General features: G+C 40.9%; 4 protein-coding genes across 7 annotated transcripts; 2 read left to right on the forward strand and 2 right to left on the reverse strand.

The window, feature by feature from the left end:
• Positions 1 to 6107: 6107 nt before the first annotated feature.
• GABPA (GA binding protein transcription factor subunit alpha) lies at positions 6108 to 25570 on the reverse strand. 2 transcript variants are annotated; one of them, XM_054166129.1, is made up of 10 exons: positions 25355 to 25570; positions 22348 to 22448; positions 20679 to 20823; positions 19763 to 19847; positions 17439 to 17684; positions 15363 to 15557; positions 14359 to 14415; positions 13183 to 13323; positions 11585 to 11777; positions 6108 to 8947 (listed from the first exon to the last, which is right to left on the reverse strand). In XM_054166129.1, exons 2-10 carry the CDS (start codon positions 22422 to 22424, stop codon positions 8719 to 8721), a joined length of 1368 nt encoding a protein of 455 aa, XP_054022104.1. In that variant the 5' UTR covers positions 22425 to 22448; positions 25355 to 25570; the 3' UTR covers positions 6108 to 8718. The 2 variants fall into 2 exon arrangements, with proteins under 2 accessions (XP_054022104.1, XP_054022105.1); XM_054166130.1 differs by lacking the exon at positions 25355 to 25570 and adding an exon at positions 23683 to 23793.
• Positions 25571 to 25575: 5 nt separating this feature from the next.
• On the forward strand, positions 25576 to 29694 carry ATP5PF (ATP synthase peripheral stalk subunit F6). Of its 2 annotated transcripts, none has more exons than XM_054166131.1 (4): positions 25576 to 25681; positions 26399 to 26590; positions 27617 to 27741; positions 29348 to 29694. In XM_054166131.1, the coding sequence occupies exons 2-4, from the start codon at positions 26421 to 26423 to the stop codon at positions 29374 to 29376; spliced, it is 324 nt and encodes a 107-aa protein (XP_054022106.1). In that variant the 5' UTR covers positions 25576 to 25681; positions 26399 to 26420; the 3' UTR covers positions 29377 to 29694. The 2 variants fall into 2 exon arrangements, with proteins under 2 accessions (XP_054022106.1, XP_054022107.1); XM_054166132.1 differs by lacking the exon at positions 25576 to 25681 and adding an exon at positions 25849 to 25959 and having other exon boundaries at positions 29348 to 29693.
• Positions 29695 to 31054: 1360 nt separating this feature from the next.
• JAM2 (junctional adhesion molecule 2) lies at positions 31055 to 67101 on the reverse strand. 2 transcript variants are annotated; one of them, XM_054166133.1, is made up of 10 exons: positions 66815 to 67101; positions 45988 to 46053; positions 41272 to 41385; positions 39334 to 39486; positions 37397 to 37602; positions 35722 to 35824; positions 33983 to 34090; positions 33236 to 33251; positions 32369 to 32402; positions 31055 to 31249 (listed from the first exon to the last, which is right to left on the reverse strand). In XM_054166133.1, the coding sequence occupies exons 1-10, from the start codon at positions 66867 to 66869 to the stop codon at positions 31217 to 31219; spliced, it is 888 nt and encodes a 295-aa protein (XP_054022108.1). In that variant the 5' UTR covers positions 66870 to 67101; the 3' UTR covers positions 31055 to 31216. The 2 variants fall into 2 exon arrangements, 1 of the variants encoding a protein (XP_054022108.1); XR_008462501.1 differs by lacking the exon at positions 31055 to 31249 and having other exon boundaries at positions 32384 to 32402; positions 33140 to 33251.
• Positions 67102 to 77298: 10197 nt separating this feature from the next.
• On the forward strand, positions 77299 to 90787 carry MRPL39 (mitochondrial ribosomal protein L39). The gene is made up of 10 exons (XM_054166049.1): positions 77299 to 77380; positions 80137 to 80343; positions 80693 to 80832; positions 81516 to 81615; positions 83738 to 83805; positions 85099 to 85211; positions 85974 to 86039; positions 87369 to 87522; positions 89200 to 89247; positions 90424 to 90787. The coding sequence occupies exons 1-10, from the start codon at positions 77329 to 77331 to the stop codon at positions 90502 to 90504; spliced, it is 1029 nt and encodes a 342-aa protein (XP_054022024.1). The 5' UTR covers positions 77299 to 77328; the 3' UTR covers positions 90505 to 90787.
• The last annotated feature ends 53392 nt before the right edge of the window (positions 90788 to 144179 follow it).

Genomic DNA, 144179 nt, shown 5'->3' on the forward strand with positions numbered 1-144179 from the left:
TAAAGTTAGTTGTATAAATTAACTTTCTCTTTTGTCTCATGTAATCTTTCTTGCAGATACTAGGTGGTAGCATCTGCTGGCTTGCTGACTTTGGCTGCATTTCTTTGGTGTGGCTAAGTACTAACAAGCTACTCTCTGCTTTTCTCCTCTTTCTCTTTCCCTTGTCTGGGGAGGGGAAAGAAGGGGAAGCTACTGGTATCCCCCTGGTTTTGTCCAGGGGGAATTCTTGTGTTGTTTATGAATTGTAAATACATGTAAATATTGTACATTTTGTACGTATTCATTGCATTTCATATTTCTAGATTGTAGTTCTGCTTGTAAATACAGCTTCGTTTGCTTCCAGCTGAGCTGGTCTGGCAATTTTTATTTTGGGGGGGTAATTCTCCAAATTAGTTGGGGACAGATTTCAACCCACCACAACCAGGAAAATGAGGACTGTTACAGTATCACAGTGTCACCAAGGCTGGAAAAGACCTCAAAGATCATCGAGTCCAACCTGTCACCACAGACCTCATGACTAGACCATGGCACCAAGTACCACGTCCAATCCCCTCTTGAACACCTCCAGGGATGGTGACTCCACCACCTCCCTGGGCAGCACATTCCAATAATGAACGACTCTCTCAGTGAAGAACTTTCTCCTCACCTTGAGCCTAAACTTCCCCTGGCACAGCTTGAGACTGTGTCCCCTTGTTCTGATGCTGGTTGCCTGGGAGAAGAGACCAACCTCTTCCTGGCTACAACCACCTTTCAGGTAGTTGTAGAGAGCAAAGAGGTCTCCCCTGAGCCTCCTCTTCTCCAGGCTAACCAATCCCAGCTCCCTCAGCCTCTCCTCATAGGCCTTGTAGGACTGTTCCATGGGTTACAGATATATCTTCTGATACCACTACCATTAGCACCATTTAATTTTATTTTCCACAAGACTAGTCCACAAGTAAATAACAACCTTAATTAAAGACAGGCACTCAATATTTGTTTCTCCTTCCTCAGCATTTTTTAAACCTTACTTTCAATTATTAATGGCTAAGATGTCAATACTCTAAAATTACAAGGTTGCAAAATTTCAGTTTGGGGCCTGACTAGATGCTGTGGACTCCAATCCTGAAATAATGATGCAAACTGTAACCGAGTCACAGTATGTCTAATGCACTGGATCCTGCAGTACAACTCTCAGGAACAAGTCAACCATTCCTCTCCTTTAATTATCAACTAATTTTCTGCTTAGTATCATCTGTAGCAAGAATTAAATTTTCTGAAAGAAAAAAACCCCACACAATTGTATTAACCAAAATGCATTTTAGAAGTCCTGATATGAAATCCACAACCTTTAAGAATATGTGTCCTCTTGAAAACCAAAAACCACCAGTCTGGTCAGTAAAATTATTCCTCACAGACCTGTGTGCATGGATCTCATCTCATCTCATCTTGCTTTAAAAAAAGAATGCCAGTAGCTCCCATAAATCTGTGTCAATGCACCTTGTATCATCCTTCTTTTACTGTTACATAATGGAGCTCTGTGTCAACTTATTTTGCTTAAAACTGATAATTGTAAGCTGTTAGTTTGTAATTACCTATTTTTATTCTTCCAATAATCCCTACCTTTTAATTCCCTGGGTTTGATCTGGGAAACTGTAGACTGTCAGTCTCACCTTGGTGCTGCGAAATGTCCTGGAGAAGATCCTCTTGAGGGCCATCATGCAGCACACACAGGACACCCAGGGAATCAGGCCCAAAGCTTTGGACATATTTCTCCACAGGAACATCTCAGATGAACTGGCTGCCCATGGTCTGGATAGGCACACTGTTTGCTGGGTCAAAAACTGGCTGAATGGCCTGACCCAACGAGTGGTAGTGAATGGAGTTAAATTCAGTTGGGGAACAGTCACAAGTGATGTTCCCCAGGGTTCAGTATTGGGGCCAGTTCTGTTTAACATCTTTATCTATGATCTTCACAAGGGGATTGAGTGTGTCCTCAGTACACTGGCAGATAACACTCAGCTGAGAGAGTATTGATCTGCTGAAAGCAAGGAAGGTTCTGCAGAGAGATCTGGACAGGCTGGATTGATGGTCTAAGGCCAGCTCAATGATACTCAACAAGGCCACATGCTGGGTCTTGCACTTTGGTTACAAAAACCCCCTGCAACACTACAGGCTTGTGGCAGAGTGGCTTGAAAGTAGCTTCGCAGAGAGGGATCTGAGGGTACTGGTTGACATAAAACTGAATATGAACCAGCAGGGTCCTCAGGTGGCCAAGAAGGCCAACAGCATCCTGACCTGTATCAGGAATAGTGTGGCCAGCTGGATCAGTAAAGTGATGTGCCTCTGTACTTGGCAATGGTGAGGCCACACCTTGAGTACTGTGTTCAGTATTGAGCCCTTCACTACAAGGACACTGAGGTGCTGAAGTGTGTCCAGAGAACAGGGCAACAAGGCTGGTTAGGAGCCTTGAACGCAAAGTCCTGTGGGGAGTGGCTGAGGGAGATGGGGTTGTTCAGCCTGGAGATGAGGAGGCTGAAGGGAGACATTACTGTTCACTACAAGTGCCTGAAAGGAAGTTGTAGTGAGGTGAGGACCAGCCTCTTCTCAAAGGTAACAAGTGATAGGGTGAGAGGAAATGAACTTAAGTTGCACAAGGGGAGGTTTAGATTAGCTATTAGGAATAATTTCTTAACTGAAAGGGTCATCGAGCACTGGAACCAGGTGCCCAGAGAAGTGGTGGAGTCACTGTAATAAAATCTAGATTTATATATTTTATATTTACTATTTCTGGCAGTGGTATCTTCAAACACCACCATAACTTATTTAAAAAGCATATTTACAGGCCCTGTTATTCAGTTGTGGGGAACAAATTCCACATATGAAGACAGCTAAACAATTTAAGCACAGATCTGAGAATACAGCAATTTAAAATGGAAATGAAGATGCTGTGATCTGTGGTTTCCCACAAGGGGAATTCTACAGCAAATTAGCTAGGTACTCAAGGCTTGTTCCTCTGTCCGGGGTCTTCCCAGATGCCAGAACTTATAATTCAAGTGGCTCTTGGCTTGAGAGAGCTAAGAGGCCTCTCTCCTCTCATGCCCAGTTCACAGGTTGTAGCTTTCCTTGGCTTGGAGAGGGCTAAGAGGCCTCTCTTCTCTCATGCCCAGTTCACAGGTTGTAGCTTTCCTTGGCTTGGAGAGGGCTAAGAGGCCTCTCTTCTCTTATGCCCAGTTCACAGGTTGTAGCTTTCCTTAGCTTGGAGAGGGCTAAGAGGCCTCTCTCCTCTTATGCCCAGATCACAGGTTGTAGCTTTCCTTGGCTTGGAGAGGGCTAAGAGGCCTCTCTCCTCTCATGCCCAGTTCACAGGTTGTAGCTTTCCTTAGCTTGGAGAAGGCTAAGGGGCCTCTCTCCTCTCATGCCCAGATCACAGGCTGTAGCTTTCCTTGGCTTGGAGAGGGCTAAGAGGCCTCTCTTCTCTCATGCCCAGATCACAGGTTGTAGCTTTCCTTGGCTTGGAGAGGGCTAAGAGGCCTCTCTCCTCTCATGCCCAGTTCACAGGCTGTAGCTTTCCTTGGCTTGGAGAGGGCTAAGAGGCCTCTCTCCTCTCACACCCAGATCACAGGTTGTAGCTTTCCTTGGCTTGGAGAGGGCTAAGAGGCCTCTCTCCTCTCATGCCCAGATCACAGGTTGTAGCTTTCCTTGGCTTGGAGAAGGCTAAGAGGCCTCTCTCCTCTCATGCCCAGTTCACAGGTTGTAGCTTTCCTTAGCTTGGAGAAGGCTAAGGGGCCTCTCTCCTCTCATGCCCAGATCACAGGCTGTAGCTTTCCTTGGCTTGGAGAGGGCTAAGAGGCCTCTCTTCTCTCATGCCCAGTTCACAGGTTGTAGCTTTCCTTGGCTTGGAGAGGGCTAAGAGGCCTCTCTCCTCTCGTGCACAGTTCACAGGCTGTAGCTTTCCTTGGCTTGGAGAGGGCTAAGAGGCCTCTCTCCTCTCATGCCCAGATCACAGGTTGTAGCTTTCCTTGGCTTGGAGAGGGCTAAGAGGCCTCTCTCCTCTCGTGCACAGTTCACAGGCTGCAGCAGTGCAGCTCTTCTGGAATTCAGTTCTCTTGGGGCTTTTCCCCTTTCTGCCTCTGGCACAGGGCTCTTGGAGTGTTGGCTGCCTTGGTCTAGGTGCAAGGCCCAGATGTGGCTTGCCTGTTAGGACGACTCTTCAGCTGCAACTCCAGCAGCATTTGGCTCTTGTTGCTGTCTGGGTGAGAACAAGGCACACTTCCTACCTTCTTGGCTGGTTTAAATGCTGTCCCAAGACAATTTCATGTCCGTTGGTAACAGAGAAACTTGATGGCTGAACCTATAGGATGGGGCATATCCAAACATGACCAGGGGTGCACACAGTTCACAGATGTGTTACAAGGTTAATTACATGTGCTGCACCTTTACCTGGACCATCTGGACCCCAGGGAATGTCCAGGTTTGCAGACTCACAGCCCATTGTCTGGGTTAGGGCATGTTTTGGGGTTTGTCCTTTCAGGACAGTCACCATCCCTGACAGTGTTTAAAAGATGTCTGAACGAGCTGTATTGGGACATGGGCTACCCATTGTGTACAGGTTAGGGTTGGACTCGATGATCTTAGAGCCTTTTCCAACCAGGCAATTCTATGAGTCTATTGTTGAAATAAAAATTTCAGTTTGAGCATGGGAATCCCCAAACTGATTTACAGTGATACAATTCACTAATAAATATAAGCACAAACAAAAGGCCCTCAGTTAATGAGATTCTGTACATTTGTTAAGTGTGCTTTAGAAGGTCAACAAATGATGGAAGTGTTCTTAAATATTATTTTCAGTCCATTATATGCTGTTGCTGCTAAGCTAAACATAAACATTTTGAAATCAAATGATCTGGTAGGTGTAAAGATGACAAAATATTTCCCTCTTGAATTTGGCAGTCCAGATGGAGGAGTTCAGAGGTATAATGAGTATTTTTATTGTGACACAATGTAAAAAATGGTGCCAAGAGTATAATCACAATTTTTTCTTTGAATCATAGAATAGTTTTGGTTGGTAATGACCTTAGAGATTATCTAGTTCCAAGCCACATGCCATGAGCAGGGAAAACTTCTACTAGATATAGGTTGTTCAAGGCCAAGTTGGATAGGGCCCTTCTAGGGAAGGGGCATCCACAGCTTCTCTGGGAAACCTGCTCATGTTTCATTACCCTAACAGTGAAGAATTTCTTCCTTCTCTCTAATGTAAATGCAACCTCTTTCAGTTGGAAACTGTTACCCTTTCACCTATCACTGCACCCTCTGGTAAGAGTGGTCCCCCCTCATTGTTCCTGTCAGTCCCCTTCAAGTAGTGGAAGGCTGCAACAAAGGCCGCTCTTGAGCCTCCCCTTCTCCAGGCTGAACCACAAATCTCACAAACTGTCCCAGTAAGGGAGGTCTTCCAGCCCCCCAGTCATTTTTATGACCTTCCTCTTGACTTGCTTGAGCAGGTCTGTCTTGTGTGGTGGGCTGCAGAAATGGGCACAGTAGGATCTCACAAGAGTGATGTCAAGGGGCAGAATCACCTTCCTCACCCTGGGTAACCAGGGACATTTACCCCGATCTTCCTTTCATCACTGACCTATCTATCAAAGCTTTTCTCATTGCCCTTGACATCTCTGGCCAGATTTAATTCCATCAGGGCCTTGCCTTTCCTAACCTGCTTTTTAAATACTAGTTTTAGCAACTTTAAATATTACTTTCAAGTCCAAAGATTAGAGATCAACATTAACCTTTCCAACTTAAACACTTCCATAAGCATAAATCTAACCACTTTACAAGGCTCACTTTGATCAAAGCACCCTTTTGATATTTACAATTAAGATGCTAATGGAAGCTGTTACATTACTGAAGGGCACTGAGCTCCAGTTTAAAAGCAGAAACACACAGCCAAGTGCTGAGTCAAAGAAGATACACCTTCAGGAAAATGAGGTAAATCTGCATTGTTCCTGCAAGTAGCTTGTGAGCTTCAGAGTAATGAGAATGAAGTGCACATATTAATCTTTAAACTGCTTGCACCTGAATGACATTACAAATGGCTTGTTGAAAAATTAGCAGTCGAGGCAGTAGCTGTATAACGTTTTTATTTTTACTATATTGACATTTTATGCACAAATATTTCAGAGTAAAAATAGAAAATAATTGTTTCATGTAAAATTACCAAAAAAATGCAAAACACGAAAGAAATACATAATTATTAGCAGAGTATAAGTGTCTTTATTTAAAAAGTATGCAAAAACCCTTCTGTTTTACAAAAAATTTGGAATATTCTTTCTATGTTTTCCTTCTGGCAGCAACAGAACAACCTCTGACAATATATTCTACATCTTTTATCATTTTATTGAAGACATCAAGTTAGTCACAGATTTCTCCCTCAACTACAGAGAGTGTGACAGTGATTTTATACCATTTGAAAGATCCCTTCTTCACTAATTAGAACACAGTGGAAAAGCAGATGATCCCACAACAAAGACCCCAAAGACTACCATAGCTACTGAAAAGTGGCAAAATAATTGGATGTATTTACAAAGGAAGTGCGATATTAGAAGATTCCCCTAGAGGGCTTATCATGTAACAAGAACGTTCAGGGAGATAAAGTATTGATACTCCATTTCAGTTTTGCTGTTAGCTTATCCTCCCACAGGCCAGTTTGATCTAAAAAGCTGTTAATTTAAGCTTCTCTTCTTTTTGTGCTGTAATTTAACTAAAAAGGCCTCTCATGAGCTCTGCTAAATAAAACTAGTGACTTCTACTGGACTTTTGTTTAGCAATGGAACAGAATTACATAGTTGCTGTCACAGAACTTGTCCTTAGTAAGCAAAAATTGCATCTATTTGCATAAGTCACCTCAAACACTTGCCAGCTGGTGGTATCAAACTACTCTAAGGGTAATAAATGGACTAGTGGTTGGCTTCCTGTGACAGATACATTTACACATTTTGCTCAGGGCTTAAGATCTTTCTAAAAACAAAATAAAACCAAATAAGCTCAGTAGATGGAATGCTTTAAGAGCTCAAGAATGAAATCAATATTAAGACTTCTTGAAAGAATCTGGCAGCATCCCCCACTTATCACCATGCTGATGATGAAAAAATGGTAGGCTGGAACTACATGCAAGAAACTATCTGCAGGTGAACACTCACCTATAAATAAAAGTCTGCCCTCAATACACCCTTAAAATAAGGTGAGCCTTCTGTGTTTTTTGCCCTCTGCCTGCAAGTCCAGTGCTCCCACTATTCAGTATAAACACACTTCATGTTTAGAACCCCACTGTGAGAGGATTTTTGATTCAATGTTTACAAGCAGCTCATTCCCTCACAGAATTAAAGGCTTTCCCTCATCCATCTGCATTTTAATTGTTAAGAGGAGGCTCCACTTACAAAGAGTGGGAAAATATGCATAGTGACATAATATGCTGTTTAGTAACATGAGTTACTAACATAAGTAAATGGTAACATTAGCAAAAGCAAAACCAAAATGGTATAGTTTTCAGCCATCAGAAGGCATAGGCATCAATACAGAAACTCAAAAGCGTACAGACTACATTTTGCTACACGTGTATTTAAGTTTCTATGAAGTACTCTCTGTAGCTCAGAATTCAGGATACATTCCACCTATTTTTATTCATTACCCAGACTTCAAATTGCATCCAGCATTGGAGCATGCACTTGCCTTATGAAGCTTCAAAAACAGCACTTGAAGTTTGGAACAAAATTATCTTTAAATAAAAAATACATCTTTGTATTTAATCTATGTCAGACTGTACACTAACTCCGAAATCAAACCAGTTCGAGGTAAAACTATTTTCAACTTCCTTTTTTTTTTTTCTGAACAGGGACTACTGACTGTGATTAACTTAGGTCTTCAGATGCTAAGGTTGACTATCATGCAAGTATAAGCACCTTGCAGACCACAGCATTAAAAAGCTCCCAGCAAAACAAACTACTTTTGGGTGAGGGCTGTTTTTTCAAGTTTTCAAATCACCTGATGGGAGAGGTGAAACTGGAGCAAGAGGTTTACCTTTGCTTTTTGCTAATTGGTTAACAGTATCATTCAAACCAGTTAAGTACTTACTTGCACTCATTATGCATATCTATGTATTACATTGAAATACTCTTAATTGGCTTTTCACCTAAGCCAGATCTAAATCTGGATCTCCTTCTTCAGCGCTGACCTTCAGTTCAGTCTAGTCTTAGTTTCTTATGCTTATAAACACAGAAGCTGTTTTAAGAACTGGACAATTTGTAATACTTAATGCCTCTTTCAGCTCTGTTTGATTAAATTACAATAGTGGATGTTTAACTTTGAAAGCATCAAATGCTATTTGGTATTTCAGCAGAAAGTAAAAGACTGGCAATGACTAAGTTCAGGCAACTGATAAGCCTGCTTGCTGCAAAAAATTACTCCGTACACCTGTGGACACTGTGTTGACCAGTCCAACCTTTCTCACCAATTCCAGATTGTATACCAGAGGCCCTGACTCAAAGGTGCAGAAGTTGTGGTGATCCCCTAATTTACATTGAAATATATGCTGTTAAAAGATCCAAATTTATGAGAGTCCCAGTTCTTTATAGAAAACCATGCTCTGCATTGTACTGTCAAGAAATGAAACAAGTTTCCAATTCTGATAAAGGTAAGAGCATTAACTGCTCTGCCTATATAGGAAAGGCTCCCACTTTCAGGTCCTAGTGCTTAATTATCTTTCTCTGTTTGCAGGGACGCTGTGGCTAGTGCCACTGCTGTAACTGGCTGTGCAATGCCATGAAGCTGCATCTTGGCTAGTTTCTTCTGCTCACATTCTGTGACCAACCTATTCAACTCTGCTGCGCTGTATCCAATAAGAGTTTTCAAGTCACAGACAAATTTGTACACAAACCTCTTGCCTTGCACTTTGCAGATCATATCTCCATCATAGTAATACCTGTAAAAGGGAAAGAAAAAAAAGAAGTCAGTTTGGGGGAAGTCAGTTTTATATAGCACTTGGGCTTAGAAAGAAAATGTCTCACATTATTGTCTGTTGCTTTCTTTATTCATATCTGGTTTTCTGAGGAAAAAATATAATGTTAGAAGAAAAATCAGCACTGCAGATTTTGTGGTAATAAGGAACAACCATTCTCTCCCCATTGTTTTTAAAGATGAAATTAAAACTAGAAAAGCACATTTGTTGGTCCATGTTATTTAATAGTTCACATGCTAGCAAAACTTACATTCTTTTTCTTTATTTACAACTAAAAGTGACTTCTCTAACTGTGACAAGTTTGTACATTGTGTCACACAAGAATTACTGCACTTCTGACCAGTCTGATAGGGATTACAAACTATATAGCCCACTGCTTTCCAGAGACTTTATGAAACCTTAGGTGTTATCAATAAAAGAGTAGATAGCATTTTATAGTTTTATTGCCATTCTTATCTCACTGTAGGCAGTAGTAGAATGAATGTCATACTTCTCATTAAGAAAAATTTGTGGCTAGGACACAAACACAACTACAAACTGGATTGAGAGTAGCTCTGCAGGGGAGAATTTCAGAGTGTTGTAGGATGAAAAACAGTACGAGCAGCAAGCTCAGAAAGTGGAAGGAGGCGATTCTCCCACTTGATTGTGCTCTTAGGAGACTCCACCTGAAGCCCATCTCAGTGCAAGACACACAGAGACCTGGCTCAAGCAAGCCAAGGAGGGCTGCTAAAGTGATTGTGGGGCTAGAAGATCCCCCTTATGAGGACAATTTGAGAATTTGGCTTGTTTGGCCTGGAGAAGAGTAGGCTGCGGGGCAACCTTATAGTAGCCTTCCAGTACTTAAAAGGGGCCTACACTAACGATGCGGGAGTACCCTTATCAAAGAGATAAAATAGAATGGGGGCAATAGTTTCCAACTAAGATACTGTAGATTTACATTAAATGTAAAGAAGAAATTATCCACTGTGATGATGATGAAACACTGGAACATGTTTCCCAGAGAAGGTGTGGATGTCCCCTCCCTGGAAGCATTCATAACCTGGACTTTATGAGCTTAACAAGCTTTTAATAAATTAAAACAAACAAACAAACAAAATCAAAACTGACTGAAAACATTTTAAAAGTATTTAAAAAGACAATTTCCTCAAAACTATTACCCACATGCAGTACAAACAAGCCCTCTTGACTGTCTAATAATCAGTCCTGAGTGACATGCTTGTAAAGCAAAGATGATTCTCATTTATGTTTATTGTACAGTCCTGTACAATAAAGCCTGTGTCAAAATAATGCTGCAGAAAAACACTTTACAAAACTAAGTTTCTTTATTTAGTCCACATTAATGATATGTTTAGGAAGGAAAAGAACTGCAGGAGACTAGCCTGCATTTATGCAAAGGCCTGAAACCATGCCAAATTTCCACATCTCATGCTAGAAACACTCAAGTTAGAATTAAGACAATGCGATGAGAGGCTTTCTACAATACTACATTGAACGGATTTCTGCTTATAGCATTCGTTTGTTCTAAAACACAGAAATCTAAAAGTAAATACCCATACAAGTTTACAAAGCCTTTGTTACTAGAATGTTCCAAGTCACATGAAGACTTTTTCAGAATACTACAGAAGATGAGTTAGCATCCAAGTCTCCCTTTGCTACTGGGTAACTAAAGAGATGCTGATCTTAGAAGATTTACCAAGGCGTATGTGACACCCTGTTGTGGTTTCCATATGGTTTGGTTTTCCTACAGCTAGGCAGAAGAGCCAGCACATTTCTCAATAGTATCAATATAATTTTCTGTATTAATCAACAATCAAACAGTAATTTCAGTACATTAAAAACCAGAACATATTACCATTTAATAAAGTTTTAGCTTGGCAACATTGCTTATCATGGGACTAGCAAAGGCATTAAGTATCCCTTCAGACATTCAAGTGCTAGAAAACATGTCAATATTGATACAGCTGCCAAAACAGCAGCATTTTGAGGAATGTGATTTCTGTAATTCTGTAACTAAAATATAAATGCAAAACTTCTCTAAAAGTGATTTATGCAAATTACTGTGCAGACATCTGGTTAATATCCCAGTGATAAGAACGTTATTCTGAAGTTCTTCAGCTGCCTCTGAAATCTGCAGAGTTTGCTGACAAACCCAAACCCCTCCAAACAATTGGCATTATTTTTATGGTCCAGAAAGCTTTCACATGTACTTTCAATACACAAACACAAAGATTCACAAGACCAGGTTGGAAATGTGAGAATGTTATTGCAACAGTACAGGCTGGAGAGCAACTCTACTGGTAAGGCTCTGCAGTGGTCAGAGCAGAGACCCTTCCCACACAAGGGATCCTGTGAAAAAAGTTTATGTTCCAATTGAAAATGTAATTAATGCCAGAACAGCCATTTCAGACCACACTAAGGATCTGTCTGGAACACAATGTAGATTCCAACAGAATAAAGAAAGACATGTAAGGAAAAGTACAATCTAATGTGAAAGAGTAGCTGTAGAGGATCTGTTTATGCCTTTATTAAAGAATCCACAAGTCTTGCACTACAATAGTTAAAAGTGAAAGCAAACCACTTCAGACCTGATCAGTTTCTTACCTCAAAGCCCGACTAAGCTTCTCATAATTCATTGTGGGTTTGTTTTTACGCTGTCCCCATTTTTGCGCGACCAGTTCAGGTTGATTCAATTTAAACTCGCCTTCGTCACCAACCCAAGAAATACAGTCCCGAGCATCTTTGTCAGTGAGAAGTTCTAGTAAAAACTGCCACAACTGGATCTGGCCATTGTTTCCTGTTGAAATAAGAGCAGCAAGATTCATTTCATTTAGTTCTTTTCTTATTTACCTCATAGCCAAACGTTTTCAACCAACATATTAAAGCTGCTCAACACAGACTATGTGATAGAAGGAAAACTTGCACTGAAATATATTTTGATTATTCTTTTGTAAATGTTTTCCTGAAAAGTCCTTAGTATTACTTTTTTTAATAAAGAAACTGATGAAAACAGAAAAATAATAAAGATTTCTCACAAATCACTCCCTAAAACTTAAGGAAAAAGAATTACATAACACTACATATAGTCATTCAGACACACATCTATCCCTAAACCTGAATATGTTGCAGGAGTTGATTATTCATCTTCAACATACAGAGAGATACATATGTAATAGAAGTTGGGGTTTTTTAAAAGATGAATTGTCTCCAATTTTCAACATGGAATATTACAAATAGGAAAAAACCCACCCAAACACCAGCTTACACTGATATCTTTCATGTCTAATCACCAAGATTTCTTTTTAACTCAAGTTGAAATCCACAGTTAAATTTTTACTGTCTCAAAGAGATAAGATAGCAGATCTAATGCCTACAGAGAAAACCACAAGAGCACATTTCCCATTGATGTCAGCTGATAAAATCTTGGCCAAGAATCCTCTATGGCATCATAATAGATATCAATAGAAAATGTAAAACGAAAATTCAAGGGGAAGGAGAGGAAAGGATTTAACAGAACAATTGGACAGTGGACAGAACCCAAGCAAAAATGACAGAAAAAAAAAAAAGAAATCAGGATGATTCATTAATAATCAAAAAGTATGTCCAAATAGCAGTAATTGCAAAAATAAACTGCAGACCTAGTGTGCAAAACCAGGAAGCTAAGACTTCCTAAATCCCAAAGTCATCAAATTGCAGGAAGAGGAAAGGAAAAAGGCAGAGCAAGTATTAGCTAGGCCATGATTCCACAATATACAGTTTATTTTCTCCCATTTCTGTAACAGAAAGTATAAAGTAGTTAAAAGCTTGAATAAATGCTACACACTGGTTTGAGGGGACAGACTGCTATATGATAGGAAGAGAAAGAATTTAATGCATTTTATTTACTTCAGGACTCAAAAGCAGAAGCACATTAACACACTGCCTGTGTGAGCTAGCCAACCTGCCAGCTCTGTAGATGCTTGTGATATAATTTGCAGCTACAGTTCCCATCATATCATGTGGACTTCTACAAACCTCACACTTAGAGGGACAACGAAGTGTTCCAGAAAACTAATTTGGTCTAGTGAAGGGTATGCCTGCAAATGGCAGGGGGGTTGGAACTACATGATCTTTAAGGTCCCTTCTGGCCCAAACCATTCTATGAATCTATGAAATTCAAGTTTCTTACTGCATTTGCATTTAAAAAATAATGGAGGCAGTACCTGTTCTGTTCCCAGGGGAACTTCTATCTTCCCCAGAGATTCTTGGAGCTCTCTGTACTTTAGCTGCCTTCGCGCTGCTGTTGATTACTTTAATGGTGGTTGGGGTTGCAGGCTGTACTGATGCTGGAATAATCTGCACAGCTGTAAAGCAGAAAAGATTGCAGAACATCAATTATAAATTGCTGGCACAGAAATAAGCATGTATTATTTATTACCTGTATTACCAAAACATCCAAGAGCTAGTTTTTCCCCTTTGCTTAAAAAGAAACACTAAACCACAATGCTAAGAATGAAGCCTCCTTACCCCTTACAGTGAAGAGTGTGGTTTAGACTCACAGTAGAGATGCCACATTACAGATAAAACATCAGCTTTGCTCTACTATCAAGCGTATTACAAGTTTCCATCAAAACCCTCACCTTGTCATGCCTTCATTTTCATCTCTATGCTGTTCCCATATGACCTACCCATGTGATGCACTTTTCTGTATAGTCACTGTACAGCCCTCCATACCTGCTATTCAAACAGCAATTAAATACCCTTCTCTTACAATAGTAGTAGTGGATGCAAATGCCCCACCCTAGGTGACTTTAATTAGACACAAACCCAGGATGTAATACTTGGTACATCTATTAAACACAAACTGCTTGCAAGTCTCCTGAAAATAGATTAATTTCAATAATTTATGACACCGATTCATCTGGAAGAATGTGTGTTAAAAAAGCAGAAAGTTACCTTAAGGTATTTTTTTCCTACTATTGGTTTCTAAGCAAGTCTTCTCTTACACACTCCCTTTCCATTTTAAGAATCACTTTGTTTTGAAATTATGACATTTTAACATATCTAATTAATCAATGCCATTTATAACCTAAACCCCAAAACAACTCAAGGCTGCAAACGCAAATTCCAGACAGTTTATTTCAAGACATGAAATCTACCATTCAAACCTGAAGTTTGAAACTTGTCGTTCAGGTCAGACATCACCTTCCAGTCAGTAATAAAACATCAAGAAACCAAACATTTTGCTTTAAGAATATAAAATATGCCCTCTTCCCCTCACCAAGGAAAACTACTCTCCCAAGGGATTTTCCAAATGTTGCACTACTACACTGCTGAACCACAAATCTAAATCTGCAAACAATTAATTGCCTGAATTAACTGGCGGCAGAAGTACTTACGCTGATCAATAGTAACAGTTGCTATTTCTCCAGAGTGTTCTTGGCTTGCCAACACATCTGCAAATCAGGAAAAGAAAATAAAATTATTTAACCTGCAAATTTCAAGTCAGCTGAGCATCAAAAATTTGCGTATTTCATAGAGGAAGAAAGTAAATATTTGTTACCAGTTTGCAAGTAACAAGCATAGCTTATGGTGTTACGAGTAGAGACATTTCACATCTGTCATTCAGTTTTCAGAAACAAAGATGTACATGGTGAACTTCAAGGTATTTTATACCTTCTCCACCCCCTAAAACTCCTAGCTATATCACATAAATGAAGATGGAAACAGGTTTTTAGTCTGTCAAGTTCTATCCCAGCATGGTAAATCTGAAAGGTACATATACATTATTGTATCATACACCTACAATGCATCACATATCAGTTCTGCTGTGTACATCTAAAGATTCCATTGCCTATGCTTCATAATCTTCACTTCCATATGACAGATGTACAATAGGTAACTCACAATCAATATTTAATTATAAAACTGTCAAATTCAGGAGATGTGCAAACAGAAAATCTTTATTAAAAGAAAGGAGAAATCATCAGTTACTACTTGCTATTGGTTATGAAGTTCGAGGAAAGGCAAACTTCCCCCCAAAACTCTGGGATGATAGCCCTATGCCGATCTCCAGTGAGCTTGGTTTTATCCCCTTCCCCCTTCAAACCTAGTTTAAAGCCCTCTTGATGAGCCCTGCCAACTCATGGGTGGGAATCCTTCTACCTCTGAGACAGCTGCCCCCAGTCTGTTGCCAACAGGCCCAGTGCTGTGTAAAGCTCCTCATGATCATAAAACCCCAAAATTCCATCAGTGGCATCAGATTCTGAGCCATGTGCACTGATGCCCTCATTTTTACTGCCAATATTAAGCAGGGAAAAAACAACTCCTCACAATCAGTTTCATCTTTAAAGAGAAGGCGGGGGGGTGGGAGTTAAACCAGTTACAGAAAAGCTCTGCATACATTTTCGAAGAAGCTCCAAATGGCTCCAGAGGATTTCTCCCCGTGGGACACGCTGGAAGAAGTCTTCTTGACTGAAGCTGCAGAGCTCCCGCCCGGGAATGCTGAGTGCATTGAGGTCAATGTCGGTCATGCTGAACTCCTTCATTACCCACACCACCCAGTGGAGTACCTGGTCTGTCGACCACTGCACTGGGTCTGGGAAAAGAGACAAACCCATAAATCATCCCATTACATACTGCAGGGTTCCTTCCTACTGAGCATACAGAGCTAGTCCTTACTGTAACTGCAAACAAGAATGAAGTCCAAGTAGCTACTCACCTACAGTGTTCAAACAAGCACAAGCCAGAGTTTATTTTTTTGAATGCCCTTTTCTCAAGGTCTTGAAAACCCTGCCTTCATTAAGGTGGTTCACTGTTTTTGTTTGCTTTAAAAAGGGGCTTACTTCTAGCCAGTATTGTGTTTTTAATATAAATTTCATCACTAATTGTAATGGGTTGGGGCAAGCCCCCTCCCCACCACGCACAGAAATAACGACTCAGACAAACTGATTGCAAAGGTAGTGGAGAGTTTAAATAGAGAACAGTGAGTGTGCACAAAAGGAAACATAGTGACAAGAAAGGAACCAAAGTAAACCCAGAAAGACCCCAAACCCCACCTGAGGGTGCATCCAAAACCCCCAGGGCTCCTCCTTCCCCCCCCACTATTAGGCTGGTCTCAGCTGGCCAGACCTGAGCCTGCCCATCCCCCAGTGGCCTTGGGCCCAATCAGGCCCATGGCCAGGAGATCTCTCCCCCAGTTACCAAGTCTCGGAGAGGGAAGGAAAGAGGAAGTGCCAGACCCCACCGCAAAATTTATAGTGGTGCAAGGGATTATGGTAGAAATACCTAATTTCCTGTGTCCACCCACTGGGATGGACTTCTGGACACGGGAAACACCCCTGTAGCAGAGGGCACCCAGCCCAAACTATGACACTAACCAATCAGAAATCCCATGTAACATCAACCACCTTGAAGTAAATTTGGTATTAAACATTACACCCTTGAGGCATGGAGTATTTAAAAGAACTGTGTCAGAGTACTCTGACACAAGGCCTTTGCTTCTCACTCAGCCACTCCCAGTGAGTAAGCTGGAGGTGCAAAAGAAACTGGGAAGGGACACAGACAGGACAGCTTATTAAATTGTTTTTTCTTGACCATGAATTTTTAATATATTTTTTTAATTCACTTTGTCTCTTGATTCTTTCCCCCATGCCTCTAGGAAGGAAGTATGTAGAGGCTCACCTGCCAGCTGGAGCCTACCCATCACATGAGGGGACTACTAAACATGCACTAATAGATTTGAATCATCTTTTTCCACGTTGAAGCTAGCATGGCTTTCCATGCAAAATCTGATTTGACATCCTACTCAGCATCCCATAAATGAACTATGAACTATTTGTTCCAGTACCTTCAGAGGCAATTGCCACCAAGTATAGTTCAAATTCACATCACAAACAGGTTGCCCAAAGAGGTGGTGGATGACCTATCCCCAGAAATATTCACAGTCAGGTTGGATGGGGCTCTGAGCGGTCTAATCCAATTAAAAATGTCTTTACCCATTGAAGTGGAGATTGAACTAGGTGACATTTAAAGGTCCTTTCCAACCCAAAACATTCTGTGATCCTATGGAAAAGAGCTTTGTCACCAACATACAGTTTTTTAAATAAAGGAGAAAGAAGAAAATTACTTTCAGAAAACTGCAATGATGAAGTTGTGATGCTAAAAGCACTACTGTAATACAACCATTACAATCATTGATTCTACTTTTTTACCCTTGTGTTATGCAGATATTGGCATTGTACTTACACATACAGTAATAAACCTTCTCTGAAGTAGTGGAGCTCTTCAACTATATAACCCAAATTAGTTATCAATTGTAAAAGAAAACAAAAGCAAATCAAACAAAGAAACAAACAAAACCCAAAGCCAACCAAAAATCCACAAACCCCAACACCAATCCCCCAAACAAACAAAAGAACTCAGCCCCTACCTGAACACAGACATGCATACAGACACACACAGGGTCATGTATTATTACCGTATGGTATTCCAAGGCGCTCCTGCTCCTTCCGGTAGCCTTCCAGTGCTGCAGCCCATCGTGTCACTTGTTCAGATGTTTCATCTGAAATTGTTGTAATGTGTTTTGTTCCATCCAAAGTTATCACTTGAGCTTCCTCAACAAGGTGAGCTTCAGCCTCTGCATGATGAGCATCTGGATCAATCACTACCTCCACAGTTTCCACAGGTTTCACAATTTCAAGGATGTTTAATTTGGGCTCTATCCCTAAGTATGGAAAGAACAAAGACAAAACTTAAAAGACAGCAATGCAAATAAGACAAAACTGTTGTTTTAAAGCTTTCTGATTAGTGTCAGCATACTTAGGAAAGAACCATGACATAAAAGCATCACCAGACTTCTCTAAGTGTCCTAAATTATGACGACATGATTTATTATACAGTGTCTACTTGAGTAACCCAAATAAAAAGCTGTTCCTCTTTCTTCCCCTAGTATTAACACTTCCTATTTTACTTAGGTGATCCATTCCACATATCTCAAACAGAACGTGCAGCACGTGGGCACAAAGGACAAAAAAACCAACAAAAACCGCCCCCAAACTCCCCCATCCACCTCTTGCCCCCCTAAGAGGCAACTTCAGTACCCTGCAAGAACACATTAAGAAAAAATAGGAAGTTCTTCATGTTTTATGGTTTAATGTTTGTCTTTTAAGAGATTAGACAACAGACAATATGTCTGTGTCTATTGTGCAGTAATAAGGAACACAATCATAAATGCTAATAATGCTTTGTATTACCAGCTTCTCTGCTGTCTTCTAAAGGAATTGTGCCCAACTGGTGCCTCACCAGATTTCTGACTTTGTATACGAGATTTTTCTTGTCATAATATGCTAAACGGGGGAAAAAACCCTTTCCCTTTTGGTGACATGCAATTCTCATTATAACTAATAATCACACTTCTTTAAGAAGCTTTTATCAAATATATTTGCCCATAAAAAAAACAGTTAAAAAATAATCTGTAGATTTCCCTGTTATTATGACTTGGAAAAACCTTGACTAGGGTTAGGCAGTAGAAAGCAGGATTCAAAGAACATCACATGGCCATAACTTCAGTATATTGTGCTGTGAAGTATCTTTGTGTCCCTACCATTCTAAACTGAATGTGAAAGAGTACATTCTGTAGGTGTCGGTCTTCAATTCTAAGAGCACAATTCATTCCCAGTTTATAAGGAAAAACACATGAAATACTTGCCTCTAGAGCAAATAACAAGTCTCTCAGACAAGTAAGGGTGGGCAACCTGATCTAGTGTGAGGTGTCCCTGCCCATGGCAGGAGGGTTTGAACTAGATGATCCTTGAGGTCCCTTCCAACCCTAACAATTCTAGGTTTCTGTGATTCAACCTACCCCTAGTCACCTGAGACTCAACATCAAATGCAAATTGTCAGTCTTAATTAACACTGTTGATACAAATCAGAAAGGCTTTCTTCTCCTTTATGTACACTGAAGCCAGATTTTATTAAACTGTTTTATTGACATAACTCAAAACAGATAATCAAAGACACCCTACTCCAGAAGGAACCTGTTGTTGCTGTTGGTTTAAAAATATAGGAATGAACATCTTCAGGTATTTCTAGAGCCTGACATGAATATTGTCTTCAGTGAGTGGTGGCAGTCCTGCTACTCAAGACAAGAGGACAAAGGACAAGAGTAGAAAAAAAAGCACAATAATGATGCTGCTAATTCCTGAGGACTCAACCAGAGGACATCCTATCCCATCTGATAATAGAAATAAAACTACATGTCAACAAATCCCTTACCCACCTGGTTAATGCTCCTTTGTCACAACTGTTTACCCTGCCTTTTAATCCAAAGAAAACAGACAACAGATAGTGGTCCAAGCCTTTCACACCAATATTCAGCTAACACAGAAGCTCACTCACCTGACAAAGTTCAAACTGTCACCTACCTAAGAAAAAAATAATAATCTTTTGCCTGTTGTCTAAATACTTAACCCGGTATGAAAACCTCAAACTGTCTGACACCATTTGACCTAGGGTTGTTTGGGGTTTTTGGTTTTAAATGTTTTGTTGTGGATTTTTTTTCCAGTTGTTTATTCCAAACTCAGAAACTGACAAAGTTACTGTAAAAAACCATTTAGAATAGCATCAATCCATGGCATTTCTTTTAATTATGACTACTTATAACACCACCACACAATGAAGGAGACATTCTGAAGCCATGTGACCATTCAGCGAGTTTTGCCATTTTACAGCTAGAAACAGTAGAGAATTGCTCACTCCTACAATATTATTTTGTCTGTATAACATACAAATATAACTGCTTACCTAGCCTAGATATTACTTGCACACTGAGTTGCACTGTTCCATCTGTTTTTACTCCTTGATCAAAAAGACTTCGATCTGGGTCCAGCTTGATAAATGCAAAAAAAAACCAGAAGTGTTAGTCTCACAGTCATAAGAAACCTATTTTCCTTCAAAATTCAGAAACACTTATGTGTCTGCAGCAAATTTCCTGAAGCAGCATGCAAAGATGTTTAACTATGTATAGTACAAGACTAAGAATTTGAAATACACCACCCTGCTCTGTTTAAGGTAGTTTCACTTACAGGGACATTTTCTAATCTAACAAAAAGCAATGCAGTATCTGGAATTACCTTTATTTTGTGAAAAGCATTTGCAGTTCCTTTTCTTAGTTTTTAACACCTTCATAAAAATTCTTTAAAGCAATATTCTTCATGTTTGTCATGGGGAAGCCACAGATGACTGTAACTATGAACAAAGCATGCAACTGCACACAAGGTAGAACAGTTAAACTACCTAACATGTGGCAATGTCTGTAAAAATAATGAAGGGCAATTCTTGAGCAATGTTTTTCTATCTATGCATCCAAATGGTATAAAAGTCGTCTTGCTTTATTTAGATTCCAAACAAGATCACTCATGCAGCAACTAATGATGTGGGCCATCTTAAGAGAAGACAGTATTGCTGTTGACCCCATTCTTCCCATTTGTAAGGTGCTTATTTTCTGCCTTCTTACTCTCATCCCAAGAAGCCCCAAAGTATTTTGATTTTAGGGTATATATATTAAATGATGATAATGAACTGGATATAAAATTAAACTGTTGGGTTGTTTTTTTTTTTCAATTAATGTACCAAATGAAACTCAAATTCTATGAACAATGGGGAAAAGTAAAATGCTTCACCATTAAGAAGTTAAATCTTTCATACATAGCCTTCATACCCGGATATCTTGCAGGCAAATTTCATGTGCATCCAAGGAACACTGCAGTCTGGGTTCCAGCAACTTCTTAAGATTTCCAATTGGTTCATTGATGTCAATAGCTTGACTCACAAATTCTGCTGTGGTGTAGGTTTGCTCAACGATGCTTAAATACCAAATTAAAACAGCAAAACATTATCTACATGTTAACATCGTGGGTATAGAAAAGCTTAAAAGAAGTCAGAAATAAAGTACGTAACAGGGGATACTGGCTCTAAAATCTTAATACCATGCAGAAACACTCTTAGCTTGAAAGCAGATCAGCAAATTTAGTCCCCTTACAGTTTCATAACTGTTGCCATTAAAAATATAGGTTAAACACCAGGATTATTTTAAGACTACTTTCAAGAGATTAAGTCATGATCAGTGTATTATACATCACTAACTTCCATGTAGAGTGAACTAATTCTATTTGTCTTCCCTAAGCTGTGTTTAAAGACATTCAAGCTAAAACCACAGAAACACAGTAAAAAAGAAGGAAAAAAGTCTACTCTCATACAGACAGTGTGTTTTTAACCAGTCAGCACAAGGATAAACTTTATGTATACATGAGACAACCGGAAGGAACTACATTGAGCCTTGAAGGAAACATTAGTCACGTGCCATGGCTGTCCTGCACTAACAGGATGACAGTACTAGTGCTGACATTCAGAAGCATCAGTGTTGTGGGACTCAGGTCTTAACAATAACCTTAGACAATCAGTCTCTCTGCTTTTACATAGACAGAAATTATAGAGTCAGTTCGTAAGTCGTAAAAATATACAAGGAGATCAGAAAAAACAACTAATAAATGGTGTTGAATCAATTCTACAAGGCAGGCTCTCAAAGAGCAGATCATCTACCAGCCTCAGCTATTTTTATGCAGCATTAGAATGCAAAAGAGCAAACAACAGGTTGAGGTAATTAAGTCAAAGAATATTAGATTTCGGTATCTATGATTTTGATGGCCCTAAGAACATATTCAGTAGATACAGAACATCAATCCATTGGTTTACTGTTATACAGAGCAGAAATGGAGCAACTGAACTGTTCATCTCCATTACAGAAAGATACAAAGAAGCAGAAAGTTTTGCAGCATGTACCTGTAGACACTGTCACAGACATTAAAGCAGGGGACTAGGACTACTAAGAACACACCAAGTGACAAACAAAACAGTTGGGATTTAAGCAATTAAGATTGAAGAGTGTGGCAGCACTATACAAGTTTTCTACAGCAGCTACAGTCCACTTAAAGAAAACCACCATCTTCTTAGATAAGAAACAGAAAAACTGAAGGGCACAAGCAAACTTAAGAAGAACATCCTATCTAGCAAGGAAGTTGCAAAATGGTAGGAAAACCAAACAAGCACAGGATTTGAGATCCTAGTGAACCAGTTAGTTCTCCCCATTTGAAGTTACTTCTTTTGCCCATCTAGAAAACACTTGCACTTATTTCATAACTAGGACCACTTCTGAAGCATTACACAACACCCAATAACAAATCTGAATAAGCAAACCCAGTGTGTGCAGCCACAAATCTGAAAATAATTAAAGAACATCAATAAATAAATGGACAGCAGCCAGAGTATCCCTTCCTTAAAGGCACAGCCTCAAACGGTCACAGTCCCCCAAAAGCAACGACAGTACATACCTTTCTTCGGTGCATTCTTGTTTCTCAGTTCCATCAATTTTGATTTCTATCAGCTCCTCTGCCTCTCTCTTAGTCATGGCTAAAAGGTCTTAAGAACAGAGCTACGAAAAAAAGAGTTTTTTGTAAGTCACAGATCAACAAAACTAGATGAGGAGTTCTGTCCTATTAAACACTTTTTAAACCAAAAAGCAGGACACCTTCTCAAAGATGAGAATTCATCTAACAAATAAGCCACAATGTAATAGAGATTTCACAAAACAGATGACAATACATGTTCCTCAAATGTTCTAGGGGCAAATCCAGGACTAGGAATGGATTATAGTACAGAGCCCAAAGCCTGATTTTCTCAAAGATGTCCAAGTTTCCATAGTGTTTTTTTCTTTGCACAAGCTACAGCTTTTAGAAAGAACTTCTGAAAATTCTTTGAAAGTTATACATTGTTTGCTAACTTTAGCTTCACATCACCTTCTTAGCAAGGCTGAGCAGCATTGTACAATTGTACAATAAATTTAAGCAGCATTGTACATAAAATGCTGCAACGGGAAGCTATACAACAGATAGCTAGACAGGAAACTGGCTATTTCCTCATAGGCAAATACACTCAGCAATAAAGCATTCAGTGACTGCCCCATCTTTCCACCAGTCCCTCATATGAGCTGTAACTTGATGAACTTCATGAACACATCTTAAGTCCCAAGCTAATGCAGTACTTCTGCAGTTAAAAGGGAAGCTATTCTGTGGAATATTCTCATTGACACAGCAGATTTTCACGCCTCGGAGTCTATTGGAATGTAAGGGGCAAAGAAAGAACTACAGAATTTGTCTCCAGAGACGTATTTTGTATAGTATTACCATGTTTCACTGACCATCCCAAGGCATTCTAAGTATGAATACATACAATAAATAATTGAGACAAAATTCATTAACAGTTTACAATAAATAACACCAACTCCTAGGAAAAGGATTAAGTAGTATAGAAAACAAACAAACAAAACCCCACAAACATAACCCCCAAAGAAAACCCACCACAATAGAAAAAGCAAAACATGCCACTATTTATATATCCACAATAGAGGAGATTACCAAAGACTCCAGTCTGAAATCATTCTTTTCCAGGAAATACTCTTACCCCAAACTGAACTGTTAGCAAGATAATTTATGGAAAACAAGTTAGTAAGGGAACTTAGTACTTTAAAACTTCTCCAAAGAAACAGTAACCAAGTTATACAGTTACGACTATGTAAAATTAGTTTTGATGAAACCATGTGCTGAATGGGATAACCTGTAAGAAGCTACCACATATGAAATTCTGTAGCAGACCAGACAGGTACTCACAACTTGCTTCTCTGTCTGGTATCTTCCCAGATGCTGTGACGATAACTTGAGCAGCTCTTGGCTCAGAGAGATCTAGGGGGGCCTCTTGTGTGCTCTGCCACCAGGCTGCAGCCTTTCTGTGGCTCTTCTGGGATTCAGTTTTCCTGGAGCTTTCCCCCTTTCTGCCTTGGTCTAGGTGCAAGGCCCGGCTGTAGCTGGCCTGCTAGGGCAGGCTCTTCAGCTGCGACTCCAGCAGTATTTGGCCCTTGTTGCTTTCTGGGCAAGAATAAGGCAAAGTGCCTACCTTCTTCGTTGGTTTAAATACTGTCCCAAGACAATTACTGCTCTTTGGTAACAGGGAAACCTGATAACTGAACCTATAGGATGGGGCGTATCCCAACATGGCCGGGGGCACAGAGAGAGATGTGTTACAACGCTAATTACACATGCTACATGTTTGCCTGGACCACCTGGACCCCGGGGACATACCCAGGTTTGCAGATTCACAGGTGCTTACAAGGTGCTACACATTTGCCTGGACCATCTGGACCCCAGGGAGTGTCCAGGTTTGCACATTCACAGGTGCTTAACCTATTGTCTAGGTTAGGGTATGTTTTGGGGTTTGACCCTTCGGGACAAATCTACACACACAGACCCCGGAACACAGGGAATTACGCAAGTAACAAGCCCATCATTACGGGGGGCACAATCTCTACTACTAGAACCAGCATTTGTTATTCTATCAGGCAATTAGGAAGTTGGAGACAGTTAATGCCCACATGCATTATGAAGTGAAACTGAAGCACGATCTCCAGAGGTACTTGTGCTCCCGAGCTGCTCTGATGGTTCAGTTGTTTGTGAAACATTGGGTACTACCCATCCCTCTCGTAACTCGAATTGATAACTACCAATACAGACAATCTACCCTTTACAGATCAGCTCTTAGAAGTTATCTGCCAGGTGGGATTTAAGACAAAGCCAGCAGACCGCTACGCGGCGTGGAATCGTGCCAGATTTCGAGTGTTTTCCTTTCATAGCAACAGTCAGAAATTAGAAAATCCCAACTGGGAGAAGTGGTTGTGCAGCACGTACCTGGCCGAGCACCACGAAGCAAACCACGCGAGATGCCAAATACCCTCTTATGCTTTCACGCAAAATTAGTTTTTACAAACGGAGGAAACTTTTCCAGTCCCGCAGAAGACTCTGGGTTGCAAGACTCGACCCCAGCCACGACCGCAGGGCATGCGGCGGACAGACTGTACCCTCCTCCCCCAGCACGCTGGGTCCGCTGCGCTGCCCGAGGGGCCCTTCCCCGCGTCCCGCCAGAGTCGCCGACTCCATTTCCCGCTTGCAGGGTGCCCGGCCGGCGGGCGGCGGTCTGACCCGAAGGCGCCGAGGCCCTTCGAGAAGCGGCGCCCCAGCCCGCTCCTCCGGCCGCGGGGACGCCGCTACAGGCCCCCACGCGGGCGGCATGCGGAGCCGCAAACCAGGCCGGCGCAGACCCGCTGCCGAGCGAGGCCGCTCCTCCTTGTAGGCCCCGGTTCTCTCCCCCGCCACCCCGCCCGCTTTCCCCCCCTCCTCCTCCCCGCGGCGCCTCGTCGTTGTTTGAACCCGAAACGGAAATGAGACTCGCGGCGCCGGGGAGAAACGGAAACAAAACACGGGCCGGGCCGCCAGGCCGCGCCGCACTTACCCGCCGCTGCTGTCCGCCGCACCGACCCCGAGCGGAGCGGCCGCACGACACCTCCCGCCAGCCGCGGCCCTCGCGGCTCCCCAGGGTCCCGCCGCCGCCGCCCAGAGGAGGCCGTCGCGCGCTCGGGATTGGGCAGCGCGGCGCAGCGCGGGCCCAGGCGGGGAGGGCGCGCGCCGACACCGCCACCCCCCGCGCCCGTGGGAGAACTACAGCTCCCGGCGGCCCCCGCGCTCCGCCAATCCGCAGGCGGGGCGGGGCTATCGGCGCCTGTCACTCCGAACCGCTTGCCATCATCCGGAAGAATATCGCCCACTTCCGGCGGTGAGGGTAGACAGTCACCTTGGTATTTTCGCTCTTTCTCCTCTCCCAGCCATAGCTAAGCAGCATTATGCGATGGGGAGGGTGCGACCGCCACCGCCTCGCGTGCGCGGCCGCGGGGCTCAGCGCTGCGGCTGCAGCGGGTCGCGCGGGCTTCCCGGCGTGCATTGCGCGGAGGGAGGGGTGGGGCGGAGCCGGCGTGGCGGTGCTAGTGAGTCTCCCAAGGTGACTGGAGTTGGGCTGGGGTGGCTTCGTGGTGCCCCTGTACATTTTCTCTTGTGGCATCGGTAGGTACTGGGGATGGCTCCGCTTCCACTAGTTTGTGCTTGAGGCAGCTGGTTTGGCGCTAACAGTGTCTCCTGACCCTGCCGCCTGTGCCCGGGGCGGCTGAGGTGAAGAGTCGGGGGAAGTGGTGGAGTCCGTGAACGGTGGTGCTGGGTTAAAATCGTTGCTTTTGCTTTAAACGATACAAAACATCAAATTCCGGGGTTGTCTTCGGTGGAGGTGCGAGCAAAGACGCTTTCGGTGCAGAGCTTGAACGGGGGACGTCTCGCATCGCTCTTTGGGTTCAGAGGCTGCTCGAGATTTCACCCTGTTATCGTGTGCTGGGTTAAATATTCATAGTGGTTTAAAGCTCACTTCTGGGCGAATTTTTTGTTGCTTTATCTGTTTATATTGCAGAAGGAGCTAACTAGTTCTGTGTTTTGGTTTGTTGTTTCTTTTTAGTAGCTAAAACATCACTGTCATCATGATTCTGCGTCAGATCCTGCGACTTTCTTCCATTTTTCGCACTGCTGTTTCCATCCACTTGCGTAGAAACATAGGGCTTTCTGCTGTTGTCTTTAATAAGACAAAAGAGCTTGATCCAGTTCAGAAGCTCTTTTTGGACAAGATCAGAGAGTACAACACAAAGAGCAAGTAAGTAAAGAAAGTAATTTTAAGGTTGGCTGCAAAAGAGGGGAAAGTACACATTCTGACAGATGCTAAAATATGCTGGCTGTGCAAGTTGGTCTAAATACTTAGTTGGTCTAAATACTTAAGGTACATTTTCCTGCAAACTTATTGATAGTGTCACAAGTGAGAAGGCTTGTTCTTGCACACCTAACACTAAGTGCCCATTTTCTCACTGAAAAAAGAAAAAGCAAAGCTAATGTCTTCTTGGGAAGTTAAGGCATTCAATGAAGATCTTTTCCCTCCCTGTGAGACCATACCAGTGTGTTAGTTTTTACCTATCTACGTGCTCTGTAAATGAGAGGGGGAAAAACAACCAACCAACAACCAAAACTACAGTAATTATTCTAGGAAAGGAAATAAGCCATTTATTAGGTCTTCTAGAGGAAGATGTGTGTTTCCATATTAAAAAAAACCTAGACTGTGGAGGAATGTGTGTTTTTATTGGCTTTACCAATCATAAGTGGTATCTGTGGTGGTACAGCTGAGCATTCATATTCCACAGTTATTATTTTAACTACTTTTAGATTTGTATCCCAAGAAATTCTGTGTCTGGGTGTATTTGAATGCAAGTTTCCTTGTCTTCAGGGATTTTTGCTTGTTTAGTATTTATTTCTTTGCAAGAACAGTTAGGCTTTCCTAACCCAGATCACTATTTGGGAAGCAGCAAAGTTACGAGTCACAATTTTGTTACGAAGTCACAAATGCAACAAGTGATACTAAGAGCCCTGAAAGCCCAAATACTTGATTTGGGTTTATGTCTTGAAAGGCTACCTCTGTAGCTTGGATTTTCATCATTGATAGGAGAGCCTGTAGTTTGCCCTGAGAACCTTGTTTATGTATAAGTATGCCCAAAGGTTTGTCATTTTACATAGTTCACTGGGGTTGGTTGTCAAAAAGGTTTTTAATTCATAAATAGCCATGAAAATGTAGACCTTCCACATGAAATTTCAAAACTCCATTGTTGATCAGAACTTTTCACGCTTTTCTTAGGCAAGCTGGAGGTCCTGTTGATGCAGGCCCTGAATTTCAGAAAGACATGAATGAATCTCTTGCTAGACTTCAGCGGGCATATGGTGAGGGAGATCTAACCAAGTTTCCAGAATTCAAATTTGAGGGTGAGTTAACAATCTTCTTGTATTTTAAATTGCAAATCAGAACTGACTGCTTTTCTTAATTCCCACTGAGTTTTAATTTGGACCATTACTTTAATATGAAGTGCCCTCAATGAATCTCCTTCCTGTTGCACCGTTCACACATTGTTCCATTTGACTCCTTTGTTTTAATACTTGCCTTTTCCAGTAGAGATGCGCACTAGTTTATACTGATGCCTAACAAAACCTGCAGTCCTGTCAGGCTATTTTAATTACCCTTCATAGATCCTGAGGAAATAACCCAAGTACAAATGCAGAAATCGCCTGGGGCCTATTAGCTTTTATCTTTATCTGGTGTATTTGGGTTATGTGGCAAGGTTTTGGTAGTGGTGGACTGCAGGGGTGGTGTCTTTATCAGGTAGCAGGTGTCCGCACATTGGATGGAACCAGTTCCATCTTCAGGATGCAGCTGAGCCAGTTAGTGATGCTGGTGGTGTCTTCTGTATCAGCCTACTTAAAACAAAGGGTGAGACATGCTGCCTCTGGTTGCAGCCCTCCCATGGACAGAGGGCGGGAAAGACTAAGAGAGCACAAGGCTGGGTGGGCATCTGACGGCCAGCCCAGGTCAACTCACCATTCTGATCATACTAACTGAAAAATCTAATTCAGACTAGAAACACACCTAAAAATATCCCAGGGTTTAGTGGCATTTCAGTTGGATTAAGCAGGAACTTGGCATCAGATTGTTGCTGGTGCAGATAAAAGAGAGTATCTTTTCTTTTTTTCTCCCCATTTTTAAGCATGCATATGCTTTAGATTTGGTTTTATTTCTGTATAATATGTAAGGCAATACATACTAAAGGTTAGGATTTTTTTTTTTCATAATAAAACAAGGGTTTTGTGATCTTTGGAACAAAACAAAGGGGTGATACACCATGTTCTTTTTTCACTGTTGCCTATCCTTAATCTAATTTCAACAAGTTTTCAAAACTAAGTGGCTAGATGGGCAGAACTTATTTTTTTTGTCTTACTGAAGATTGCTATAAGGTGATCCTTACCCCTCAGACTTTCTAGCAAGGAGAACAAGTATGAATAACACACCTGTCAAAAACCCTAAGCACTCTGAGTTTGTACCTTTGATACCAAGAATCCCTTCCTCAGTGTCTGTATGTGAAGAATCTCTCTTGCTGAGTGGAGTTGGAATTGCACACTCCATTCTGTTAATCAGCTGTAAGACACCAATCAAGAGGAAAGAAGAGCTCTTATGTCAGAGCTATGTTGGAAATGCTCTCTTCATGTCTAGTAATGTTCTGGTTGCCTTCTTCCCTACCCCAGCTGTGTAGCTAAAAGTTGTTTCAGCAGAATGCTAATAATGTGCATATCTATTTTAATCCTCATGCATAACTCCTCTAAGATGGAAAAGACAACTCCAGTGCAATTCATTATTTAGTGCTGCCCACTTTCAGTCATACCCTGGCACAAAGTGGTGGTATAGACTCTGATGTATATTGGAGTGAGCTTGCTTTAGTGTGTCAACTTTGTTTTCTTTGAATAACAGATGAATTGTGGCATTTGAAGCAGGAATAAAAAGACTAATACAACCTTTTTCTCTCTTCCCTTCCTCCTTCAGAGCCCAACTTTGAGGAGACTCCCAAGTGATACCTTCAAGTTGTGTACCCAAAAGCAGTGTATATCAATGGAGTTGCTGAACGTGGCACCAGTTGTAACTTAATAAATGCAGTTTGTTTGACTCCAGAGGCATAAGTCTCTATGTGTATGGTGAGCATAGTCAGCTATGATCATCAACCCTTTAAACGACTGAGGTATCTGACTAGTGTTTCACACTGCTAACTGCACAACTCCCATCTCCAAGCTACATTTTAGTACAGAGAAGTTAACACACTTCATAATGATACACCAACAAGGAACAACTTGTGTTTTCTGAGTTTGTCACATCAAAAAAGCTTCTGCAGAAAAGAAAAAAAAAACAACCAGGAAGCCTCACTTTGTAGCAAAGCCTATGGTAGTGATGGACCTGCACAGGCACACAGTACTAATTTTATACTGCATCTATAAACACACAAGTGATGAAGTGTGACTATTACAGAAGCAACTGAAACATGTTAATGAGGTTCACACACAGACTTCAGGTTCTGAGGAACTATTTATTTGGAACACTTCAACTGTTAGGGTGAGATACTACAGCTTGACTTTTATTAGTGTGATTTTTAGTTACTTTTTTTTTTTCCATAATGAAATGACACATGCAGTCTATAGAGAGAAACTTCCTTCTGGAAGAGAAGCTGTGGACTTTTTATATTGGACAAGAAGACACCGTTTGAGACTCAATTACAGGAAGCTTTATTTTGTCAGGACAGTGAGTTTAAGTCTGCATGACTACTTCCATGCTTACAGATGACTTTGGCAAATCTAATACCGTGTCAAGGTACTAATAAGTCACAACTGCAGGAGAGTTTGAGCCCTTGACAATAGTGGGGATGGAGGTAGTGGATGTAGTGGTAGAAGGTCACCTATGAAAAGTTATTTGAATAGATTGTTCCAAGCTGTAAGCGTGAATCCCATATTGCTGCATGTGTACATAGAATCACAGAGTCACTGAATACCAGGTTGGAAGGATATCTGAGATTATCTAGTCCAACCTTCCTTGGGAAAAGCATGATCTAGGTAGGTAAGGGGGCCCAGCACTCTGTCCAGCTGAATCTTGAAGTTGTCCAATGCTGGGGAATCCACCGCTTCCCTAGGGAGATTAAGGGCTGCTTGTTCTCACAGTAAAAAATTTTCATCTTCTGTCTTAATTGGAATCTCCCCAGCAATAACTTGTACTCATTAGTCTTTGTCTTTTCCTTGTGACTCCTTTAAAAAGGGAGTCTCCATCTTTTTTTTAAATACTGGGACGTGGTGACAAGGTCTCTCCTAAGCTGCCTTTTCGCAAGGCTGAATATACATAATTCGCTCAGTCTTTCCTCGTATGGCACATATCCCACAGCTTCAATTATCTTTGTAGGCCTTCTCTGGACACTCTTCAGCCTGTCTGCATTTTTTTAATTTATTTTTTTTTTAATAGCAGGGACTAAAACTGAACACAGTATTCCAGGCAGAATGGGATAATTATTTTATCTCTTCTGGTGATGCCCTTGGTGCAACTCAGAATCCGATGGGCTTGCTTTATTGCTGCAGCACAGTGTGTGCTCGTTGAGCTTGTCTGCCAGGACACCATGAACAAAACGAGAAGTCTTCATGCAAATTATATTCAGTTCTTTGTTTAAGTTTTTGGGTTTTGTTGTGTTTTTTTTTTTTTCCTTTTTTTTTCTTTTTTCTTAAAGGCAATCACAGGTTGACTAGAGCTAAACATTGGCAGTTTCCATTTTCAGCATGTAGTACATGTAAACAATATTTACAGAGTAGAGGTCAAAAGATCCCTTTGATACTTTTGTATAACAAGTAGTCATTTGATGTCCCTCACAGAGGCTGAAATCTTCTAAATAACAAAGGATTTGGTATGCTTGAAATCCTAAATGAAGCAAACAAGGTTATGTAAGTAATAGTTCAAAGATTTTTAACTAGAATTACATTAGTGTATATATCTGAAGAATCAAAGATACTGAAATTGAAAAGCAGCATGCCTGAAGCACTGTTACATTATCCTTTTCTGTAAATGGACATTACAAGATGCACTGCTATGTAGAATAGAAGTAATACACTGTTCATCAAACAGCTCTGTTGAGCATCTAATTCATAAGCAATTCATATTGATAAACAGATACCACAGCTCTCCAGAGTTTGCTCCTTCCCACTTGGGGCAGCCAGATAGTTGGCCTCAGTAAGTCATACTAGGGTGAATGAATAGTGCTATTTAGTAGTTCTGGTTTGATTGAAGAAATGGATAGTGTTCAGTGAGCTTTTAAGGCTACTAATGTAGCCTTAAACTTTACATAGTGAAATTAAGTTGCTCCTAGTTGAAACTTCAGTTGGAGCTCCATTCCTTTGCCACCCATCTGAAAAATTGGATCAATATATGTGCAGTTAAAACCCTTGAGCCTACCCAGGGAGGAAGAGAGAAAAACTATGTATGTATTTAATCAAGTCTTTTGACCCACAATTAATCTTACAGGAATTAAGTCCTAATCTTGCTCTCACCACTGCTTTGGACCATGTCTGAGCTAGTTTCCTTGGTTAACTGATATGTACAGGCAAGTTACAGTGTGAGCCATCACAAGAAATTACATTATTAAGTGGACAGTGTAGAGATGATATTGCCAGATAGTCAAACATTCAAATAGAAATTGTGAAATCTGATAGAAGGGATAGAAGACAGATGGGAAAGAAAAAGAATAAAAGCAGGTAATAGAAAAAGAATTGGAGGAAGAAGCAGGGAAATCAAGCAACAATTTGGTCAGTGTGGTGAAGAAGATGGCAAAGTATGGACAAGGAGCTGTGCTTGTATGGCTCTTGAAACTGAGTCATAGGAAGCTATGAATGTGAACAGGTAAGGTATCTCCAGGTACTGGTGCCATCTGTGTGGGGCAGGTGTGGGAGTGGGTGTGTATATGTGCATAAACACCACAGATCTAGGGAATTTTGAAGACATCTAAAACTCTTTAAACGCACTACTGAATGCAAAATAACTTGCCTTTTCACTAGAAGATTGATAGTTGGTTGTCTTTCTGTTAACAGACCAGAGAAAAACATAGGTTAGACAGTGACACTTCTGGTGTTTTAACCCATTGAGAATCTTATTTATGAATGAAAATTCCCAATTTGCAGCAATCCTTAGGGCTTTTTTCCCCCTCTCAGTTCTGTTGAATGTTTTTAGTTACCATTGTGTCACAAACCACTGCCACATTACCTTCCCTAGCTTGTCTTTTCAAGCACAACTGGAAAGTTGTGCTAAGTGACCAGTAAAGTATTATGTGTATTTCTCTCTAGGACATTACTTTTTTTCCTTTTTCCCTGCCAATACCTAGAGGTACTAAGATAAACTTTCAAAAAGAAAAGAAAAATACATTGGAAACCAGCCACTGATGAAGCACCTAATTTTAGCGTTGTGTGAGAGCACTGAAATATCTTAAGGAATTCTGACTAAGAAATTTAAGAGGCTGAAGTATCAAAGGAATAGACCAGACACCCTCAGAAAGTTTCCACTAGAGATATCTTTACAAAACCTTTCCTGAAATAATTTGTGGACATTGATATGAGCCAGACAGTCCTTTGGTTGTGATCATCTCTAGTTTGAGGAGGAAACAAAACTGTAACTGTGTAAAGAGATATTTCTCTACACACTTATCACTGTAATAATGCTCAATTCATTTTCTGAACAGCACACTGGTTCTAGTAAGGGAACAAGCTGGTTTGTAGGGTCAGGTTGTTTTGGTGTTCGAAAAAGATGCTGTACAAGAATTACATGAAAAAGGCCTTGGGCAATCCTCAGTTACTAAATCACCAGAAGTATAAATGAAGTTTGCAGTGATATGTGTACTACTTGCATCCAGATACTTACTGGGAAGAGCTTTCCTCTGAAAAAGAAAAAAAAAATTACAATAATTAGCACAAGAAGTTTCCTTAGTTTATACAAAGCTCTCTGAAATAGTTATGCATAGATTATTCCGTGATTCAGTTCCTAGAAGGAGTTTCTGAACCAAATGTCTCTTTTTGGTGTAGTGAGTTTAAAAACAAAAAGAAAAACAAACTGCCAAGTGAACGTGAATTCCAGCAGCAGCTCCGTTAGCCTGTCATTTTCAGGCAGCAGACCTTCTCAGACATTTGGCATCCCTTGCTGCTCTGAGCTCTACAGGCACTAGTGTAAACGCTACGCAGCCGGGTGCTTGGTGTCAAGCCTTTTGCAGCGATCCTTAAAAGCACTTTCTCCGCGACCCACAAGAGGGAGCCCGTGAATTTAGTTTCCCCACATCGTAACTGCAGCTCAAACCTTCGACTACAAGCAAACTTGCATGGCTTGTTATGATGCTGCCTTTCTTTGCCATTTCCTGTCAAAACTAGCGCAGAGAGGCTCCATGAACCAGGGGCTGGCTCGTTGCTTTCCCTTGACTGCAGTTGGTAGCCTTATGCAATTGCACAAACGTCTCTGTGCCATTCACGAAGCATCTTTTGCAGTAGAAGTTGGCAGAACAGATGTTTGTGCACAGAGAGGTTGCTGTTGGTTATTAGCTTAAATATCATGGACTTAGAGAAAGAGCAGACTTTTTTTTTTTTTGACAAAAGGAAAGAGTGATTCAATTTTACTTACTTGCAAAGTAGCCCTTTTTTTGGGCATAAAACACTCCAAGGCCACAGAGTGCCATTACCAGAGCCACAACTACTACAGCAATGATGATGGCACTTATATTAAGGTCATCTGTAATGATAAAAGAGAAGTAAAATGTTATAGTCTGTAATAATTACCATTTGCTGGATTTTTTCCCCATAATTAGGATGAACATCTTTTGTATCTATAGGTGGTCTTTTGCCCAAGATGTCTAAGTTAGATAAGGATAAGCAGCACAAAAGCACTACTGTATCACAGCCACATTAACAGCAGCGCTCAATACACTTCAATTGCTTAGCTGGGGTGAAAAGTAAAGGAAGAATAAGAGGAGTCAAGGGATACATACTCCTCATTGTAACTATCCCAAATTAGTATTAGTCAAGTCATATGCCTGTAAAGGGAAAAAAATCTTGAAATCTTTAGCAGTCTTAAAACAAGTGTTTTCATATAGTTAGTGTGCCTCAAATAACTGGCACAGATGATGGCAATGTCAGGTCCCTAGTCCTGAAGGAGAGGAGTTATTTAAAATTCAGTGCTTTCTTATTTTAAACAGCATGGCTTTTAAAATTCACCATGATAAAGGCCAACAAATATTTGAGCCCAGACATCTGAGGTTAAAGTCTGCACTGAGCTATTGAAACATCTAGCCATTTTTATTTTGGAGGTGATGATTCACAGCCATTTCCTGATACAACCACTAAGAGCTTCGGAGAATCTTTTATTTTAGGCAAAACAAAACCAACAAGAAGAAAGACGTATAACAAAAACTAATGACAAGGTTTAACTGCTTATATGGATCCTGACTCCAAGAATACATTAATATATGGTTGGAAATTTTACTCCTAAACCTATAATTTTAAATGCATTGGTTGACAGCAGTTTCAGACTTCAGGGAGTGTTTCCCCAACAGAGAGATTCCACCTTGGTAGCCCATGGAACACTTGCTCATAATCAACCAGGAATGCTTTAAAAACCATTCCACAAAGACTTTCAGCTAAGTTCTGAGAAAGCACCAGACAACTGCTTTACGAAATACTTGGATGTGAATTTCTGTGCAGATTTGTTAGGATTTGTTACCACCTGCTTTCCTATCACATGTCCAAGAGCCAGTGTTAAGTTTTGCACAAACATTGATACATTTTGAGTCTGCCACTCCAGCCTTTGCTGAATTCTTTATTAGTTAACACGTGTTACTCTTCACCTACGCTGTGCAAGTAGAATAGAGATTGCAAGATGGATTTATTTATTTATTTTCAAGATACACTGACTTCTTCAGTGTTCCTCTGGCAGATACACAAATGAGTCATTCAGTTGAATTTCTGATCTGTTACTTTAAGATCTCACATGAATGCATCTCAAAAGGAAGGCTTTTCCTAAGGAAAATAACCCAGTGGACTGGCACATCATCCTGTACACCTTCCACAAAAGCATTCTGAAATCTTAATGTTCTCACATGGATACTGCTGCTCTGTGAAGTTCACTATTTAGCAACCTAAGGGCTATGAAATGCAGAGAGATAAGTTTGTGCTGTAAGAAATGAATGCTTTCAGTAGTCACAGCAACATATACACAAGTAACTCATATTATTATTACCCACCCCCAAGGGCCATAATCAAACAAAAGACAGAATTCAGTCTGGTCTTAGCATCTCAGTTGCATCATGCAATAATATAGTTCCCACTGCAAGACTCTTTTCTGCCCTTCTTTTCTTTGACACATACCAACTTGCATTCGCTTCACTGAGCATTTCTGAGATAATCCAATCCCATTGAAGGCTTCACAGAAATACTCTCCTGTGTCATTCTTTGTAACTGTGTTAAACAGCTGTTAAGAAGGAGGCCAAAATTATTATCAGAATGGAAAAAAAAAAAAAAGTCCTGAAAGAAAAATCAGAATTTCCTGTGGGATAGAGATTTTGACATGTCAACAGAGTTGTCTGTGTGGGTTTTTGGTGGTGGTGGCAGTGTGTGCTTGTTTTGTTGTTTGGTTTCTTGTTTGTTTGGCTGGTTGTGTTGTTATTTGGTTGTTGGGGGCTTTTTTGTTGTGTTTTTTTGTTGTTGATGGGGGGTTTTGTGTGTTTGGGGTTGTTTGTTTGTTTGTGGGGGTTTTTTCAAACCAAAAAGCCCTGAAAGAATGTGACAGATTCCACTCCAGTTCACCTCAAAATTCATCTCCCTAGTCACATTCCTTGGTCCTTCAGCTAAGGAGAAATGCTAAACTGCATTATTTATCAAATACTCTTACTGTAAACACAAAAATAGAATAGCACAGAATAGCATAGCATAGCATAGCATAGAATAGAATAGGTTAGAATAGCATAGACTAGAATAGCATAGAATAGAATTAACCAAGTTGGAAGAGACCTTTGAGATCATCGAGGAAGCAAAATGAGGAAGCAACAGATAGGCAGAGACTGACCTCAAGCCAATTCAAGTATTTTTTTTTTTTAAGTCATTAAGAGTTGCAAACTTTTTTTCATTTAATATATCCCATACTTTAAAATTAAGATTGAATCAGAAGCAATCAGTAATTTTGAGTGGTTCACCTAATTTTCACAGTGTGCTGAAAGAGTCACCGCACCTCTGAATGCTTAAGCACATTTCAGCTTCCATGCTTGGTTGTGCACAAATGCAGACTGTTCCTGGACCAGCTCTTTACTTCTGAAAAAATCTCAGCTGTCAATGCACTGCAAGTAGTATGTATCAACCTTTTTTGAAGGATCAGCTATCAGGGAAAGAATGAGAAAGAGATGGATAGCTCTGAAGGGGAAAAAACCCACAGAATCGCAGAATGTTAAGGGTTGGACTGGACCTCCAGAGATCATCAAGTCCAACGCCCCTGCCAAAGCAGGAGCACCTAGAGCAGGTCACATAGGAAAGCAAACCAAACTAAACCAAAAAAAGCTACCATGCTTACTTCCAGCCTTAAATCATTCCCACTGACCTCAAACACTGGACTGGAACTTGTAAATGCCACTGGATTGCACAGATCCTAGGCTGCCCTTAGTGCTGCACTTCCACTGAAGTGGCTGCCATTTCACATTTTAAAGGCACTATCAAATAAAACTCTGTTGATGTACTGAGAAATAATTCTCACCTGCCACCAGTTATCTAACTGGCAAAGGTGAGATTTCTCACATATTTTCTAGATTCTGCTTATTTACCATTACTGCAGTCTTGCAACTCACACAATTTATATCACTCAGTGACAATTGCTTATCATTGGTCTGGTGCAGAAACCACCTTCTATGTTTGTTAGCACTTATTCCAGCATGACATTGATTTCCAATGAAGACTTTGTGCTTTTTTGAATTAAGAAACCTGTGCATCATGGTATTAAGCAGTAAATGAGGTTTTCTTGATAGCTGATTATGACAGAGTTGGTGATTACACTTACCAGAGTGCCAGACTTTTTGTTCATGGTGTAAGTTATGTTTGCTGCTCTAGCACTGCCTGTTCTTGTATTTTCCAGCAAGGCAACACCATTCTTGTACCACTGGTATTCAGATGGAGGAGACCCTTCAGTCTCCTTACAACTCAGTTCCACTACTGTTCCCGTCATTGCAGAGCTGGGTACCTCACATACTGGAGTAGTTGGAGCAACTGGACAAGGAAATTGCAGTTGTTACAGTCTTATCAGCATTGTCTATATGACAACAGTTTGACAGTCACAGGTGAGGAGGTGAGCACTTGTGTACATGCTTAGAGACTATCAGGATTAATGGAATGAGGTGCTGGAGAAAGAGTTGAAGCCAGAGTCCTGCTGCTGGAGAGCTCAGTAAAATTTATGAGGTGCTAAAAATGGAAGAAAGAGGCTTGATCTCTAGCTCCTCCACCACATGCTGTGTCATTCTGTCTCCAACTATAAATTCTCATCTATACCCAGAAAGTTTGTTTCACATGGTTTCTTGCATGGGGCCTCCTGCTCACAAACAGAGGGCATGGATAACCCAGGGAATCTGTAGCCTACCAATTCAGTTGACTTCTTTCAATTTTTTGTATTGAAAGAAGTCAACTGTTGTTCTAAAAATGATTGTCAGAAAGAATTACCAAGGCTGGCCATCTTCATAGGCACTGTGCAAATCCCAGGTTGAAGCCCTAAACCAATTTTCTACTAACTGTGTTTCAGTTAAAACCAGACATTTCCACACAAGGAGGAAAACAGATCATTCTTTCTACCACAAAGATGAATGCTTCTTTTCCAGATTTAATTATGTAAATCAAAAAGGACCATAACTTCTTTTTGTTTTGTGGGGGTTTTTTTTTGGTAACTTGAAACTATATAGATGAAAACTAAGGATGAAGGGGAACATTAAAAGCACAAGTGACCCCTTAACAAGCATTCTTTTTCTTTTTTATTTGGGTGATTTAAAAATTAAAAGTAAAAATATCAAACAAACCAAATCCAACAAGTGCAATGCCACCTATTTCACTAGCTTTCAAAAAGGCTTATGAGCAACACACACACACACACACACTCCTTTGGGCTCTAAGATTGCAGCTTCAAAATTAAGAAGTCACACTAAAAATAGGAAAGCGGTTGAGAGAGTGGAACAAAGGAGGAATAAGTGGAGTTGCTTCACTGTTTGAGCTAATCAGAAGGTCATGAATTTATTATCCTTTATGAGGAAATTGTAAGACTATAATTTTTAAACATCATTTTTATAGAAAAAAATATATAGAAACTGCAGAAGCAAGTATTTTCTTTTCTCCCTATATGGAGAAAAAAAACCCTAAAACTACCATTCTTTACCACTGGGGAAAACATGAGGAACAATGTAAGAAGAATGCATTTAGTATTCGTTTTCCCTCCTTTCCCCAAGTGGGAAAGAAAACAAAGAAAGAGCCACAAAGAACCTCGACCCCCAAAACCAACACCATCTCTCCTGTAAATAAAGCCCACAGATTGCTAGCTCATTGGCTGGCAATGCACAGACACTGCAGCAGTTTCTACTTCCAAAAACAGGAGGAGACTGTAGCATATTGGAATTATCAGCTTCTTAGGAATATTTGGTGTTGACAGATGCTGACTTTCCAGTGCCAAACACCATGATCAAGCTTCTCCAGGTTCTCAGCCCCTGAGTGATTAAGCTGCTAAGTTTTGAGAACCTGAAACCTGTATTTATATCAAAAAACCCTTTCCAATGCAAGTGTGCATTTTGCAAAGCTCTTTTGTGATGTGTGTTATAAGGAGAGTATGAGCACGAATTTGTAAACTCAGCCCAGAGAAGACCCAAACCCACAGCAGCCACACACCATATGGACAACTCTACCTTGAGCACCCCTTCACATCATTCAGTTTCTTTAGAGAAGCCCAAGTAATAAAGTTTGTACCCAAGACTGTGAGAGTAATAGTAGCCTCTCCCAGGCGTTGTCCCTCTTCACTCTTTGCACTGATTTCACAGCGGTAGGTCCCAGAATCCTTTCTAGTCACATTTCTAATACGGATTCCTGTATTCAGCATCTCTGCCCGGCCTCGAAGATCACCTCAAAGAGAGAACAGAGAGGTGTGCTTACAGAAAATGTCTGTGTCTCACTGGCTTGCTCTGAAATCATGTACAATTTATGAACTATAGCTCATTTGTTCAGTGTTAGTTATCTAAAACCAAGGAGCCATACATAATCGCTTTCCTGAGACACTGAAGAGCCCTCCACAACTTGTCCATTTAAGCCCAAATAAAACCTCAGTTCAAAAAACCTACATATTTTACACATTTTCTACTTGGGAGATAGGAAATTTTTCTTTTCTACATCCAGTTCAAGGAAAAAATGTATGGCAGTAGTCAGGTGACAAAAAAAGACTCCTAGAGGGATGGCAGTCACTAACTTATTTGCCTCACAGAAATTTGCCTCTGTGTCCAGTTCTGGGCCCCTCAGTTTAAGAAGGATATTGAGACTCTTGAACGTGTCCAGAGAAGGACAATGAGGCTGGGGAGAGGCCTCGAGCACAAGCCCTATGAGGAGAGGCTGAGGGAGCTGGGATTATTTAGCCTGGAGAAGAGGAGGCTCAGGGGAGACCTTATTGCTGTCTACAACTACCTGAAAGGTGGTTGTAGCCAGGAGGAAGTTGGTCTCTTCTCTCAAGCAACCAGCACCAGAACAAGAGGACACAGTCTCAAGCTGCACCAGGGGAAGTTTAGGCTCGAGGTGCCATGGTCTAGTCATGAGGTCTGTGGTGACAGGTTGGACTCGATGATCCTCAAGGTCTCTTCCAACCTTAGTGATACTGTGAGGTGAGGAGAAAGTTCTTCACTGAGAGAGTCATTCGCCACTGGAATGGGCTGCGCAGGGAGGTGGTGGAGTCACCGTCCCTGGAGGTGTTCAAGAGGGGATTGGATGTGGCACTTGGTGCCATGGTTTAGTCATAAGGTCTGTGGTGACAGGTTGGACTTGATGATCTTTGAGGTCTCTTCCAACCTTGGTGATTCTGTGAAAGAATTGTGAGTGTCACCACAGCAAAGTGTTTGATATTTTAATTTGTCAAGAAAAAAATGGATGGATTTAGCAAAGATATTGTCATTAAACTTAGTACCATGAGGTTTCCTTTCATTGTACAGCTTGTGCAATTAAAGTTACATGCACTCCCAGAACCACAAATTTCAGTGTTTCTCTAAATTAAATATATGTAGGAAAAAACCCAACTTTATCAACAAGACCAGAACATATTGCAGGCTCTATAAACCAACAAAATCACCATCCTTTTTTTTTTTCACTTCAACTTTCATTTCTTGTGTGCAAGGTACCAGAGACCCATATTTTCTCCCACATGTCAAGCTGAAGTAAGCCCTTTTCAGACTATGTAAACACAAATTCCACTTCTGGAAAAAAAAATACAAATTATTTAAAATATACAGCTGAGTTTATATTTTATGTATATAACAATTGCTACATTATTCATATCTAAGCCTCCAGCTCTACCAGGGGTCTGAGAAACCTCTTTGTAGGCTAGAAATGCAGAGCTTGCAGTAGTTTTGGGCCATTCATATCTCAACATAACTTAATTTGGAAAAGTGTCCAGGAATGTGCAGTGCCATTTCTCCTATTCTTGAATTTTATTAACCTCATTAAAAAGGTAACTAATAATTGTTGATGTTACTAACAATTTTATTTCTTTTCCCCGTGGGCAAGAATTCTTTTCCTCAAAAGAACAACTTAGCTAGGAACATTCTCTTTCAGTCACTTTGTTAATGTTATTATGTTACTCTGCAAGAGCCAACATCTATGCTAGGGGATGACTTGCTAAATCAGCAGTCCAAGTTTGTAGTACTCTACCTGTAAATTCACCATTGTGGTAGACAAATGAGACTCCTTGAGGCTGGATTTTCTTCCATTCTATCCTTAAGCTCATCCCTTTAGAAAATTTGTGCTTGCAACTAAGAATAGCCTCTAGAGAGGAAAAAAAGAAAAAAAAAAGCAAAAGGGAAAATTAAAGACTTCAGCATTGTGCTTGGTACACATTCAGGCTCCATAAAATTAATATTCCCCCATCAAAAGAATTTGAGCAGTCAGCAAGGGCCAGATCTACTTCTCAAAGTGATGCCATCCCGACCTTCTGCAAATGTACACAACACAATGGGGAAACAGAAACTAGTAATTTTCCCATACTTAGTGGCTTTTGGAGCAAACTTCAGATCCTGAGGATAGATATTCCCATGCTGGGTGGGCACAGATTCTGTATGACTACCCTTATTTTAGGTTTAAATATTTTTGTAGGCAGACAGATCATCATTAAAAAAGGACTCTAGATTGGTTAGCAACAATATTTTGTGAATTACTGTTCTCATTCAGTATCAGTAGTTTAGCTGTTTAAAAACATAACTTAAGGCAGATGATGGAAAACACACCAGTAAGATGGCTAAATAGTCTCCTAAGTAACTTACATATTTAATTTCACTTTCACATTGGCTAAGGTAAGAATCTGCTTCAAGGACCTTTTCAGTTCAGAAGTGGTAACAAATAAAGAGGATGCTGACCTAAACTAACCAACAAAACCCCCAAGCCCCAACCCCACCAACCAGAAAAAACATCCAAACCAAACACACAGAAACACAAACATGACAGACTGGGACTACAAAAGATGATTACAAAGACAATTAGTCTCCAGGCAAACTGAAAGGACAGTGCTCTGGGCAACTGGAGTGAGGAGGGTCTCTGCCTCAGTAGTTGGAGAGGATGCAGATGTTGAGATTGTGTGCTGGTAGGTCTCAATGCATGTATGTCTGGAGTGCTAGCTACTGAAGCAGAGAGGAATGGCTTGAGTAAATTTAGGGCCAGCACTAGTATAGGCACTATGGGGCTTGTGGGGCTGGCTTGTCAAAGTAGGGGTGCATAGTGCATGTGCAGCATTTGTATCTTCCCTAAACCCAGTGTGCCTGGAGGTGTACATGTAATTTTCTAGCAAACCTCAGGGTAAGCTGGTAAGTAGAGCAGGGGTTGGAGGGTGGGCAGCGGGGCTGTATCAACTCAGGGGATCTGAGAATGTACATGTGCTTGTGAATCTAGAGAGCATTGTGTGGGAGCTGTCATCACTGAATTTCAACCTCCACCAGTCAGAGAGGAGAAAGGAGGCTCAGCTCTCTTTACCTAATGCTTTGTGTGTGCCCAGGCAGTGCTATAATACATAGAATACATAGAATACATAGAATAAACCAGGTTGGAAGAGACCTTCAAGATCATCGCGTCCAACCCATCAACCAATCCAACTCCGCCCAAGCAACTAACCCACGGCACCAAGTACCCCGTCAAGTCTTCTCCTAAAAACCTCCAGTGATGGTGACTCCACCACCTCCCCAGGCAGCCCATTCCAATGTGCAATCACTCTTTCTGTATAGAACTTTTATAAGTGGGTGCTGTTGAAGGCAGCACCTTTTCTGCGGTGCTCTGTGTAGCTGCTAGTGCCAGTGTTGTGAGCATGTGTATGTGTGGGTGTGTGCACATATGCATGCATCCCTGGACACGCACACAGACTTGCTACTGGTTGAACCTGCAGACAAGAAAGTAGCAGCTGCGTCCATTGGCTTGAGACAAAAACCTTCAGGTCTCCAGCTGCATTGGACTGGGCTCCAGAGGCTGGGCAGGAGGAACTCCCAGCCTCCTGGGGCTGCTGGTGGCAGAGGTTGCTCACAACATCCCTCAGTGGTTCTCTTGAGTTCTTGAGAAAAGAAGGTTCATAAAAATCTTCATATTTATACCCACTCAAGTTTCCCTGACTTAAGCAGAGTGGGCATCACCAGCCAGATTTCAGAGAGACTGAGATTTCAAGAGTTACCCATCATTGCTAAAGCTGTAGGAAACTGTGTAGGAAACAAACCAAAATAAATGCTGCTCCTGAGGAACATGTCATACTGGGACCTCAGCTGCTCTTCTCTCCTCTCTCACAGCAGGGCATCAGCATATGCCATGACTAATGTGTAGGTTGCACCATAGTAATTGTGGTCTGTGGTCAAGCCTACAGTCATTATGAGGGAACCAAAGAGGGAGAGAAGACATAACAATCTCTGTAAGTAAGCTGTTGGGAAAAACTCAGTGTTTTGGTAGTTCCATTCTCTATGGAACCACATGCTGAAATATATAATGTTGCATTTATATTGTTCTCCCAGTAAACTACTCTTAAGTCAAGCAATTAATACAAATTATTGGGAGAAAATATCAGAGAAAAGAATGCAACCACACATCTGTCTGACTCAAAATCTATTCAAGTAAAATGTAGTATCCCTCAGAAACTTTTGTGAAAGAAAGCAATTCAGTATTGATCTTGCCATCTTTAGGCTGCTTATCTTCCAATACAGAACAGATCATTGATGATCAAAATCCTTTACAGTTTTGGCAATACGTGTTTAGCTTTCAGGAGACAAACATTCACTGCTCAAGCTTACAGTCAATCTTCATTAGCTAGGACACTCACTTCCAGTTTCAGCAAGCAAGGCTGAAAGGCAATTAAGGACTACCAATAGACCTAGACACTCGCTTTTTAGAGTCTGACTTCCCAGGTCTGCTCTGCAGAGAAACAAAAAGCTTCCAAGGGGCCAGACTGGTAGCCTTGGTAATCTCTTGTAGGGGAAAAAAAATGTCCAGACTTGAAAGAAAAATTGAAGCGGGAGAGCATTCTTTGCCAGAAACGTTACACACGCACTTGCTGCTTCGAAAAACACACTGTGCACTCAGGAAGCCCAAGGTTCCTGACTTCAGGTTGAGTGGATGGGTGGAGGTTTCCTGAATCTTAAGATTTGCTAAAGTTTCCTTTCCATTTTGTTTTTGTATCCTTCTAACAAAGAAAACCCATCATTCAAGCTCAGCTTGCTTTTGCTACTGACCTTGTGACAGTTGGCTGATCTCATGAGCTGGTATATTAATATACTAATGTTGACATAGAGGCAGCTCAGCTGAAGTGTTCTCAGCTGTCTTGAATGAGCTGCCACTGTCTTGCATGCCACTTCTTTTAATTTCAGAAAAAGCTGGAATTGATACCCTCCTACTAATCTTATTCAAAGAAAGGCAATAGAATGGAAGAAATGGAGCGCATGCAGAACAGAGACAACCTAATACAACCCTCCTTAGTTATAGTTCCTCTCTCCTGCTTTTTTTCTATATGAATGGAGTTGGAGCTACTTTTCAGAGCAAGTCTACTTGGCTTGCAGTAAGGTAGGTCTATTGGACACTGTGCATCAGCACAAATTCTGCCAGGCCTGGAAAAACCCTTGGGGATCTTGGGGAGGTCTGGACAACATTTAAATTGGATTTATGCCTGGTCTGGAGGCTATCACTTAGTTATAGAATATCTCAAGTTGGAAAGGACCCATAAGGATCATCAAGTTCAACATCCTGCTCCTCTCAGTACTGCCTAAAATTAAATCATATGACTAACAGCATCATCTAGGCACTCCTTGAACTCTGACAGGCTTAGTGCTGTGACCACTTCCCTGGGGAGCCTGCTCCAGTGACAAATCACCCTCCTCTACAGTAAAAGAAGTTGGAGGAGAAAAGAAAAACACATGAAGATCAGGCATTACAACTGTAGATTTATAGCTTCATCTCTCAGCCCCTACCATTCCCTTTAGCACTGCTACACAAAAAGATGTCATCTAAGCTATGTTAAACTGATCTCACTCTATCATACAAACAACAAAAGAACCAAGTGTAAACCACAGATCATAAAAAGTGTCAGAACCTCATCAACCGATATTGCCTGAAGAGCTTTTCTTTCTTCCTGCCTGTTGTGAGTTCTAAAAGTGTCAATTTTTTTCTTCCCCAAAAGTGACAAGCATACATGACAGGAACCCAGCTGAGAGCTTTATAGGCCTCCAAAATATTTGATCATTACCTCGGCAGACAGTTCTTTCAATTCTCAATTTCTCCTCCCTTTCAGTTCCAACTGAAAACAAAACCCCAAACAAACCCATAAACCTCACATACAAACTACTCAGATCCCTTTCTCACCTGCCCAGCAAACATCAGATTTCTCTCTGTGCCTCTCTAACTTCTCTAGCACATTACATATTTATGTATGTCATATGTGAAATCACAAATGACTTCTAGTAAACAGGCATTTTAGTTACTAACCAAAATAGCTTTTTAAATTATAGTTACTGACAATTAGCTGACTTGTAGTTGCTCTATCACTAGTCTCTCACTTCACTTTCCAGAAAGATAAATTAATATTCCTCCTTTCTATCAGTTAACATAATTTTAGGTGGAGGGAAACCAGGCAGAAGTTACAAAGTGAGCTACCAGGACTGACAAACAAGTCATAGAATCACAGAACAGGTGAGGTTGAGAAGGACCTCTGGGGACCATCTCATCCAAACACATGTCAAGTAAGGGAAAACAGGGAAACACCAAGATTACACAAAGAGTCAACGGAGAGAGTAGGAGCAGGACCCTTCAGGACAGAGGATATCAATCTCACATGCACAAACAGCTTCTGTATATCTATAGTTTGTATGTATTGCTCATATATTAAAAATAATCCCAGCAATGTCCATACTGTACCCTTAAACTCCTCTGCTTTGACGTTTTTGTTATCCGTTTCAATGGAAATGCCAGACACCTTATGATCTGCAGGGGAACAGAAAAAAGGGGAAAAAAAGACAATTCAGCAATAAACACTTGCAATTTCATATGTGTTTCAGCAACTACAAGAAATATTTTTGAGACCTCCTTACACTGGACAGATTAGATATTGTCTACTAGAGAGAGTACAGAGAGAGAACGGAGAACTAGACCAGGGCTGGCAATGTGGGTGGCCTTGAGCAATTAATCTTTTCCTCTCCATGCCCTGACACCTGTGAAAAATAGTAATATATCTCTCTTACAATATCATAATAATATTTATGTGTGAGAAATTCTATATAAACAGTAGGAGTTGTTTTATACCTGTGCAATGTCTCTGTTTCTAGTTGAGGAGACTTGTATTAATCCATAAGTGTATTTTCCATTGCACTTCTATGCAAGGCAAGTAAGTATGTTTACTTAAGAATACCATGCACTGCTTATACAGGTTAAAAAAAGGTGTGCAGCAATTAGTAGTTACTTCAATTTCTTGTTGAAATGAGACAGAAAACATTAGCCAACTTTTCTATAGTTTTATACCAAAGAGAGAGGAGAAAAAAAATACTGGACATCTTTTGTATCAGGAATACTTAAATTCCAGAGAGACCAAACAAAATAACCACTAGCTCTACAACAAATCCCATTCAGCTACCTCCTCCCCTATTGCACCTCACTATACATGATTTCTTAACAGGAAAGGATTCCACCACATTCCCTCACAATTCAGAAGTCATCCTGCATGGCCCAAGAATTGGTCACAGTATTTTGATTAATCCATGGCAGGCTACAAGTCCACCAAGCAACTCAAGTTCCATTGGGTTTAGGACCAGTTTTGAAGACAGCATAGACACTCCTAATGGTGTCCATTTCCTCTACCCACATCAGCCAACTGAATGACTGTTACAGAGGGTATGAACAAGAACTGAGCCCCTCTTGCTTAAAAGCATAATGTTCCTTTAACAGACAGAAACTAGTCATACCATACTCCTCTTAGTTTCAGTCTTCCTTCATGTGTTCAATAGGGAGAAGCATTTTGTTCCAAGGCTGACAGCAGCTAACACTTAGGCAGGAAGCATTTCCAGGACTTCAGTGTGCAGGTAAAGCTATCTACAAATTTTTGGCACATCAGCCTTCTCTGTCTGGACACAAAACAGCTCAAATATATGCAATTCACCACTGCACTACATTCACTGTTCCACAGACCTAGAATTTTCTCTCCTTTAATAGAGAGGTCACAGCACACTGTCATGGTCTAAGCATTCATAAACTAGAAGCATGTTCTATGACTTCTGGAGCAGCACCTTGGTACCTACTTCTCACTATGGAAGTTACAATGAAATTACTTTGCAGGGTTTCTCTTGGTATCTTGAAATTGCACAATTTCCCCTTGCTTCAAGGGATTTATAAAAGACATGAAGACCCTATTATGCAATGCAGTAAGCACAAAAATATGTCATCCTCACAGAACACACAGAAACCACACATATACATGACCCTCTTCAAGGAGCAGTGGAGTCTGAATTGTAACTTAAGGTGGTAAAGAGAGAACTGACCGAATTAAACTCATTACATATTCTGATCAAACAGGAAGACAGACGGGCTCTTTAAAGTTAGAACATTTCCTCTTGAAAATGTCTTTCCAGAAATACCTCCACTGAGTATTCAGAATGAAAGGCATAAGCACTGGATTTTAATTAACCATATAAAGAGAAAGAGCGAAAAGTTGAAATATTACTGCACCGCTAGATTTTTTGTTCATCAAATGTCTTTATATGGATTGGAAAAAAACCCCCAAAACCCCCCAGAAAAACCCACTACTCTTGGTGTCAGTAACTTAGTTTAGAAGTAAACCCCCAAAATACACACTTTCCATTTGATAATTACTCACACAGCTGTAAACTGATACTCCTATCTGAAGGAATCATTAAGGAAAAATGTATTAGTCAAACCAAATCAAAGGAAGCAGTGTGCCTAGAGGAAATTACATGAGAACAGAATCAAAACAAAGTTGTAAGGACAGGAGAAAAAGCAGTCTTGCAGTATTTGTTTTGCCAAGTTCTAAATAGCAGGTGGTCTAGAGCCAAGCTTAACAAAGGATTTCAGAGGATACTGTAAGTTTAGGAAGTCTGATGTCCCAAGAAAACAGCGACAACAACACCAGTACTGTTACTGATATTCCTGAAAGAGAAAAGGAAACCAGACGTCTGTTTGGTGTTAGCATCCTTCAGACACATCACCACCCCAGGATAAACCTTTAGTGATGTGCTTGGATGCTGATGCAGACTTCAGACATGTATCTACCTGCCATGGGATACTGTAATTATACCTAGTGTTTTGCCACAGTCACTTTGTTTAAATGCATCTGTTTGGACCCTCCTATTGCTATACTTTTTCCTAAGAGAAATAGTTCAGAGGTAGATGATCCTTGTGGTCCCTTCCAACCCTGACTAATACTATGATACAATATAGTCCATAAATGGGGAATGGAGAGGAGAAGCTATCTACTTTTGGACAACATTATTTCTTAATCATGAGGAGGGGGGGGAAAGAGAAAGAATGAAAGAAAGAAAGAAAAAAAGATTAACTCCCATTCTTTTTAGCAGTCTAAGATGCAATTGCTACAACCAAAAGGCGCCCAAGCCCTGCTCATGATAGCATTCACAGGCTAGATTATGTTAACTCTGACAATTAGCCAGGCAACCAGGGCTCATACCCACCACTCTTCTCATCAACACTGATGTCAGCGGTCAGGGTTTACGCAGCCTTTGTCTTCCATCAGTTCAGTTTAGAGAATGCTAGCCTCCAGCAAATGTGCTGTCGAGATATGAGGGGTATTCACAGCCCCTGCATGAGTCTCCTTAACCAGTTTCTGAAATTGGCAATTTAGGCACCAAAACATAACCTGAAATAACTGGAGTCAACTCAGTTTCATTAAGTAAACATGACCTAAACAAGGCATTAAGACTTCAAATATTGGACACAGACTAGAAGAAATTACCCCACATCATGGGGAGATGAAAGCCACAAGCAAACCACAAAAAAAGCAAGCTCAGCTTCAGCCTTCCAGTTATTCTGGGTTACAACACTTCTTGAATTTTAAAGAACAATAGTAGAATAGAATTTACTCTAGGCAGAGTTTATTTGATTCACAAAAAAACAACCCTGCATCTCTTCAGCCACAAAATACAAACAACGGGAGTAGTCTGAAGGGGAGGTCTGTGGGGTGGGAATAGCAAGTCCATCTAAGCTGAGATTTTGTATTGTAATAGGCGTGGTGTGACTAAATAAAGGATGGTAACCTAAGAGACACAGCACATTTTCTGGTTGACCAGCTAAAGGAGTCTGAAGCACAAAAGGAACTTAAATTCCTTTTCAGCCACCCTTTCACTTATGTGGTAGCTGTCAGCAGCCATTCTGTCATGTTTTGGAAACTGCTAGACTTAAACACAGCAAGTTTTAGTCGTTCAGCCCCTGAAGCTGCTGCAGCTCTGAGAACTGGTGGCAACACATGCAGCTATTGAGAGTAGCTTAATGTGCTGTGAAATGTGTGGCAAGTTTTTCAACATTCTTATTGGCTAATTAGGACATAGACCTGGTAGATGTTTTTAATCAAGGGACCAATGGATTCTATGCTAGGTACACATGTGCTACCCCTACACACCAGTGGAAAATAACAGAAGTCTTTCCAGCAGCTTGAAGAAACTACTTTTAACAAAGAAGTTAATTTTTTAGTCCTTACAGCTATAAGGAAAATGGTTCCTCGATATGAGCAGATGCAGTCCTGGTTTCCTGGCATTGCAAAGAAGCTGTATTCATGCTGGTAGTAGTATGTGTCAGGAAAAATGTATGTCTAGTTTTTTTCCACTACTTAGATAATACTAGAAATGTTATGTCTTGGTCCTGGCTCTGCAATGACAGACACAGCAGAAGCAGGCTTTTAGATATTCAGAAGGTTCAGAGATAAGGGATTGCAGGAATAAAAGCTCACTGGCAGAGCAGCACAAAGTTAAGTTCTAAGTTGTAGGTGCTGCCTCTTCCACAAGGACATTCATTAATAATTTCATGAAAAGCCTTGCACGGAACAGCAATTTGTGTGCATAGACACCTGCTAGCTATCCCTTCTCTCCCTTTGTACAAGCCCTCTCCTAACTGCTGACATTTAATTTTTTTTTCTTCATGGAGAAATGCATTCAGCTTTTGGAGCAGTAGAAGAGTGGGGGTGGTGGAGAAAAAACAGCTCAATTCAATATTTGGTTTGGCTTCTCTTTTGAAAGAGCAGCTATTACAGAACGATGCAGTGGAGTCTCTGACACACACCAAACTGACCTTCCTTCAACCCCCAGCAAAACCAAAATACTCCCTAAACCCAAAAGGCATTTTTCCACCCTTCTAGCCTAGGCTTAGAGCCATGCACAATGGAGTTATCCACTACTCTGCTTGCTCTTCAGAGCAGAGCTACACATTTGAAGCTGATAACAAGGCCAGCATCCAGACAGTAGGTCAGTTAGCTATATTACACACACATAACAGGACTTGCTGGGAAGGCAACAGGTAGTGTCTTCACCTTTTGTATTTGGAGGTTTTCTAGATTTTGTTTGTTTGTTGTTATTTTTGTTTTGTTGTTAGTTTGTGGATTTTTGTTGTTGTTTTGGTTTTTTTTAGTTCCGGGGCCCTCAGTTTAAGAAGGATATTGATACACTTGAACATGTCCAGAGAAGGGCAACGAGGCTGGGAAGAAGCCTTGAGCACAAGCCCTATGAGGAGAGGCTGAGGGAGCTGGGATTGTTTAGCTTGCAGAAGAGGAGGCTCAGGGGAGACCTTATTGCTGTCTACAACTACCTGAAGGGTGGTTGTAGCCAGGAGGAAGTTGGTCTCTTCTCTCAAGCAACCAGCACCAGAACAAGAGGACACAGTCTCAAGCTGCAACAGGGGAAGTTTAGGCTTGAGGTGAGGAGGAAGTTCTTCACGGAGTCATTTGCCATAGGAATGGGCTGCCCAGGGAGGTGGTGGAGTCACCATCCCTGGAGGTGTTCAAGAGGGGATTGGACGTGGCACTTGGTGCCATGGTCTAGTCACGGGGTCTGTGGTGACAGGTTGGACTTGATGATCTCTGAGGTCTCTTCTAACCTTGGTGATTCTGTGATTAAAAGGTCTCAAATGGTGAGCAAAAGCAGCTGAGCTGGTGGGTTTTTTTAAAATGATGTCAAGTTTTAAAGTACCCTGCCAGCAGGACTTCTATAGCAACAAAGCAAGGTGTTCAAATATCTCCAAACTTAAACAAACAAAGGACAGGTAGTATGGTGGCTTTTTTTTTTTTTGGGGGGGGGGGGGGGGAAGTAAATTAATGAAATTCCCAAAACTTAGGCTAAAGTGACAGAGTTTATATAGCCAAGCTGCTTAAGGACTAATAATTTTTCCTGGATTTACTACTTACTACATATAGAGAGATCTACAGCCTAGTGCAAAACCCCCCTACTTTTTTTAGTTGTAGCATTAAACTAATCCTTTACCCTCATCTCTGCCTTTGTAATGGAAATCACAAGAGAAACAGAATGCAGAAGTGCATTTTTATCCATCCAGGACTTATTTAAACAGGGGAAGAGAAGCTTTGCCAGAAAGTGACTAAGAGTGGGACTTCTACCTGTATTAAAAGCTTGTATTGGAAGATCTGAGGAACTCTGTCTCACAGGGGAAAGTTCTTGTGTTAAATGCCTCATCTGTAGAGGAGATTAGCAAACTTAACAATGAGTTAATCCTCAGCTTTGTGTGTACTGTTTAGCGCAATCTGGAAGGCTAGCACAGCAGCTGATGATGTCTTTATTCCTAACTCCCAAATTAAACAAAAAAAAGTCTTGAAAGTAAAAGTTTTCAGAGACAATTATCCAAAGTTTTCAGTAGTAGTCCTAAGAGTTTAAAATCATGTTGATGATTCATTTCATAGCACAGCCCCAAGGACAGCTGGCCCTGGAAACTTCACAAAACTGGAAGTGCTTGTAGAGGAGAAAGTAGGAAATAAAAACTAAGTGGCATGGGACAAGAAAGGAAGAGATTTAGGTCAGCCTTTCTGAAGAAACTGAACACCAAAGCACAACAATTCCAAATAAACTGAATAGCTTCCTAAGTGCTTTCAGCAGTCCCAACCCTGAAGGATTTATGCACAACACAGTGTGAGAAATTCGGGGGGGAGGGGGGGATTACAATTAATTTTTACATAACTATCAAAATGCAAATTTTTTCCATTTCCTTCAAAGTTTCAGGATTTTTTCATTCGCTTTTTTCTCCCTACAGAGAAGAGAGAACAGTTTGAAATCACAGCTTGCAAAGGCTCAATGCAGCGTGGAGCTTATTTTAACAGAGAGACAATCCAGAAAGCATATGCTGCTATTAATCAAATAAATATTTATAGCTCACACTTTTACAACACTCAAAACTCTGCTACTCTTCTTGTCTCCATGGCAATTCAGAGGGCGCTTCTGAAAACAGAGGATGGGGTTTTAAACTACTCCAGTTCTCCAAAAAAAAAAAAAAAGGCAAAAAAAAAAAGCGCAGCCTATTTTCCATCCCTCTGCAGTTGGTTTCCACAGCAACTCAGCAGCAGCTCAAAGACAGCTTGCAAAGGCAGTGCAAGCCTATGGCTGCTTCAGCTGTTCCTTATTTTAAGATGCATCAGGATGCTGACAACTTTTGTCTAGTAGCATCACATTTCAAAAGACCATGAGAATAGGCTATGAAAGTAGAAGCCCGGTGCCACTGCTGTCCCGCCCACCTCATAGCACTACAGCAGTGATCTGAAGAAACAGATTTCCAGTTACATCGCGAAGTATAATGATTCAGCAAAACATCTGCATGTCAAAACACCTGGAGAAATTGCTGTAGAGTGATTGCTAAACTGTAGAGAGCAAAGTTAGATACCCAGTGCAAATTGGCATGTTCCTCTAAAGTCAGTAGGACTAGACTGATTTACAACAACTGTGAAATCAGCTCTGAAATACATGAGTTAGGAAACTGGGGGGAAAACCCATGCACACACTCAAACCCATGCCAGAACAAACCAACAAAAACACCCCTCTCCGAAACCCACACCACCATTCTGGCCCACAATTGACACCAGCTCTGAAATGTTCTACAACATTTAGTTGACTTTTGCTGGAATTGCTGAGCAATTTGAAGAGGATAAAAATTTTCATCAAGTTATGCCTACCCATACACACATTACTTGCCTGCAAAAAACAATTTCTCTTCCAGCTGTGCCAAGCAACATTAGTTACAACTCCAGTAAACATCACACAAAACTGGAGTCCCTGCTCATTCAGAACCAGGGAAATCATTGAAACTTCCTCACTACAGAATCAAGTTTCCAGATGCCAGGAAGAACATTAAGATGTTAGAATTTTACATCTTTATAGGTAAACACACTGTTACAGGGTAGGAATGTTTCTTCCCCTGGTTTTATTCATTTAAGCTGGAGCCAAATTTCCTGGGCATTCCCAAGTTTCTTCTCAAGTTTATAGCAGTAGGTCTTCTTAACCCCTTTTTGATTAATCTGAACATCTCTACAAAGCCCTTTCACTCTGCAGGATGAGTATGTACAAGTGTGCACTCGGTTTTGACTTCCAAATGTATAGGAGTAGCTAACTAACCAAAACTGTGCATTGCAAATAGATCCTAAGTAGCAGATACAATAGGAAATGTGAATAACCACATTCAAATATCTCATTTTCAGCAAAGTGTAGCCATCAATGCCAAGCCAGCAAAGCCAAGTTTATGTCCTCCATTCAAAGGAAATTAATATGAAATACACTCATTCTCTTTTCTTAAAATAAATGTTCTCTTTGAAGCAAATACTGATCTAGATTATACTTCCATACTAATGTGTAATGGATGTTAGAATAACTCCTTGTGGTGAGTTTTTAAAGGCTTTACATAGCTTTTTTTCCCCCACTCAATTTTTTTATGGGCTTTAGGACATACTCATATCATGACTTCATTCCAGCTACTATGTTCATTAAACCCCCCCCAAAGTCAGAGTCTGCCCAGAAACAGTAGGATGCTCTTTAAATGTAATCCTCAGCAAGAGCCTTGTGCAAAGCTTTGTGAATTTGGGATATTTGAGATGTTTCTAGTAACCAGGGGTGATGGCAGTTTCTTCACTTGGACAAATATCACTTGAACCATGAATTTTGGGGCTGCATCCTGTTAGCAATAAACAGAACTGAACACAGCTTTTAAAAAGTTTTCTCCTCCTTTCTACAGACCAGATTCTTTGCTAATACAAGCTGGGAACATGATGACCACTTCTCTCCTGGCCAAGAGAATTTGGTGAACTCTTCCTAATAATCCAAATGCAATTGCCAAATTAGCTCATCCCATTTTTGTTCACACATGATCTCTTACACTGCCAAGTTTACTCAATAGCCTCTTCCTGCCAGAAGAATCTAACAGTCACCTTTGATGACTATTACTTCAAATCAGCATCATAGTTTACCATCCAAATGCGTATCCTTAGCCCTAATTTTATAGGCTTTTAATAGATAATTTAGTTCTTTAATATCAGTTTTTATAGAAGCCCTTTTAGGCACATTTGAACAGGACTGAAGCTGTTCCTTCAATTCAATTAAGGTTATTGCATATCAAGAGAAGCAAGAGTAAAGAGCAGATATTTTCTATGCTTCCAGGAGAAGGGTGATTAGAAGAAATCCTCCGGAAGGTAGCGCTAGGAACAATAGGTCACAGTATAATAGGTGCCAAGTCTTCCTTAAAGGGGATGAAGAGGATAAAAAGCAGAAAACAAAGCAGAAAAAGTACAAAACTCCCAAACAAACAAAAATTAAAACCCACTATAGACTTCATTGCATTAAAAGCTACAACAGCAAAACAACATATGGGCATTCGTATGAGAAAACACTGTAAGAACAACACTGGAAAGTTACACAGGAAATGGGAGTAGAAATAATAGAGCAACTGTGCTTTATTTATTTTTAAATCAAATATAAATATTAACTTGGTTATCATCACAGCTTTTCAACAGGAGAGATGTGTTAGGAGTCACATCCTCAAGGATATTTGGGTAAGGTTTGCCAGTGAAACACTCTACTGCTTTGTGTCAGATGAAGGCAGAGCTCAGTATGTGAGCTAACATTCACAATTCACTGGTTTGCCGCTTCATGTAATAGGATTTGATGATCTTGTCTGCAGGTACTTAAACTAAGGAGGTACCAGCTGTTTCACTCTCACAAAAACGAAACAAACCAACAAAAACCCCAAATGAAACAAAAGCAACCAACCAACCAAAAAAGGATGTCAGCAATTCTGTGATGCTGCAAAACTACTAGAGGAAAAAAATAAATTCCTGAAGACAGAATAATTTGTAGACAATTTTGTCAGAATTACATAATTAATCCAGTCACAGCTGAGAGGCAGAAACAGCACATTCAACATGTAGAGATGGGATTTATTTTTTTTAAAATTAAAGCAAATAGATTTTGTTTCTTTAATATTTGTTTTTAGAGTAAACAGATACTAGACTATCAGATCAAGGATTCAACCTCCTGGGTCGTCACCTCGCCAAGCACAGCCTAGTGCTGATAATGGAAATGGCTGTATCTTGAATAATCTACAGCACAAATGAGGCAGAGTATCATAAAGAAACATACTGCATTTCTAGAATACTTGTTAAGAGTCAACAGAGCAACACATTTCATGAAACCACATCTCCCAGATAGGCATACATGCTAAACTACTGCTTTGCCATCTGCTTTCCCTATTTACGCCAGTACTCCTTGTATAACCAACTGCTCATGAGACACCGATGCTCTAGAAACCTTCGTGTCACTATTGCTGCTGAAACTTCTGTTAGAAATAAGACTAAATAATACCACTTTAAAGGTGGTTGTTCTCCTTCAACTCAGGTCAATTAATTTTGGTTTAAGGATCTTTTTCCAAGAAAGATGAGTGAAGAACAGGCCAAGGACTATGCTGGAAAACTGATTATACAGGCAGACGCACATCACCATAAGCACTGTGATCACATAGAACCCTTACACAAAATAAAAGTTCAGTTCTAAATTCACAGAACATATTAAGATGAGACTCTGGGCATATTTACATATTTATTGCCACTGAGCTTTTTGCAATGAGCCTGAAAGGTACAAAGCTTACATCAGCAGAGCTATGAGTGGTCAACAAATCAAGAAAGGGAACAAGATGGCTTGTTGAATAATAGATTGCTACCAGCATTTCTCTTCTAGAAGAAGAGCTTATCACCAACTAAGTAAAAGTTCTGCTGGAAATGCCTGTGTAAAATAAGCCCATCATCTTTTACAGTTTGTATCTACAAGTATCAGGTATTGTTTCAGGATAGAGAAGGAACAGGTTCCTCATGAGAAAATGTTAAAGTTTGCACTTCAGACCTTACAGCCAACACTTCACATAACTCTTCACAGGCAAGTCTTCACATAACTTCTAGTTAAACAGTCAGAGTTCTTAGCTAAGGCTCTTGCCACCTTTAGCCACAGGAGCTTCCTTGGATACTATCTGTCCACCAAATACACATTTTTCATCCCAAGGCAGAGGCAGCTGAAGAACACGGACTGTTTACCCTCAAGTCACCACAACCGACAGTCTAAACTAATCAGATTTCATACCACATTTTTATGTACAAGCTTTGAGCTCCATGAAGTTATAGGCCATTCAAATGCAGCATACTGGTGCAGGATTGTAGTCTTAACAGCACAATGGTGCAGTAGGCAATGTTTCACGTTTTCAGGTGATTGGTATCATTCCCCCAAAACTGAAGGTAAAAAGGTAAGGAAAAAAACCCACTACTGCACAGCTCTGATGTTCTGCAGAAGACATTAAGTTTTCTTTAACTCAAGAAAAATAGTCTTTACCTGAAAGTCTGCCCATGCTCCTCTTCTTTCTCTGTTTACATGACTTTCAAAGGCTTTGAATAAACTCTAAATAAGTTTAAATACTTACAAAGAGACATCATACTTCTCTCACAAAAATCAGTGCATTCTCCCAATAACTATGTTAAAAAGCCATTACACTTTGGCAACTGGGCAAAACCTTTGTAGCACTTTTCCCCCCTCTTTTCTCCCCCATAAGAAAGGGGAACAACAGTATGAACAATGCTGGAAAATGAAGAGCAGCTGTTTGTAGATTGTCATAGTCCTGAAGGCTCAGCTAAAGGTACAACTGAACATGAATGAATTAAGAGTTTGCAGTGACAGGGGAAAAATAGAGCTGAAAATTTTTTAGTGTCTCTACATATGGCACTGATTCCCTGTTGATAAACAGCTTCCCCAGGTGACTTTTATCCCCTGGCACATTATTTATTGAAAAGCTCTGAAGATAAGTGCTGCAAGTACATTAACTTCTGGAAAAATCCCCAAGTCATCACTTCAGCAAGACTTAAACTGAACACAGGAGAAGAATTACATTTACTTTTAATGTCTAATGTCTTTCAGAAGACTTCTGCATAATTTGATTCAAATAGCACTAGCTGATGTCCAGGATGTAGGTCTTATTTAGAAAAGGGGAAAAATGGAATTTTGTGAGCATTTCTTAGAATGCATGGCAAGTATGAAAACTGTAAGAGTAATGCAGCCCAAAGGGCTGCTTCTTGATGTCTAAGCATACTTCCACTGGGGATGTTGCTCTCAGTTCTATCTTCTCTCCCAGACACCCAACTGTGATGCTACCAGAAAATTTGGAGTGTCAATGTTTGCTTTACTAGTCACTCCAGTACCACAACAGCATCAATCCTGGAAATTTTATGAGCCCTTACTAGTATCTGAGTGTTCCAACCCTCCCTCTCTTTTACATTTTCAGCTGCTGTATTGCTCTATTCCACTACTGAAATACTTGTTTTCCTTTCAGGAGCCTCTCACATGATTCTGACATTCTTGTGTATCACATTATGTGTGACATTCAGTGAATCGCATTACACCAGGAAGGATCATTGTGGTGGTGAAGAGAAGGCAACAGGGGCATTCATTTCAAGATAGAAACAATACTCAAATGCTGACCAAAAAAACCCCAACAACACACCAAAACCACAAAAACCCCAAACCAAAACACCACTACATTTATCTTTCACATAACAATATTTACTGACATTTAAACAGAAAGTTTCTCTGCCTTCTCAGAAGATTGAAACCTCTTCTGAACACTCTTCCAATATCTAAGTATTGCTGTTTATGATCTTTTAATTGGATTTTTTGGACATTAGAGGAAAAAGGAAGAAAAAAAACCCACCACCAACCAACCAAACAGAAAAAAGCACAACACAAAAAACCCCAAAAATCCCAACCCACCCAACACTGCCCAATAACCAAAATATCCCTAACACACCCATTCCCCACCTTTGAAGTAGAACCCTGTGACAGAGAGTTCTTCAAAGAAAAGCTGGGGGGTGGGGAAGAGTACTATGCAAAAAACCCAACCCTAATAAACCAACAAAACAGCAGAACAACTCAACACAGCAACGCTTTATCACCTATTTTTCTTTCTGAACAGTGCTAAGCAGATTGCAGTGTTTTGTCTTCTTTTGATACTCTACTAGTTCAGTTTTAGGGATAATCTTCTTTTATCTAATTATCCCTACCATTTGGAGTTACAAAGATCTGAAACAAGCTGGAGCTGTTTATGTGCAGTACAAGTCACTGATTAGTTTGAATCTTCCAAATCTCAAGCAACGCAATGTATACATTTATCTGTTAGAAGTTACTAAAATGTATACTGTTTTCCAGATCTTGACACATAACATCTTAACTGGCTAAGACACATTAAAACTTGGTTAATTCAGCAGCAGCATCTAAAGAGCCTTCAGTCATGTCACATTAATTACAGACAGCATCTATTTCTGTTAACTTGCACAGCTGAAGTTAATTGAGGCACAGGCATTTCATATCGCATGGGTCCGCTGAGTGCTTTATTCTCACCAGGGTCTGACTTTTCCAAAATCTACATTCCAAAAATGTTCCAGCTCTCAAGCAAGCTCAACACCTTAACATCAGTCAGTTTGACCCAGTAAAGCTTTGTAGCCTGAAAACTCTGTCCCAGACTTCTTCAGCCAACACCACTAAGCAATGCCTCAAGCCAGGGCTGCAGAGGCTCTCAGCCAGCATCTCTCCATGGGTCTTGGCACACCGCAGCCATCTGTGGCCACTGTACCCTCTCAGACTTTTCTGTATTTAGGCAGGGAAGCAGCCTCCCTAAGTACAAATTATAGCCCTTCATTATTAAACACATGGGACAGCTTGCTTGAATCCCACTTCCAAGTGCTCACCACTGCCGCTTTGAACAGCATCAAAGATGCATCAGAACTTTGTCACACCCACAAAACCCCTGTTAGTCTGGCACAAGGGTATGTAAAACAAGAGCCACGCATAACAAGACAGTTTAAGAAAGAATTCTTCACCTTTGTGGTTGACTAGCTTAAAGACTGGAGGAGAGGTAGAAAAATAAGTTTTTGTGGCCCCATAGTCAAAGAGCAAACAATAAATATTTACATTTTAGACCATTTTAAAGAAACAGGGTACTGGGGCACAAAAGCTAGCCCTAACACGCACCTAAACACATCTATGCATTCTACAGATATCATTCCAGATCATGCATTTTTACTCATTTTTGCCAGTACATCTCTAGAAAGCTTCAGTTATGAACCAGGACACCTCCAAGAGCTAAGTATTGTTTATATATTCAAAACTGCTGTCTAACTCACATCACATTCATTCAAACTCTTTTTCTACATATGGTTTCCTCATATGTTTACAGGTATGCCAAGCACAAATACTTCTTCAACTCCAGCCTAGCTCTACTCAACACAAGAGCCCTCAGCATACCATCACCAAGAATTTCTCCTAATACAGAGACCCATAGAATTCTTTAAGTTGGAAAAGATGTCTAAGATCATTGAGTCCAACCATTGATGTAACACCTCCATGCCCATTAAGTCATGTCCTGAAGTACCATGCCTACACCTTTCTTGAACACCTTCAGGGATGGTGACTCTACAACCTCCCCATGTAACCTATGCCAATGCCAGAACACTCTTTCAGTAAAAGCATTTTTCCTCACATCCAGCCTGAACCTCCCCTGGCACATTTTCTGGCCATTTCCTCTTTCCTATCACCTGATATTAAAGAGAAGAGACTGACCCCCACCTCACTACAACCCACTTTCAGGTAATTGTAGAGAGCAATGAGGTTTCCCCTCAGCTGCTTCTTCAGACTAAACAATGTCCAGTTCCCTCAGCCATTCCTCCTAAGACTTGTTCTCTGGGCCCTTCACCAGCTTTGCTGCCTTTCTCTGGACACACTCCAGCAACTCAGTGTCCCCCTTGTATTGAGGGGCCCAAAACCAAACACAGGTATGGCCTCACCAGTGCAGAGTACAGGGGGCACAATCGCTTCCCTACTCCTGATGGCCATAGTATTCCTGATACAGGCCAGGATGTTGTTGGCCTTCTTGGCCACCTGAGCACATTGCTGGCTCATGTTCAGATGGCTGTCAACCAACAATTCATACTGGATACTTTCTGCAGCCTAAGATACAGTACATAATCATTTTGGTTTCTTTATTATATTAATTTGAATAAAATCCTCTTCTCAAGAATGCATGTTGGATTATTATCTCCAAGTTAAGAGTTTGTGAACAGCAAATATGTCCCCTGTTGTTACATTATCTGCTACCAAAACAGCTCTATAATACATCACTTTCCATCTAGACAATAATATGCTTTGTTTCCCTTTGAGTCTGATTCAGTTGGTTGGAGAGGCTTGAGAGCATGTTCAACCTTTAAGAAGTTAATCCAAACAAAAGCTATGTAAATATATCTGTTCAAACTTCAGACCTCAAATCTGTTCAGACTGTAGGGTCTGTTCTTTCCAGCTCAAGTCTGACCATTTCTTACTTTTTTAACCTGCCAGGATCATATTGCAGCTATTTCAATGCAAGTTTGATATTTTTATCTCTTACTGAAAACTGCTACATTTTGAACTTGTAAAAAGCAAGCATTCAAAAAGCCTCATTATCAGATCTTTCTCTGAGAGAAACTGGATGCCTGCTTCAGTTCTTGTTAACCAGGAAGGGTTACAGGCTTACTAGTGGTTCAACAACTACCACTGCTGTAATACTTGCTGTTGATCAGAAATGGTTATTTCCCCCTTCTTCCTTCTCCAAAAGCTCCTTCATTTCCCCATATGCATTAGAAACTGACAAGCAAACAGGACCAGATGTTCAGCTGTCAAGTTCACCTTCTGCCTGGTTTAAGAAATTTTATATAAGCACTTGAGTGCTCAATGATACACTGTGAGCATAGAGGTTACAAAATTCATTGGAGCCCTGCAGAAAAAAAGTGACTTTGGAAATACTACAGGTGAGCACAAGCACTGGCAATGATCCAAATGCTCTTCTAGCCTCATCTGCTGTCTCATTCTTTGAAATACATATTCATTTCCCCCAAAACTCCAGCATTTAGATGAAGGAAACAAACCATTTGTCTTGATTACAAAACACCATAATATTTGCTTTAAGCTTCCTGTGGCAGATTTACAGTGCAATCATGTACAAGGCTTCAAGGCAGACACCACAGGCTTTTCTGCAGAAACATTTTATTAAAACTAATAGTGCTTCGAAAAAGTACTTGGGATGGGAAAGGATATGTCAGAAAGTAGAACTGTAACAAAGCTAGTGACACAAATTCTAGGGGGTGGGAAGGTGAGCTAGCTGTAACAAAATTAATTACTGGCAAATGAATTGCCTTTCAGTTTCTACATAACATTTTCCTCACTTTCTGTTAATGTGCTCACCTCACTGTAAATTAGGCACTAAACTAGAAGGAAGAACTTGTAACCATCTATTTTCCAATTTACATGCAATACTGCTACAAAGGTGTTTGCCATGGAGGGAAAAACCCAACCAGGCAAACAAGACAAAATAGCAATAATATTGTTGGGTGTATACATCCACAGGAACACTATTTTAAGCAATTTTTTATTTGATATTTTTATATAGCTTTAAGGGAACCTTAATTTAGCCATTCTATCTGGCCCTGGCAAACAGTCTGCAATGACAAATACAAGTATCTACCTTGTGCTTCAATTGTATTTGATACACAGGATATTTATTTTGTGATCTGGGTATTTCTGGCTGTGTGAACATTAATAATCTTCCTTTATGTAAGCATTTACACTGGAGTCACCTCTAGCACTGCTAAGAGAAAGTTTGACACTAAGTCTTACTTTGAGAAACGTATTCCCAAAAGGAATTGCCATCTGCAGGGAACCGATGATAAACAGACTGCTTCAGAAGTGCTCCAAAGAAAAGATGACATTTACAGTGTTGATGAACTCTAAGTAGACCATATCATACATAAACTTTAAAATCTCAGTTTCAGAACTCAATTACTAGTTGTTCCTGCCCTCCAAAAGCATTGACAACCTAAACCTACACCCCTCACCTCAAAAGGGGAAGCTTGCTTACTGCTGCGGCAGAGGATTCACATGCATGTGACTGTCTGTCTTCAGTGAAGAAATATCACTACTATTTACTCATGAAATTATGAGAAAATAGGATTTTTTAAAATCTAAGTTGCACAAGAAGATTCTCCCATACTTCAGAGGAATTCTCTCTTGAGACCACCAGCACTTGGGATGAAGCTTAAACACTTGGAGCACACTTCGAGGCAGGGTAAAAGCCTTCTCTAACATTGTTAGCTCTCTTCTTTACAAACAGGTCTGCGCACACCCCCAATAACATTTGGGGTTAGTCAGTGGATGCAGACAAGTTTGGCAGCTCTAGGTTGTGAAAGAAGACCCCATGGACTGTTAAATCAGTCAGCTGAAGAGAAAAGGTGAAGTCAAAGTTCAACTACCTGCCAAGTTTTTATCTAATAATTTATGTCATCTTCAGCCAGCTTCTGCAGCAGAACCTGGCAGCTACTATGTTGCTGCCCAAGCAGCAGTAGGAAATATAGGTATAATACAGGAAACAATTGCAAAAATATCTTGAGGGTAATTCAGTTAAATAGCCAATGAGAAGACCTCATCCAGGCTCAATTAGATTTGCTAATCACAGTGCTAGTTTCAACCCTCATTATTAATGCCAGATGCCGTTTTGTATTCACAATTACCAGAAATGCACGTTCTATGACATGAACAAAGAATGGTTGCATCATTAAAGCTCAGAAAACAGAACTCCAGAAGCTGCACAACAACAAAACCAAGTCCTCTATTTGCATACATCCACTTTAAACAAAAGACAACACGAGGAATTGCGATTTTCTTTATGTGTGACATTTCCAGGTACATCTCCTGTCTCCTTTATGCAGTGAGGAAAGAGAAGCACCTTCATTTTTGTTTCTTTTGTTCATCCAATAGCAGGCTGTGAGGCCCATAAGGATACTGCAGGGCTGCTGGAGAGAGAAGATAGGCAAAGCCCTTACTGCAGAACAGTTCTGCTTTTGGCTGAGGCCTTTCAGAAATAGCTCCTTCCAAGCAGTATGCCTACGTTTAAGGTGACTTGCTCAAATGCAGCAAAGGCCATAATTCCTGAGAGACATGCCAATAACTCACAAAGTTTCTTCTGAGCCCTGAGGATCTAACCAAGAGGGTGAAACTGTGAAGGTTATAACATAAGCTAGAGAGAGAATCATATCTCTCTTCTAAAGACAGGAAGGTTTTCCAACCAAGTCCTCAATTTGAAGACATTTAAGAAGCATTTGGGTATCTTGTGCAATGTTGCAGTCACAAAAAGTTCAACTGAACATTAGAAATAACCACTGCTTTTCTGTAGCTAATTTTCAATTGTTTATTTGAGAAGTTCACTCTCAACTTACAGCCAGTGTTACAGAATCTAAGAGTCTGTGCAGGTCTGTGGACCACTAACAGTCTAGCGAAGAAATACTGCTTCTCAACTAAAACAGTAAGAGAAGGAACCTTCCTTTGATGTCTTCCCCACCACACTTCCACTCCAAAAAATGGGTAGTCTGATTTATAGTACTATGTTGTACAGATGTTTCTAGAGAAGTAAGCAGTCTTACAGATTTAAGAAATCCCTTCTTACCTGAATACAGACTCTAATCTAGAAATCAGAGTTAAGTCCCTACCAAGTTGATCCAGCAAACAAAGAGGGTTCAACAGAAGACTGGGAGTTGACAATATTCTCAGTTTTGAGTACATCAGTTGCACATCACTTATAACTAAGAAAGCACAGTGTTAAATCCTTCACTGTCAATTCCTACAGCAAATGTAGCCACTCTTTATGATTCCTTGTTGGGCACACAGAAGACACAAGGCTTTTTTTTGTCTAGAACCTGTATCTGGCTGAAAGACTCCTGAGAGTTTGTTTTAAAGCCAAAATTAAACAAATAAGCAAGTCTTCACCTTATTTACTGCTCAAACTACCCAGTGAGTTCCATCAAATGTTTATCTCAGACTGCTGTTTCTTGACTCGGCATTGTCCTCACAGACACACTGTACTGGATTCATGTCCAGCACCACCAGCTTAATTTCTAACGTATACTAATGCAGGAAAAACCACACCTAGCAGCTTTGCAAAAGGCCAGTTCTTCACTATGTGCTGCCTCCTCCAGAGTAGCCATGATGAATAATGACAATAATTTTTGAGCATTCTGTTTTGTCAGAGCTCACAAGCTTTACTCTGTGGCACCTTCTAAAACTTTCCAGAAAACATCAGTTTCAGAAGCTCATGCTGACAGAGAATGATTTAAGACCTCAAATTCCTTCTCTTTCCCCGAAATTAAAGGTGAAAGAGAAGCTTTAACTCTGAGAAACCACTGTTTCTGCAGATCGTTATTATTTCTTAGTAAGTTCTCACTGAAAAACAACCCAAACCTCATCAACTTCAGCACATGCTGATGTCCTGCAACCAACTTGTACAACTCCTAATTTCTGCAGCTCAACTGTGAAGCAAGTTCTCTAGAGCTACTCCACAATATAAATGTCACATGCTCCAGATATCAACCCTTATGCCCATTCCACACTATCTCCATGGCACGCTGGGTCTCAGTCCCATATAAGAGAACGCTCAACTCATATGTCTGACTCAGACGCCAGCGTTACTTAGTCTTATTGTTCATGTGAAAATACACCAGCCACAGGAGCTGCAGGAGGCTCCAGATTGCCTGGATTTCTGCCTGGATTTCCTCTGGCTCACACAAACAATCAGCATTTGCACACCCATCTACAGCCACCCTCCTCATGTGACAGCTTCTTTGCAGCACCTTGCTGGTAAACTTTCTCCCCACCTGGAGTTTCTTGGGAATTGGGACAAGAAGAGGGACGGAAAAAAAACAAAAGGGGACAAGTTTGACAACAATGTAGGCACTAGACTTTGATCCACTGTACTGCTTCCAAGCTACCCTCTACTATTTCCTCACTGGTAAAAGCCAGCACTGCCAACAGACACAACTAACCAGAAAGCTGAGAAGCTTGAACACATGAAAACCCACCACAAAAAAACCCACAGCAGCCTCATTTTGCTTGGCTATACACATGTAATTAACAACAAATGAAAAAAAAAAAAGATAATAATTATTTACTATATGAAAGTCTGTGTTAGCTGCTCATCTAACAGACCAAAATTTCTGTAAAGTCTCATAGATGCAGAGAGAGAGGAAAAGAACAACTAACACCAAAAGCCTAACAGACATGCATCACTTCCAAGTCTCTTCTTGACAGGACTTACTACTCTCTAACAAAAAGGAGTTTCCACTCAGGAAAGTTTCTGTTTGGTGAGGAAGAATAAAAAGGATACTGTAAATCATACCCAGCATCAGCACCATGGATGTTTCAAATCCACAAGCGACTGAGAACCTGTCCCAGGCTGGTGCCGGGTTGTCACTCCATTGCAAGACACATAACTCTTTCCAAAGCATTATTTCTGTGTACAGCTTCTTTCCCTAAATTGGCAACAAGACACCAGAAGCACACAACAGGAGCACAGCCCACACTGTCAGGCCTGTATCTTAATCCACTGTTGCTTTACAGGTATGTGGCAGCACTGAACGTCTGTTTGTTTGGAGTTTTTGTGGTGTTATTTTTTTTTCCTTATTTCCATGGGCTGCCTGGGTGGGGTAGCTTTTGCCAAATTATTTTAACATCCCCTCTATTTCGTTTTTAACGTTAGACAGTAAGATCATAAGAACATTGGAAACATAAGCCTGTTCTGGAGCTGCAGCATCCAGTGCTGCCAGCAGAAAACATATGCCCATCACTTGCTCATTCAGCTTGTACAGGCCATCAGAAAGGCAACTTCGCAGCCCGCATCCTAAACTTGGCACCACGGCAGGAAGCTGCTGCCTTGCGCCGAAACAGGCCCGGCTGAAACAGGTTACATCTGTGTGGAGACGAGAGACACATGGAAATAATCAGCGCGCGTTCCCCGTCTTCACTTGCACTTCGCTGTTATAGACGTGACTTGGCTCCTCTGTCTGGGGGGTGGGGGGGAGGGAGAAGAATCGACATCCCGACCGACGCTGCCGTCCCCTCGCCTCGCATCGCCCGGAGGCTCCCCGGCACGCGCAGCACCCGAGGCGGGCGCGGCAGGGCAGGGCCCGGGCGGTGGCTGGGAAGGGGTCGGGCCGGCCGAGCGTCCCGGTCCGAGTCTTCCCCCCTCGACATGCATTTCGGGGGGACCGTTCGTCCCGCGGCCGGGAGCTCAGTGGCCGGAGCGCTCCCGACGGTAGCGGTACGCGGTGCCCCTCACTCCTGCCCCGGGGAGAAGGGACGCGGCCACTTACAGCTCAGGACGCCCAAGTAACCAAGGAGCAGCAGGCGGAGGCTACGACTCGCCATCTTCCCGGCAACAGCCGCTCCTCGCCGGCGGCAGCGGCTAATAATCGCCGGGCGGCAGCGGCGAGGCGTGAGGCGCGGTTTGGCTGTGGGGGCGGCCCGGCTTCGCCTCGGCCCGGAGGAGCAGGGCGGTGCCTGCGGGCCGGGGGCGCCGTGCCGGGGAGGCAGCCGTGAAGCAGGTGCGACAGCCGGGGCACAATGCCTGAGACTGCTGGACTCTGCCTCCACGCCGGCGGAGCCTGCCCGAGCCGCTGCTGTCAGCCCGAGCCGCTGCTGTCAGCCCGCTGCCGCTGCCCCAAAACTTTCAACGCGTGCGGAACCGCCCCGCGCCGCCTCCGAGCGCCGAGATCCGCGGCCGGCAGCGGGGCTGTGCTCCGGCCACCGCCCGCCCTTCCCTGGGGCGGCCCGGCTCAGGGCGGGGAGCCGTGACCGGCAGCACTCCAGAGCACCTCCGGGCGCACCGATCCCCCACTCCTTATCCTCCGCCTTCTCCTCCTGCCCCTACTGCCCAGCCGTCGCAGTGCCCCCGCGCATCCCGGGGCTGTATCGTATCGTGTTCAGCAGCGCTTCCCTCCCGTTTAGTTATTCATTTTTAAACTCTGACATCTTCATAATCTCTTGTTGCAACAGAAAAAAAAAAAATCGCAAACACAAACTTTTTATTGCGTAAAGCTTAAACTTCTCAAAGAAGTTAGTGCACGTCCCGAAGTCAAACCCACCTGGGGTGTATGTAGGACTGCTTAACTGGCTGAGATCATGAAACATAAACGCGGAGACTGTGGATGCGGAGAGCGCGATGTGACGGTAAAGGCGCTCGTTAAAGCCTCAGGCTTGAAACAAAGTCACAGTGACTCCTTGTGCCCGTGCATCTGCACTGGACAAAACCCCACCCGCCCTAGGGAGCATCCGTTAACCAGCAGATGGACTGCACGGTGACCTTCAAATTATTTTTAATTAATAGTTTATACCAGTCTAGGAGATTCGCTATTAAATATATAGTGGCCTTTTACATTTATTAATGAAGGAAAATTACTCATTGTGACAGTTAATAGTGTATCTGAGTGGTTTCTAAAAACATCTATGACAAGAAAAGTGTCATTGGCATTTATGTTGTAATCGGAGCAGCAATGATGGCTATTTTTTGTTAAACTGTAGGAAAAGGGGGAGAGACTACTTAAAAATGAAACTTCTAGCAGCTATTTCAATGGGGACCAAAAAAGTAGGATGCCATGATGCTCTTCATATCAAAAATCTTCTTAGCTTATTTTTCACATGCTAAGACTTGTGTAGAATACAAACAATATTTCTGTGGAAAAAAGAGTGCATATATGTATACATATCCAGTATATATTACCTATATAATGGTGACACACATTGTATGAACTCAAAGCTATTCCATAGGCAACAGAAAAGTTCTTTGTGTGGCCCAGCACATTGTCACTTTAAGCATAGACAAACTTTAACTGATTTCAGTAGGACTGCTTTACTGTTAAGAGCCACAGGGACGGTGTTGACACAGCATTTAAATATATGTGAGGAGCCTTGGTGGAAAAGGTATAGGGATGAGGAATGCTAAGAAATAGCAGTATGGACTTGAACTACTAAAGTAATATAATGACAATGAATCTAGGGGGGAATGAGGAGATTAATCATGAGCAGAAGGTATCCCATTAGATGATAAGATGAAGCAGTCTAGTACAGTAGCCTTTCTACCATAGATCCAATTATCTAAATACATAGGCTCACATTCAGGGTTTAATTTGGATTTAATTAGCATGATTCTTATACCACATTAAATCCACTTAGTGCATAGAGTTTATACAAGCTTGAGGTCAGAGCAAAGTGAAGAAAATACCCATTGTGCAAGGTTGCCTTCCCCACATTTCTTTGACTTTTCCCAGCATGGTTTCAGTTTCTCTGCATTATCTCATTATGCCAGCAATAACTGAGTCATGGTTTCTCTGCTTGCTTTATACAACTGCAGGAAATACTAGCAATGAAAAGTGACTATTCTGAATGTATTCACAGAATTACTGGAAAAGTTTAATGTAACATATACATTTCATTTAATATATACACTTCTGAAAGTATTCTTGAAAGTATTCTTGAAAGTAACTGTTAAGTGCTTTGGTAGAAGAGCACAAGACTGCTATCCATATTTTTAATGTTTTTACATTAACTGTAGTAAAAATATTTTTATTAAACAGCACATAGAGTTCAACATGGAAAAAAATTGTTCAAGATGCTCAGCTGAACAGTTATTCTTGGAGAGCTCTCCATAGAGACTCCTTTTCAGAATAACAAAAATATCCTATAATTAACATCTGCACACAGAATGCTGGTCAAGAATAGCGGTCTTATTTTGTAATAACTATCCTAGTCAAGTGGAAGCACAACACAATTTCAAGACTTGGATACTTCTTAAAGATCTCAGTAATTCATAAACCAAAATATTACCCTCATTTCCTTAGATATTTTGGATAAATCTACCTTTTTACCTTGCAATGGAATTCTGGTTTTTGTTTTAATGAAACAAGAAAGACTGCAGATCTTGCAGATGTGGAGTGCTGCTGCTGAGCTGTTCTAACAATACAGGTTCACTTTTTTTACTATGGTACTATCACTCTGTGACAAAACACTTTTGAAATACAATGTACAAAAAATTCTGTGAAACACAATAAGCCAAAACTCTGACTCTTCGCTTTGGGAATGTTTTATTTCTCTTAGGTACAAGAACAAGAGGACACAGTCTCAAGCTGCACCAGGGGAGGTTTAGGCTGGATGTTAGGAAGAAATTCTTCATAGAAAGAGTGATTGGCCATTGGAATGGGCTGCCCGGGGAGGTGGTGGAGTCACCATCACTGGAGGTGTTTAAGGAGAGACTTGATGGGGTGCTTGGTGCCATGGTTTAGTTGATTAGATAGTGTTGGATGATGGGTTGGACTTGATGACTTCAAAGGTCTCTTCCAACCTGGTCTGGTCTATTCTATTCTATTCTATTCTATTCTATTCTATTCTATTCTATTCTAAAAACGAATAGATATATATCAACCAGCACCAGAACAAGGGGACACAGTCTCAAGCTGTGCCAGGGGAGGTTTAGACTCGAGGTGAGGAAGAAGTTCTTCACTGAGCGAGTCATTCGTCATTGGAATGGGCTGCCTAGGGAGGTGGTGGAGTCACCATCCCTGGAGGTGTTCAAGGGGAGACTGGACGTGGCACTTGGTGCCATGGTCTAGTTGTGAGGTCTGTTGGGACAGGTTGGACTTGATGATCCTTGGGGTATCTTCCAACCTTGGTTATACTGTGATACTGTGATACTGTGATATTAGTGTGTATCGCCCTGGATTTATTTGTGTGTACCTTGCATGCTGATTTTTAGAAAAACTTAGAGAAAAAAATTAACAACAATAATAATTAGAACTGCTAAACTTGGTTACAAAGGTGTTGAAATGTAAATACTCAAACACATTACAGACAGGTAAGAGAGGAAGAAGATGATGATGGTTCCTCTTCTCAAAAGCATGTGTAAGACAGAGGGGAAAACTGAGCTACAAGAAGAGAACTGTTAACAGTTACAAGAGTAATATGTGTAATCGCTGACCTGTCATGGTTTACACATACCAACCTGAAGACAGTCATGGGAGAGCTGATGAATGTTCATCCTTACACTGCCACTAAAAAAAAACACCACACAAAAAACCCACACACAAAAGAAACCCAAACCAAAACAAGAACAACACCCTGGAGTGAACAAAAGGCAATGCTTCCCTGGTGTATCCCATTCAGGCATAAATGTAACACATCTGAAGTTTACTCACTGGATTTAAGAAGATCAAGTAGCATTAACCCAAATTTCATGTAAGCAAGTACACTTTCATTCTGTCAGTACAGATGTGTCCTGATCTGCAAGTAGCTTATCTCATTTGCAGAGTGAAACATCAGTAAAGGCATTGAAGATCACAGTTCTGCACCAGTTTGACTTTTTCATCCTGTGGTTTCCTAATTTCATTGTTGTTAAAACTTTTTGATATCTCTTAGCTGATCTATAATATCAGGTAGCTCAGCAAGGCTGCTGATAATTGTGCCTGGTTATGATCATAGAATCATAGAATCATAGAATCAACAAGGTTGGAAAAGACCTCAAAGATCATCAAGTCCAACCTGTCACCCAAGATCTCATGCCTACTAAACCATGGCACCAAGTGCCATGTCCAATCCCCTCTTGAACACCTGATGAAAGAAGCAGGGGGAAGACTCAGAATCTGGAACTACTGAGTTAGAAAAGACATGGAGAAAAAGCACACATATGTTGTTAAAGCATAAGCATAAAAAAGCATGAGCATACCCATGTCTTTATTAATATGGAGAGCCGGAGGGCTGATGGTTATTGGAATCTACGTTGTTTAGGTTTGGACTAAGATTACTCGATCGAAATGAGTATTTTTTCCATATTTAAAGAAGAAGAACCAGATTAAAAAAATATTTCTAAATAAGAGAAATGTTATATTTGAAGTGATCAGAGATACCATTTGAGACTTGGTGCAATAGTCTGTGGGTTAAATCTCTGGACACATGTTGTTTTCTGAGCACACTAAATGGCTGTCACATATGTTTGTTCCACTAAGTGCTGAAGATGGGAGCACATAGCTGTAGAGTGACTGTTCTGGTGATTTTGGGCACAGCAATGGGACAAGCTGGTGGAAATCTATTTTGAAAAACTGTGAAAACATTCCATTTAACTAACTGTTTTGATCATCAAAATACATACTTCATGCTGTGTGTCACAACTCTTTTGTTGGAACTCACTGATGAATGTGTGGTGTGCTTTATATTGTGCTCATACCACCACCCTGCAGTACACTGAACCTATCAGCATGAAAGCCTTGCTCTTCAGTGTGAAGAATTATCAGCAGCCCTATGTAAGTGTGTAGAGAGGTTGATAGACACAGGGATATTTTTTCCCCTTTTTATGGCAGTTGTAACTGTCACCACATCTAGCTTTTTAGAATGTTCTCAGGTACTGCCTTAATGGCTATCCACTCCCCCAGTTACAGCAGGCCTTGTCTCCTTTCTGCTGCTGTGGCATCTTGTTATTTTAGAATAGAATAGAATAGAATAAACCAGGTTGGAAGAGACCTTCAAGATCATCGCATCCAACCTATCATCCAACACTACCCAATCAACTAAACCATGCAACCAAGCATCCTGTCAAGCCTCGCCCTGAACACCCCCAGCGACGGCGACCCCACCACCTCCTCAGGCAGCCCATTCCAGTGAGCAATCACTCTCTCTGTGTAAAACTTCCTCCTAAACTCCAGCCTAAACCTCCCCTGACGCAGCCTGAGACTGTGTCCTCTTGTTCTGGTACTGGTTGCCTGGGAGAAGAGACCAACCTCTGCCTCACTACAACCCCCCTTCAGGTAGTTGTAGAGAGCAATAAGGTCACCCCTGAGTCTCCTCCTCTCCAGACTAAGCAACCCCAGCTCCCTCAATCTCTCCTCATAGGGCTTGTGCTCCAAGCCCCTCACCAACCTTGTTGCCCTTTTCTGGACAAGTCAACCTCCTTCCTAAACTGAGGGGCCCAGAACTGGACACAGTACTCGAGGTGCAGCCTAACCAGTGCAGTGTACAGGGGCAGAATGACCTCCCTGCTCCTGCTGGCCACACTGTTCCTGATGCAGGCCAGGATGCCATTGGCCCTCCTGGCTGCCTGGGCACACTGCAGGCTCATGTTCAGCCTACCATCAACCAGCACCCCCAGGTCCCTTTCCACCTGACTGCTCTCCAGCCATTCTGACCCCAGCTTGTAACTCTGCATGGGGTTGTTGTGGCCAATGTGCAGAACCCGGCACTTGGATGTGTTAAATCTCATGCCGTTGGACTCTGCCCATCTGTCCAGCCTGTCTTGCTTTGCTGCTTCATGCTAATTGCTTTAACTTCTATCTGGGGGAAAAAAAAAAATCTGATTTATCTGGCAGATTATTTGCTTGTTTTGTACTTTGAAATTCAAACTGTGAGCAAGTATAGTTTTGAGAAAAGAAGCAAAAAAAAATGTTTACACATATTCTTTTATTCCACCAAGCTTTTGTTGATGGCTGTTCAAAGAGATTATGCTATAGAATGGTTTCCTTGCTATAATGAAATGGACTAGAGTGCTCTGATAGAACACTGTGTCTTTATTGGACTGTTGAAATACTGTGTCAGCCAAACTTGAACAAGGAAAGCCACAAAATGTGAGGGTAGCACAAGATAACAGTAACACAAATTACTTGTTCTCACTAGGTTGGTTGGTTTGTTTGCTTTCCTGTGAATCCTCCCCCTCAATATTCTGGAACGTCTTGTGTGATTTTACCTTAGACTTGCAAAGCCTAGCATTAATGCCTTGTTTTTCCCAACTGAATCTGCAAGATTACTGCCACTGAGAAGACAGTTCAGTAGCAATCAAAGTCGCATGTCTAAAAAAGACCCACCAAATTGGATGGCATTTTAAGATGCCTCTTGATTCAACCTAAGCAACAGCAGACAATGCATTAGCCATGATGCTGATGATGGTTGATTGAGAAATATTTTGCCACTGTGTTTAAAATGCTTTGCTACTCCATGGTGGCACGAAGAACATGGCTCTTAGAATGTAGTTACATATCATGTTGTCATCCAAGGCAATTGCTCTCTCTGGCCATGGATTACTGCTACCACTTCACTCGTGCATAGGAACAAGTACATGAAGCTGTACTTTTAAGTCAGGTCACTGAAATAATGTGAAGAAAACAATCTTTCAGCAATACTGACCCTGCAATTTATATCACTTCAGTGATTTTGTGCTCAGGGCTGCTACAGTTGTCTAGTTAGAGGGTAAGCAGTGAGAAACTGCTGAGAATGGCAAAGGGAGGGACAGGGGATTTTAACCCTGCTTTACATTTGAAGCAATCTGTAAGTGAGCTCAAAGCTGGCTTTGGGACAATGGGGGTGATAAACTGTCATGGTTTGTCACTTATGCATTACGTTGGGTCACATACTATGGCATAGAGCAATTACGGGGTTTCCATTGCCTCACAGGGCAAACTCTCATTTTCTGCCCATTATAAAACAACATCCATGGTTTCCTAGGAAGTCCAAATGCCTTATGAAGGCTGACACCTTGTAATTATTTTTGAAGAGTTTTGTTACCCATCTCTTCTCTGTACCACAAACATGCTCAGTGTGGTGACATGCTAAAAGCCACTGGACCGCAGCCAAACCCTTCCCAGAGTACGTCTTGGTTGGAATGCTTTTGTCTTTTAGGATTGAGGGATCAATAGCTGGGGGATTACAGCAGGCCTGTATGTCTGCCCAAAGCTGCTGATTGGACCATATTTAGTGGCTGAGAGTGATCCCTGGCTCAGTCCATAGGGTTTGAATGGACCCAAGGTTTTTTCCCTTCTCACATAAGCCTTAAGTAAATACACTGTAGTAAACACAGAAAGGATATTACTGTTGTAAGCCAGCTGTACTGGCATGAATAAAAAATAACCTTGAAGACCAGCCTTTTAAATTGACTCCAAACCTACACCAATGTCTCTTTTTTCTAGTTTTATGCAAGGGCTGTGGAGATGCCAGCTGAACCCTGGGAAAAATTCCAGCAGCTTTGGATGTCTTTTGCTTCCTGCTGGGAGGGCAAAGCTTTGTACCGTCACTTTGTTGGTGAAGGATTATGAAAAGGCAGAGGGCTATGGCCTGCTCCTCCTGTAGTCTTCAGCATGCTACAAGTCTTTTTGTCTGCATTATGCTTTGAGAGCAACACCCAACAGATGGAATGAGGGACTGCATATTCTGCCACCATTGTTCTGAAGATGAAACAAAATAAACCATTGTACATACCTGTGTAAAAGAAGATTTACTGATTGGAAAGTGGCACTTTAAAACAGACACACATATAATGGAGTGCACAGTATCAAACAGGATGTTACTCCTGTCATTTAATTTTGAATTTATCTCCTCACAAAGATATTATTTTTATAACTCTACACTGGAAATGTTGGATTTATTTATTTTTTTTTTTTACTATTTAAACCAAAATGATTAAAAGAGAAGGCTCCAGGAAGACCTAATAGCACCCTTCCAATACCTGAAGGAGGCCTACAAGAAGGGTGGAGAGGAAGTGCTTACAACTACACAGCTACAACTGTAGTGATAGGGTGAAGGGCAATGGTTTTAAATTAGAGAAGAATAGATTTAGATTGGATGTTAGGAACAAGTTCTTTACTATGAGGTTGGTGGAACACTGGAACAAGTTGCCCAGGGAGGCAGTTGAAGCCCCATCCATGGAGATATTCGAAGTGAGGCTCAACAGGGCTCTGGGCAACCTGACCTAGTGGAGGATGTCCCTGCTCACTGCAGGGGGGTTGGACTAGATGACCTTTGGAGATCTCTTTCAACCCAAGCCATTCTATGATTCTAGGATTATGTAAAGTGATCATTGGCTGCATATGATTCCCCAAGTCACAGCATAAAAAGTTAATAGAATAAATGGTGCAGTTTAGCTAAAATGACATAAATAATAATAGCATCTTTGTGTATTTCAGAACTTTTCACCTCAAGGCTCACACATGCAAGTATGTAGCCTACAGTAGGCCCAGTGAACTGAAAAACAGCTTGTATTTAACTCCTTTTAAAGCATGAGGAAGCAGGATAACTGACTTGCAGAAATTCTTCATCTATCAAATAATATGATGACGGGCACAAATAGCTTCTGTACTAACACACCTGGTTCTCTGGATGAGAGCCCAGGTGAGCAGGGAGGCCAGTGCCAGGTACTGAAGCAAGAGGAGCCAGCTGTCCCACTGCTTCACAGATGTGTTTCCACAGTGGAAAATTCTGTGTCTATTACCAGCCCTTGCCAGCATCAAGACATCCATTTTTTTGATGCAGAGTTTAGTTACATCCTTTAGCTCTTGATGGCACTAATTCAGTAAAACTGTTTGACATTGGCATTCTTGGTGGCTGTTGTTGTATCTTTGCCAGCTGGGGACTGGAATGAACATCACCATCACTTAAATTGTAAAGCATTGAAACAATCTCTTGAGTTATTTCACAAATGTTAATGAATTTTACTGCAAACCATGGTTTTCCTGAGTGAGCATTACCTACTTTCTGCTTGCTTCAGTCTTTTGGGGAGGAAAGGCAGTAGGCAGGTGTGGGGGGTTGACCCTGGCTGGATACCAGGTGCTGGTCAAAGCAACTCCATCACGCCCCTCCTCAGCAGGACAGGGAGGTGATTCGAGACAGCTAGCATCCCTTCACCAAGGGCAAGTCCTGCCTCACCAGCCTTGTGGCTTTCTACTAATGGACTGTGTAGGTCAGTGGACAAGGGAGGAACAACGGATATCATGTAGCTAGAATGCCATAAAACCTTTGACACAGGCCCCCACATCCTTCTCTCTGAATGGGAGAGATGTGGCTTTGATGAGTGGACTGTTTGGTGGATGAGGAGCTGGCTGGATGGTCACATCCAGCAGGCAGGGGTTGACAGCTCAGTGTCCAGATGGAAGCAGGTGACAAGTGGTGTCCTTCAGGGGCCCATGCTGAGACCAGTGCTGTTTAATATCTTCATCAGCAATGTGGACAGTGGGATCAAGTGCACCCTTATCAAGTTGGCTGAGGATACCAAGCTGAGTGGTGGTAAGTCTGAAAGCTGGGATGGCATCCAGAGGGACCTAGGCAGGGTAGAGAAGTGGGCTCAGGAGAACCTTATAAGGTTCAGCAAGGCAAAGGGCAAGGTCCTGCACCTGGATTGGGGCAATCCTTGTTATCAGTACAGGTTGGGGAATGATAAGATTGAGAGCAGCAGAAAAAGACTTGAGAGTGCTGGTGGATGAGAAGCTGGACATGAGCCAGCAATGTGCCAGGAGGAATACCCAGAGCAATGTTTAACAGTAGCAAGGCTGTGTGTGCTGTATATTGTGTTGGGAAAATCTGAGGAGTTTTACTTCCTATTGATATATATTGGTTTAGATGGGAAAATACTTATTGATTTGCCTGAGCAATGAATCAGTCAATTTAAATGGTGATGATCTTTAGCAATCTGTTGCTGATAACTACCAAGAGTTACAATCCTGCAGCAGTATTCCTGTGTTTAGAGTTTCTGGTAGATGATTCTTGCTTTTGACTGATCCTTAGAGCTGTGTGAGCACTGCAGCCTGTCCTGCAAGTGCTTTAGCATAGCTTCACGGGGCCTTTGAAGACAGACTGAAAAGCCGCGGGCAAGGCGGGCCAGCTCCTGGCGGTGCTGCGAGCTGTCCAGCCATGCACCGCCGGCCGCCAGCCCTTCACCCCGCTGCCCCGCAGGCCCCTCTCTACTCCCTAGTTCCCGGCGCCGCCTGGTGGCCGACGGCGGAGCGGCGGGCGGAACCGCGCTATCGGCGCTTCTGTTTCCGGCGGAGCCAGGGGAGGAGGCACCGCGGTGGCGGCACTGGCCCGGAACATGGCGGCGCGCTGGGTCGCCCGCTGCTTGCGCGGCGGACAGGAGAGGCGCCGTGAGTGGCGGCGAGCGGGGCCGGGGGTGGGCGTGGTGGGATTCCGGGTGGGCGGGGGCCGGGCTGGCTTCAGGCTCGTTCTGCGCCGATGCTTCTGAGGTGCCTAACTTGGGGCGATGGGGCCTGGCCGTGCGGTCTCCCGTGAGCCTCCTTCTCTCCAGACTAAGCAACCCCAGCTCCCTCAGCCTCTCCTCATAGGGCTTATGCTCCAAACCCCTCCCCAGCTTTGTTGCCCTTCTCTGGACACCTTCCAGCAACTCAACATCTTTCCTAAACTGAGGAGCCCAGAACTGGACACAGGACTCAAGGTGTGGCCTAACCGGTGCTGAGTATAGGGGCAGAATGACCTCCCTGCTCCTGCTGGCCACACTGTTCCTGATACAGGCCAGGATGTCATTGACCTTCTTCGCCACATGGGCACACTGTTGGCTCATGTTTATCTTTCTATCAACCAGTACCCCCAGGTCCCTTTCTGCCTGGCTGCACTCCAGCCACTCTGACCCCAGCCTGGAGCACTGCATGGGGTTGCTGTGGCCAATGTGTAGAACCAGGCACTTAGATGTGTTAAATCTCATACCATTGGATTCTGCCTATCTGTCCAGCCTGTCAAAGTCCCTCTGCAGAGCTTTCCTACCCTCTAACAAATTTACTGATGATGGGACTCAATCCCCTCATCCAGATCATCAGTAAAGATACTGAATAGGATGGGGCCCAGCACTGATCCCTGGGGGACACCAGTAGTGACTGGCCGCCAGCTGGATGTGGCACCATTCACTATCTCTGTCTGGGCTTGGCCCTCCAGCCAGTTTCTAACCCAGCACAGGGTGCTGCTGTCCAAGCCATGAGCTGACAGCTTGGCCAGGAGTTTGCTGTGGAGGACCGTGTCAAAGGTATTGCTGAGGTCCAGGTAGACTACATCCACAGGCCTCCCCACATCCACCAGGCAGTCACCTGATCATAGAAGGAGACCAGGTTGGTCAGGCAGGACCTGCCCATGCTGGCTGCACCTGACCCCTTGGCCATCCTGTAAGTGCTGTGCGATTGCACTCAAGATGACCTGTTCCATAATCTTGCCTGGCACTGAGGTCAGGCTGACAGGCCTGGAATTCCCTGGCTCATCCAACCGGCCCTTCTTGTGGATGGGCACCATGTTGGCCAGCTTCCAGTCTTCTGGGACCTCTCCAGTGAGCCAGGACTGATGAAAAATGATGGAGAGCGGCTTGGCCAGCTCATCTGCCAGCTCTCTTAGCACCCTAGGATGGATCCCATCCGGTCCCATGGACTTGTCGGGATCCAAGTGGCTAAGGAGGTCTCTAACTGCTTCCTCCTGTACTACAGGGAACTGTGCTGCTCCCTGGCTCCATCTGCCAGCTCAGGAGGCCAGTTGTCCAGAAGACAACCTATCTTGCTATGAAAAATTGAGGCAAAGAAGGTGTTAAGTACCTATGCCTTTTCCTCATCTTTAGTTACAATATTCCCCTCCATGTCCACTGAGGAGTGGAGGTTGTCCTTGCCCCTCCTATGGCCATTAATATATTTGTGGAAGGATTTTTTTCTTGTCCTTCACAGCAGTGGCCAGTCTGAGCTCTAAATGGGCTTTTGCCTCTCAAATTTTTTTCCTACATGACCTAGCAACATCCTTAAACATTTCATGGGTAACCTCTCCTTCCTTCCAAAGATGATACACCCTCTTTTTTCCCCTTAATTCGCTCAGAAGTTCATTGCCCATCCAGGCTGGCCGTCTGCCCCGGCGGCTCATCTTCCAGCACATTGGCACAGCCTGTCCCTGTGCTTTCAAGAGTTCTTTCTTGAAGTAGGTCCAGCCCTCCTGGACCCCTTTGTTTTTAAGGGCTATTTCCCAAGGAACCTTCTGAGTTAGTTCCTTGAGTAACCTGAAGTCCACCCTCTGGAAGTCCAGAGTGGAGGTTTTGTTGATGCCCCTTTTAGCTTGACTGCATATTGAAAGCTCAATTATCTCATGGCCACTGGACCCCAGACAGCCTCCAACCACCACATCTCCCACCAGCCCTTCCCTGTTTGTAAAAAGAAGGTCAAGCAAAGCCTTACCCCTGCTAGGCTCACACAGCAGCTGGGATAAGAAACTATCCTCCATGCACACATACCTCCTTTCTGCTGTGTTAAGTTCACAGCAGATATCAGGGAGGTGAAAATCGCCCATAGGAACAAGGTCTGGTGATCTTGAGACAGCCTCTAGCTGCCTATAAAATAATTCATCAACCTCTTCATCCTGGTTAGGTGGTCTGTAACAGACTCTAACCAGGATGTCAGCCTTGTTGGCCTTCTCTCATTCTCACCCACAGGTGCTCAACCTGGTCATCCTTAATCTCTAGTTCCATGGGATCTAGAGCCTCCCTGATGTACAGGGCCACTCCTCCACCCCTCCACCCTTGCCTGTCTCTCCTGAAGAGCCTGTACCCATTGATTACAGTGCTCCAGTCATGTGAGTTGTCCCACCATGTTTCTGTGATGGCAACTGCATCATAACTTTCCTGCTGTAACAAGGCTTCCAGCTCCTCTTGTTTGTTGCCCATGCTTTGTGCATTAGTGTACATGCACTTCAGCTGGGCTGCTGTTTTCACAGCTGACTCCAGCTTATCACCCTCAGACTCCTGTCTGGGGGGGACTGGTTTCAACCCCTTCCCCCTTCAAAGCATGTCTTCCTTTCTTTAAACAACATCTTATACGGGGGCTTCAAAGACTCCTTATTACTTATTTGAGATCTTTCCTTTTGCTAGGGTTCATCACCACACCAGCTGCTTCACGACTGACATCAGAGGAGGTGATTCAGATGCGTAATGAGCTCTTCACCAAGGAGAAAGAGAGGCAGTTGTCTCTTTATCCACGAATTGAGAAAATCGAAGTAAAATACACCGGGAAATCGCACCCTGGCAGCATGTTTATAATGAACAAAGCTTTGTCTACTCCTTACAACTGTGCCATGCGTAAGTGAATGGAGTGTTCAGCTAATGTTGTGCCACCGATCATGAAAGTTGTGCCACCAGTTGAAGTATGTGTCGTCTCAATTTGAAATGTTAATGTTACTGACAATTACATGACCAAGATTACAGACATTACATTCAAAATACTAGTGTTTGGTAAGTTTAAAATGCATCTGTACTGAAATGAGTTAGCAGAAGCAGCTGATTTTTTGTAGGCTTTGTTAGCAGCTTGTCTCTCCAAGTCATTTACAAAATGTTTTGATAGAGAACTGTGTTCTTACAAAGCAGGAGTCTAAACTGCTGACTGAGAAATATGCTTAATAACTGTGTAATACTGTTTCACTTTCTTTAGACTTAAGTGAATGGCATTGCAAGAAGTCTGTTCTAGCTCTTGTGGATGGTGAAGTCTGGGATATGTACAGACCCTTAACTAAGTCATGTGAAATTCAGTTCCTTACTTTCAAAGATGAAGATCCAGAGGAAGTAAACAAGGTAAGTCTATATCTTTTCCCATTGTAGACAACCCTGATTATGACTACTTGATTCCTTATGCCCTTTCCAGTTCCATGTTCATCTGCTTTCCTGAATTTGGTTGTTGTGAAAGTTCCAATGTTTTTGATGGTTGTTTGGCTCATCATGGTTGTCATTAGCTGGACCAGAGTGTGAGGTGGGTCATATGCGGGCCTCCCTTTCAACCTGTATTCTTGTATTATTCTTTGATTTTGTAGAAATATAGAATTGTTTTGGCTGGAAAAGACCTCTAAGACCATGGAGTCCAACTGATCTTGGCCCATTGATCCATCCTGTCCAGATCCCTTAGCAGAGCCTTCCTGCACTTGAGCAGATCAACGCTCCCAGTTTAGTGTCATCTGCAAACTTAGAGAGTCCACTCATTTCCCTCATCCAGATCATTGATAAAGATATTAAAGAGACCTTTCAGATTTAAATACCTCCAGGGAAGATCTGGTTTGCATTTGAAGTGCAGTTGTGGTTGATTTTTAAATTTTTTTCCCAATTGATTCTGTATGGAGAATCATCTCCAAACAGAAGATTTCAGTTACTAAAGAAAGTAATGCTTGTGTTAACAGCTAGATTTGCATGTCATCCTTTGGAGTAAGGAGCTGGTGTTCATCTGCTCTGGGTCATAAATCTGTGTTTTGAAATTCTCTCTCCAGGCCTACTGGCGTTCCTGTGCCATGATCATGGCCTGTGTCTTAAAGCGGGCGTTCAAGGATGAGTACTCAGTGAGTCTGATTAAAGCTCCAGAAGTGCCAGGTGATCTAAGTGCTTTATACTGATTGTCTTGTCTATTGCTGCTTCTTAAATGAGTGTCTAATAGCATCACCAAACAAAGACTTCTTTGGCATTGATTGAAGACACATAGCATTGATCTACATATTATGTGTTGTTGTTGTAGCCTTTAATTTATAGTAATCACACTGAAAGCAGTTTTGTTCTGAGGTACAGAAAATTGATCTGTGTGGCAACTGCATTTCAGGCCATTTAGGATTTTGTATCTAGAGTATGCCACTAAAGGACACAACCTTTTCATTGTGAAGGTACATGAGTAAAGTATTTAGAAGATGTGATGTGTTTCTGTGACATTTGTTCTAATTGCATAAACCTGTGAGCACTTGAGTTACTGAAAATGACCATGTACTCATCAAGTTGGAACATTATTGAAGTACAGACAGGGTTAGTAACAACTTTTTCTCATCTGTGGCCCAATTTGAGATTTAAAAAAGTGAGAAAATGCTCAAGAGGGGAGTCTATTTAAATAAGAAAGCCCATGTGATTACAAATTTCATGTATGAGAAGGTTGGTTGCTGTTCACGTGGAGTCCTCCTACAGTTGGTTCCCTTTTCGGCAGTTTCAGCATTTGCCTTGATTGATAAATACAGAGTAGATATTTCAGTTCCATAAGGATTAAGTATAATCTTGCATATGCTGACCTGTGTCAGGACACTGTATGTATAGAAATAATGTGAGTTTACTGTATTCATGAGATTGGTTTTTAAGATGGTAGTAACTGAATAAATTCACAGAGCATCTGAACGACTGCCACAGAAATTTGTGTTGCCCTTTTCAGACATTTGTCCCATCATTGCATCATTGCTAAGCATTTTACTTCAGCTCTGATGTTGTCTGATTTCTCTATTACAACCTCACAGTGCAAAATTACTTCTAGTGTAGCTTGTGTGCAAAAAGAAAAAAACTGTGAAATGTTTTCAGAGTTTTTTAGTGTTATATTAATGGAGGTGTGTTACAATGACCTTACATTAAAACTCATTTCAAATTACTTTCTTGTTCAGTGGAACCAGAGTGATACAGGTTTAATCTGCCATGTGACTGTACAATCACAGGTGAAAACTTACATTTTGTGATGAATTTCATAGATTATGAAATCATAGAATCACAGAATCAATAAAGACCTCAAAGATCATCAAGTCCAACCTGTCACCCAGCACCTCATGACTACTAAACCATGGTTTCAAGTGCCACATCCAATCCCTTTTTGAACACTTCCAGGGATGGTGACTCCACCACCTCCCTGGGCAGCCTATTCCAATGGCTAACAACTCTCTCTGTGAAGAACTTTCTCCTCACCTTGAGCCTAAACTTCCCCTGGCACAGTTTGAGACTGTGTCCCCTTGTTCTGGTGTTGGTTGCCTGGGAGAAGAGACCAACGTCCTCCTGGCTGCAGCCTCCCTTCAGGTAGTTGTAGACAGCAATAAGGTCTCCCCTGAGCCTCTTCTCCAGGCTAAACAATCCCAATTCCCTCAGCCTCGCCTCATAGGGCTTGTGCTCAAGGCCTCTCCCCAGCCTCGTTGCCCTTCTCTGGACGCATTCAAGAGTCTCAATGTCCTTCTTAAATTGAGGGCCCCAGAACTGGACACAGTACTCGAGGTGTGGCCTAAGCAGTGCTGAGTGCAGGGGCACAATGACTTCCCTGCTCCTGCTGGCCACATTATTCTTGATGCAGGCCAGGATGCCATTGGCCTTCTAGGCCATCTGGGCACACTGCTGGCTCATGTTCAGCCAACTGTCAGCCAGTACCCCTAGGTCCCTTTCTGTCTGGCTGCTCTCCAGCCACTCTATCCCCAGCCTGTAGCGCTGCATGGGGTTGTTGAGACCAAAGTGCAGCACCTGGCACTTGGACTTGTTGAATGCCATCATGTTGGACTCTGCCCATCTGTCCAGCCTGTCAAGGCCCCACTGGAGAGCCCTTCTACCCTCTAACAGATCAACACCTGCTCCCAACTTTGTTTCTTGAGATCATTCTGTTTTTCTTCTTGCTCATTTTGATCCATATGTACACACATATAAAAAAGAATATATTATGACAGTGAAACATTCCTTGTTGCAAACTTGAATGTTCTTTTCTTTGGAATTGCAGTGATCTCTGGAGCTTTCTGTTATGATGTAATTTTGGACAATAGACTGAATGACTGGAAACCAACAAATGTAAGCATAGTAACTTCTTCCCTGAAAAGTTAGATGGCTTGCATACTTGTCCAGTGGCTCTTTTTTAATGAGGGAGAGTGGGTGGTGAGGTGTGTGGGGTTTGGTTTTTTTTTATTGGGTATGTCTAGTACTAGTATCATTCTTAGGTCAGGTGTACTCTTTGGAAACTAGTCTCTGCTTTTATCACATTCTGGCTCTCATTGCAGAGTGCTCTTGGAAGGCACACACTGTTTTCATTTCAGATGAAACGAAGCCTTGAGCTGTCTTTCAGATGCTTACAGGTTTTAGGTCTGTTCTAGTTTGAAGTACAATTCCAAAAACTGTTGATGTGACTGTTGGGACTTCAGTGCCATCTTTGTTACTATACAGATCTGCTCCTCAGCTGATTTTGCCTGGTAATGTAGATGTAACTGTAGTCTTTGTGTGAGTAGAGCCCTCTGAAAAGAAAAAGGTGTGTACTATGTGTGTTTTCACCTAGTTATTTACAACATCATCAGTTTATTGTTGTAAAAGAACTGTGGGCACATTTAGCTGCAGCTCTATTCAATAGCTTGCTTATATTTCATACTGTTCAGTAAATAATCTAAGCCCTCCAAGTCTCATAACCTTACTTGGTAGCTGGTGCGATCACGAGTGGTTTACTTGTCTCTTCTTGTTCTTGTGCCCAAAGATCAGCAGAGGTGTGTATAGCTAACAAAGCATTTATTGTACAGTGGAGCATTTTTCTTCAATATGTTGTTGTATTTGAAGTAATTTACTGTGAAGTATTTTCTATATCCCACTACAAATGTAAATTCTCCTAATAACTATTTCCTATTTATCAATAAATATGAGTATGCAGATTTTTGGGGGTTTGGCCCAAGGTGGTCAATTCCTATTTATGAATTATTCAGAACTATTTTGTCCTTTGATTTCCATGACAATAGAGGTAATTTATAAGAGGAGTCACAACTCTGGGATACCCAGAGCAATGTTTAACAGTAGCAAGGCTGTGTGTGCTGTATATTGTGTTGGGAAAATCTGAGGAGTTTTACTCCCAATTAATATATATTGGTTTAGATGGGAAAATGCTTATTGATTTGCCTGAGCAATGAATCAGTCAGTTTAAATGGTGATGATCTTTAGCAATCTGTTGCTGATAAATGCCAAGAGTTACAATCCTGCAGCAATCAATATCCCTGTGTTTAGGGTTTCTGGTAGATGATTCTTGCTTTTGACTGATACTTAGAGCTGTGTGAGCACTGCAGCCGTGAAAGAGTTGTAACAGTTTTTTTATGTATCAACTATTTTTAGGACAACTTCCGTTCTCTTACAAAGGATGCTGGAAAGCTAATACACAAAGACTTGCCATTTGAAACACTGCTTGTTGAAGCAAAAGTGGCACGTGAAATGTTTCAGCATAACAGGTAAGTGTGGCAGTTTGCCTTCCCTGCAGAAAGGTGATTAGAAATTAATTTAAATATTTGCCTGGTTTTGTAAGTCTGAAGTAAAATCATAGAATCGTAGAATGGTTTGGGTTGGCAGGGACCTTCAAAGGACATCTAGTCCAACCCCCACTGCAGTGAGCAGGAACACCCTCCAGAGCCTTGTGTATCTCCAGGGATGAAGTCTAAACTACCCCCACTGGGCAACTTCTTCCAGTGTTCCACCACCCTGATGGTAAAGAACTTGTTCCTAATATCCAATATAAATCTACTCTTCTCTAATTCAATACCATTGCCCCTCATCCTATCACTACAGGCCTTTGTAAACAGTCCCTCTCCAACCTTCTTGTAGGCCCCCTTCAGGTACTAGAAGGCATCTGCAAACTTACTGAGGGCGTCCTCAATCCCCTTGTCCAGATTACTGATGAAGATATCAAAAGAACTGGCTCAAATACTGAGCCTTGGGGACATAACTTGTGACCAACCACCAACTGGATTTAACTCCATTCACCACAACCTGAAGTTTGTAATTAGGAATGTCAAGTTATGTACCCTCTTCAGTCATCACTTCTCCCACAGCTGAGTGAACATGTCTCTCTTCCCTTTGTCACGCTTCATCATTTCATTTTTAATATTCTCTCTAGCAGCCAGCAGCAGACATCTTTACTGGATGGTTTTGTGACAAATGGAAAGACTAGATATTAAAGCTGAGGGGTTTTATAATCCTTTTTTTGTCTTCTCCAGATACAAAATGGAGATGATAGAAAGGAAAGCTGCTCAGAGTAAGGATGGAACTGTAACATTACACAGGTGAGCAAACCAATTCCTATTCTGTCGTTACTCAGTGAAAGATTTGATTATAGTGCAAATTCTCTCTGCATCTGGGAAGAGTAAGTTATTTGTGATGATTTTCAGTATAGAAAACATTTTTTTCATTGATGTTTGTGGTCTCTTTAGAATAAGAAAAGAATGGAATGGAATGGAATGGAATGGAATGGAATGGAATAGAATAGAATAGGAATAGAATAGAATAGAATAGAATAGAATAGAATAGAATAGAATAGACTGGACTGGACTGGACCAGTTTTTTTTCCCCCCCTAATTTTACTTTTTTCCCCACACAACCATTGTTTTTTGATACTTAACACTTGGTGGATCTCACTACATTTCTATTTCTTGTTATGTTAAAAGTGGTAAGTGCCAGAGAGGTCTTACTGCTTTAAATGGTTTTACCTAAAATCCAAGTGAACTCCTAGTGCTTGTCAGGTTAAATAAACTAGGAACCAAAAACATGTTTGAAAACAAGAGTTAGCATTGCATAGTGGATTTTTCTTCCAAAGTTGTCAAGAGCTTCTTAACTGGCAAGCTACTGCCTTGTAGTGGTGGAGATGAGAATGGAGCTGGCTCCTGGAATACAGTTTAAGATGTAAATGTTCTTTGGCTGGGGGCAGGAAGTTTGTGTTGCAACTAGCTTAGGCTAGTGTAGGATATTCACTTTTCTAGATGTCTAAATTGTTCTGCATTTGATTTTGGAATTCACATCTCTCAAAAGAAACAGATGTCTTTGCAGTGATGATTCTTGACATTTTAGAATAATGTATCTGTTGTTCCTCCATCCCCTGTCCTTAGTGTGCTTAACGAGGGAAAATGGGTTTACCTTACCTATTGGTTGCTGGGAGAAGTTTGTGCTGAATATTCTTTTGCTATACATCTTTTTGTCTCACTTTTCTCAAATGGTTTGCAGTTTACCAAAACCTGGAAGGGAAATCCCTCTGCAGGTTGTAAATGCTGTACTATGGAAAATGTGTGATTTTGGAGAGAAGTCTGTTTCTGGTGAATGATGGAGTTATCCCACTTATTAAGCCAATATAACTTCAAAGATTTGTTAAACCTAGGACCCTCTTTCTAGACCTGAGCTTTAAATTTAATAAATCAATTTTAGGAAATTGAGTGACATGTACTTTGCATCAAGAAACTTAGAAATGATGAACTGGGGGTTTGTTTAGATTGGGTCTGAGATTTGTGTGGATTTTCTTTCGTCTGTTCTATAGATGACAATTTACTAATCAAACAAAAACCAATAGGCTTGTACTTCTCTCTGAGTGTATTTGACATAGAGTTGTTTTTTCCTCCTATCAGGTTTGGTGACTTTGTAGATGTTAGTGAAGGCCCTCATATCCCAAGGACAGGTTTCTGTTTCCAATATGAGATAACAGCAGCCCATAATCTTCAGACTAACCAATCTGAATTGATGAGAAGGTTCCAGGGTGTGTCCCTGCCAATCCATTTGAAGGTAACAAATCCATTTTGTCCTGGTTTTCCTTCTTTGAGTTAGGGCTTGCTTTCTGATCTTTATTACATGTTCTGCTGTTAGCCAAGCCTAATTCAGAGCGGAGAATGGTAGGGGAAAGGGAAGATGCAGATGACTTAGGTTGAATATTTGGGGTTCAATTTCCTGGAACTATTCTGGATGTGAAATCAGAACTAGAAAAGTTTGCATCAGAGGGCCCTTGATGTTATTATTTACTGCTGAAAGATTGCTTTAGATGTGCAGTTTCTGCATGGATATTTTATGCACCTTTCCTTAATTAGTTGTGCACGGTAATCTTCTAAAGCTGAGGCTGCTGACAGTGTTCACTCAGATGCAACAAGTAAGTGGTATGTGTTTTAAGTTCAACAAAAGCAGGTGTAGAGTCCTGCACCTCAGGAGGAGTAACCCCATGCACCAGCACAGGTTAGGGATTGACCTCCTGGAAGCAGCTCTGTGGAGAAGGACCTGAGAGTTCCAGTAGACAAGAGGTTACCTGTAAGATAGCAGTGTGCTTTTGTGGCCAAGAAGGTCAATGGTATCATGGGGTACACTGAGTGTGACCAGCAGGTTGAGAGTGGTTCTCCTCCTCCTCTGTTCTGCCCTATTGAGGTCACATCTGGAGTGCTGTGACCAGTCCTGAGTTTCCCATTTTGAGAGACTGGCTACTACTGAAGAGAGTCCCATGGAGGGCTACGAAGATGATGAAAAGACTGGAACACTTCCCTTAAAAGGAGAGGCTGAGAGACCTTGGTCTATTTAGCCTGGAAAAGAGAAGATGAATAGGGGAACTTAATAATGCTTATAAATGTCTAAAGGTGGGTGCCAACAGGATAGGGTCAGACTCTTTTCAGTGGTGCCCAGTGATAGGACAAGGGACAGTGGGCACAAACTAGAGTACAGGAAGCTCCACCTGAACAGAAAGAAAATCAATCTTTCTTTGAATGTAATGGAGCACAGACTGCCCAGAGAGTCTCTTTCTCTGGAGACTTTCAAAACCTGCCTGGATGTGTTCCTGTGCAACCTGATCTAGGTGAACCTGCTTTAGCAGGGGGATTGGACTAGATAATCCCCAGAGATCCTTTACAACCCCTTCCATTCTGTGATTCAGTGAAATGCAGAACTTTGAATTTATACTTGTGAATATGGAGTAGAAATCAAAGCAGAATTTCCAAAGTAGAAATTAACAGTAAGAGAAAAAGTGCTGGTGCTAATCAGCCTGTAGCAAAGGCTTTGCAGAACTACCTATAGGTGGAGGCAGGAGTCTTCTTTCCCAATTCCGTTGGCTTACCTGATTTTGACCTGTGGTCTCACACATGTGGTGTTGTCTCAGTTGGGGAAATTGTCAAGGGACAGGTGGGCACTGAGTTTCTAAACCTCATCTCTGTGTACCCTTCCTCATCATAAGAGTTTAACTCCCATTTTAGCCCCTTGCCCTCTCAATGATTCCACATAAGGAATGAATACGATCAGCAGATTTTAATTCGTCCCCCACTTGACACTGAAATCTTAAACAGTAATGTCTGAATGGGGGATTGTTATTGTTTTGTTGCATCATCTCTGTACACTTGTCAGAATCTGTTATGTGAGAAGATTTTTTTTTTTCCATTTGGGTTTTGTTTTTTGGCCTCCAGTAACACCATCTAATGACATTTAATACAGGCTCACCACATCGTGTGGCACAAACTGCTGGAAAGATCCAAGAGGCTGGTAAGTTATTAGTGATGAAGTACAGCTTGCCAAATATAAAGATATGCTTTAGCAGAGTAGAATTGGAATGATCAATGAAAGAAGATTCCTTTAGGAATGGAAAGGTGAAGAAAATTCAGATGTACATGAAATCTCTTATGCTGTTGTTCATTATCACTTTAAACTGTATTACTGTTTTTCAAATCCATTTCTACAGTTAATGTTGGTATCAGACATTTTTTACTGTTTTAATTATGAGCATGAAATAAGAAGTCTAAAAATTGGAGTAACACTTATTTACACTTACCTAGACTTTGTGTAGTAACAAGTTTTCTGGAATGGGTTTCACAGAATGCATAGAAGATGTTTCTTACAAGGAAATGCAAGGTTAAAATCTAATACCACTGAGTGACCCTAAGTGGAAGTTACTGGAGATAAAAGGGAAAGCTGTTTAGTAAGCTGCATAAATGCACTAGTTTGATTATTTAGTGCCTGTTTAAAACCTACAAGGAAAAGAGTGTGTTCAGGAGGGGATTGGATGTGGCACTTGGTGCCGTGGTCTAGTAGGCATGAGGTCTTGAGTGACAGGTTGGACTTGATGATCTTTGAGGTATTTTCCAACCTTGTTGATTCTATGATTCTATTATTCTATGATTCTAAAAGCTTCTTGCAAACATACTTCTGGTAAAGAAAAAGAGTTTCAAAGTTGAAATGTGCTGAGCTGAGAGAAGCTTTACAGTGACTGAATAAATGCAAAAGGCAAGTTTTAAAGATAAATGGAACTGTAAAATATAAGCTGCATATAACCAGAGAGTCACTTTCAAGGCATATGCTTATATGTGGGAAATACTTATAAAAATTAAATAGCTGATCTTTTGGAGCTTTCAGATCAAGTGTTTTCCTTATTTGTGTGGCACAAAACAGGAAAAGAAAAGCCATGTATCCAGGAGGAAAAAAAAAGCTTTGTATCTACTGAACTTGTTAGCCAAGGATGTGCCCAGAGCCTAACCCATGATATTTTTCTGTGAAATTAGTTTGAAGATACTTTGTCATTCAGGTTGTTTAATTTTGGAGGCAACATTTGTCTTTGTAGACTGTCCTTTCTTGTTACAATGACAGCATGAGGTGATGATTTCCAGGATCAAGGGCAATTAAATCATGTTTAAAAATATAACAGAATTTGTTGTGTTTCTGTAGGTCACTGAAGAAAAATGTTTGGAAACGGCAGAAGATCAGGAGGCAAAAGGTGGAAGTGAAGAAGCAAAACTATCAGTATAAATTAACCTCTAAATGTACATAATAAAACGTGTCTTTTTACATGACTTATTTATGCTGCATATAAAAATGTCTTGGCTAATTAATTTGAATTCTATGGCCCAGCAAATGGAGGACAACCAGGCTGTCAGGCTCAGTCAGTCTGGGTTTATGAAAGGCAGGTCATGCTTGGCTAACCTCATCTCTTTCTACAGTAAGGTGACCCTCTTAGTCGATAAGGGGAAGGCTGTGGACTTTACTAAAGCATTTGACACTGTCTCCCGCAGCATCTTCCTGGAGTTTCTGGCTGCTCATGGTGTAGATGAGTGGATGCTTCTCTGGATAAAAACTGGCTGAATGCTTGGGCCTAAAGAGTGGTGGTGAATGGAGTTAAGTCCAGTTGGTGGCCACTCAAAAGTGGTCCACAGGGCTCGGTACTGGGGCCAGTCTCATTTAATATCTCTATCAATGATCTGGGTGAGGGAATTGAGCGCTCCTTTAGTAAGTTTGCGCATGATACCAAATATTGGGCAGCAGTGTAGATCTGCTTGAAGATAGAAGGCTCTTCAGAGGGGCCTGGACAGGGTGGATTGATGGGCTGAGGCCAGTTGTATGAGGTTCAACAAGGCCAAATGGTGGGTACTGCACTTCATTCAAAACATCCCCATGTAACTCTACAGGCTTGCAGGACAGTGGCTTCAACTACCTGGCAGAGAGAGACCTGGGGGTACTGGTTGACAGTCAACTGAATGTGGGTCAGCAGTGTGTTCAGGTGGCCAAGAAAGCCAACTGCATGGTGGCTGGTATGAGAAATAGTACAGCCAGCAGGAGTAGGGAAGTGATTGTGCTCCTGTACTCAGCACTGATGAGGCCACTGCTTGAGCCCTGTGTTCAGGTTTGGGCCTCTCACTACAAGAAAGTCAATGAGTTGCTGGAGTGTGTACAGAGAAGGGCAACAAAGCTTCTGAAGGGACTAGAGAAAAAGTCTTACAAGAAGGGGCTGAGGGAACTTCAATTGTTTAGTCTGGAGAAGAGGAGGCTGATGGCAGACCTTGCTCTCTGCAACTACTTGAAAGGATGTTGTAGTGAGGTGGGTGTTGGTCTCTTCTCCCATGTGGCAAGTGATGTGGTGAGGGGAAACGGCCTCAAAGTGCATCAAGGGAGGTGTAGTCTGGACATAAGGAAAAGGTTTGCTGATGGGCTTCTGAAGTGTTGGAGCAGCCTGCCCAGGGAAGTGTTTGAATTGCCATCCCTGGTATTTGAAAGATGTGTGGATGTGGTCCTTACGGACATGTTTTAGCAGTAGTCTTGGCAGTGGTAGACTGGTGGTTGGACCTGATGATCTTAAAGGTCTTTTCCATGCTAAACATTTCTGTTGTATGACCTAAACCATGGATACATAGAATCAAACATTTCAGTCCACTTGACTGTCACTATAAAAAAAATGAAGGGAAAATAAGGTCATATTTTTTTGGGGTGATAACTCATCTTGCAAGTTAATCTTGTCCTTTTGTTGATGGCAGTTAACTGCCCAGATGCCTTCATTCGTGATTGGTGTGTATTTTGGCCTACAGACTGTAGCTGAAGTGGCATTTGGAAAGGGCATTGATAAAATGTCAAGACCCCTTGTCTGGTCTTCAACGAAGCAGCTAGTTTCAGACTTGATGTGATTGTTCCTTTTTGGAACTTCCTGATGAAATTCTACAGAGCTTTTTGCCTACTGCAATATAAAGTTGAGACAAATGGTATCTTTAGGGGGAAAAAAGTAGAAAAGAAAGAAAGAAAAAAAAGCCCTTTGAGAAGCCCATAAAGGGTTACCAAAGATGATTATTTTACTCATTTTAATTTCCTGCCAGAATTTAAATTAGATTCTCTGTTGTGTTTACGGTTCAGGAGATTCCAGTACACAACTCTGTAATTGTAATTGCTTCACTAATATGAAAATAGCAGAATGTATAAACTGTAAAGTTCTTTTGAGTTTAATATTTTCTGCTGTACAAATGTAATTAAAGATGATTCCCCTCCCCCCCCCCCCCCCCCCCGAATAGTACCAGGAATGTGATCTATTACTTGTCTCCCCAGAGTTAGAAGATCTGTTACACATTTTAATTCTTTGATATTTAAATAGGGTGACTTAATTAAATTTTACAAGGGGGTTTTGTTAGATGATGCTTCCCTGCACTTTGCATTTTCATTTCTAGTTCATTAGAGCTGTTCTCATTATACCAGAAGATATTATTATTACTTTGTGAAGTGCAAATATTTTCTCTATGTTACAATTAACTGCATCACTTACTTTCTCATTGATTTGCACTAGTTTTGTAAAAGCAGGGTAGCAGTTCAGTAAAATACACTGAGGGAAGGAGATCTTGCTTAGCTTAAGTAACAAGTACAGAAGAAGAAATGCTGGGTGATAGAAGTAGCTTTTGGTGAAATTATATACAAGGTATGTAAAATATATAAGCTATATTATATAAGGTATGTAAACTATATATTTGCTCCTATACATTTCTGCTCTAAGGGCAATCTTCATCATACTGATGCACTCCAAACTTCACTGCATGCCACACATCTGGACAGCCTGTTCTAGTGCTTCATCACCCTCACAGTGTTGAAGTTTCTCCAGAGGAGAGCTCCCAGAGAGGTTGTGGAGTCTCTTTCATTGGAGACTTTCAAAGCCAACCTGGATGTCTTCCTGTGTGGCCTGCTCTAGGTCATCCTGCTTTGGCAGGGGGGGTTGGACCTGCTAACCTCTTGAGGTCCCTTCCAACCCCTAAAATAATGTGATTCAGCTATTTAGATTTACTGGCATACAGTGAAGTTTGGAGTGTGTCAGTATGCTAGCAGCCTGTCACATCTGATTTAGTTTCCTGTGAAATCCAACACATCTTTAAAGTACAGCCCATGGTTTCACACAGTAGCTAAGAAACTATGGGTAGGTTTGTTTTTTCCCCTGGGGTTTTCTGTTTAATTAATGTTTATGTGTGGGGATTTTTTGGTTTTGTTTGCTAGTGGTTGTTTTTTGTTTGGTTGGGTTTTTGTGTGTGTGTGTGTGATTGTTTTGTTTTTCATCTGACATCTTTCATTAACCCAGGACCACAGTGAAATTATGCCAGTGGCATGTGATCTAGGTGATGTGTTTTGACACTTAAGCCAGTTATATCACCTGTCCACACAGTCTACCCATGCCTGCTCTGCCTTTTGGGAATCCAATTCAGAAACCTCCTGGATTCCACCAGCTGCAGAAGGTGGTGAGAATGCTGCTTCCCCTTAGGAAAGCTTTTAACCTTAGCTGGAATGTCATATCTCTTTTTTGTTTTTTTAAGGAGGGAATCCAGCTTTCATAGTGTGCAGTGTAAGAAACGATCTGAAAGGCGTGTGGCTGGGTTGAAAAGTCGAGAGGGAATTTCCCTTCCCTGACCTTTACTGGGTCGAATACAAGTGGGTGGGGGACTGGCCGGGGAATTTACAGCGGAGCCTGGGGAAGCCGCAGAGCTCCTGCCACTAGGTGGGAGCAGTGGCTTGGGGAGGAGAGGCGCTGCCTCGCCGGCGGGAGAGAAGCAGCAGAGTGGCCCTGCGGAGACCCGGCTGAATCCCCATGGAAGGGACTTTTGCAAGTGCAGAACTAGGAGGTGGTGGAGTCACCATCACTGGAGGTGTTTAGGAAGAGACTGGATGGGGCGCTTGGTGCCATGGTTTAGTTGATTAGATAGTGTTGGATGATAGGTTGGACTCGATCTCGAAGGTCTTTTCCAACCTGGTTAATTCTATTCTATTCTATTCTATTCTATTCTATTCTATTCTATTCTATTCTATTCTATTCTATTCTATTCTATTCTATTCTATTCTATTCTATTCTATTCTATTCTATTCTATTCTATTCTATTCTATTCTATTCTATTCTTTACCCAAAATGCTTTTGCCAGCTGAAGTTCCCACTTTGGAGAAGTTCTCCAGAAGTCTAAGCAGGAAAAGCAGTCAAAGTTCTGTAGAAGTTGGTGCTAGCTCACATCCTGGTTTACGTGGGCTCTAGAAGCTAGCTCCTTCTTTGGGAGATATGGAGCTGGAGGATGTCTTTGAAAAGCACCAGGATGCTCACAGAGGACAACAGCAGTTAAAAGAAAACAGCAGCAGAAGGTAGTCTCCACTTCTTTCTTGACACTAATATGATGGTGACAGCACTTTTTGAAGTAGAAGGAGCCTAGCAGTGGCAGGGTGGGAGTGTGTGTTTGGGTAGGCCTTCAGGTGGGGGAGAAGGGAGGTGTTGGGGGCCTTTGGGTGTGCTGTAAGGGACTCTGTATGCAATTTTCACTGTGTAAAAGAAATGCAGAGCCAGCTAAAGGTAAGGAAGAATCTAGGAGGATGGTGTACTGCAAAATATGGATGATGGAGAAAGGGGAGAGCGGGGTGGTTTAAGGCAATACTCATGATCAGAAGATGACATTGGCCAAATTCTGATAAGGAACAAATAAAGAAGATTTTTTTTTTTTAATGATGAAGGTGGTGAGACACTGGAACAAGTTTTCCAGAGAACTTGCTGATGCCTCTTCCCTGTCAGTGTTCAAATCTAGGTTGGATGTATCTTTGAGCAACATGGTCTGGTGGAAGATGTCCTGGCCTGTGGCAGAGTGGTTGGAATTGCACGATCTTTAAAAATGCCCTCCAACAAAAAACATTCTGTGATGATGGGGAAAGGGCAGGAACTGAAGCTGTCTTCCTCACTGCATCTCTTAGTAGTAGCTCTATGGCTTCTCTCATTCAATTTGTTACTCCTTTGACCTCTTACTTGAAAAGAGTTGAAACTTTTCCAAGTTGCAGAATTTTAGCTCTTGAGCCTTTGTTTGTTATTTACTGGTTTTATCCCCAAAGGGAACTCCATACCAAGGTTAAAGCTACATGGTGTCTTCATCCTACAAGGGAGCAGCAGGAGAGTTGAGATGAGTCAGTTCCAGCTTTGTATATACATTATCTGACCAACTGAGGTATTTTTTTTGCCAAAGCAATATTTTGTAATTCATGTTATCATGGATTTTGGAGATAGAAAAAGCAATTATGATGTAGTCTGACTTGCTCCATAACAGAAGAAATTGAATGTCAAGAGAGAGGGTTTTTTTTTCCTTTCCTTACCAGGGAAGCAAAACTCTTCCTTGGGAAATTGAGCACATGCAAGTGATGAAAACCCTCAATCATCACAAGATGTCAAGCCCTTTTATGACAGCAGCCAGCATGAGCTTCTCTTTCTATTTTAACCTCTGGCAAGAAGTAATCTCTTACTGCTGTTTGGTAACTTCTCTAAGCTATACCACTCAGCTTCTTGCAATATTGTGTTATATTTGAAGCCAGCAAACTTTGTAGTGCAGTTACATTCATTTTTATTAGTTTTTTAAAGGAATCCAGACACAGAAGCTCTATATCATATTGGTGTTTGATGGGAAAAGTTGGTAATGGATGCTTCTTGAAGAACACCAGCCATCCAAAAATGGTATTGCTATCATGTGGTCTTTCACAAGATTCAACCTCAGTCATGGACAACATTAACATTTGTTCAGAGTAAAAAAAACCACAAAACCAAAACAACCCTATTTTAAAAATATCTGCTACTCTGATGCATACAAATGAATATGCCTGCTATTCTGGAGAATCAGCTATGCAAAAAAAACCCCCAACAAACCCCAAACATATACATGTTTTAATGACCACACTTATATTTGTTATCTGTTTGCTAAGTTTGCAAGTTACTGGGCTTGCTGCTTGTTCTCTGGTAACTACACCATGGAGAAAACGAGCGAGCTCCAAGCCTGGGAATTCGCTCTTCCTAGGGTCTTGGGGACCACCTTGGCTTCAGTAAGAGAATTGATACTGCCAAACCTTGCATCAAATAGAGTGCACCAAACTGCCGTTCACTGTTTCACCCTAGTCCCCTACTCTCTCTTGCCATGGTTTTCTCCCCACTTTCCAAGCTATTTTTCCTGCAAAATGAATAGGAATGTGATTTTCTTTAACAAAATGTGCTTCACCACACTGGTGATCTGCTCTCAGAGCTCTTACTTTGGAAGGAATGAAGATGGCTTTTGCTTTTTGGTGGTTGTGGGCCCTGGCTATGTGCACACTAGGGGAGCCACTGAGTTTGCAGTCTGGTTTGGAAAAGGTTTACACCCTGCAGCAGTTTTGAGTTGAACAAAATCACATTCAGTGAGACTTCCTATGTGAGACCATTGATTCATAAGTATTTACAGGCTTATGGTGTTCTGTAATTGTACTTCATGCTGGGGTTTAATCAAAACATACTGATACAGCACAAACATTAATCTTATTTCTTAATTAATGATGAATAGCTTATTCTATTTCCCTTTTTGCTCTGCCATCAAATTAATATTTCACAAGTAAACTACACACGAAGCGAATGTAATTAGAGCACATGGAAGAGTTTTAAAGACTAGCTCTGTCACTTGGGTTTTGTGATTGTGAGTAGTCAGTATCTGTTTTGACCTTCCACAAAATAAATATGACAATACTTTCCTATTTCTCTGGAATTTTCTGAGACTTCTTCTGAAAGTTTGGAACTAACTGGTAGCCCTTGACCCATTTCTCATAAAGTCTTAGAGAAACATTTTTCAGTTTCTTTTTTTTTTTCTCTTACATACCACAATATTCTACAAAAATGAATAGAATGCACAGTTATACATGCCAAAAAAATTAATTCATCATTTTTTGTTCCTAAGCAAAATGAAAAACATTTAAATATTTGTTTGGGAACTAAACCCAGGAGATCTGAAAAGCAATACAACAAAATAAAAGACATGTCACACTGAAAAGGTTACATTCTACATCCCAGTAAGGAGTTATTGATCTGCAAAGCTGCCTTTTCCCCACTGCTTTTTCCAGCAAACATTCTATCAAGTATGCCTATATGCAGAACAACTAATCTTTTTAGATGTGGATGAGGAATGGAGGTTTTCCCAGCACAGCACTGAGTCACAATTTCTGTTCACCTCCCACAGCAGCAGTTTGTTCCATGTGAATTCTGGTAAGAGGCATGATACAGTGTTAATGCTAATATGTAGGAGTCAGTCAGAGGTAAAAACCCCTATCACAATTAGCATTAACAACATACAGCCTACAGAAGAAATTCCAGAGAGAGTATGAGATAAAAAGAACAGAAACCACTGTTTTTCCCCCTGATATACCTAAAAAAAAAAAAAGACAAAAAAAGGTCAGCAATTCATATTAAAAAATTATGTTATAGAAAGGTTAGACATCAGAGGAAAAAGACTTGTATGTAGTTAGATATACAGGAATTATTTGCTGTACATGCAAAACCAGTCAAACCCACCACTGGTTTAGCGACTTTTATAAGAGAACTAGAGCACATTCACTATTCTCTGCAGGACTTCCATCATTCTGCTTATGGAATTTTGATTTGTGCTGCTTTACTTGCATTGCATAGAAAGAATACAGACAGTGTAACACAACCTTGCCTACTTTTGTATCTGTCAGTTGATGAAGACTTCCAGCGTCAGCTAAACACAAAATGCCTATAGAATAGGATAGAATTAACCAGGTTGGAAGAGACCTTGGAGATCATCACATCCAACCCATCACCCAACACCATCTAATCAACTAAACCATGGCACCAAGTGCCTCATCCAGTCTCTTCTTAAACACTTCCAGTGATGGTGACTCCACCACCTCCCTGGGCAGCCCATTCCAATGGGCTTTTATGTCTTTTTATGAAGAACTTCTTCCTAACATCCAGCCTAAACCTCAGGAGAGCTGACACTTTAATAGGATGTAAGAAACAGAGCTAAGAAAATTGTAATTTCATCAGTATGCAGTATTTGTGATTAAGCAACAAATATTCCTTTGGATTCTGGAAAACAAATGAGCACTGAGCAGAGAAAAAACCTTTTGGACGGGTTGTAGCCAGGAGGGGGTTGGTCTCTTCTCCCAGGCAATCAGCACCAAAACAAGAGGACACAGTCTCAAACTGTGCCAGGGCAAGTTTAGGCTTGAGGTGAGGAGAAAGTTCTTCCCAGAGAGGGTTGTTAGCTGTTGGAATGTGCTGCCCAGGGAGGTGGTTGAGTCACTGTCCCTGGAGGTGTTCAAGAGGAGATTGGATGTGGCACTTGAAGCCATGGTTTAGTAGTCATGAGGTGTTGGGTGACAGATTGGACTTGATGATCCTTGAGGTCTTTTCCAACCTTGTTGATTCTATGATTCAATGATTTAATTGCTGATTTAGGATCCCTATAGAGGGCTCCTACACCCTGGTGTAGGCTAGAAAGAGATTATTGATTCTAACTGTGTTGAACTGTACATTTTTTTCCTAATCACTTCTCAATACTCACCAGGCACTGATACTTTGACCATAAAATTAACAAGTACAGAATTTTTTTGACTAGAGTTTAAGATTTCTTTTTTCTTTTTTAACTTCAGTTTATTATGAGTTCTCTCTTGAAAGCCAAGAAGGAAAATACAGTTTTGGAAATAAGTAATGCTACAAAATATTTCACAAACCAGCCTGTCACCACAGACCTCATGACTAGAGTAGGGAGGACACTAGTGCCCACTGCAGGCTTGAACTCACGACCTTCCCATTAAGGGTCTTATGTGTTACCAACAGAGTGCCCAAGCAGGTTTACAAAGACTTAAGTAATGAGCAGTTAATTATTTCCTGAGCATGTCTTGACTGAAATACTTTTTGACTATATCTTGACTGAAATACTTTTTCCTTTCTCCATCCTTCTGAAATAAATTACTGGCTCTTGAGAAGAGCTCAGCAATGGTTAAACCTTGTTTGCTATCTCTTTGGTCTGCCAGTAACCACTCGGAAAAAATAATAAAATTACTTCTATTTAAAGAAAAAAATGATATGGGAAATGAGACAGAGTCCAACAGCATGAGATTTAACACATCCAAGTGCCGGGTTCTGCACATTGGCCACAGCAACCCCATGCAGAGCTACAGGCTGGGGTCAGAGTGGCTGGAGAGCAGTCAGGCTGAGAGGGACCTGGGGGTGCTGGTTGACGGTAGACTGAACATGAGCCTGTAGTGTGCCCAGGCAGCTAAGAGGGCCAATGGCATCCTGGCCTGCATCAGGAACAGTGTGGCCAGCAGGAGCAGGGAGGTCATTCTGTCCCTGTACACTGCACTGGTTAGGCTGCACCTTGAGTACTGTGTCCAGTTCTGGGCCCCTCAGTTTAGGAAGGAGGTTGACTTGCTGGAGTGAGTCCAGAGAAGAGCAACAAAGTTGGTGAGGGGTTTGGAACACAAGCCCTACGAGGAGAGGCTGAGGGAGCTGGGGTTGCTTAGCCTGGAGAAGAGGAGACTGAGGGGTGACCTTATTACTCTCTACAACTACCTGAAGGGAGGTTGTAGACAGATGGATGTTGGTCTCTTCTCCCAGGCAAGCAGTACCAGAACAAGAGGACACAGTCTCAGACTGCACCAGGGGAGGTTCAGGCTGGATGTTACAGAAAGAGTGATTGCACATTGGAATGGGCTGCCTGGGGAGGTGGTGGAGTCACCATCACTGGAGGTGTTCAGGAGAAGGCTTGATGGGGTGCTTGGTGCCGTGGGTTAGTTGTTTGGGCGGTGTTGGATTGGTTGATGGGTTGGACGCGATGATCTTGAAGGTCTCTTCCAACCTGGTTTATTCTATGTATTCTATGTAAGACACAATTTCAGGGATATTTTCTGTATGTCAATGTAAAGAAACTTGTGCACTTTTACAACTTCCCTACTTTTACTCACACATGTTTCAAGAGGAAGTTAAAATGTCATAGTAAGACTCTGAACTAATTTAGAGATTTTAGGGAAATTACATTTGACTTTGTGCCACTCTAGATGAAACCAGCCAAGCACCTGACCATGAGATGTAAGTAGCAAACAAAAATTCCAAGACCAGTATAAAATTTTAGTAGACAGAAAAAAAAAAAAAGTGGTGCAGAAATTTCCAAGCCTCAGATTTAAAATGATGATTCAGAACTCTGGTGAGTGTTCAGGTTAGATTCTACTGATGTCAGACACTGAGACCTGTGGTGTAACATTTGCATCTGTAGGCAATGAAGTGAATAGTTTCTAAACCTGTACCTTAATACTCCTAAATGCCGTGTGTCTGTGTGTGGAGGGGGAGGGGTGTGAGTCAGGAGAGGAAAATGAGAGATGCAAATGAATGTGTTAATTTAATCTAATTATTGTATTTTTTTAGGAAGTAAGCAAACAAATTAATTCTGTCAATAAAAGGTTATTGTCTTACCTGATTTTTTGTGTGGACTGCACCTACTTTGAGTAGGGATTTAGATTTGATGACCTAAAGAGATCTCTTCCAACCTAAACTGTTCTCTGATTCAATTATCATGCTTTGAATGTCTCTAAGTCCCTGATTCCTTAGTCACTTCCTGACACCCAGTGGGCATACATCTTTATGAAAAGCTTGATGCAAAATGTCTGTTCGTTTTGTGGGAGCACTAAATTTGGCCTCATTAAGCTTTGAATAAGGATCACACCAGGCAGTAGGACAAGAGCTTTGCTGCAGGAAGCTGCAGGAAGCTTCTGTTACCTCTGAGTGTGTTGCCTGAAGTATATTTGCAGAACATGTTTGTAAATTTGATCTTTCTTAAATGTATTCAAGGTTGGTATTCTTTACACCATGCTTCCCTAACCCTGATTCTTTTTAGGGTTTGCCAAAGGCTCCCATGGACTTTTTGAAAAAGGGGAATATTTTTATTTCTGTTTCACAGCAGTGATTTATTGTCATTTATTTTCCTCTTGAATCTGTTTTCTTCTGCAGTCAGTCTTGGAGAAGGGATGCTTTTGAAACCTATCACTTGAATAACTGTAGTACTTCTTTCTCTAAAGAAGCTGAAAGAGTGAGTGCTGTGCCTGTTTCCAACGTTGCTGTTGAGCAATGAGGTAGGTGAAAGTCTTCAGGCAGCATCTATTCTCTGCACCTTTACTCCAAAGTCAGCCTTTCCAGGCAAAAGTGGGTAAGTGAGTAGCCATAACCACAGACAAACCTTTATCTTTGGTGCTTTTGTACTCCACTCGTTCTGGATTTATGTAATGGGATAGTTTTGCCTAGACTGACACCCTAGCATTGTAATTTTGAGTAGAGGAGCTCCACAGCATCTCCGAAGCTGCAAAATGTTTTGCTTTTGTGTGCTAAATGAAAAAAAAAAAAAAAAAAAGGACAAGAAAAAAAGAGTTGTGCCTTATCAGGAAGTGGTGAGAAATGACATGTGTTTCCTCTTGCTGAACCTTTGTAACAGCCTTTTGTACAGCTGTCAGCTTTCCATTACACGAACAAATACATGTATTGCTGCCTGTCTTCTCACATGGCTCTAAAATGTGGTCTTGCCACTGGTAGAAATGGTGGCCATCTACCCATGCTTAAATACAATAAAATCAAATCCTATATTAGTTCCCTTGCAGCATTAAAACAGAAAAAGCTTGTAAGATCTGATGTGATTTCCCTCTTCCTCTTTCCTGCACTCTCTTCCTTCAGTCAGTAACATCAGAATATAACACATCTGTTCTACTTATCTGTTGATGTCTGGTCACCAGGTCCTATCCTCTCATCTACTTTTCTGTTCTTTCCTCTGTTGTAGTCACCTCAGATAAGTAGGTGCTTTAATGTAATTTTCAAACTTCCTATCTATTTTCATGGCTATTGCCTCCACAGAAACTGTCCATATCAAAATTGATCATTTACACTACACAGCTACCTTGTGATTATTTTATCCCCATTTGACATCAGATATACATGAAAATGTCCCACCTTGTCTTTTTTTTGGTGTGACTGCTCTTTCTTGAACAGTCCTCCCACCTTTTGAATCATTGAATGATTGATTAGTCATAGAATCAGAGAATCATTTTGTTTGGAAGAGGCCTTTAAGATAATCAGGTTGATCTGTTAACCCAGCAGTGCCAGGTCACCACTAAACCATGTCCCTCAGCACCACATCTATGTGTCTTTTAAATGCAATCAGGGATGGTGACTTCACCACTTCCCTGGGCAGCCTCTTTCAGTGTTTTAAAACACTTTTGGGGAATATTTTTTTTCCAACCTACCCCTCCTCATTCCTCTGAGTTGCCCCTTTGAATTTCTTAGGAGCAACATTTGACTTAAGAAATATAAACTGCAACATGTATTTTTTTTCTCGAGTGTCATCCCTGCTTCATCTCCATGCACATTCAATTCTTATCAGTGCCATTTCTATCAATACTATATGGATGTGATCTATTCCACCAGCCATGTTCCTTACTCTACCTCATCTACTTTGATCAGACTTCCTAGAGTGGGGGTAGATGCCCTATGCCTGTCAGTGTTTAAGAGGATATGGACAATGCTCTTTAACAACATGCATTAACATTTGACCCTTGAAGTGGTCAGGACTAGATTAGCATTGTAGAGCCCTTCCAGATGAAATAGTTCTGTTCTGTTCTATTCTATTCTATTCTATTCTATTCTGTTCACTTCTCCTTATACTCTCCTTCAGACAAACATTTTTTTCTCCACAGTTCCTTTCTCCTATTTCAAATACCCCCTACTGGCCAGTTTCTTCTGAGAGAGTTTCAAGAAATCTACTAGTGCTTGCTGAAGAGCCTGTGAGGCAGCTGGGATAAACTGAGAGGCTGGATGACTTAGTCTGAACTGCAAACATTAAAAACAAAATGTAAACCAAGTAAATATTGAACAGTATTTCCTCTGCTCTTGTACACATATGTGGATATACATTTTTAATTCTCTCTATAATTTCCTCTGTATGTGATGATGTTTAAGTTCTCTTGCAGTTCTAATGTAATTGATTGAGATCTTACTGAGACCTATGCCGTTACTGAAAAATAAATGTTGACCAGTAATTTTGCAGACTACAGTAGTTTTACTTTGCCTTCCAAAATGTGTGAGCGGGCACCATGTTCATAGCTATTCTTACATCCCATATGTTTAAAAAAATAAATCTCTGAGTTATTGAGGCACTTAAAAAGTCTGGTCAAGCATAGGCAACTCATTGTTCTCTAACCTAGGATTTCCTTTGGTCAGTGAAATACCAATGGTTAATCAGTTCATCCATATCAGCCTGTGCTCAGATTCCCTTCAGAAGGAGTGCCCCAAGTACAGTTCAAACTACTTAGTTTAAATGCAACGAGTGTTAATTTCCCCACCTGTACATTTATAGATCATTATACAGCACCCTATGGGGCTGAGTGGACTTATGCTGGTCCACTGATGGACTAGAACCATCCAGCTTTTTAGCCTAGGTATGTGGTTATTAGCCAGCTATGACTGGTCAAAATGATCTAATTCTTAACTATTGGTCAACTGATGTGGATCCTTTCTCATCAGTCTGAAGTAAAACTCCTTTGGATTGGTTGCAAAAAGGCCATACCAGCTTTGATAGTGCTTCCCAATATAAATATTTTATGAAAACCATATGCAGTTTAAGAAAGGGATTCCAAGTCTGCAAAATTTGGTAGCCAGTTTAGAAAAGACAAAGGTATTGTCCAAAGAGTAAAAAAAACCAAACCCTTAGCATTTTGCCTTTTGGAAAGCCTCATCTGAAAGTGCTATCACCCTTGTTACAAAACTCCTTTTCAGTGGGAGGGAGCAAGGGAGAAAAGGCAAAGAAACCTCCAGTCTCATGTATATGAGTATGCACATTCACAGTTATGTTGGAGGAGTCAAACTGTGATAGCCTGATACTTTGAAGTTAAAGAACAGAGGCCTACACTGACCACAACAGGCTTTGAAACAGGCCTAGGAAGCCTCAGTCTTTTATTTCCATTTACCTGCATATAAGCGAGACATAGCTCACAGGCACAATGTCAGATTAACTGCTGAGAAGAAACTAAAAGCCTGATTATGGTCAAAAAAACTTGAAGGAGCTTTGGGGTTTGGAAAGAGATATGCCAGCAAGCAGATTGTGTGAACAGCTTTGTAAAGGGTATGATGCAAGACTTGCATCACCCAGCTGCAGCTATGGAAAAATTAGGTGTTCAGTCCATGTTGTCTGCCTGCATGTCATACCTTAGTATTTACCAGAGCACCAGAGAAATGAGCACTTTATTAGAATGCTGCAGATAGCCCTCTGGAGATGCCTATTTCCTTTTATTTATCAAAATGAAAATTTGCTAGGGTACATGAGAGTGACTTTTGAATCTGTCTTTCTATGCAGTCATGAAAAAAATCATTGTTTTGTAAAAAAATAAAACCAAAATGAAGTATACCAGTTTCAAAGATGCTTACACCTCTGAACAGCAGAAATCTGATTTTGACTGAGCAAGATTTAGAGCTAATATGATTAGGACATTCCATAATTCTTTTAACCACATACAAAATGCTGTTAGGCAAACAGTACACCAGCTATCCATTGTCAGGTGCTCTATTTAAACTTTCAGGAGGATTTAAAGTCTTGTATTCTCTAATTTCTCAGAAAATAAAGCTATCATTTTAAAAACACTTAGAAAAATACTGACTTGAAGTCTCTTACTTAAGACACTGGAAAAGCTCTCCAAAGATACATCTGTGGATAGAGCAGGCTCTTCTCTGCTGGAAACTTCTCTCTAAAGTAAAATGTACCTCTATTCAATCTTACGGATCAAGCAGCCAGATTATTATTTTTCATGCTATGTTTCAGCTGTTTTGCTGGTTCCTTTGTAAACTGAGAATTGGCATATTAAAAAGTTAATGAAATAAGTGATTAATCTTAGATACTGGTCACCAAATCTGAGTTCAGAGCAAATTTTTATGACCAAATTAAACACTGGCGTTTTCACCAGACAGATATTAATGCTGAGCACACTGCTTCTGTTTTGATATGGATATGCATTTCAAGGAAGTTCCAGTGTGGACATTTTAAACACTTTATATTTAAAACAAAATTTAAACCAACCATAACTAAATGATGCGAGTCTAATGGGTATATTTTAAAGAAGGCACTGCTCTGTTGCTCAGTTGTGAAATGATGACCAGAACTTATCCAATGTACAAAACTACTTGTATAACCAAGATTAAGTCAAACTAGTCTGTACAGTTACTTTTCCCCACTTCAAAATATCTCTGGCAAGCTGTACACAAGAGAACAACTCCAGATTGTCAAACCTGTTCTAAATAGATAACTAAAACACTGTAGAAATTGTATTCCATGTTGCATGGTCTACTAACCTTTTATCTCAAAACAAAAAAAGGAGGGATGCACAATCTATAAAGTATGTCCCATGTCCTCTTAGTTGTCTGCAGACACCTTTCTCATGTGTCCTGCCCCATCAGTTTTGTGAAGCCACTTCCAGAAGATGGCAAAGGAATTGGATTTGTATTCAGGACTGGTTGTCTGTGTATGATTCTGGATGGCTGAAAGCATATTTCTTTAAGGATGCCTGTCTGACTGTTTCTACATGTGTGCAAATGTTTGCAGTTTAGCCTTTCAGACTCTTGAGGCTTCTAAACCCTGCTCTAGAGCCCCTTCCCTTGGCCTGCTCCCATCTCCCGAAGCACACAAGTTTCTTACTTAAAAAAAGAAACCACACACACACAAATAAACAAACAAAAAGTCAAAGAACCAAACTGAAAAACCTACCTGCTATTGAAGCAGTTTCTTTACACAGAGATGCAAGCAAAACCAACGCAGCAAGGAGGCCACAGACTTCCTTTGTTCCATCTCACAGGTTAACCATGATCACTGAGCTTGACTTGTGCTTTTTTCTTCTAAAGAGTGAGAGGGAGAGTGTGAGAGAGAGAGAGAAATAAGGCAAACAAAAAAATGAAGTTAAAGCAACTGAGGCAGGAGAGTTGCTACAGAGGTCTGTTGGTCTGGCCGGTCGCCTGACATGCCTGCAGCACAAGTTAGGTGAAGAAAGCCAGCTCCAAACAACTTGAGACCCTTTATAAGTCACGAAGGTGACTCATAACTAACCGACTCACTTGCCTTGAGTAAATCCCCTGCTTTCCTTTTCTTAGAACTGAGCTTTGAAAGAAAGAAATTAAAAAAAAAAAAGAAAGACAAGAAAGAAAAAGAAAACAAGAAGTAAAGAGAAACCCCAAGGAAAACAGAAAACTCCAGTCAAGCTGAGGATTTTTTTAAAAATACACCATGTACTTTCCTTCCCTCAGACAGCTTGGCATCAGCCTTTCAACTGAGTAATAACAGTAAATGCAAATGATTGTTTGGTAGTGATGGTACACTTAAACAAGTTAGGGGGATGTCGTGCGAGACAGAGTCCGTACCAGTATCTTCAGCAATCTAACTGGAGAGGGAGTTAGCTCACTGTGGTGAGCTGTTTCTGACTTTTCTCTGTATGACTTTTTCATCCAGCATGGACTTTTCACTCCTTCGTGGACTTTTTGTATTACAATTAACCCTGGCATACCCAGACAGAAAAAAAGACAATAACCAGTGATGGATAAAATTCTCCCTGTGCCTGATAACTGTGACGAGAACAGCTTCAAAGCTTTAAAAATAGGGACAAATTCTAGCTAAACCGGGGTGTGCATGGAAGACTGTAAAACAGTGGATGGTGGAAGCGTGTTATTAAAGTTATAACACATTTTTAACGTCTTTCTGGAAAGACCACTGCAGATGACTAAAAAGACAGGCTGGTCTAAATCTCTGGGAGATATAAATCCATAATATATATATTGATATGTTCTCAGGTTCTGAACACATTCCCAGGAAAATCCAGTTTATGTGAATATCCAGCACAGAAAGGTGTGGCTGCCACCTCCTGATTTGCCTTAGACACTGGGGGTTCTGTGCTCTCAAAACTGTTATTCACTGTGAATAACAGAATTCCTTTTGCCTCAAGCTTTGGACTTCGAAAAAAACCCAACTTTAATTTTGCAACTCATCACGATGGCTAAAAGAAAATAGTCCTATGTGCCAACCACCAAAATGTAAGGAAATAATAATAAAAACATTCTATGAAATTCCATCTTACACATTGTTCTTCTCTTTGGTTTAGCTATGTATTTAGAAAGGTCTTCATTTTTCTCACTGAGCCTGTATGCGTTTTGGGTGCTTGTCCATAAATGTGCAATTCCATGATTACATCAGACACTCACGCCTCATTAACAGTATGATGGATTTTGGTTCCTGTGGTTACAGAGAAAAATCTGAAGCTGTAGCTGAAGCAGTGATGCTTCTCTGACACATCCCTGAGCAGCTCTGAGAAATATTTGGTATTTGATCCAGGGCCAAAACTTGGGGCCAGCTTCTAGGGGGAAGAGGAGGGGAGCTCCATTTCAGTGATGTTAGACTCTGGGATTATCTCCAGCCTGATAGTACTACAGTACAAGAATCGTAACTTTTGCCTCAATTATTTTTTTAACTTGCATTTTTACTTGATTTCAGTAAAAATTGGAAACATATTTCTAAGGAGATGAGACTTATGGAATCACACTTGGCACGCATTGGCCTCCTCTCTAATGACTTGAAATTATGGGTTAATTTGAACCCACAATGCCGTCTATGACATGAAGTTTCTATGATTTTTGTGAGAAACAGCAAGCAGATTAGGAGAGACCTTATTCAAATTCACACTTGTGGCTATGACAGCAACTGGAGTTTAACTCTTACTAAATATTACAGAGTCCATACGGGAACAAAATCCACAGGCAAGTAGATGATTTTAATTTTGTCACTCAAGAACTGACCTGGTTTGTAAAAGATTATGTTAAATACATGAAAACACCAGTGAATACTTGATCAATAGACAATTATGGGGTAAAGAGCAAATAAAATCCTAATGTTGGCAAGAACAATAAAAATGTGTAATGCAGTAGGAAAGCTGTCAGTGAGACATTGCTACATAATTAGGGGGTATCCTGATTAGAGTAGATGTATGCATCTGTGTTTGAAGGCAGGCAGGCAATCAGCTTCAAATGCCCGAAGTGATGGGTGCTGTGAGATGGTCTGGAGGTATTGCTGTGGTTGAGGGTGCTGTTGAGGTTTTCTCATGCTCTTTTCCTGCTCCTCTGATTTTCACTCCCTCAACTGATTTTTGCACCTTACAGCAAATACCACTGTGGCTCTGCTCTCAAGTATGACACAGAACTGTAGCATAGTTTCCTGGGAGAAACATAAATGCCCTTTGGATGGTCAAGCATGTGCGTACGATTTCAGTGGCTCCACTGAGGGATGTGAAACAGTAACCCCTTGTGGGAATGTGAAAGAGACCTCTAGGACCATTGAAGAAAAGAAATCAGTCTCTAAAAGTATGTCATATATTTTTTAATTCCTGGAGTCTTTCTAGTTGTCCAGCATACATAGAAACCTAAGTTTCCTGACTGACTGTATATGGGGTTAGGTTTCTTGTCCTCTGTGATGCTCTATGAGATCTGGCTGACCATGAGAGGGCAATGCATTCAAACAAGCAAGTCAAAACTTAGGGAAACCAAGGAGAATTTGATCTTCTGGTCAGAAGTATAACATTTAATGCTAATTTGAACTGAGACAGTGGTTAAGAAGACTAATGACATCAACAAGAGACAGAAGGAAATTGCAATTTGATCTGCATTAGAAAATAAACCTTGAAAACCAGAAATGCCAGAGCTAATGAAAACTGTTTAATGACAGAAGTACCAGCTTCAAATAGAAGACGTGCACCAGTAACTGCAGGGGTTTCAAATACGGGTTTTAAAGTTAATAATAATCTAGAGGCAGCAAACTTCTCTTGTAATTAACTTCATTTCTTCACATTTTCCAGACTTATCTTTGCCTTTTTCAAATAAATGGGTTTAATCTTCTAATGAGTTTACCATTTCAAAGTTGCTAAGCTTAGGGTCTGCAATAAAAGCTGTCTGTAAATTTTTATTTCGAGCACACTTTAAATACTTTAACAGAAATGATAACATTGATTAAACAAGGTGGTTTTTTTAACAGAAGCTCCTTAAAAGGTTAACACTTCAATTAGCCAAAAATTGCCATGTATGGTTTATTAGTTTTTGTCACACTGCCTGGTGAAGTGTCTAAGACGTAATTTGTGATGGATGTTTGAAGCTTTTCCTCCCTGTTATCCTCTAACCCTTTGCAACAGCCTCTGGTGCTTCAGCTTGTGTACTCCTGGGTCTTAATGTCATCTCAGTTCTTTTACAGGAAAACTTTTTTGTTTTGTTTTGTTGTTGTTGCTGGCACCTAAAGTCTGCTTAAGTTACTTTTTAAGTGCCTGTCACTTCTGTGATACTGAAATTCTGCTGGTGAGGCATAGAGGAGCTAGAATGTGATTGCTCAGATCTATCTTCCTTTTCTGATTCAAAGGTCATATGTCCCAGATGCAGCTTTAAACACTGATGAAGGGTGCCTTCCCCTTCTTTACAGTCTTTCTTGTCCATGCAGTAGAGGTGCTGCTTTCTAAAGCCGCCACACAAGCAAGATGGGTCACCTACCTCCCAATGGAACTCTTGGGCTTATCTAAGGAGATAGGGCTAGAGACAGTACCCCAGAAGGTGGGGAAGATCAGGAAAAGCAGATGAGGTGCTTTCAACTGGTGTTGAAACTGACAATGAGAAATCCAAGAAGACATGCCAGAGCAATAGGCTGCACAGATGTCTGGGTCCATCTTGGAGTTCATTCCAGTGAAAAAGATGGAGATCAGGCTTTGGACATGAACTTCAAAGCCCTCGTACACAAGGTCCTGAAAGGAGGTGGAAGTGATGGAGAAAGTTGTTTTAAAAGCTACACCCTAGGGAAATTGGATTCCTTCTGATTCTTTAAGGAAAGAAGAAGACTCAGTCCTGGAAAGCAAAAAAACCTGAAACTAATAAGGAGAATAATACCAAAAGGGAATGGATATTATTGTGAACTGCCTTTGAGATTATCTTTAAATGGCAGAATGGGCGATGTTTATAAAATAGACATTTTAATGCGTCCTGGGTAAGCCTAAGTGTGACTGAATACAACTCAGGTATAATTAAAAGGATGCTTAATAATGCCCAAATACTGTTGTGTAATTTCTAAATGCTTTGAGTTGTATCCAGACACCAAACAATAACATTTGGATTTGCTTCCCGATGGTGTTTCTTCTAACAGTGTTCTCAGCTTTGAGGTGCTGCTCTCATTGTTTCTGGATATTTTCTATATTAGCCTTTTATTCTTGGAGGGGGGCGGGAATGATACCTTTTCCCCCCAGACTTCCAGTAATTTTAATTTGATTCTAGGAAGGAAGGCAATAAAATGTGAATTGGAAATAATCAAGACAAGCTGGAAGTCCCTTTCCCTTACTTTGTTGGTGACAAACACTCTGCCATCCTTTCAACTACGGAAAATAAGAGGGAGTATGAATATTACTGTGAATCACAGGGCCAGAGGACAAGGTGGTCTGATATCCATACTCTTTCATCCATGTGCTTTTGTAAGTCTCAAATCTCATTAACACTGTGGAAGAATGTGACTTTTCTGCTGATCATATTTATATGTAATTTGTGTGTATGAACAGCACCCGGTTGGATTTCTGCTATCCTTTTGCTCATAGGGGTTCTGTCAGCACTTCTGGTTTGTGGAAATCTCTTGTAGGAATCTTCTGTTTCTTCAGCTAGACTACTATACATCACAAGCAGTGCCAGGCAGCATGCCTGGTAATCAGAGCTGCTATTTGATGGAGAGCAGCCCTGGATATTCACAGGTGCTTTATAGTGCAGCCCCTGTGGTCCTCTCGGGACTTGACAGGAGCAAGGGTCAGCTAGTGAGGAATATAGGGTCATGGCTGGCCACTGGCAATGCTTCCTGTCAGTGCCCATACAACTCTTCAGCCTCACCTTCTTAGGAGACACCAGTTAAGGCACAATATAAGACAAGTAGAAGAGAAGTACAACTACCTGAAGGGAGGTTGTAGCCAGGTGGGGGTTGGTCTAGTCTCCCAGACAATCAGCACCGGAACAAGAGGACACAGTCTCAAGCTGTGCCTGGGGAAGTTTAGGCTTGAGGTGAGGAGAAAGTTTTTCACAGAGAATTGTTAGCCATTGGAATGTGCTGTCTGGGGAGGTGGTGGAGTCACTGTCCCTGGAGGTATTCAAGAGGGGATTGGATGTGGCACTTGGTGCCCTGGTTTAGTAGTCATGAGGTCTTGGATGACAGGTTGGACTTGATGATCTTTGAGGTATTTTCCAACTGTATTGATTCTATGAAATCTCTTGAGTCTGGCAGGAGGGAAAGGGAGTGGAGGGAGGGAAGCTGTCACTAAATAATGAAATATCAAATAACATTTTTGCAAGAGAGTGCAGAAAATTTGAATCTCCTAGTGACTTTTTATGAACTTTCTTGCTCATCTGTTTAATACAGTCTGCAACATTATTAAAGTACAGCTATTGAAAACATGACTGAGGAACACAATCACCACAGAATTGCATTTAGTCTATGTTCAAACTGGGATTACAGAAAGACATATGCAACCCTATACAGCAAAGTTCTTATGTTTCTCTTTGTTTTCCTCGTCTTAAGCACAGGCTGAAGGGATCAACATGACTTTTTCTTGGAGAAATGATCTTCATAAGTCACTTAGGTTATTCACCTATCCTGTAGATATCTTAGCTGGGACCCAGAGATAATCTTAGACCTAAAACTAAAAGATATTTTTCCTGCCACCCTAACTAGGCTGTTGTACTTGCATTTATCACACAAAGGGGAAAAGAAATCAGAGCCATGCAGAAAATTCTGTCTGCCTTCAGTGTTGTGGAACCTCCTTCTACTTGCAGGTTATATGCTATATGCCTTGCTTTCATGGAATTCAGGTACTGTTGTATTCCTTATTATAGTGCCCCACGAATAGTCAGGGCAGGACTTGTATTATCTCTGTACAAGCTACACAAGAAAATGTGTAGATCATACACACATAAGTGCCTCCAAGCACAGACTAGGTATCAAATGCTTCAGTTCTTATTTTCTCCTGAAAAAAATCAGAATTACCATTTTGGGAGCTAGAAGAACATTTTTATAGATGATAGATCACTTAAGCAGGAGAAAACTGCTGGTCTGTGAAATTTATTTCGGGGGGTTTGTGGTGTTTCTGGGGGCAGTAAACATTTTTTTTTTCTCAGCATAAACTATGTTGATGCTGTGAAAGAAATTGTGTATTCTCTTATTGCGGCCTTTCCCAAGATAAATAGTTCTAGATGTGAAATTGGACTAAGAGACAGCTGACTTCAGCAATAACCATTAACTGTTTTGACTTATTGAAAAAGAGATAATATTATACCAAAGGTTCATGGGGGCATAGCCTTAGTAAGAGAATGAGAAGTGGAAGAGCAAGAAGTTGTACTTCAGAATTTATGAGACAGTAAGACTGGAAAAAGAAAATGAAAGTCTAGGTGAGCCTGATGTCTCCTCACAAAAACTGGCAATATTTTTTGTCTGAATCAGTGGCTACCTGCAGCTGTTTGTGAGTGTCACCTGAAGGTCAAAAAACCTTTACCTGAAATATGACCTGTTTTGCTTTTGAAGATATTTACCATGTTATTCCTTTCTGAGATGCATCTGTGTATCTGGTCAACAGTTTTGGTTAGTCACTTTGCAATATGGTCAGATGCAGTGAGATAAAGTGTCCTTGTAGCACAAAGTTCTTCCCAATCTCACATTATTCGGTGGTTCTGTCAGCAGAGTTCAGCTAACTACAGAATGTAGCAAAGATAAAGGATTTCCTGGAGGCAAATACAGAGTTCATAGGTAATAGACAAAAAAATTCTGTTAGATGGAGTTAATGCTACACATTTTGGTTTTTGGGTCTTGGCTTTAAAATCTCTCCTCATCTTTTATTGTGGTTTCAAGAGTGGTTGGTTTTGAGGCCTTATTAGAATAGAATAGAATAGAATAGAATAGAATAGAATAGAATAGAATAGAATAGAATAGACCAGGTTGGAAGAGACCTTCAAGATCATCGCATGGGGCCTCTGCTGTCTTCTCCAGTTTGGACTGCAAAGTAAAATTTATTCATGTGAAATATTAGGATAGTTTTAAGTGGGTGGTTGTTTTGAGAAACCATCATGTTTAGGATTATGAAGAATTCTACAGTGCAAGGTAACCTTATTACACTTCCAGTCTTGCTCTTTGTCTGGATGTCCAGGGAGACTTAGACAAGTATCATGAATTTGTATAGCCTTATTCAAAGATCCAAATGTTCTGCACATCTCTGGCAATCTAGCAAGAGGTTTCAGCATGAACTATATCAGAAATATCTACCACATGCTGACAATTTAGAGCTGGGTCTGACCTCGTGGCTTAGCTCTGTTTCAGCAACATACTGGTCTGTCAAATCAAGAAGAAACCCAGATCTTTATTGTCTACTCTGAGAGAGTATGCTAATGTTTATTATGAGAAAAATAATATTTTGTGGCTGTTAGAGATAACACTTTATAAAGAAGGGCCACTCATGGAAACATTCATTAATACCTTTTGTGGATAAATAAGAAAAGTTACCCAATGAGCAGAAAAAAAAGGTTCTTAAAGAAAAAACAACACCCCTACAACCATTGTTGTTTCCCACTGAGAGTGTTTTTCTTTGTATTAAGACCTGCAAGGTTGCAAGTGTGTAAATATATAATGTATTGAAAGGGTTAATGGTTTTTATCTGGTTCTTTTATACTCACAGGAAAACTACTTAGGTCGATTTCCTGTAACACAGAAAGCTGTATCACAACATGAAACACTCAGCTGACAGTTTTATGGCAAGAAATGGAAAGAGCTTCTCTGTGAGAATGTTCTTCAAAGAGAATAATGTGGGTGGGGAATTTTTACAAGCTACACACAAGTTCAGAAATTTCTGAAGAAGTCAGTCTTCAATCAGTGATCTTTCTTTATGTAAAATAGAAGGGATTCTGTACTTTTTTTCACTGACAAATATTTCCTTCCCAGAATCCCCTTAATGACAACACTGCTTGTTACTACAGAGACATGGGATGAAAAAAAAAGGCAAAAAGATTGCCTAGTAGTACAGTAATAACTATCTTTATGTGACAAGGAGAGAGATGTTGAGTGAAAAATTACATGTTTAGATGCCTTCTGTGCTCTTGTATGCTCCTAGGAAAATAGAATAAATTAATAAATATATATCTGATAAACAGACTGTAAGCCTGGTTACAGAATTGAATTTTCTCTTTAAATGCTGGTAAGATATATTAATAAATGTCAATAAGGTTTATTAATAGCAGCAGCACTAACAGTAGCAACAACTAATAATGTTATGTACAAGTCATTTACTGAATAACAGTAATTAAAAATTCTCATTAATTGTAAAACACTCTCCAAGGAATGCATGAATAGGTAAGTAAGACAGAAGCAACATGTAGATAAAACAAGTGGAGAAGGGTGATTTCTGTCAGGTAGCACATTAGGTGGGACAGTTTCACACATCAGGTTGTAACTGGGACCAGAAACTTTCTGGGTAGGGAAAATTTCCCCGCTATCACTATAACTATACTTCTCTTTAGCTCTTTAGAAAAAAGAAAGAAATGGAGTATACTCTTTTCCAGGTTGATACTCTGAAAGGTAGTGGCTGCAGAGAAGGCATATATATGTGAGGGTGTTTCAAGACTATGAGGACTACGAAGGCTTCTACTCACACCTTTCTGTAAGTGGCAGTGAGAAAAGCAGAATAATCAGTCCTCAGGGGTCTGACAGCACGTGTTGCTAGCATCAAGTTGTCTTGAGAAACCAGCCAGTAATTTTGTGCCTAAAAATTGTCTTATGAAATTATATCTAACACAACCTTCAAAGGAGAGGCTGTGGTCTTCAATGGAGCTAACAGGTCTACTCTGAGTCACAGCCTCGACTGATTTCTTCTCTACTACAGGGAGAAATGAAGGAATATATATGCCTTAATCAAAAGAGAGCAACACAGTCCTGCAAGGAGGAAAAGTTACAGCTGCGTTTGTAATGGTGTGCTCTATTTTTAAGAAGGGCATGGTGGCACTGAGGACTGGATACCCTGTGATTTTGCTCAGGTGAGGAGCACTTCCTTTCATAGCCAGCCCTCTTTTTGGGTTAAATAAGATTACGCTTGTGTCTGTCAACTGTAGGATCCAGACCATCTCTTCCTCCTACATTTCTGGAACTGGAGGAAAACACAGAAAAACACCCCAGACTAGATCCTGACTCACCAGCAAACACACAAACAGGGAATTAGCATTATACCTAATCAACTGCCTAGCAGTGTGACAGTACAATAGAGAAGATCTGTGTCCACATAGGTCTTGGTTCTGTGAATGATCCGTTATACTTTCAAGCTATCTCATCAGCCTGAATGTGGCTAACAAGGGCACATGTGGTTTCCCCCCTGCAAAGTGAAACTGGAGGTGAGATATGGCAAGCGTGATGCAGTTAGAGGTTTGGGCTAATTCAGGGCTGCTCCCAGTAGCTGGCAGACTGTGGCTAGGTATTTTGGATTCCCAAGGAGTCTCTGGCACACAGGGGTGGTTGGAAAGCCACTCATGGCACATCCCTGCTTTGAAGTGCAAAGCCCAGGAGGCAAAGAAAGTCCATCTTCAGCAAAAATTCTGTACATCACTGCATAATGGGGAATACAAAATCCCACTGTGACCAAGGTTCTCCTGCCCTTCAGAGCTACTGGAGTTTTTGCTATGGCATTCAGACAGTTGTACTTTAATTTGGGGCAGTTGCATCCTGCAGCAGTCTGAAAGGGAGGGAAGTGGTTCTCTGGGGTCACAACCCTCCGTGATTGGAGATCACAGCCAAAAAGTGGGCTGGCGGGAAATCAGGGGGAATGCTGCTCACCACTTAGTGAAAGTCTTTTGAAACAGAAATGCTTCCATGAGGCATGTGCCCATCATAAAATTGCACTATATAACAGGATTCTTTACCAATTCTATGTGACATCTCCAATTGTAAGGACCTGATGTCAGAAGCAAAATACCAGCACACTGTTATAGAAGTGGTAAATCAGGTTTTCCTGTTCTTTCATGTGTTCTGCATTTTAAGAACAAGCTTTTACTATGTTTGTGTGCAACAATGAGGGCTTGCAAGTTTCCCCGAGTGAAAACTATAAACATGATGTTACTGCAGAGTTCTTGGGTCTGAGTTTGGTATACAAACACCTAATATCCCAGCCCTCCAGTGCTGTGCTCTGCCCACATAAAACATAGACACTGCACAACTTCCTTCTTTCAGCTTATCTTCCTTTTCCTGTGTTCTTCTATCCTGCATGAAGAACAGGTGGCAGAGTAGAGCAAGGAAGATCCACTATCAACAAAAATAGTTCCTTCTGTCTATTTAGTTCCATGCAGTAGTACACAACTGAGCACAAAGTCAGATTTAGAAGGCAAATAGTCCTTTCTAGGAAATTAAAATACTTACCAACTCTGTTGTTGTGTATTCAATGCTCATGAAGAGAAAAAGTGCTACAAATAATCAGTCACACTTCCAATGATCCAAAATTGAACAAAAAAAATCCCAAAATTGTTTCTCAATAAAAGACACCATTTTGGAATGACACTTTCATGTTTCAGTGAAGCAGAAAATTTACCTGAGAGGTTGAAAGACCAGTTTGTATTTTCCCAGTTATTTTCAGTAAGCAAAACAGCACTCATCTGGCTAGAAAGTTTGCTGCCAAAGCCGTGCTGATGAGATGAAAAGACGTGACCTAGTTGGAGAAGATGAGACAGATCAGTATCTGTAAAACCCCTCAACTTAAGGGAAATTAATCTGGGATGAGGAAGTTGGTTGGAAATAGCAGTTCATTTTTTTTTCTAGAAATTTCACTCTAAAGATGTAGCACAGCCTGCCCTTGGAGGTTTGGATGAGATTGTTGTGCGTATGTGCATGGAGACATACGCCAACTCTCTCTGCCTCAGCCCAGTGTTTGCAGCAGGCCACCAGATCACTGTGAGCCATGTGGGCATTTCTGAGAATACTAAATGTATCTGTGAATGGTTTTCAGGAAAGATAAGATAGCATCACCAGGAAGATCAGTAGATATGAAAATTGATTTATGATCCAAGAAGTCATACCACAGGCACTTATTTCCTGAGTCCCTAAAACTTCAGTGTCAACTTCCTTTCTATAGCATGTATCTATGCTCTAACATAAACCCAATACCTTCAGGAATCGAATATTACCTGTATTTCTGAAATTTCATCCTTTGAAAGATTGGCATCTGTAAAGCAGAGCTCACAACCAGCAGCCACAAATGTCTCTAATACATTTCATGCCCACCACATACATCTCACTTTCCCTTTTCCAAGTGACATAGCTTCGTGAAATCATTTTTGGTTGGAAGAGACCTTGAAGATCAAGTCCAACTGTTCACCCAGCACTGCCAGGTTAGCACTAAACCATGTCACTCAGTACCACACCTATACATCTTCCAAATTCCTCCAGGGATGGAGACACTACCACTTCCCTGGGCAGCCTGTTCCAGTGACTTACAAGCCTTTCATATACAAAACTTTTAATGTCTGATGTGACTCATGAAATGCATACGTGCACTGTTTATGCTTTCTTCACCTTCTTAGCAAAGAATGCCAAACCACTGAACGTTAGGAAGCATTCCTACCTAATTTCTTAGAAGTTTTCACTGTTCCCCTTTCTAATGAAGGCTGCCGTTGTAGTCATATGTCAAGAATGATTCATATAACACAAGATAAGTTTACATATGCCTTACTTTGTGTACTTTCACTCATTCATAAACTTAAACACTCATTCTTCTTTAAGCTTTTATTTAATTCCTGTACAAGGATAAGTGGAAAGGAATGTGAACTTATGACTGAGATGTAGCTGGGGGTTTTGTTATCTTTAACCATATATTATGCCAGTTCTGTTAGAATGTTCTAATTAACTCAACCTGAGCATTATGTCCTGCATGGATTACATCAGTCTGTTAGGCTGCATTACAGAACTTCTGCTCTTGCTATATAGTTAGTTTTAACTTGCTTGCTTCTATGTATGCCAAGAATTTTAGAAAGGGCAATCAAAAGTGTTGTTATTAGTAAACAAAAAAGGGGGAGATGTGGGAAGAGGGTTGTTTTCAGATAGCTTTAGAAGACAATAGGGAAGATTTGCCTTTGCTTGAGTGAGAGAAATCTGAGAGAAATGTTTTGTCTTTGACCCTGAGAGTGATGTAAACACCTTGTAACTGAAGGGGAGAAACTGAGCAGAATCTGGTTGGATGTGTTAAAATATTGTTTTGTTATTTTGACCTATTGTATGCCTTAATTACATGCATGCCAATAGAAAAGGACCAATTGAGATGTGACACATGTGCCTTCTGATAGACTAGATAACTTTGCTGTACAATGTAATAAACGTCTTCGCCTGTTTACATCTGGTCCTGAAAGCATCGCTCGAGGTGAATCCAACATCTATCAAACATCTACAAAACATCTATACTTTTACAATTTTGTACAGAACTTTGTGCACAGCATTTGTTGCCTGGGCACCTGGGTGCTTCACCTTATTAAAAATAGATATTCAGAAAAAGAATAATAATCCCAAACAAAGCTTGTGAAGGTACATGCCTTTCTGTCTCCTGTATCTCACGCTACAGGTGGATGGCTTTATGTTATCTTTACTGCTAACCTATTTTCACTGGTTTAGGTGACCAGTAGTAATTTTTATAGCAATTTATTTGCTCTGCTGTTACAGGTGGCAATTCACCAAATTTCCAGATGTTTGCCAACACAGGCTACTGGATAATTGAAAATCTTTTTAAGAGATATCAGGTATTGGGCAAGGTACAACTGTTTCATATGAAAACTGGAACTGAGAAGGTATGTATGCAAGGGAAAGGTCAATCCTTGCTTGAGAGTTGCTGTGTGTGCAGGTGAATAAGTCTGTTAGCGGAACCCTCTGTTGCCAGGGACGTTCCAGGGACAATAGTTTTAATGTACTTGAGTCTTTTTACAGGAGGAGGATAATTCTGAAGCCCTTTTAGGCTTGAATTTAAGCAGTTTAGCCTCTTGAAAAAGGATTCATTTTATGTAAGATGGACTTCCATGGTATTGGTATCTGTAACTGTTTCAGTTACTCTGGATTCTCCATAAGGTCTGTAAGTGATAAGAAACATATCTTTGGACACAGTTAATCCGGACAGTTTCAGCTTTCTACTTTAGATGGAGGTGATTTGTACTGTAGAAGACTTATTTATCTCCATGACTACACAGAAAATCTATACTTTGTCTCAGATACTGAGATCTACTTATGCTAGACACTACATTTTTCCCCCCAGGTGAATCCTATTCACAGAGACCAGGCCATGCCACAGGTTAACCAGAAAAGCACAATGAAATGTACTAACCTCAGCATCTTCCTCAAGCAGAGGCTTATATAACCATAGTGATCAAGATCCAGAACTCATTACCAACATCAGCAGCACAAATACAACTGCAAAGGTTTTGTGAAGTTATTCTACAAGAGTGTGTCTGTAATTTACAAAACTGCCATTTCAGTTTTTATTTGGCTTTATTTTTAACATAGGATGATGAAGAAGAACACTTGAATTGTCTGTAACATGATTCAAATGTGGTTAGAGATTCCATGATTAAAAAATAGAGATCTCAGGAGAAAACATCTTAAATCCATTCATCAAAGCTACTAAATGGAATTTATCAATTTGGAGTTGATCTTTGTTTGTCAAAGACTTTAAATAAGGAGAGAGGTGGGACATCCTCTGGCACTGTGAGGGTAGCGACTCTGTAGCTAATTGATTAGTTTCCTGTTTATGGAGTGCAGTGTAAGAGTGCATTTATCTTGATCTAAATATCAAAGCTTTCTGTGGATATTCATGTGCTGGTGCTGGTGGATTAGAAGCTCAACATGAGCCACCAGTGTGCACTTACAGCCCAGAAAGCCAATCACATCCTGGGCTACATCAAGAGAAGCATAGCCAGCAGGTTGAGAGAGGTGATTCTCTTCCTCTGCTCTGCTCTGCTCTGCTCTGCTCTGGTGAGACCCCACCAGGAGTACTGTGTCCAGTTCTGGAGCCCCTATTACAGGAAGGATCTGGATATTCTGGAATGTGTCCAGACAAGGGCCATGAGGATGATCAGAGGGCTGGAGCACCTCTCCTATGAGAACAGACTGAGGGACTTGGGGCTATTCAGTCTGGAGAAAAGAGGGCTCTGAGGACACCTAATTGTGACCTTCCAGTATCTTAAGGGGGCCTACAAGAAAGCTGGGGAGGGACTATTTAGGGTGTCAGGTAGTGATAGGACTGGGGGAATGGAAAAAAAAATAGAAATGGGTAGATTCAGATTGGATGTTAGGAAGAAGTTCTTCACTATGAGGGTGGTGAGACACTGGAACAAGTTGCGCGGGGAAGGGGTGGAAGCCTCATCCTTGGAGATTGTTAAGGCCAGGCTGGATGTGGCTCTGAGCAATCTGATTTAGTGTGAGGGGTCCCTGCCCATGGGCAGGGAGGTTGGAACTGGATGATTTTTGAGGTCCCTTGAGGTCCCTTCCAACCCTAACAATGCTGTGATTCTATGATTCTAAGTTCTTAATGGCTGTTCAGATGATGAGTTCTGTTTGAAGGTAGTAGACTGGATTTACTGCCTCCCCTGATCTAGCAAAGCCAGAGAGTTAAAAGGGCTGATAGAGAAGGATTCTAGTTACAGCGTTGCAAAAGTGTAATTTCTACCTTTACTTATGTGTGCATCTATTTACTTAGGTGTGCATCCATGGACCTACTCAAATGCTGCAGTCCTACCTCCTGGTAAATAGGTAAGGCAAAAGTTTTCAGTTTTGGATTTGGCCAAAGGATGGTGTCACCTGAACTATGCTATCATCACAGTATCACAGTATCACAGTATAACTAAGGTTGGAAGAGACCCCAAGGATCATCGAGTCCAACCTGTCTCGATAGACCTCACGACTAGACCATGGCACCAAGTGCCACGTCCAATCTCCTCTTGAACACCTCCTGGGACGGTGACTCCATCTTCAGGAACACTGCAAATTGGCTTGACCATCCAAGATTTCTGCTATGGCAGCAAATGAAGTTCTTGCTGGAGAATTGAATTACTTAGTCAGCCCAGTGATATCTGATTTGAATGTCTACATGAACACATTTGTGCTACTTTGAGTGCAGGGGATATATTTTCTTACATTCTAGACTGTAGGCTAGATTTGCCCCATATGCCACTCTCAGTGCAGTGCTATAAAAGCAGTTGCCTCACTTAAATGTCACCGGCACTGCACACTCCTGAAAAATTCTGTTGCTCTTCTCTGTCATACAGGAAATGCCACATGATTTCTCAGGTTTTTCAAAAGAGGACTGTGTTTTAACCACAACATTTACAATGTGAATCAAGGTTACTATATTCTGACTGACTCCTGAGACATGCAGAGGGAAAAGAAAAGTAATTATTTTAAGAAAACGAAGTTCTTACTTTGGTTTCAGCAAAACTTGGGGATCAGGGTGCTTCACTCCAGTCAATTATATCATGGTGTAACTGGAAACTTGGGAGAAAGATAATAAAAGATATTAACAGCCCTGGGGCTGCTTAGTCTTGCAAAGAGAAGACTGAGAGGGGATCTCAGTAATGTGTATAAATATCTGGGGGGTGGGTGTCAAGTGGAGGGGGCCAAGCTCTTTTCGGTGGTGCACACTCATAAGACAAGGAACAACGGGTTCAAACTTGAACATAGAAGATTTCACCTCAACATGAGGAGAAACTTCTTCACAGTGAGACTTTGAAAACCTACCTGGATGCATTCCTGTGCAGACTACCCTAAGTGATGCTGTTTTGGCAGGGGGGTTGGACTCGACCTCTGGAGGTCCCTTCCAACATCTAATGTTCTGTGGTTCTGTGATATTCTGTAACATCACTTGGAACACTGATGGAGTAGGAAGATAATTTCCTTGCAGAATATAATGTCATATTAACAACAAATAATTGTTACCTCATTAGTTTTTAGCACACATACTAAGTAATGACTTATGTTCTTAATACTGAAGCCCACAGAGCATGTACCAAAGAAAATGCAAGAACTTATTTTGTTTGAACATTATGTAAAATTAATTAAGATTTGCTGGGGAGAATTAATGAGTTTATTCTTGCTGGTCCCACATATACATCCTAATGTTGTATTTGTGGAGACTTGCACTTACTGAATGGTGAATTTACTTCTATGAAAGCTGTATCCAATGTATGTAGACTGAAAATGCAAGCTATTTCTAAGAATAAAGAAATATTTCTTTGCAAGATACATGCACTTACTCAGAGACATTGTGAAAGCAAACAGTTTAATTCAACAGGAAGCCCTATGAAACCATATTATTTTCTTGTGTGCAGCTATTACATATTTTTGATTAGGCAATGACTCAGCAGCTAGATAAATGATACTTGATAATCAGGTAATATCTTTTATTCAAAAACTGAAAATCAGCTCCCAGAGTGACACACTGTTTTGAGTCACAAGGATATGGAGTCTTACACAAATGGCCTTTCTCCATGTTTCTGTTCAAGAAAAGAACCTGATTTTTGCAGCAGCCTGCAGGCATTTTAAGCTGAAAATCTTGTTAAACATATTGGTGTGGGGTTTGTTTGATATATCTCTTGGGAACGTTGCAAGGAAAGCCTAAAACTTCTCTCACTTTTATACCTTTCATTCTGAAACTTCATGTACTCATATGAAATTACTCAGGGCTCTTACCAACCACAGGAGAGAGGTGAGCTCCCAAACTTGTTTTCTGCTCTCACAGAGGACAAAATGATGCCTTCTTTTCATTTTTGTTGGGACTATAGACCCATAATATTACATTGTGTTGATTTAGGGCCTTTCAAAATAATCTTATGGTGCTGTGGGCTGAGCACTGTGTAATTTAAGAAACCACCTTTGGCATATTGTAATGGTTATACTCATATTTTACTTAAAGCAGACTCTCTGTTTCTAACACACCATCCCATCTGTCCCTTTTGGGTTCTCATGAATGTTCACAGCAGTTTAACCTAAGCAGGTTTCAAAGCATACCTCTTACTGCATACTGGCCAGTTTTGTATGCAGGCAAATAGCAAGACAGAGACCTAAACCTTCAGTATTTCCTGGCAGAACAGAAATATGAATGGTTGTGCACACAGAAGCTGGCACTGATCTGTTTAATGTGTCAGAGAAGAGTGCATCCACTCTTCTGAAATGAAAGTGATGATGCTTGCTTGTCTGTGTTCTCGCAACATCAACTATGCTTCAAATTCTTTTATTCCAGAAGCACATCCAGGTAAAATATGGAGTACTTCAGCAACGTTCAGTGTTGGTGAGGTACTGCTCAATGCAAAATGAAGTTGTTTATGGTCTGCATCTCAATTTTGTTTCTAGTACCCTGGAAGAGTCTTACTCAGCAACTTGTTTCTTTGAAAAATACTTTAATGAGCTTTGTAAACTTTTCTCTGATCACCAAAATGCTGGTAACAGTGCTTGACTTAATGTGAAAGAGTAATTCCAGCAAAGCTAACAGGACTACTCCAAAGTTTAAAGTGGTGTATATCTGTTTGTAGGATCAGAGACTGAATTTCTGCAGGATTTGTGATCACTGCCATGTACAGGAGAAGAAAACTGAAATAATTTATTAGGTCCCTTGTAATACACACTTGAGAAATGACATTTCCTAAAGAACACAGAATCATAGAATTGTCAGGGTTGGAAGGGACCACAAGGATCACCTAGTTCCAACTTCCCTGCCACGGGCAGGGACCACTCACACTAGATCAGATTGCTCAGAGCCATATCCAGCCTGGCCTTAAAAACCTCCAGGGATGGGGCTTCTACCAGCTCCTGGCACAGCCTGTTCCAGTGTCTCACCACCCTCATAGTGAAGAACCTCTTCTTAACATCCAATCTGAATCTACTAATTTCTACTTTTTTTCCACTCCCCTTAGTCCTATCATTACCTGACACCCTAAAAAGTCCCTCCCCAGCTTTCCTGTGGATCCCCTTAACATTTGCATCTCATTTTTGGTTTGGTAATCTGTTTCCTTTTTGGGATCTACAATTGTACCGAGTGATTGTTTTCATATTTAAAGGCCACATACACCACAGGCAGAGAAGGAAGGTGGTGACCATAAGAGAACCATAATTTCCTCTGGAAGGTGGTGACCATAAGAGAACCATTATTTCCTCTGGAAGGTGGTGACCATAAGAGAACCATTATTTCCTCTGGATAGCTACATTAAGTTTCCTGATAATGACAGCTGTTTCTTGTGTCCCAGGGTGGAGATCTTTTACTCTTTGATACATCTGAGTACAGCTCAGTGGTCGTACTGGCTCATTGTACTTTTTCTCTCTTTCATCTCTTGACATTCACTTACATTAATTTTGGTGAGTCTTTGTGCTTTTCCTTGTGAAGAGAGAAAAATAAAATCAAGTTTGCCACTAGACTATTTTAAAATAGTTGTTTTAAAAATAGTTATTAATTTGATCTGTTCTTACAAATAAATATATCCCTTTGCTTTCCCTGCACTGAGTTATGATGAAGCAACAGGACCTACACAGAGGGGACTTTAATTGAAGTACAGAAATAACTGCAAAAGAGGTCTGTGATTTAAAGAATGACATATCTTTCAATGATGTTATGCCCAAAGTGTCGTGAACCTAACATTTCTGGTGCTGGCTAGAGCAGGTCAGACCACTGCTGTGATTCATCCTGGCAATTCTCAGTTGATTTTGTACATTGAAGGGGGATTCCCACTGAGCAAGGGTAATTCTAAAAGAGTGCTTGTAAGTGAATTTCTGCATCTCAGCATATTTTTGATCTCAGTCCAGTTGTGAAGATCAGGCCTTTATCATCACAAGTGTGTGTCTGCTGATGTGTTCGCTCTGCTCCTCATTCATGTTCCCTCTGCCCATATCTGTTGGGGTACTGCACTGTACAATGAATGGGAGTGATGTCTTCATACTAGTGCAGCACAAAAACAAAGACTGCATTATCGGCAATTCTCCCTGACTTCCCTGCTCATTAAATGAACCAGCTACCTCTTCTCCTAATGTAAGATTTTCTTCTGAGCTTATTTCTCTCCCTCCCTTTTCTTCAGTTCTTTCATAGTGTGTTGTCACTTGTAACAGTGGTTGGTTGGTGTCAGCCATGCCTCACGGGGAAGAAGAGCATATAACCCTCATTGCAAACACTGGTATCCCATGAACCAATGTGAGGGTTGGGAGATCCAAGTCCACCTGGCACCAGTGTCCTGGTTTTGACCTATGTGAGTCTAATAAGGATCACACAGGAGGACTGAATTATTGTTTGCCTATAGGAGAAGAAACATGATGGTGGAGCATGACACGTGGGGGACAGCTCTCCTTACCTCCACAACTAGTGGCTGCAGGGGTTCTGCCTCAGCCTGGGCCAGTGGTTTGGTGGAAACCATGGTCAGGGATCTTCAGATATGGAATGAGACTGTCCTTTGAAGTTGGTAGGGATGAGACTGAGGACTTCTGTGGGGGAGAGTGACCTTAGTAGTAGGATGAGGGATGTCTTAGCATAGGCCAGCACAAATAATACCAGCATCAAATAGATCTCTTTATAAGGGAATGTGAGTCTGAGGGCTGCTAAAACATGTTGGGGTGTTTTTTTTTTTCAAATCATCTTGTCTCACTGAAAACTCAGAGAATAAGCTTGGTATGGCCTCAAAGTAATTCACAACTATTTCTGTAAACTTTTAGAAAAAAAGCTGACACTTTAAAAGTCTGCAGGAGGGTGAACACATCACAAAGGGAACCTAGGGAGTTATAGACTTCTATATTTTATTACTCAAAAATACTTGAAACAAAAGAAATGATAAACACCTAGACATAGAGATGTATTAAGAATAAATTGTGTCGAGCAGTTTCACTCATGAAGGGGACCATGGCTTTTTACTAAGAAAGACACTTGATTTTACATCTTTTAATCCTTTTTCACATGACATTGTCATAAGCAAACTGTAGAAAAACAGTCTAGCTGAAACTGCCATAAAGTGCAAAGGTAGTAGGAAAACTGATCTGACACAGTATTAATGATTAGTGATTCATCACCAGAAGAGAAGAACATCCTGAGCGGGGCTTTAGTAGGTTACTGCTCACTATTTTCAGTGGTGTCCATAAGGAAGGAACTCTACTTTGCAGATGACACCAACTATGCTAAAAGATTACATTCAGAGTGCCCCTAAAAAATGTCAGCAAAAGGAGAGTGACTCACCATTCCCCTCATCGGGGTCCTGAGTGCACTAATAAGCCATAAGGAGCCTGAGCAGCTTCACCTGGGGCTTGCACCCACATTTGTGGGTCCAGAAGCTCTACACAAGTTCAGTCCAAGGGCCTTCACTCCCTGTCTGACCTGTGATGGCAGAGTGTTGATCATCAGCTCAGCTGCAGCAGTGTCTGCAGGTCTAGGGAAGTTCTACCTCTCTACTCTGCCCTAGTGAGAACACAGCTGGAATACTGCATTGAGTTTTGGGCTCCCCAGTTCAAGAGAGACAGAGACCTGCTGGAGAGAATCCAACAGAGAGCCATGAGGATGATTAGGGGACTTGAGCATTTCCCCTATGACTGAGAAACCTGGGGCTATTTAGTCTTGAGAAGACTGAGAAGGGATCTCATCAATGTGTATAAATATCTGAGAGGTGGGTGTCCGGTGGAGTGGGCCAAGATCTTTTTGGTGGTGCACTTTAAAAAGACAAGGAGCAATGGGTTCAAACTTGAACACAGATGATTTCACCTCAACATGAGGAGAAACTTCTTTACAGTGAGGGTGACAGAGCACTGGAACAGGCTGCCCAGGGAGGTTGTGGAGTCTCCTCTGGAGACTTTAAAAACCCACATGGATGCATTCCTGTGCAGACTACCCTAAGTGATCCTGTTTTGGCAGGAGAGTTTGACTCGGTGATCTCTTGAGGTCCTTTCCAACCTGCAATGTACTGTGATACTGTGCAGCGTTATTTCTACCTCTCAACAGAAGCCAGGCTTCAACCACTGGTCCAGCTCATATTTGCCCAGCAATCAAGGTTCTGATCCTGGTCATGACTTGTGGGTTGACTTCTCAGCTTGATTCCAGACCTGGCTTATCACTATGGTGTTGCCTTATTGTCTGGCTTCTTCACTGGACCTGCCCATCACCTTTGGCTCTGTCCTGCTTGGGCACTGTCAGGCTGGTCCTTAGGTGAACTCCAATCTCTGCAAGATGTGAAGACAGACTTTGCTGAGAGGATAAGCCCCTCTCTGGGCCTCAAGGATGCTCATGGGCCTGTCTGTCCCCATTTGGGACCCCCTCTTAGCCCTCAGGGTCTGTCATGCCCTGCCCCAGCAACAACACAGCAAGGTCAGTCTCCAGCTTCCCAGAGAACTGCCCAGCCCTGGGTCCCACTAAGCTATTCCTAGGGAGATGTCTGATACCTGAGTCTGCCCTGGTGCCCCCCAGTTGTACTGCTTCTGCCTGGGATGGTCTGATGGGAATTGATGGCCAGTGGGGATCCCCTGGGCCAGACTGAGCATCCTCGTACTTGCTCTCTGACACCCCTCCAGAAACATGAAGGATGGAAATGATTTCTTGTGTCCCACCACATGCTGTGAAAGGTAATTCTTTTCTTCTTTTTTTCATAGCACAAATAAGTATTGTGGGTGACCCTCAGGACAGCAATATTTTCTGTTTAGCTAGGTAATGCACATGTATTATTTTGATTTACCTCTTCCAACTACAAGTGCTATTTTTTATGTTGCATTTTGATAATATGGTTTTGATCTTTCATTTATGCTGTGCCTATCATCAAGGTCCTGAGGTACTTCATGGAATGGAAAGGACAAAAAGGGACAGACAGAATAATTGCATAAAGAAGATTAACAAGAAGGATGTGTTTTAGCTTATAAATTTCCCAATCATGTCAGGCATTTAAAAATGCCCTTTTTTTTTTTTCTCTTTTTTTTTTCTACAAATGACATCAGCTTGGAAATAACCTATAACTTCTCTGGATAGAAGAGATTAGCACACACTCCTGAGAGTAGTATTAATCAGACTTTTCACTTCTGTTATGCATACTCTTCACAGTACAGACAAAGCGAAAAATTTTGAGACACAAGATGAAATAACAGGTTACATATATGAGAAAGAGACTTAAATCCTAATTGAAAACCATAAGCATTACATTCCTGAGGGAAAAGAGGAGAACTGCAGATGACAAATTCAGTGATGTAGTTGTATTGGGAATTTTAGTGTAGTAATCTCCAGGGACCTTCTTTCACTTGGGAGTGTATTCTTTGTGCCATTAAGACTCTCTAAATCTTGTTTGCACTGAAAGTAAAATGACGAACATTGCCATCTAGTTTATACAGCTTCTTGTTTTGTTTTGTCTTGGGGTGTTTTTGAAGCTTGGAGAACTTCTGTTTGAGAGCAGAAATGCTAAAAATATTTAAAAAATCCCCCCATCTATCCTCAAATGTTCCTTTCCCTTGTTTATCTTGAAAAATGTTACTTGAGTTGTTTTCCTTCTCTTTACAATTTTTTCCCCCCCTTTTTTCACTTTAAACCTCCAGACTGGAAAAGAAACTATATATGCACATGAACTGAAGGAACAAACCAAAAACCCACAATGAAAAATTGGAGCTTGACTAGTTCTACTTCAAAGAAAGAGGAAACAATGGAGAAGCTAGGAAAAAATAATTGTCTAGGGAATTGCCAAACAGAGCTATAGCAATCTTGATCGAGAAAGAAAATGGAAATATTTGGATGTTTAGGCCCATGTTTGTGGCAGTCTGCTTATTAGCATTTGTTGAATTTTTCATCATCTTGGAATAAATAATAGTGCAGAATTAAAAAGCAGCTGCCACTTGCCTTGGCCTTGCCTCCAGAGAAATCTGGCATCTCATATCAAAGTGTTCATTGATAGGAATAGGGTGCAGATATCTTTTTGATACTGTAGAAAGAATACAGGTCCCCCAAAATGCAATGTATCAGTAGAAGTGATGTTCAAGGAGATAATATTGATCAATAGCAATAACAGACTGATGAAAAAGTTCTAGCCAGTGAGGAAATATATTAGTTTTCACCAGGGGTGGCTGACTGAGATAGTTGGTTGCTCTAAGACTTATTTTACCTAACTTGTTAATGTGGATTTTTTCTATGAATAATAGAGAAACATAGATCCTATCAGTTGATTCAACATTACTGACCTGTTTTAGGATGAAATTAATCACTGTCTGTCTGTGACTGTTACAACTGGATGTAGAAATTTAGGTGAGTGGTTTAGTCTAGGAATACAGGCTGTCTTGGCTCTAGTCTGTCTTGTTAGGCCTAATGGACAGACATGTTCTGAATTCCTTTCTGCCTGAGACAAGTTTAGGTTCCTGGTCTGAACTGTTCTGCAGCACAAAGCTGAGAGTAGTCTCCTTTCTGCACGTGGATGTTAGACAAGTTCCTGTTTGACAGTGAAAGATTTAAGCTTTTACCAACTCTTCTCTTTCCCCTTCCTCCCTCCCTTCCTCCCTCCCTCCCTTCCTTTCTTCCTTCCTTCTTCCCTCCCTCCCTTTCTTCATTCCTCCCTCCATCCCTCCCTCCCTCCCTTCCTTCCTTCCTCCCTCCCTCCATCCCTCCCATCTTCCATGCCAAGTTTTTGTGTTAATGATTTTTGGGTAATAAGTGGCCATGAAGATGCATGAGTTGTATTCAACACGATATTTAGCAGCTGAGCCTGGGATAGCTAGGTCAGAAAGTTTACACCTGAATTGTAGGGCTAGATTAATCTTGGAATGAGAGCAATATTTTTAGTTAGTCTTCAACTGTTCTATTTAATGTTCAGTAATTAGTATAGGAAGAAATTCCCCTGTAGTAATTACTAATTTGACAAAAAGTAAAAGGTGTCTGGAACACAAAATCAACCTTTTCAAGAAACTTTTATTATAAATGTTGAACAGCTTGTGCAGTAAGTCAGTAAGGGCTTAATCATAAGTAAAATATTGTTGAAAGGCAGCTTGGTAAGCTGGACTGAATCTGATTGACTCAGACAAGCACACCACAAATAGGTCTGGTATATGAATGACTATTTTTAAACTTTACAGTCTTTTGTCTTTTTCATAAGATGATGGAAATTCATTCTCTAATGAACCTACTGCTAATGTTATTAATGCACAAAACTTCCCTTTACCACAAAGCTTTCTTGTTATTCAACACAGACTCATAAATACAGGTCTGTACTTTTGGTTTGCTTAGTGCAATTACCTTTGGGTCTTACAGTGTTTATTTTTGTCTGCTTAAACATTAATAACAGCTAAGTATTCTATGAAAATAAAACCATGCACTTTGTTTATTGGCTGACTGATATCAGTAGTCTAACCCAGTGATAAGAGCTTTGAAAAGCTACGATCTTGAGAGATTAAAGACAGTAAATCAAATGATTTATTTGGAAATCTTATGGTTACCAGGTGTTACTGATAAGCTGCAGTTGGGAGTTTGTCCAATTCTAGAGCTGAAGACAAAACCCAGATATGAATTTGATTGCAATATAACAGCATAAATAACTTGATTGTTGAAAGGCAGTGGAAATTATTCTGTATTTGTGATGCACTAGGTCGAATGGGATCACATGAACTACTAAAAATCTAAGCTGCCTTTTGTTGAAAGGAACATACCTGCTGTAAAATCCAGTACCTCAAACACAAAACCTGCCAGAATTAAGGTTTTCTGTGCATGTGCAACCTTATTGCTGAGCAAGACCCTTTGAGGCATTCTGTTTATTTTTTATTGTTCGAATTTTATATGTAGGGAGAAGTTATTATATTTTATCAATAGCATGGTATGATTTAATACAATTCTTACTCTAATTCGTCTTCCTTGAAGGCAGAATACTAACTTGTATGATCTTGATTATTCAACAATGACAAATGTATTTACATAATACTAGAAGAGTATTGGCTTGTTTTAAGGGGGAAACCGAGGCAAAGAATGATTTCATGTGTAAAACATCTACGAGTTTGGGATGTCTACTTCAAGGTGTACCAAGCTTAATTTTTATTAGAGTATTAACTATTAGCTGTTTTCAGGTTGAAGGTGTGGCTTTGTGCTGACTTGAGTTTCCTCTGTGAGTGATCAGCTTTGACTGCAGAGCAGAGTCTCAAGTCACATTTAATGAGTAACTCATAATTAGTATACACCTGAGAAAAAGAATTTAAAAGCTTTTCTGCCTATCTGATGAGAGCTTCTGTGACAGAGGCAGGGATTAAATGTACAGAATGTGTGATATAACTGAGTCTATTACAATGTATTCAAGCAGGGGTGTAAAATTAAGGTGACAGATACTACTTTAATCTTAACATTTTGTAATTTTAGTGTGATTAATTTTGCTTCAGTCACTTCAAAAAAATCTGGTTATGCATAATTTTCACAGTGTAAGAACACAACACAAATAGCTAAGAAAAGAAAGCAGGCATTATAGCAACATGCAACTACCAACAAAGTTGCTATTCTTAAATCAGTAACTCCTCCTGGCATTTAAGCTAAAAGGAACTGATAAATCTGACAGTCATTCTCTGTTTTGACTGGCACTGAAGTGATGTTAAAACCTTTCTTTGACCAGTGAGTTTCACACATATTCATTAGCACTGGGGAAACCCGACCTTCAGAATTTGATAATGAACCTAGTCTGGTTTAATATATGTTATTAATTTTGGATTCCACCCCCTAGCTTTCTGGTCTTAAGAAATTGCTCAGTATTTCTCTCTGTTTTCTTTTAACTTGCTCCTAGGTGCTGTTTTTTTGAGGCAAACTGAGGTGGTCTTTGTCTTGTGTATGCGGATTCCGGTGACGGTGCATTCTGGTGTATGGTTGTCATTCTGGTGCATTATATTGCAATAGAGATAAAGGCCTATATCCACTCTTCACTCTGAAAATTAGGTGTAGTTTTTTTACCACGAGGTGTGTTGAAGCCTGAGATCTAGCACTATGCACTGTATTACATTTTCAGTTTTCAAATACCATCTTCCATTCAATTTCAGATCATCCACAGAAGGTATTTACTCGTGGTTAAAGCTCCAGCATACCAGATTCAAATAAAGGTAAAAAGAAATTATTTCCTTATAGCTGAAGAAGGTAATTTATTTTTTCTAACATGTCATTTGAAATTTTTCAGATTTTCTGCAATAATCTGTGAACTGGCCAAGGGGAGGAATAAGATTTCAGTTAGAAAAAAAGTGCTCTGAAAAATAAGAGTCGATGGGAACATCATTATCAGATGGGAAAATCATGATCAGTCTGTTTCTCAGAGCACCTGAAAACTCTCACCTCTGGCTGACCTTGTTATTACATATCAAATACTTTAGGTGAATTTGTTAGGTACCTGAAGATATCTGACACCAAACATCTAAATACTTTGGAACAACAACTGACTTTGAACCTGCAGCCTTCTGAAGTTCCTGCTATTTTTTCTTCAGCATATGCAAAGAATAGTTTATCATACCAAGTTTCAAGTTAAAATTCCTATCTGAACTAATATATCAGAAGGAGATATGCTTCACAAAAGTTGTTTACACTCTGATTCCTCAACTTCAGGGTCATTAGACACCAAACAGAATCTGCTATATACCCATGGTATCCCTGTAGACAATCTGGTGAAGTATGGATTCAGTAGGTAAACTATGATATAAATGGATCCAGAGGAGGCTTTGCCAGGCTGGGAAAATGGACTGATGGGCTTCATAAAGTTCAACAAAGGTGAATACAGAGACCTGAGCCAGAGTCTGGGTTCCAACTAATATGAAAGGAATCCAGGTAAACCTAAGTTGAACATGAGTGAGCAGAGTGCAATTAATAAAAAGGCCAACCATATCCTAGGCTGTATTGACAAAAGTGTAGTCAGCAAGTTGACAAAAGTGATGATTATTACCCTCCATTCAGCATTTGTGCTGGGCTGTTATGTCCAGTTTGGAGATTTCCCTGTACAAGAAAACTATGGACATACTGGAGAAAGCTCACTGGAGGGCAACTCAAATGATGAGTGGGCTGGAGCACATGGTGTGCAAGCTAAGAATGAGAGCTGGGTTTGTCCTGTGTTGAGATGAGAAGGCCGGGGACATGGGGGAATTTCCATTGTTACATTCAGCTACTTAATGAGCAAGTGCAAGAAGGGTGGAAACAGACTCTTCTTGCACCTGAACAGTGAAGGGAAGAGGGATAAAGTGCACAAACAGCAAAGTAGGAAATTCCAATTAGATATTCGGATTTTTATTATTTTTCTTCCATCACCAAGAGTATTCAAACACTGAAGCAGGTGGCCTAAAGAAGTTGTGAAATATTCATCCTTGGAGGTGTTCATCATTCAGCTAAGCAGACTGCTTTAAGATCACTCTATGCTGACTAGGTTGTTGGACTAGATGACATCCCAAGGTCTTTTACAAGCTATATAGATCTATAATTCTGGAAAAAAACACAAGTCTTTCCCTGGGAAAGATGGAATGGTAAACAGTTTGCCACTCCTCTGTAGCAGGAATTGCATGTGTCACCTTTGCAGGCTACAATCTGTTAAAGTCCTGTACCTTAGCCTCATTTCAAGAAGTCATCTCAGGGCCCCAAGACCTTGACCATCCATTGCTCTCACTAATTTCTTTCTGTTTTAGCACTGTGGAACTTGAGGCAGATAAATTCTATAAGCCTTGATCATATATGGTGAGGCTTGAAGTTCTCAGGACAGAGAAAGATTGCCAGTTTCTGTGTTTGGGCTCCAAAGGTGAAATTGAGAAAGCCAGCAGTTTCTATTCATACTGATTGATCAGCTAGTGGGTTTTGGTTAGGTATGATTAAGGCTTTCTAATGCAAACTGTATTTGGCCACAAGGAGTGGAAAAAAACCAGAGTCTGCAAAATCGAAATTTTCACTGCTCAAGTTTCAATTCTGATGCAATGTTTTGCTTTCCAGTTGGGGCAACAAGCTCGATATTTCATTTGAGACTGAAGCAATCTGAAAGGAAACATGACTGTTTGTTGAATTAAGTTGAATGGTTTAAATTCAGGTCAGATTGTCTGAGTTGAGGTAGTAGCTGCAGTTGTGGGAGAAGTAATCATATGTCTTGATTCATTTAGGAAGAAGTGAAATTGAAGTAAGTAAGGCTGGTCATGTAGTTTATCTACTGATGTCTTCAGGTCTAGCTGAGAATCACACATGGCGACTACGTTTGTGTGCATGTACATAAATGTACAAATGTTTACCTTTCCAGGAGAAGAATACATTAAACATGCATTTATACATAGCTACACATATCTATTTTTATCTTTATATCTATAAATATGTGTAATAAAGTGTACTTTTCTTTCCTCTGAGAAAACATGGCTGGAGCCCAGAGGAGAATAAAAGATGTCTACAAAGTAAAAATGTCTTTTTTTTTTTTTTGGGCTGGTGCATAATGTTTTTATTTCAACACATGGCTATGCCTCACCTGAGCCGTTCATGTGCATGTGACTATTACTTGCAGACCTGTGCTACAGGTAGACACTAGGAGGACTGCTACTGAAATTTAGTTTAAGTATATAAATGAACACGGTAACACTCCTATGGCTTTGTGCAGAACAGCCACAAGATGGCAGGAGCACAACATGCTGATTTCCTTTCACAGCATTTCCTAATATTTTTCCTAATTTTCTGGCATTGCATTGCATTTTACATACTTTTGATGGTTTTAAAAGCCAACTCAGTTCAACAGCAAGTCACTTTAAAGGTTTTAGGTCTCTTATTATATATGCCAGAATCCAGAGTAAACACTACAGCAACATTAAAAGCTATAGTGTGGTACTAATGGAAAAATGAACCACTTTAACATCCTGTTCCATGATAATTTCCTTATTTAGAAAATAAACTGTATCTCCATCATATTTTCAACTGTTTAGGAAATAGTTTGTTTCTTTCTTAATCAAGTTCATGATATCAAAAATTATTCATGGGCTCTCAAAACTCTCCCAATCTATTCCTTGTATTAGTGTTCTGGAAAAAAACCACCAAGCTCAAAATGCAAACAGCTCCTTAAGCAAGTTAAAGAGCGAGTACTGCAACTTTTGTGCTGCTGAAAAGATGTATGCCAGATGCAGTGCTGTCAGGTTCTCACCAAGAAGCAGTGTGGATAGAGAATGTTGCCTGCAACTTGACATGTGTAAACAATTTTGGAATGTTTCAGCAAAGTGAATTGAGTTGCTCCCAGCTGCCTTAAAAATGTGAAGCATCTATTTGTGAAGCACCTCTAATATATCTGTGTTTTGAATAATTGTTGACAATTGGAAAAGGATCTCTTGGCATCAACAGTTTTTGCCATCACCAAAAAGTAGGCTCAAAATTGATTAGTCTAGAGGATCATCAATTTACAGTTAGCAGAACTATGTTAAGACTGGCAGTTTAATCATTTGGAGAGTCTTCTTGCCTAAACCTGCTCTAACTACTTCACAGATCTTTCCTGTGCAAGTGGATACATACAGCATCTCACAAAGTGATTTGTGCACAAGCCCTCTTGGGTTCCATGCTTCCATGGACCTACAACTATGGAAGCCTGTTGTACCTCCCCTGCAGTACTGTGCTGTGCAGCATGTTGAAGAAATTGATGTTCCTTGCATAACCCCAGCTCAGTGCTCTGAGCAAAACCTTTGCTCAGACATCAAGCAGCACTATGAAGCCAAGGTGATTCCCCCTCCGTAATGTGTAGGCAGGGGCTGCTTCTAAGGCCTGTCCCTTTTGATTTTAAGATCCTGTTTTCAGTTTCTTAGAAGATTTCACAGCTTAAAATGTGCTTGGTGAAAATGCCCATGCTGGATGGCAGTTTTTATTTCTGTAAGAGGTACAGTTACATGGGTAGCTTATTTCCCAGAATATAAGTGGGGAAAGCGCACTTGGCCTTTCAAAAGATCATAAATGTTCAATAGAGAAGAACCAGCACTCCCTTGGTTGGAAGCAAAACTCTTGTGGTCCTTGATTTTAAATTAAGGCATTGTATTTTAATTGGGAAAATAAGCCCATGATTGATTAAATTATGCATAACTGAGAAAATGTCAAAGCACACATGATGGTCCATATGCGTACAGGAAGACCTGGAAAGCAAGGCTGACTACAGCTACTTCTGTTTAGTGATTGTATAGGCTGTATTGCTACTGGCTGGGAAAGAGGTAAATCTTTTCTGGAAGTGTTCCTCAAGGAATGACACTGAAGGATCTGTAAATCTTGACTCTAAATTGTCTCCTTCCTTGTCTTTTCCCCTGTTCCCCTCATCCATTTGTCTGCCTCTCTATCCCACTGTTTCCTGTTTCTCTTTTGGGAGGGTCAGTGAAATTCAATTTGTTTATATTTCTGGGAAGCGATGAACTCCCTCAGACTGGTCCTTCCAGATTGTGAACCAGGTGATTGCTTTAACATGAAGCATCTGAGGAAGCTATATCAATCAGGGATCTGAGAGATTTTAATGTGCTAGGATAGTCATCATATACCTCCAGATAGCACCACTTCCCCTGGCAAATACTGAAGGATGCCAATTTGTCAGAAAACCTAAATTTTGACAGTTATAAACTTTTAGCTGCCTCACAACATAGCCTTTTTCTGGAGCTTTCTTGTATCTCAGATATGCATAGAGACAGAAGATTTGAAGGTTTGTCTACTAGTAGATATTTATCTAGCTATCTAGTTATCTCTTGGCATGAATAAAACCCATTCAAATACAAATGTACAGCTTTGTATTTCTTTGTAAAGTGGAAAATGTAAGTGGTAATTTTACCAGCAGAGAAAATCTATTTGAAGGTTTTCTCTTGATGGCAGTTGCTTCCTGAATTTTTATCTTCTTTAATACAATGTGGGATGCTAAAGTACACACCTACCCAGTGGAATCATAATCCATTTTAGCTGTTCAAACAACATCATGTTATCAAAGGACTTTTGATTTCTGAGCCTTTTCTCTGTATTGTGCAGGAGGTTGTTTTTTTTTTAACTGCAGCAATATATTTCATGTTTCATTTCAGTCCATTTTATACCTACTGTCTCTTATAAATACATGTTCTTTGCTGTGAGTATTGCATAAAATTGTCTACAATTTGTATTTTTACATTTATTTCACATGTTTTTGAGGCAATACATAGATATTGCAAAAGAAAAGGCAAAAAACTGACCTCCTCCCTTCTGACCCCATCTCAATCTCTGATTGTCTCCTAATGCTTAAAAAGCAGAAACAGTTTGGAAATTGGAGGATTGACCTTTTCACCTTTATCAAATGAATTCTCCCGTTTGTGAAACCTGTTGTACGATTTGGATCTTTATTGCACTCCCAGAGCTATTTATACATTATAGCATAGTGTGGATGCTGCAGGCATCAGCAATTGTGTTTTTCTGCGTAGGTGGCCCAGAAGGAATCCAATTAGAAACAAGAATGTCTGAGAACATTTGTTATTTTATTAAACATTTCGAAGGAGAAAGAGGTACTATATACTTTTACTCCCCTCGGTGTAGTTATAATCCCAAAATGCATACAAAACTAGATAGCATTAACTGTAGAGTGGAATTATTTCCATCACTGAACAGGATAATGTACCAGACTTTACTCGTAGGTCCTCCCCTATGGGTGCTTTATCATATCATGCTTTGATAAGATGTCAGAATTGCAATGTATCTTTTTGTGTGTGTGTGTGTGTAGAATTGAAAATTATTCGAGTTTAGTTTTTTGAGAAGTGACAATCTCTTCCTGACATGTGGCAGAAAGTGGAAAAATAAGTACTGAACCACAGAATAACAGCTCCTTCATCCTCATGAAACTCGCCTCTAGACTCATGGAAATACAAAAGCACTTTTTATCACCTTTTCTTATGAAACCCGGGGAAAATGTTTGTGAAAATATGAAGATTGAACTTCATGGAACCTGAAAAAGGCAATGCAAGCCACGGTGCCCTACTAAGGAGGGAATTTCCAGATGAAAGTAGATCCACATGTAATCTGTCACACGCAGTGACAACCTTCCCACAGCACCCTCTTCCTTCTGAAAATTCTTTCTATATGAGGGGACTGCACTCTGCCAGTCTCACCTGGGCATGTCCTCTGGACTGAGGATTCCTGGTGTTTTACCCTGGAAAAAGAGGCTGGCAGACACAGATTTACATTTTCCTACCTATGAAACAGACAAAATGCCACTACATTTAACACCAAATAAACATTATTTATATTGAAAAGACAAACTGCTTCAAGTAATGATAGGTTGTAATAGTAGTTAACAGCAGTAACAGGTAGATAATAATGGTAATAAAAAATATCTTTTAAAATCTATTTTATTTTTCCAAGGAAAAATGATTTTTTTTTTGGTTGCTGTTATAGTTTAGTGCCAGGGCTAAACTCCCCTGCTCCCTGCCCCCTGCCTCCATCTCCTCTCTCCTCTCTCTTCTCTCTCCTTTCTACTTACTAGGAGATAAGAAAGGGAGGGTTAAAAAACAGGCAGAGGGTGAGTTTTCAGTTGATTTACACAGAATATTTTGTTCTCCTGCTACAAAGGTATTAGATTACATCAGTATATATAGGGAACAGAAGGAAAAGGAACATCCATCCAAATCCTGTAACAGGCAAAAATGCAGCCACCTGCTCAAGGACCAGAAAAGCCAGAGGGTAACCAGTTCCTGCTTTCCAGGGTTGTAATGCCACACAGCTGTAAATGCAGCAGTGTAAATTCATTATTCTGATAGTGGGGAATATACACATATATATGGATGTATATTTATTTATAATATACACATGTTATTTTAGAATGATGTATCGAGGTGAGGAGAAAGTTCTTCACCGAGAGAGTCGTTGGTCATTGGAATGTGCTGCCCAGGGAGGTGGTGGAGTCACCATCCCTGGAGGTGTTCAAGAGGGGTTTGGACGTGGCATTTGGTGCCATGGTCTAGTCATGAGGTCTGTGGTGACAGGTTGGACTCGATGATCTTTGAGGTCTCTTCCAACCTTAGTGATACTGTGATACTGTGATTATTTATTTTTAATATACATATATTATGTGGTTCAAACCACTAGAGTTGCACTTAAGAAACTGTTCCTCTTCTAAAAGAGTACTGATGAGTAACATGCAATGTTATTTGCACCTGATATTAAAAAAAACAAACCCAAAACCATAACAGGCCATTAAGAAAATAATCCTCTGTTTGTTAGGCAAATGCAATGACATCTGTATAAAGGATCATAGCAGCTGCAACTATGTTTTAGATACTAAGTGATCTATTTTATCTTTTCCACATAACTTGCAAGATGTTCTTCATGGAAGTGTAAGAAGAGTAAGAGTAGAAGAAGCTTCTTTATGTCTCAGTTTTCCATCAAGCAAACCTGTGGCTTTTAAGTGAAAATGTTTTTTTTTCCTAAGTATTAATGAATATACATCTTTCATTATTTACATAATTTCCCAATCTATATTGTTGGGAATAAATATTAGTGTAACTGATGAGAAAACGTTTTGCCCTTTAACTTTCATTGAAAACAATAGAAGTCAGGCTTCAATGATGAGATGGACTCAGTCATGACGATAGAAAATAATTACCTAATGAGAATTGTTGACAAAAATCATTACATGTATTGACACATATTTTTCAGGTAGAAGGTATTACCAAGGGACAAAATCCTGCAATTAATATTAAACCTTCTTGAGAAAGCATAGGAGGCAATGCCTGTGAATTATAGTTAAAAGAAAAATGAAATATTTAGTTTTGTTGACTCAGAGTCAGTGTGGAAATGTAGGGTACCACATAAGGTTTGGGGGGTTTTTGGGATCAGGAAATGGTTTGACTGCATTAAGAGTACAGCTAGACTAAAATAGTAATTTCTTGACCAGTCAAGATATTCTCAAAACCTACATCCATCCCACAAAACATTGTGCATCAAATTAAAATCAAAATTCATCACCCTGAAAGCTTCCATAGCCTAACTCCCCTTGGTAGTACCATTAATGATGTTATGATGTAAAAACTTCTGGTATTTTAAGGATTAGTTCAGTGTAGTCATTCAGACAGCATGTGCCATGGGTTAGTTGTTTAGGTGGGTTGGATTAGTTGATGGGTTGGACGCGATGATCTTGAAGGTCTCTTCCAACCTGGTTTATTCTATGTATTCTATGTATTCTATGTATTCTACATGAACATTCTTGAGAAAGCCATGAGGTTGCTTCCCTCTTGGTGTCATGAGAGTGCCAGCAGTCCAGCCAGGAGATGGTGTGGGCAGTCAGAAATGTGACTGTGAGAGTGCTCTCAGTGCATCTGTAGCAATGCAGCCCTTGAGTTCAACAGTAATAAACTGAGAGATGGAGAGCTGAAACGCAGTAGGAATTGCTAATAATCACCTAATTTACCTTCTCTTGTACATAATATTAGAAATACCTAATAATCTGGGATGTTCTAGGGCAAAAAGTGCTTGAATAATATAATTATTGTGCTTTGCAGTGGTCACAAATTTAGAAGCATAGTATTACAAGACCATAAACCCGCTGCTAGTCTCTGGCTGAACATTGCTTAAGTCAAACTATTGAAATACTACTAGTATGAGGGCGAATATTCCATATTTAAGAAGGCAGCTTCATGAATACCAGATTTATTTTTGTAAAATAGCTGACTGAATCATGGAAAAAATTATCTAGTCATTAAACTTCTTGAATTCCAATTACCCAAGGCCTCAAAAATAAAGTAAATGTAGGAGAAGAACCAGCATTTTCATGCTGGAATACGAAAAATGCCGGGGTTCCTTCGAAACATGAGTCATAGTTACAGATTGGGAACTTCAGTTTTTTCATTAGTAAATAAATCTGAAACTCCTCTTCTCTGTGTGGTGCATGAAATTGAACTGAAGAAATCTGTAAGGTCCACCCAATTCTTTGTCACTTTCATCACATGCTATTTCATTCTATGGCCTGTGCTTCCTGATTACAGAGGTTGTTCATTGTGCTTCTATCATGTTACAAGTCTGACCCTAAGACCTGTCTCAGAGCCCAGGACTCTTATGGGAACTGTTTGGCAAAATTAACATTTACCTCTCTTTTCCAGTGCCCCAGCAGGGACATGCACTGTCACAGGGTCAGCTAGTTAAAACAATCAAATAGTTTAATTTATTAAAGCGACAGGTACAACAGATTCAGGCTTGCTGGTGATAAATTCACTGACTGCAACTGATCGATCTCAGGGTTAATAAATCCTGGGTAACATCTGACACAGCTGGAAATGCAAACCTTTGCAATGGCTTCAATCTAATGGAAATGTAGCAAAAGTGAAGCCATATATTGAAGGTGCTGTTCTCACCAGGAGAGGTGTCTCTGTCTTGCATGGAGGAAAAGATGCACAACCCATTGATAGTCCTTATCTCTGTCTTTCCCTGCTGCTGGTTCTGGTACTTGTGCTCCTGTACACACCTGTTGCAGCGGCTGCACCTCTTGCAGCTGGTTCTGGTAGCAGTGCACTGTACACTGAGACATGTTCCTCTTGTGGATTGTATATCCTTGCTCTGACTGTCCCTTCTGGGTGATGTTTAGCATGATGTAGGTGGAGAGTTGAGTAAAGCAGTTGCATATGTTTAGCATGTATTCAGTGTGGCACATTAGCATATTGAGCAGTGTTAACTTTAGTATTACAATTGCAGTTAATTAGGCAAAAGAATTTTCTTGAGCAATCTGGGCTTCAAAATTTGTATTGTAGTTGGCTGTTTATGTTATTTTAGCCTTACTTCATCAGTTTTAGCCAAAGCAGGGCTGTCTTCCACAGCATTCTCCATACTCTCTGCACTGGATGAAAAACTGGCTGAATGGCCAGGCTTAAAGAGTGGTGGTGAACGGAGTTATATCTGGCTGGCACCCAGCCATGAGTGGTGTCAGCCAGAGTTCAGTACTAGATCCTGTCCTCTTTAATATCTTTATTAATGTTCCAGATGAGGAGACTGAGTACACCCTCAGTAAATTGGCAGGTGACAACAAGCTGGGTGGCTCTGTTGATTTGGTAGAGGGTGGGAAAGCTTTAGAGTGGGATCTGGACAGGTTAGATCAATGAGCCAAGGCTAATTGTGTGAAGTTCAGGAAGGCCAAGTGCCAGGTCCTGCACCGGGGTCACAACAACCCCATGGTAACCTACAGACTTAGGTATGTGTGGCTGGAAAGCTGCAGCTTGCAGAAGGACCTGGGGGTATAGGTTGATAGTCAACTGAACATGAGTCAGCAGCATGCCCAAGTGGCCAAGAAAGCCAACAGTCTGTCTAGGGAAGTGGTGAAGTTACCATCCCTGGGGGTGTTCAAGTAGCTTGTGGACCTGACACTTCAGGACATGCTTGGGTGTTGACCCTTCAGTGCTGGGTTGAAGGATGGACTGGATGATCTTTGAGGTGTCTTCCAACCAGATATATTTTGTGATTATGTGGTTTTGTCTTATCTTTACAAGACTCCCTCTTTTGGATATTTGGCAGGCTGGCTTTGTGGATCTTCATTTAACACAAACACATGCTGATTGCAAATGGCCTTGGTCCTGAAGTGTACGAAATCAGCTTGTCTTCCTGTCCCATGTTAAGCTAGGCTGTTATCCCACAGCATCTCATGTCAGGCTCCATTTTCTGTAAGAACACAGCTTTGCCCTAAGTTCTTTTGGAGTATGCTTCCCTTTCTGTCCATACTTTTCTTAAAGAGTGGTCAAGTAATATCCACAACATTCTTCACCATCCACAAATCATAGTTCAGCATCATGCGATGAAGAAGCTGCAAAATTGCCTGTACACCTGTTGACTCTATTTTATTCTTTTAAAACTTGAAATAGCTGCCTGATGACCCTTTATGACACTGCAGGATTCAGTTACTGCGTGCTGCTTGCCTTTGTCATCAATATTGTGGTAACCAAGTAAGTTGCTGCCATATGAAGACAGTCATGTTATTCTCTTAAAACATACTTCTATTCAGATATTTGCTCCTGTCCAACATAAACAGTTACCAGCTGTGTTGCTCAGAAAGTGCAACAAGCATCCCAGGATCATCTTGCTTAATGGCTGTTCCCACATCTTTCCCTATTTACTATATTAGTCTACAGCATGCTGTAAAGCTAAAATTAATTCTGCAGAAAATTATTCATGTCCCTGTTCAGACGTGAAGTAAGAGGAAAATAACACGTGCGTGTAGACTAATGTTGGCCTGGCAAAAATACCATTTACTAGTAAGAAAATCACCTAACTGAGTTAGGCTGGCAAACAATGACAGTCTTGTGTTGTAGAGCACGACGTTTTATTACATTATAAATTCTCAGTGCAGTGACATCAATATTCATCTTCTCTAGTACAATACAAAAGTCATTGCAATTATGAACAAAGCCTTCCATAAGTGACTGTTGTACTGGATTGTGTATAAAAAAAAAATCAATATTAACAATTTAAATGAAAAATGCTAAATGAGAAGGATAGTTGCTAATGCAATATAATAAAATCTTTCAAAATGTGGCACTGCTTTTTATTTTTATTTTTTTTTCCCCCTCTGGGGAACAAGACAATCACATTATAGAGAAAACATTACCTCAATAGTCTTTCTTATATGCTATTCTTATTTTAGGTGCTCATTTTCAGACTGCTGTGGGTTTTGAATTAGCTGCTTAGAAATACTAGTTATCTGCTCCTTGCTTGAAACCTGTGTGTTCTTCCTAAAGAATCTTTATTTCCAGGACTGCTGTATACAGCACCTCAAAAGTACCTGGTCTCCTGTAATGGGAAATATAACCTGAAGATTAGCAAAACATAATGTACTCTAAAATATAATGCTGAATATATTTCTTATTACAATTAATTGTAGGCAAAAACGGAAAAAAAGAAAGAACAAAGAC

Source organism: Dryobates pubescens, chromosome 12 (assembly GCF_014839835.1).
Source record: "Dryobates pubescens isolate bDryPub1 chromosome 12, bDryPub1.pri, whole genome shotgun sequence".
In the NCBI taxonomy this organism is placed as follows: domain Eukaryota; kingdom Metazoa; phylum Chordata; class Aves; order Piciformes; family Picidae; genus Dryobates; species Dryobates pubescens.

What these genes read in the sequence shown, in the direction of transcription:
- GABPA (XM_054166129.1), bottom strand. Translation starts at nt 22,424, where the DNA reads ATGACTAAGAGAGAGGCAGAGGAGCTGATAGAAATCAAAATTGATGGA. An exon ending in GCGCCTTGGAATACCATACG is followed by an intron (nt 15,558 to 17,438) that starts GTAATAATACAT and finishes CTCTTTTCCCAG; the next exon opens with ACCCAGTGCAGTGGTCGACA. An exon ending in AAGCTTAGTCGGGCTTTGAG is followed by an intron (nt 8,948 to 11,584) that starts GTAAGAAACTGA and finishes TCCCTTTTACAG; the next exon opens with GTATTACTATGATGGAGATA.
- ATP5PF (XM_054166131.1), top strand. Translation starts at nt 26,421, where the DNA reads ATGATTCTGCGTCAGATCCTGCGACTTTCTTCCATTTTTCGCACTGCT. An exon ending in GAGTACAACACAAAGAGCAA is followed by an intron (nt 26,591 to 27,616) that starts GTAAGTAAAGAA and finishes CGCTTTTCTTAG; the next exon opens with GCAAGCTGGAGGTCCTGTTG. An exon ending in TCCAGAATTCAAATTTGAGG is followed by an intron (nt 27,742 to 29,347) that starts GTGAGTTAACAA and finishes TTCCTCCTTCAG; the next exon opens with AGCCCAACTTTGAGGAGACT.
- JAM2 (XM_054166133.1), bottom strand. Translation starts at nt 66,869, where the DNA reads ATGGCGAGTCGTAGCCTCCGCCTGCTGCTCCTTGGTTACTTGGGCGTC. An exon ending in CAAAGCAGAGGAGTTTAAGG is followed by an intron (nt 41,386 to 45,987) that starts GTACAGTATGGA and finishes TTTCCTCTCTAG; the next exon opens with AGGCTATTCTTAGTTGCAAG. An exon ending in ATCAATCTTCTAGTGAAAAG is followed by an intron (nt 31,250 to 32,368) that starts GCAAGTTATTTT and finishes TGCTTCATTTAG; the next exon opens with GATTTCAAGCATACCAAATC.
- MRPL39 (XM_054166049.1), top strand. Translation starts at nt 77,329, where the DNA reads ATGGCGGCGCGCTGGGTCGCCCGCTGCTTGCGCGGCGGACAGGAGAGG. An exon ending in CGGCGGACAGGAGAGGCGCC is followed by an intron (nt 77,381 to 80,136) that starts GTGAGTGGCGGC and finishes TCCTTTTGCTAG; the next exon opens with GGTTCATCACCACACCAGCT. An exon ending in GGAACTGTAACATTACACAG is followed by an intron (nt 86,040 to 87,368) that starts GTGAGCAAACCA and finishes TCCTCCTATCAG; the next exon opens with GTTTGGTGACTTTGTAGATG.